The sequence below is a fragment of the Hibiscus syriacus genome, unplaced genomic scaffold (genome assembly GCF_006381635.1).
Source record: "Hibiscus syriacus cultivar Baekdansim isolate YM2019G1 unplaced genomic scaffold, ASM638163v2 tig00013960_pilon, whole genome shotgun sequence".
NCBI classification, from domain to species: Eukaryota; Viridiplantae; Streptophyta; class Magnoliopsida; order Malvales; family Malvaceae; genus Hibiscus; species Hibiscus syriacus.
In genome coordinates this window covers 1,553,410-1,675,762 of record NW_024062312.1, presented here as the reverse complement: position 1 = coordinate 1,675,762, position 122,353 = coordinate 1,553,410, and the positions used below count along the sequence as shown (strand labels likewise).

General features: G+C 35.1%; 7 protein-coding genes, 1 long non-coding RNA gene and 4 pseudogenes across 9 annotated transcripts; 5 read left to right on the top strand and 7 right to left on the bottom strand.

The window, feature by feature from the left end:
* Positions 1–27,586: 27,586 nt before the first annotated feature.
* LOC120206602 lies at positions 27,587–29,473 on the bottom strand (annotated as a pseudogene).
* Positions 29,474–32,753: 3,280 nt separating this feature from the next.
* On the bottom strand, positions 32,754–46,116 carry LOC120206734. The gene is made up of 3 exons (XR_005524138.1): positions 45,809–46,116; positions 36,749–36,754; positions 32,754–32,763 (listed from the first exon to the last, which is right to left on the bottom strand). It is a non-coding gene; the product is annotated as an uncharacterized LOC120206734 (long non-coding RNA).
* LOC120206732 (putative F-box protein PP2-B12) lies at positions 33,720–36,312 on the bottom strand. The gene is made up of 3 exons (XM_039206315.1): positions 35,992–36,312; positions 35,359–35,477; positions 33,720–34,169 (listed from the first exon to the last, which is right to left on the bottom strand). Exons 1-3 carry the CDS (start codon positions 36,241–36,243, stop codon positions 33,764–33,766), a joined length of 777 nt encoding a protein of 258 aa, XP_039062246.1. The 5' UTR covers positions 36,244–36,312; the 3' UTR covers positions 33,720–33,763.
* On the top strand, positions 42,295–47,482 carry LOC120206731 (annotated as a pseudogene).
* Positions 46,231–46,684, bottom strand: LOC120206524 (chaperone protein DnaJ-like). The gene is made up of 2 exons (XM_039206154.1): positions 46,288–46,684; positions 46,231–46,238 (listed from the first exon to the last, which is right to left on the bottom strand). The coding sequence occupies exons 1-2, from the start codon at positions 46,682–46,684 to the stop codon at positions 46,231–46,233; spliced, it is 405 nt and encodes a 134-aa protein (XP_039062085.1).
* A 1,523-nt stretch (positions 47,483–49,005) lies between the features above and the next one.
* LOC120206541 lies at positions 49,006–51,483 on the top strand (annotated as a pseudogene).
* A 4,267-nt stretch (positions 51,484–55,750) lies between these two features.
* LOC120206730 (chaperonin CPN60-2, mitochondrial-like) lies at positions 55,751–60,462 on the top strand. The gene is made up of 18 exons (XM_039206314.1): positions 55,751–55,905; positions 56,001–56,025; positions 56,126–56,257; positions 56,394–56,553; positions 56,747–56,922; positions 57,053–57,148; positions 57,278–57,382; positions 57,485–57,571; positions 57,707–57,796; positions 57,887–57,967; positions 58,083–58,151; positions 58,271–58,348; positions 58,452–58,547; positions 59,343–59,442; positions 59,536–59,639; positions 59,808–59,913; positions 60,007–60,085; positions 60,175–60,462. The coding sequence occupies exons 1-18, from the start codon at positions 55,868–55,870 to the stop codon at positions 60,278–60,280; spliced, it is 1,728 nt and encodes a 575-aa protein (XP_039062245.1). The 5' UTR covers positions 55,751–55,867; the 3' UTR covers positions 60,281–60,462.
* A 1,145-nt stretch (positions 60,463–61,607) lies between these two features.
* Positions 61,608–63,133, top strand: LOC120206601 (annotated as a pseudogene).
* Positions 63,134–65,001: 1,868 nt separating this feature from the next.
* LOC120206729 (probable pectate lyase 1) lies at positions 65,002–69,332 on the bottom strand. The gene is made up of 6 exons (XM_039206313.1): positions 69,125–69,332; positions 68,666–68,719; positions 68,085–68,168; positions 66,161–66,800; positions 65,951–66,054; positions 65,002–65,855 (listed from the first exon to the last, which is right to left on the bottom strand). Exons 1-6 carry the CDS (start codon positions 69,220–69,222, stop codon positions 65,495–65,497), a joined length of 1,341 nt encoding a protein of 446 aa, XP_039062244.1. The 5' UTR covers positions 69,223–69,332; the 3' UTR covers positions 65,002–65,494.
* A 21,734-nt stretch (positions 69,333–91,066) lies between these two features.
* On the bottom strand, positions 91,067–92,812 carry LOC120206600 (9-cis-epoxycarotenoid dioxygenase NCED6, chloroplastic). Its single transcript, XM_039206203.1, has one exon. It carries the CDS (start codon positions 92,810–92,812, stop codon positions 91,067–91,069), a length of 1,746 nt encoding a protein of 581 aa, XP_039062134.1.
* A 1,859-nt stretch (positions 92,813–94,671) lies between these two features.
* Positions 94,672–113,219, bottom strand: LOC120206727. Its single transcript, XM_039206310.1, has 16 exons — positions 113,083–113,219; positions 111,294–112,291; positions 110,394–111,027; positions 110,211–110,300; positions 110,020–110,106; positions 109,829–109,915; positions 109,638–109,724; positions 99,554–99,637; positions 97,638–97,709; positions 97,484–97,555; positions 97,192–97,389; positions 97,033–97,115; positions 95,808–95,837; positions 95,521–95,590; positions 95,106–95,204; positions 94,672–94,977 (listed from the first exon to the last, which is right to left on the bottom strand). The coding sequence occupies exons 1-16, from the start codon at positions 113,083–113,085 to the stop codon at positions 94,915–94,917; spliced, it is 2,757 nt and encodes a 918-aa protein (XP_039062241.1). The 5' UTR covers positions 113,086–113,219; the 3' UTR covers positions 94,672–94,914.
* A 1,614-nt stretch (positions 113,220–114,833) lies between these two features.
* On the top strand, positions 114,834–118,531 carry LOC120206728 (ankyrin repeat domain-containing protein 13C-A-like). 2 transcript variants are annotated; one of them, XM_039206311.1, is made up of 3 exons: positions 114,834–114,928; positions 115,042–116,798; positions 117,959–118,531. In XM_039206311.1, the coding sequence occupies exons 2-3, from the start codon at positions 115,188–115,190 to the stop codon at positions 118,298–118,300; spliced, it is 1,953 nt and encodes a 650-aa protein (XP_039062242.1). In that variant the 5' UTR covers positions 114,834–114,928; positions 115,042–115,187; the 3' UTR covers positions 118,301–118,531. The 2 variants fall into 2 exon arrangements, with proteins under 2 accessions (XP_039062242.1, XP_039062243.1); XM_039206312.1 differs by having other exon boundaries at positions 114,847–114,928; positions 115,145–116,798.
* The last annotated feature ends 3,822 nt before the right edge of the window (positions 118,532–122,353 follow it).

The following is a 122,353-nucleotide window of genomic DNA, read 5'->3' as shown; positions in this document are numbered from 1 at the left end:
TTTTCTTGACACCATATGAGCTTTGGATTTTGATGATGATCCATATTTTGGTAGAGGAAAAGATGATTGTGATGGCACTGGTGATCTACATGTCAACCTTGTATGACCACTTTCCTTGCACTGACTACATGTCGATCTCTTCTTCTCTTCACCCTTAGACGGTATACGATCGTGACTTTTTGGTCGGCCAGGTAGCCTTCTGTCCATGGCTGATGGCAAAACTGTTTGTAAGTCATCTGGTATGTCCCACTCAGAAGGATGTGAAATAAGGTAGACAATCTCGGCATAAGTCTGTCGATATACTTCTGTAGTGTAGCAATCCATAGCGTATGTGCTTGAATCATCTTGGTTTAGATGAAGAGCAACTTTTATACCATGGCCACATGGATAACCAGATGTTTGCCATTTCATACAACTACACGTCATTGCATTTAGATCGACAAGCCCATTTAAGTTATTATCCAGTACTTCAAACAAAGTGTTTGAACATGGTTCAACTCTCCATGACGTTGACTTCACAACACGTTTCGTTATCTTTTTTTCAGTCCATGGTGTAACACGATGTTCCAATGTTCCTGTAAATGTAAATAAATAATACTTAGTAAAATATATGATAAGTTACGAATTCAAAGAAATAATACCTGCATGGTTTCTTTTCTTGTAGTACCACTGTTGAATAGAGGCTCGAAAAAACTCCATTAACATAGTAATGGGTAATTTCCGAGAATGACGACTTAGAGCGTTAATTGATTCTGCACTATTAGACGTCATGAAACCATATCTTGCTCCAAGTTGATGTACTCTTGACCATCTTTCAAACCCGACATCTTCTAGTGTTTGAGCACACTAAGGCAAAACACGTCTTAAACAGTTTATATGCTTATTGAAATCCACTTCCCGATAAGCCTTTACAGCCTTCCAGTATGTCCATTTGTGCTTTTTTATACCAGCAGACCTTGATTTTAGATTTCTATACAAATGAACACCACAAAGTCCATGAAAAGCATCTGGGAAACACCTTCTAACAGCGTTGTCAATTGAGTTTGCCCTATCGGATATGATTGTCAGATTGCTAATAGGACCTATGCAATCCCTAAGATGCCCCATAAACCATGTCCATGAATCAGAGGTTTCAGATTTGCCAACCCCGTAAGCTATTGGCAATATCCCATTGTTAGCATCCATGGCTACTGCTAATAAGTTTACTCCAAGGTATCGACCTTTCAAATGTGCTCCGTCAACTATAATAACTGGGCACATGCAAGTAATAAACGAACGAATCTACAAAATAATATACACAAGAAATATAATCATTTAAATGTGAAATGCATGTAACTAACAGAAATGAGTCAACAGAATTATATTGATTTACTAACCGCAGCACCAATGGCGATAAACAGCAACTCAAAGCGTCCATCTCTATCTGTTTTGATATGAGTTACCGACCCAGGATTTTTCAGCTTTAAATTGTGACAATAAGCCGGCAGTTGGGCAAACGATGCTTCTGGCGACCCCCTCAACAATTCCAAGGCATAACATTTGGCTCTCCAAGCTTGAGAATATGATATACTAATCTTGAACCGAGCATTCATGTCAGTCATAATTTCATGTCCCCGATATACCCTGCCATTCAAAAACATTAACTCAGCCAGAAAACCACCCAACACCTTTTTGTTTGCATGTCTATGGTGAGGAAAAACTTGGGTTCTTGAACATGTATGTTTATCAATAAAAGTCCTAACTTGAAACATTGCGCAATCTTTTATCCTCTTTGCAATCATACGCCACGTACAGTTTTTGTCAATCGTACACCTTGTTTCGAAACGATCTTTGCTTGATTTGTTAACTTTTAGTTGATAGCCATCTTCCACACATTTCGTATACAAAGCTATCTTCAAGTCTTCCTTTGTATCAAAACAATCATCTTTCTTGATACGAATAACTTTTGTGTAACAATCAACTGCTTTCTTTGCCAACTCTTCTTCCGGTAACTGAAGTAATTCTGGCATATTCCAGTTATACTCCCGTGGTATTTTCTTTTCTTCGGGGACTTTTTCTTCTTCTTTTCTTCTTCAGGATTATATGAATTACAGAATGGATGTTCAACATGTTCATTCACAGTCGTAACTTCCTCCTCATTATCATCAACAACATCTTCCTCGGCAACGGGTGTTTCATCATCAAAATTCGGGTATTGACCAATATCAAAATCATTACACGCAGGGTCTGTTCTTCTTCTGAAACATCATCAAAATCCGTGTATTGACCAATATCAAAGTCCGGGTATTGACCAAGATCAAATTTCGAATACTGACTAGTACTCACAATTTTTTCTCTTGGCTCATCATCGTCTAATTGGTCAATACGAAAACCAGAATTTGGTGCTGAAAGTTGATTTGGATTTGGATTAGAGAAAGGCTGTGGGTTTTTTGACCCACTTAGTTGATTACTACCCGCTACTGACCCAACAATACTACTTCTAGGTTCAACAACATACAATGTAACATCATCACTTGAAACATTAATATAAGCAATGAATCGTTCAACATCTTCATTGTCGGTTAACAAATAAACTTTACCATTTCTCTGATAAGATAACCTAAATCCACTTAGGGGCTCTAAATTCAATTTCTTTGAAACACGTAACATTAGGGTTTCATAAGTTAACTTCTTTAATGACAGTTTTAGTTGAAGATTCATGGGTAAAGGCATATATTGTAAAACACCATGAACATTCTCCCATGACCCTCCAAAACACAAATCTATCCAAACATGATCAACATTAGATGATTTCATGGTTGTAACTAAACAAACGAGATGCGAAACTAAGACCTGTTGCCGGATGGGGAAGGATGTCGTTGGATATTTGAACGAATGTCGCCGGAGAGAGTGATAGATGGAGATGGAATGAGTTGCGATTTAGGGATTTAGGTTATGAGTTGTTGCTGCTGCGTATATATATACACTAAAAATTTGGCTTGCGAAACTAAAACCTGTTGCGAACTTTGAAACTCGCATTGCGAGTCAGAATCGCGTTGCGAAAGGCTATCATTTGACCATCGCAATGCGAAATGCAAATCGCAACGATAGAATCGCAATGCGAAATGAAAAAGGCAACGAGGATTAACATGCATAAACTTTTAACAATTATTATTGAATTCTAGGTACTTAACCAAACATTTTCAAACCAAAAGGAGTATATATGTTAACAAAACTTGCATTATGTGTATTTTATGTGTGCACTTCTAACATTTTCAGTTAGGCATGTATTAGTAACTTGAGTTTGAACATTGCTATGATCTGTTCAGTTGTCATCACTTATTAGACATTCATTTGACTATCGCAACGCGAAAATGGCTATCGCAACGCGAAAATGGCTATCGCAACGCGAAAATGGTTATCGCAACGAGAAAATCGCAATGCGAAATGAAAATCGCATTGCGATTTTCTCGTTGCGATTTTCATTTCGCATTGCGATTTTCATTTCGCATTGCGATTTCCATTTCGCGTTGCGATAGTCTGTTTTGCCTTCAACATAAAGCAGATTGAAAATCAACAAATCAACTATTACATTTTAACACAAATTATGTACACATCAATTAAACAAATCAAGATTTACAAATCATCTTTTACAAATCAATTAAACAATCAAAAAATAATAATTATTCTTATTTCTTCATCAATTATTGAATCAATGAATCAACAACTTTGTGACCCCGTACATCTATTTCACGCAGCTCACTTAAGGATTAACCTGCAGAAACCAAACATTTGCTCAAACAAGACTTCCTACACATCTAAAACCTACAAACAGCAAATTATTGAATTCTAGGTACTTAACCAAACATTTTCAAACCAAAAGGAGTATATATGTTAACAAAACTTGCATTTGACTTACCAATTAACAATGTACACTTTCATAACGCGGATGCAGGTAGGCAGCGTCTCGAATATATTGCTCTAGCCATATAATGCCGAAACCACAAGCCTACTGCAGCTTTATCTCTATTGGTGGGAGGTAAAAACTCTGTGCTTCCCGTCGTCAAACGCGCCAAGCAAAGGCATACGAGAGGACCACAATCTCCTCTGGATCCCGGCGATTGTTGTGGCGCGGTCTCGTCTCTGACAACTGTGACATTGAACTTCTTTGGCTTCTTGTGTCCAGAATGACTCCAATACTTAATCCCATCCAAGAATTTAGCCAAATGAGAGCTCCATCCCTTGAAAATATCTCTCAAATCAGACAGTGATATGTAATTGATCATGCTGTCATACACTATTATCTTCAGGGATGGGAGCTGAAGTTGGACGAGAAGCCAATGACGACGTTCCAAAACAGGGATAAACACCTGCGATCATAAGTAATAATTCATTTATTTGCGCACTTATTTATTAACACCTTTAAAAAATTTAAAAAATAAACACTAACCTTATCGACCTCCCACCATGCAGGATAAAGTTTAGCTTGTCCATTGCCCAACAAAAATGATTCATCTCGTTGATTCTTCAAGTGAACTGCGTGAAAAGCCGTCGGCATTATTGTATATAGCGAATTTTTTTTATTTTTCCTAAGCTTCCTTATTATTAGTAGACGTGACACCTACGCATCGATATGCTGTTTTACAAAAAAAATACATATATTAGTGAATTACATTAATTTTTAAACAAATTAATCAAAATCATATATAAGACAAATATAATCTTACCTCCCCATCCAAATAGCCACTGTCTTCAACCCCTAATAGCACACCCCACCAAGACCGATCAAGCAACAAAAACATTTCATCGTTGAGTTTGCTGATGTCAGTGTAACACCCTTGGCTCCGCTCATGTAGATAAAAATCAACTGCGGTCTTAGCCCAAAGGGTATTATCCATAATTGTTTCTGGTAGTTGTCTCCTCTCCACTTCAGATACCGGAAGGGTACTAGCCGGTAACTCATACGAGAGCCAACTCTCATCCATCATGTCCGGAACCGGTGGGGGTTTCTCAATACTTCGATATATTACCCCATGTGAATCGGGCTCTGGAATGGTGGGAGGGACCTCTTCAACGATGACAGTGGCCTCTTGAACGGTGGGGGGGAATCTTGAGTGAGAATAGGGGCCTCTTGAACGATTGGATGGGACTCTTGAGGGATGACCGGTGAGTCGGGCTTCTTCTTGCGGAGTCTTCGCACCATTGGGGTGAACGGAGACGTAATAGCACGTCCACGCCGTCTGATGCGTGAACTCCGTCGTGCAAGGAAAACCCGACGTAAAGCATCCACCTTATCGGGCCGCTAAAAAAATTAATACATAAATCAGTAAATAAATAGACATGATATTAAACAAAGACAAATATGTTTCAAACTAGCATTGTATTCACCCAAATCATTATTCTATCATAGTTCACAAAATGCTCAGATAACATTCCAGAAGTAAGCACTTATATAAACATTTAAAAGGACAACATATATAAACATTCCAGAATAAGAATAGTTTACTTTCGCAACACGAAACTTAAAATCGCAACGCGAAATGACTATCGCAACGCGGAAATGGCTATCGCAATGCGAAATGAAAATCGCAACGACAAAATCGCAACGCGAAATGAAACCGCAACGACAAAATCGCAACACGAAACACAAATCGCATTGCGATTTTCATTTCGTGTTGCGATTTCATTTCGCGTTGCGATTTTGTCGTTGCGATTTTCATTTCGCATTGCGATAGCCATTTCCGCGTTGCGATAGTCATTTCGTGTTGCGAAAGTAAACTATTCTTCTTCTGCAAATTGAAACTTGAATGGATTGCATTACTTCAACCAAAAGACAAAAACAAAACCAAAAACAAATACTAACAAAAACAGATTGGCAGCAACCGAATGAATTACGAGTATGAAAAATCTTAAACTTACCTCGTTGCGTAGAGTATGAACCTCATTCTGCAACGATGCTACCATCTCACGTAGAGCGGCTACCTCACCGCGTAATGTAGACACCTCAACACGCCATGCACCATCGTCTTTGCGTAAAGTACCGACCTCCTCACGCAAGGCATTGACCTCATCACGTAACTCCCCTAACTCATCCCGTTGAGGTGGAGGTGGAGAACAGGGAGATAAACGTCGTGGCATCTTTGCCGGTCGCCTATCTTGCGGTGATGGTGGAGAAGAGGCTCGATGATGTGACAGAATAGGTGATGGCTGTTGTTGTGGAGGTGTATAGCCGGGTCGATCAGATGATGGCTCTGGGTGGGGTGATAGCTCTGGGCGAGGTGATGGCTCCCAAAGTGGAGGCTGCTCATCAACCGTTCCATCAAAAAAACGCTTACTAGCTTGCCACCAATCAGTGGCAAGCTCAGCTTCTGTGGGTGTCAGCCTCTGTAGAGGAGTGTTGGCCTCCTAACAATATAAAAGCTCAAACAAAGTTAAATGTGTACTAGTAATAACTTGTTTATAAACATATGGTAGTATTTATGTTAACTTACATTATTTATTGTCGTATACCGTAGTAAATCTTCCCATTGCAAGGTTCGTTTCCTCTTCCAGGAAATAGCCCTGGGAATATTATTTGAAGTTTTTATTACATATGTCTTCATGGCGGGAAAGGCCTCAAATATCCAAATCTACAAACAATATAATAACAAACATTAGTAATTGTTAAATAATTACTTATAATTTTGGAAACATTATATAAAAATTCTTACCTTAAAGGCCCAAATAAAGCCTGTCAAAGTGTATTTGGAACCATCGCCATGCAAACTTTTTCGATCATCCAAGGCAGACGATAACTTATTCCATGTAGCTTTCCATAAATACGAGCCCCACGGAAACAGGTTCCACGCATTTAGGTCTTCTACCAATTTGATTAGATCATTTGGAATAGGTTGTCTGGCCTCTCTGCCTAAAAAGCCGGCATGCAAAAGAATTAGAAGGCATACTCGGACAACGTCGACGTCATCCATCCGAGTAAAACCATCTTTATTATTCAAAAATCTTGTCAGGTCTTCTACGTGTAGACTCTGTAACACCCCCAACCCGTATCCGAACCGGATACGAGTCCGAAGTGTCACATTGACTTTTCAAACATTTATTCGTATAAAATAGTGAGTAATTTAAAAACTTTGATAACATTTAAATTATTTCAAAACGTTTACAACAGATATCAGAGTTCATACCATTTATATCTTTAGACTACATGCCAACTACACTCTGTAAACAGTACATACATTTTCTGATCTGACATTTGGTAAGGAAAACTGACCTGTCTTGCTCCACATTACTCTTTACTCTTCTCGAAACCTACGTGTGAAACAATCACACGCTAAGTCGAAGACTTAGTGAGGCATAACGACTTATAATGCACTTCATAACATATATCAATACATGCATGTTATGTTCTATCATGTTATACCAATTCCATGCATTCTTCGTATCATATAAAATCATATCCGATTAATTACAGTAAATACATACAGACACATAATTCATCATTAACAGTTTATCATGTAATCACATACTTTTATTGTTAACCTTTTCAATCAAACACTATACACACACAACATCATATGATTCACGTAACACATTTCGAACCACTTATAAACCCATCGTATACATATCACATTCAGTATGCTTGTTTAATCACTTTATTAGCCCATGTACACTAGTGAGAACTTAAGGTATGTGAGTACATTGAGGTTGTGCACACATATGCTGTCACCACAGCTCGATCAATGTCCCGAAGGACCAGTCCATAGATTCCGAAGAACCTAGGTAATCAGTCCATATGTCCCGAAGGACATAGGTAAGCAGTCCGTATGTCCCGAAGAACATAGGTAAACAGTCCATATGTCCCGAAGAACATAGGTAAACAGTCCATATGTCCCGAAGAACATAGGTAAACAGTCCATATGTCCCGAAGAACATAGGTAAACAGTCCATATGTCCCGAAGAACATAGGTAAACCCTCGACCCTTGGCATGCCAACTATACCCCTAGCTCTCATATCACATAACATGGGCATTATCATTTATAACAGTTCACATTACTTATTCATATTCTTTCTCTTATAACCACATATCTTTTCTTTTCAGTCACGTATCACATGTACGTGTAATCATTGATCTCATAACCACATGTTCCTTCTTTTCTGTCACATACCACATGTATGTGTAAACATATATCTAATATCATACGTTGCATGTAATCACATAGATCTTATCTCATAACATATACTTGTTTTCACATATATATTTCATATCATTTCACATATACACTTTCATATCACATGCCATATAAGCTCATAGCTTCTTTCACATATACATGTAGTCACATAGCTTCTTTTCATATTCTCATAGGATCACATAGTTCATATCTTATACATTGTTTTCTCATGTTCACATATATCATGTCATATGGTTCATATCTTTCTCATGCAGTCACATAGTTCAGTTTCACATATGTTCATATATATACATTACATAGCACATACTTCTCATAACATTACATTCAAAAGCATGTTAACACATATAATCATGCATACATACAATTCATGTCATTCATATACGTATAATCATATATTCATGCATTCTAACAGAGGAAATAGACTTGTCGCAAGTCTTGTTTCCATTTAGCACCATAAACTAATTAATATGCACTCACCTGGCCTCACTAGTCAATTCCAATCTCTTATCTTTCCCCTTGATCGATCTTACTTGCCAAACGTTCCAGAATTCTTTATGCGTAGAATCTACATAAATGTACATTTCGAGGTAATCATTAGATACCTACACCTTGTAATCGAATACTAGCAACTTAAACGAACTTATTAAACCAATATGCACATTTTCCTTTAGGGGGGAATTGGTTCCCTACTATGGGGGTATCGAGTCCCTCAAGACATTCTGGAATTGTTGTTCGTTTGAAGGGGTATCGGTTCCCCTTGAATGGGTACCGATTCCCCTTGCCCAGAAATCATATTTTCATCCCGAAAATTACTTCATTTTCTCTCAAACACTTCATATATCATCCCCTTTTTCATTCTTAACTCTAGTACACATACTTAAACCAATCTATATTCATTTATTTCATCTTAAACCTCAAAATCCTATCTTCCATATGAGATTCAAAAATCATACTAAATTTTCAATGTGTTCTAATTCCAATTCTAACACTTCATACTTCTTAATTAGATTGATGACAAGTCAAATTCATCCATAAAACTTCAACAACCATACCATATCAAAATTTCATCTTAAAACTCATATTGCAAATTCCTTCATAATTCCTTTATCTTATTGTTTAAATCTCATATAAGCTTTCCTTAAGCTTATTTAATACCCAAAGAATCAAAACTAAGCTTAAAACTCAAGAATTAACCAACTGAAATTAAACTTACCTTTGCCTTGCTCTCCCACGTATGAAGAAGAAGAAAGGAGAAGAGCACTCTGGATGGTTCTCACATATCCCACGTTTATATTACCTAAAAAAATTATAAAAATCTTTCTGGTTAAATGACCATAATACCCTTAATTTCCTTTAATAATTACCAAATAACCTTCAATATATGTATCCAATAATCATAGAACTATTTCATTCTTCTATTTTAGTCATCAAATTATGAAACTTTACAATTTGATCACTAACCCGGTATTGAGGATGTTACAGACTCGGCCTCTCCAGCTCAGGAAAAACCCGGGATAGCCATGATGGGCGGGTAATGTGTCTAGTGTACCGACCTACATCATCGTGTCTGAAGCGTAGACCGGTGATTAAGCAAAACTCCTCCCGCCCAAAACACGTATACGCCGGTGGAAAATCAAACCATATCTCTTCATCACGACGTTGTATAGTCTCTGGTAGATCTCTAGTCATGGTTTGAAGAAACAGGTCTGTCAACATCGCATCTCCACCGGGATGTTGTACTTTCAGCCATGGCCCGAAGCATGTATCCTCAAACATTTTTCTTTGTGCAGGTGAAAGCTTCGACGCAATTTTTTTGGCCAGGCTGACTTTATTTCTCAAGGTCAATTGAGCCGAATAAAAGTTCTACAAAAACAATAAACATACTAAATTAGATATACCAAAAACTACACTGTGAAGATATACCAAAAATAATAATAAACATAAATAGTAGTAGTTTATTCTTCAAACTTAAATATGCAACACTGTGAAGTAATCGCAACACGAAAATGACTATCGCAACGAGAGAATCGCAACGCGAAACTAAAATCGCGTTGCGATTTGCATTTCGCGTTGCGATTCTTGGTTGATTTAATAAGCAATCTAAGTGAAATGGTTAATCTATTATTGAAATTACTAGTAAACTTATCATCAATTTCAATATGAAAAACCTAATAATAATGCAAAAATTTCAAAAAGAAAATAATTAAAAAAACTAACCCTCGTTGGTTGATTTGGTTGATTTTCCATTTCTGATTGTGAGGGTGGCTCTGAGAGATTTAGATAGACGGATTTCGCCGGAGATGGAGACGGATTTCGTCGGAGATGGGTGAGAGAGTGAGAGATGGAGATGGGACTGAGTTGTGATTTTAGGTTTTAGGTTATGAGTTGCGATTACGAGATATACTGTGGACAGTTCAGTGTTCCAATATATTAATATTCATGTTTGGAATTTAAAAATAAAATACTTGGCCAGGATACTAATAGCGCTTTGAAAATCGCATTGCGATTATGTAAATCGCGTTGCGAAAGTCAGTATCGCGTTGCGAAAGTAAGTATCTCGTTGCGATTTTGTATTATCGCATTGCGATAGTAAGTATCGCATTGCGATTTTCCCAATTCGCGTTGCGATTTACTTATTCGCATTGCGAATTGGGAAAATCGCAACGATACTGTAGACCATCGCAACGCGATTTTCAACTATCGCATTGCGAAAATGCAACGCGAATTTGCGATAATGGAGATCGCGTTGCGAATTAGCGATCGCATTGCGATTTTGTTGGTCATTTTGGCAAATCCGGAAAAAATTGATTAAAATCGTATATTATATGGGATTTTTGGTTACTGAGGTTATTTTCTCTTTTTAAAATTATAAAATAAATTTAATATGATCTTTTGTTAAATATTTTTTATCGATAATTATTGTGATGTAAACGTGACTGTCTAGAATAATTATTGTGATGTAAACATGGTATAGTACATGGCATATTAGTGTTTCGGTGCTTTCAACTGACAGTTTTGTCAGTCATTGCTCGTCGACTTTCGCTCTATGCAGTCTAATGCTCTTGCGTTCATCGCTTCCTGATATAGCCTCATGCTCTGTAGTATTATGGTTCCTGATATAGCAACTATTTAAATTTATTTTTCATATAACTTTTTATAATAAATTCCTTTTATAATGATAAAAATAGCTTTTTGCTCTGAAAATTTATGTTTAGAACCCCAAAAAAATACAAAATTATTTGATATGTATAAAAATATTTTATACAATCTAAATATTTTAATTCTAACATTTTAAATTTTAAATCTAAATTCAGAAATCTAAACTTATAAACAATAAATTATAAACTTCAACTAAAATATTTAACATTAAAACAAATAAATTATATCAGATAATTTTAATTAAATTTACAATTTATGTCGAGATCACACGTCTTATTTTACAAAAATTACAACCAGAATCTCATCATCTCATGATATGAGTCCACGTGGAAAGTGTATTTTGATTTTATTTTATTTTATTAATATATGTACACGACACTATTTGTTTGTATAAAACTCTTAATGATATTAAATGGTCACACCCCTGATATTATTTGTGCTCGAATTCGAGACTTCAAGAAATAACAATAATTCTTTTTACTATCGAGATCGCTTAGTTTGTGCAGATTTAAAAACGCTTTTTGTATTTTAATGAACAAACATTTTTTTTGTAAATTAAAAGAAATATTGGATAAAGTACAATATATGTTGCAATTTTCAAATTATCATTTTGGTCACTAAACTTATAAAAGTAACAAAATAGTCATTAAATTTTATAAAACTACTATAAAATGATCATTAAATTTTATCAAACTGTTGTAAGATAGCCATTAAATTTATCGACCTTTTGCGCTTAACATTACAATAACTATTTTATAATAATTATATAAACATAATGAGCATTTTGTAAAATTTAAAAATTTATTGAGCAAAATGATCATCCTAGCATAGTTTAATCATCTCAGGTGTACTTTACCCAATTTTATTTCATTGTTTTAAAATTATTTCTATAGTATTATTTTTTAGTGATATCACTATTTAATTATTCAATTATAACCTAATTAAAAGTTCAAGAGAATAATACCAAACAAAGCGAAGGTTAAGGATATGTATGAGTCGGGTCAAGTTTTTTTTACTCAAATATTATTTGAGTATTATATACTTTTATTTGTCACTCGTGCGAACCAAATTTAACAATATTTCACTTGACTTGAAACATGACGTGAGTTTTGGAGTAAAAATTTGCACATGACTTGACACAAATATACATATATAATTTTATTTATATTAAATAAAATATAGATCTAATTGAAAAATATAAAGAAAAAATATTATTACAATTATCTCTAAATATTTAAAGAATAATTATACATATAATTTTTATTTATCTCAAATATTATTTTCTATATCTAACTATCAAAATTAGCTAAATATTTAATGTAACTAAATGGTAGTGTTAGCGATTTGATCTTCAATGATTACACGTTGACCCTAAATGTTTAATTGGATGAATGAATATATTAAATTTATTTAAATTAAGATAAAATTGATAAATTTATATAAGTAATTAGGACAAAATACATAATTTTATAGATCTAAATGGATCAATTGTAAAACTCTACTAGTTGATACATCATTAATGGATTTAAAATAAACTCGCTTTTGTTTTCCTTTAGCACAAGCATCACAGATTTTATCATTATCAAATTTAAGCTTAGGCAACCCTCTTACTAGATCTCATTGAATTAACCGTTGCAAAACACTCATACTAGCATGTCCTAGTTTCCTATGCCATAACCAACTATCATGTTCATCCTTAGCAACTAGGCATAAATTAGTCATATCAAAAGAATCTAAATGCACCATGTATATGTTTCTTATTCTATGACCAACAAGCATAATCCGATTAGATGCAATGTTAATGACTTTACAACCATTAATTTCAAATAAGACATTGAATCCTTTATCGTATAATTGACTAATACTCAATAGATTATGCTTTAATCCATTCACATATAAAATATTTTTAATTTGTATGGAAGAGGTCTTACCTATTGTACCAATACCTTCAATGTGACCTTTTGAATTGTCTCTAAAAGTCACTTCTCCTCCATTTTTGGCGTTAAGCTCAATGAACCGTCTTTTGTCTCCGGTCATGTGTCTTGAGCATCCACTATCAAGGTACCATGAATTTGAATTTGTTTCCCGTGCCTTGTAGCAATGCTCCTTTCCCTACAAACATAGATTAATTTTTGATTTTTGGTACCCAAATTCTTTTGGGTCCATATTCATTAGTTTCCAAAATCCTAGTCCCCTTAGGTATCCATTTGTGTAGGATATTTTTATCTTTAGTAGTAATGAGTTCTTTAGGAACCCACATACTTCTAATGATTTTTCCATTAGAGGTTCTTTGGGGACCTCTATGATTGTAGTTTCTAATTTTTTTTAACAAAGTTGAATTTTGAATTTCCACCTTTTTCAAAATGTTTTGTTCCAACTTTATCAAAAGAAGTTTTAAGATCATCAATTTTCTTTTGATGATCATCATTGATCTTTGAAAGTAAATTTTGCAAATCTAAATTTTTCTTTTCAAACTCTTCTAGTTTGATTTGCAAATCTTTGATTTTACTTTCAAGATCGTTGTTGGTTTTGGATATGAGTTTGTTTTCATTTTTCAATTTTGAAACATCATTTTTATATTTTAAAAATAATTTCTCATAATCCGAAGACAACCCATTATATTCCTCTAATAACTCATCATAGGATAAATCATCAAAATCAGATGAGTTAGAGGTTACCTTAGAATCTTCCCCAAATGCCATCAAGCACAAGTTAGCTACTTCTTGTTCCTATTCATCGAAACTTTATTCATCGTTCCATGTAGCCACATGAGCCTTGTGCTTATTCTTTGATTGACCATTTTTCTTCAATTGTGGGCAATCATATTTGACATGCCCTAGCTTTTTGCATTCGTAGCAAATGATTGGGTCATTCTCTTTCGGTTCATTTTTTAGGCCTTCATTTCGTTTGAATTTTCTTCCTCGATAAGGTCTCATCATTTTTCTGAACCGTTTGGCAAACAATGTCATTTCCTCGTCATCGTCATCGTTATTCGAATCACTCTCATCTTTTGTGGATTTGAGAGCAACTCCAATGTTTTTCTTTTTCTCCTTCTCCTTCTCCTTTGGTGTCTCGTCAATCTTGTCGAGGTCCACCTCATCTTCGAGCATCATTTCATGAGTGAGGAGTGACCCAATTAGCTCTTCAAGAGTTAAGGACGTTAAGTCCTTAGACTCGATGATTGACGTCTTCTTTGATTGCCACGATTTTGGGAGGGAGTAGACTAACTTCCTCACAAGCTTTTCATTTGAAACGATCTCTCCATATGATTTGAGACCATTGACAATCGTTGAAAATCTATCCGTCATAGCTTTGATATCTTCATTTGGTTTCATCCTGAAATTTTCATAGCTATGCGTTAGAATACTAATTTTAGATTTCTTTACCTCATCGGTACCTTCATGAGTGACTTGAAGTTTGTCCCATATTTCTTTGGTGGTTGTACACGATGAAACTCTTCCGTATTCATCTGGTCCAAGAGCACAAAAAATGATATGAATGGCTTTGGAGTTGAGCTGGAACATTCTTGTCTCTCCTTCACTCCACAACCTTGGATGAGTGAGAGGTTTGATGTATCATTCTTCTACAGCATTCCATGCTCCCATGTCACTTGCTTGAATGAAGTACATCATTCTATTCTTCCAATAGGCATAGTTAGCTCCATTGAAGAAAAAAGGCTTATTGACGGGCATCGAGTCGAGACCGGAGTCGAAGTTTGAAGCAGAGGCCATTGATGACTTTGATTATCGATATAACTCTTCCCGAATCGACTCAAGAGGCAATTAAACCTTCAAATGAGTTAGGCTCTGATACCAATTGTTGAGTTAATCGATTGACTGAATCGGCCAAGAGGGGGGTGAATTGGCAATAAAAATTTTGGTTGAAGCTTTTTCAGAAAATTGAAAGAAATTGCACAGCGATTTAGAGTGGTTCGACTTTATAAACCAAAGTCTACGTCCACTACCTTAGCTATCCACACTAAGGATTTTCCAACAAATTCACTAATTTGTTCTTTCTTTTGAGGTCAAAGAGATAACCTTACAACTCCCTCAAGAATATACCTCAATTCTTGAGAACACTCTTTTCTCAAAGAGAAATACAAATTTGCAAACTTACAAGAAAAACCTCACAAGGTAAATATGTTTGCACAATTCTAGAACAAAGAAAGAACACTCAAGAATAAATACAATTGAACACAATAAGTGTTCTTGAAAGCAAAATGAATATTGAATGAAAAATAGGCTTAAAATGCTCAAACTTGAGGTTTGATGCTTTCTCTTTGATTATCTCTTGATTCTAATTGCTTGATGTTTCTTGTTGTTGATCAATGGCTTCTAAACTTGTTTAAATACTCCTTGAATCAATTCTGAACGTTGGTGATAATTAGTGGAGTCAATAGAGCCGTTATTGTGTGAAAACAATTAATTTTCTGGGTGGAAGCGTCTCATGCATCGATGCATTACCATTATGCATCGGTGCATTAGTGTAAAATTTCAAATATTTTGACCGTTGGACTCCTAGTGCATCGGTGCACTAAGAGTGCACCGATGCATGAAGTGCATTCGATGTTTGAAAAATAGCCTGGTGCATCGATGCATGGCTTGTGCATCGATGCATCAAATGCATTCGATGTTTGAAAATATTCCGAGTGCATCGATGCATGAAGAGTGCATCGGTGCATGAAATGCATTCGATGTTCAATTAAATCATAGGTGCATCGATGCATGGTTTGACGCATCGGTGCATCACCTTGAATAATTGTTTCAAGGCTTGATTTTGGTTCAAAATACTTTGTGAAAATTGTTTCAAAAATAGTTTAAGTACAAATCACAAATTTACACATTTAGTAAGGATTAAAATTGATCTTGAAAAACTTGGAGTAATAATTTGATATTCGATTAATTGAATCGAATATAAATTATAAAATCATTTGTAAAATCTTAAAATTCATTTAACTTAATTTGTTATATCGAAATATCAAAAATGTTTTCAACATATTCCTATTTGGGTTCATCTTTACAACATTCCCCTTGAGCTTTACTCTCGAATTGGTCTCAACTACAGTACAAGTGCTATTGGAACTCCTTTCACCATGGACACTGTCACTGCAGCTAAAACCCATTTAGAGTATGCTAAGCTTTGTATTGAAATAGGGATAAATGACAAAATTTCTAAAACTATCGATGTTGTTCTATCTGATGGAAAAACAGTTTCGATTGTTGTAGAGGCGCCTTGGATGCCTGCTAGGTGTTTAAATTGCAAATCTTTCGGTCACAATGCCAAGATCTGTTCTTCTAATGCCCCATCTATTTCAGTTAATGAAGATAGTAAGATTGATGTTGACTGTGATAATTAACCTACTGACAAAGTAGAGGAACTTCAGACTAATTCGGTAACCGGTGTTATAGAACCTGGATCTAAAGAACCGGCTCCGGTTAAGAACTTCTCCTTCCCTGCTGAGGTTAATCAGGAACCTTCCAATCCTGAATCCAATGCTTCTTCCTAAAAAACAATGGTGAATCCACTTCTTATATCCCTAAAAGAGGAAGAGGAAGACCTACTAAAGTCAATTATGTCTCAGATTCCTCAGGATTATAATTCGTTTCAGGCTCTTCAAGATGTAGAGGAAATCCCCCTGCTCCTATAGATCTTAAAATAAAACCTCGCTGATCTTCACTAGGTGTGGTTGTATTAGTTAAAGACCTAAAATCTAAAAAGAAAGAAAAAAATTGATAAAACAAAGTCAAATGTAACTGAGAGTGGAGGGAGTACTTCTGTTTTCCCTTTTCAATGATATTAGCATTTTGGAATGTTAGAGGACTCAATTGTCCTCTCAAATAAGATAGGGTTTTAAAAACAGCTTCTCAAATAAAAGTTGATGTTTTTTGTTTACTTGAGACTAGAGTGAAAGCTAACAAGTCTGCTTCCTTAATTGGTTCTAAGTTTATTGACTGGAATGTCCACTCGAATTATGATCAAGCTACTAATGGAAGGATATGAGTCTTATGGAAAAAAATCTTCTCTTCTCTGTTATTCATTCTTCCGACTAGTGTATTTCTATTCAATGTCTCTACCAAAGTGTCCCCTTTATTATCTCAACAATCTATGGAAGTAACAATGACATTACTAGAAGACTCATTTGGCAGCATATTCATGAGCTTGAAGCTAACATAGTTCACCTCCCATGGATTCTTGGAGGTGACTTTAACATCATTCTTCACTCTAAAGAAAGTTCTGATAATGATCTTCTTGGCCCTTTGACTACTCCTGACATGAGAGAGTTCCAGAATGTCCTCAATGACCTTGATCTATTTGACCATCCATTCTTTGGCCCTTCGTTTACCAAACAACAGAGTTCTTTTTTTGCTAGGAAGCTTGATAGAGTCCTTATCAACTCTACTTGGGTGAACTCCTTCAAATATTCTCATGTTGAGTTCCTAGCTCCTGGGATTTCTGATCATTGTCTTGCTCAAGTTTGGCTTAGTAAATAACTGCAAGTTAATAAGCCTAAGCCTTTTAAATTTTTTAACTATTGGACCCAACACCCAAACTTCTTTGATGTGGTTAGACAGTCCTGGTTTAAACCTGCCCTTGGGAATCCAATGCAGATTCTTTTTTCAAAGTTTAAGCATTTGAAAGTCAGTTTGAATGCTCTAAATCAGACTTGTTATAGTGACCTCTCTGCTAGAGTGACCAAACTTAAAATTGATCTTGAACTGCAACAACTTAAAACACTTAGAGGAGATGATTCTTTTGAAAAAGAGTTGTTTATTCAAAATGAAGTGAAAAAATTAGAAGAAGTTGAAGCTTTATTTTCAGACAAAAAGCAAAAGTCCAATGGTTAAACGAGGGAGACAAGTGTACTAGATTCTTCCATTCAACTGTAGCCCTCAAAAATAAAAGAGACACAATTAGAATTCTTATTGATGAGCAAGGTAATCGGCTGGAAACCTATGATCTTATGTCTGCTGAGGTTGTTAATTTTTATTCAAATCTGTTAGGTTTAGTTGACTCTGCTGTTAAGGGTATTGACCCTAATATGCTGAAACACTTATTCAATTACTCATTGCATGCTGAAAAATCTACTGCTCTAGTAAAAGATGTTACAAAGGAAGAAATCAAAGAGGTTTTTTCTCCCAAAGGAATAAAAATCCCCAGGTCCAGATGGATTTTCTCCCTATTTCTTCAAATCTTTCTGGCATATCATCAAAAGTGAGGTTATTGCTGTCATATGTTATTTTTTTTCTGATTCATATCTTCTTACTGCCTTCAATGCAACAGTTATTGCATTGGTCCCAAAGGTCCCAAATCCTAGTAAGGTTAAGGATTTCAGACCGATCTCATGCTGCTCTGTGGTCTATAAAGCTATCTCTAAGATCCTTGTAAGAAGATTGACTTACCTCCTGCCTGACTTGGTTACACTAAACCAAACAGCTTTTGTTAAAGGAAGAAACATCATCGACAACATTTTACTTGCTCAGGAGCTGGTTAGAGGATACAATAAGACAAACTTATCTCCAAGATGCTCATTGAAGATTGATCTTCACAAGGCATTTGATTCTCTCAACTGGAATTTTGTTTTAGCCATCTTGACAGCTATTGGCCTTCCACCTGTTTTTTCTTATTGGCTGGAAATTTGTTTTACCACTGCTAGCTACTCTATTTCCTTTAATGGAAGTTTGTATGGTTACTTTAAGAGTGCAAAAGGCCTTAGACAAGGAGACCCCCTCTCTCCTTTACTATTTGTCCTCTCCATTAATGTTCTTTCTAAACTCCTCAACCTAACAACAACTAAAGGAATTTTTGGTTTCCACCCTAAGTGCAAAAAAATTGGTAAGACCCATTTATCTTTGGCTGACGACCTCCTTATTTTTTGCAAAGGAACTGTGGAATCTGTTATCGGTGTCTCGAGTGTATTAGAATGTTTCTATGAGATGTCTGGACTCAAACTCAATGTTTCAAAAACTGAAGTATTTACTGTAACACCCCAACCCGTATCCGACCAGGATACGAGTCCGAAGTGTCACATTGACTTTTCAAAAACCTTTACTCGTATAAAATAGTGAGTAATTTAAAACTTTTGTACATGTAACTTATTCAAAATATTTCCAGAACTATTCAGAGCTTAAATGTTTTTGACAAAACCGATCAGAGCATATACAATTCAAAAACATTAATTACATGCCAACTATTTTCAATGTACAGAATACATCTAATTCAAGAGATCTTTTCTGATCTGATCTTCGGTAAAAAGTAACTGACCTGTCTTGTTCCTCTTTACTTTTCTTTTCGCTTTCCAAACCTACGTGTGAAACAATCACACGCTAAGTCGATGACTTAGTGAGGCATATAAAACATATAATATTTCATATAACATAAAGCATACATAAACATATACCATCATTATCATTAAGAAACACACATAACATCATATGGTTCATGTAACACATTTCAAACCACTTACCTTTGATAACCATTTATAAACTCATCGTATACATATCACATTCAGTATGCTTGTTTAATCACTTTATTAGCCCATGTACACTAGTGAGAACTTAAGGTATGTGAGTACATTGAGGTTGTGCACACATATGCTGTCACCACAGCTCGATCAATGTCCCGAAGGACCAGTCCATAGATTCCGAAGAACCTAGGTAATCAGTCCATATGTCCCGAAGAACATAGGTAAACAGTCCATATGTCCCGAAGAACATAGGTAAACAGTCCATTTGTCCTGAAGAACATAGGTAAACAGTCCATATGTCCCGAAGAACATAGGTAAACCCTCGACCCTTGGCATGCCAACTATACCCCTAGCTCTCATATCACATAACATGGGCATTATCATTTATAACAGTTCACATTACTTATTCATATTCTTTCTATTATAAACACATATCTTTTCTTTTCAGTCACGTATCACATGTACGTGTAATCATTGATCTCATAATCACATGTTCCTTCTCTTCTGTCACATACCACATGTATGTGTAAACATATATCTAATATCATATGTTGCATGTAATCACATAGATCGTATCATATAGCTTCTTTCACATATACATGTAATCACTTAGTCTATTTTCATGTAATTCTTTTCACTTCTCATATGATTTTATATTCATATCTCACATAGCTCATATCACCTTGCATTGTTTCATATAAACATAGATGTCATATCTTGTTCGCATATATTTTCTATATAACTCATATATCTCATAGTTCTTTCACATAGCTCACTATCATATTTTCATATCATATATCTTATAATAGATTCTTATATCATCATTTGGTTCCTTTCTACCTATTCATAATCACATATTCATATCAACCATATAATACATATATACAATAACATGTCAACACATATAAATCATACACATATATACTTCTATTTATGCATTCATGCATTTTACTATGGAAATAGACTTGTCGCAAGTCTTATTTCCATTTAACATCATATAATACTAATATGCACTCACATTGGTCTCACTAGTCAATTCTAATCTCTTATATTTCCCTTGATCGATCTTACTTGTCAAATGTTCCGGAATTGCTTTACGCGCAGAATCTACATAAATATACATTTTGAGGTAATCATTAGATACCTACACCTTGTAATTGGATACTAACAACTTAAACAAACTTATTAAACCAATATTCACATTTTTCCTTTAGGGGGTATCGATTCCCTACTGGGGGTATCGATACCCTCATGACATTCTGGAATTCTGTCGTTTGAGAGGGTATCGGCACCCTTTGAATGGGTATCGATTCCCCCTAACCCAGAAATCATTTTTCAACACGAAAATTACTTCATTTCCTCTCAAACACTTCATATATCATCCCTTTTTGCATTCTTAACTCTAGTACACATACTTAAACCAATCTATATTCATTTATTTCATCTTAAACCTCAAAATCCTATCTTCCATATGTAATTCAATAATTACATCAATTTTTCAACATGTTTCAAATCCAATTCTATTACTTCATATCTCTTACTTAGATTGATGACAAGTCAAATTCCTTCTCAAAATTCACTTACTAACTCTTTTCTAGAATTTCCTTAAGAAACTCATTTTCTTTAATCTTTCATAACTTCTTTATCTTTTGATTTTAGGACAACTTAAGCTTTCCATAAGCTTAAGTATTACCTAATGATCAAAACCCACTCTTAAAATTAACAAATAATCAGCTAACAAAGAATCTTACCTTTGCAAGCTTGGCTCTTTCTTTCTCTCGTACATGAAGAAGAAGAAGAAGATGAAGAGAATATCTCTTCATCCTTATCCCCTCTAACATATATATCCTTATCATATTTATTTTTAATTCATTTATTAGTTAAATGACCATTTTGTCCTCTACTTCATTTGATAATTACTAACAACTTTTAGGATTTATTTCCAGATAAATCATTGAACTAATCCATTCTTCTACTTTAATCACCAAATTCTGAAACTTTACCATTTAGTCACTAACTCATAGTTTGGGATGTTACATTTACTGTTGGGTTATCCTCAGCTGCAAAAGAAAACATAAAACAGATTTCTGGCTTTAACCTTGGCTCCATTTCTGTTAGATATATCGACATCCCTTTGACTACTAGAAAAATTACTGATAAAGATTGCGTGAATCTTATTGACAACATCAAATCTAGATTGAATCACTGGTCCACTAAACTCCTGAGCTATGATGGCATATTGGAACTAATCAGAACAATACTCACATCTATTTCTAATTTCTGGTGCAGGAAGCTCTTCCTGCATAATTCTGTCCTCGCCAAGATCGAGTAGCTTTGCTCCCGTTTCTTTTGGAAAGGGTAAGACAAAGCAGCCACAGGTGCAAGAGTAAGCTGGTCCAATATTTGTTGTTTAAAATTTGAAGGCGGGCTAGGAATTAAAAATATGAAGACTTGGAATAAATCTTGCATGATCCTTCTAATCAAGAAAATCCTTGTAGGACAAGGATCTCTTTGGGTTGCATGGCTCAATTATTATGTTTTTAAGGACAATAATTTCTGGTATGTGGAGATTAAATCAAGAACCAGCTGGTGCATGAAGAGGCTACTGAAAATGCGACCAGAGGTGCATCAATTACTGACTTCAGGAGCTGCTACTGCTAGTACCATTTGGGATTCAATCCAAGAAAAGAGACTCACGGTTCCTTGGCAGAAATTGTTATGGTTCCCTATGCATATCCCTAAATATAGCCTTTTCACCTGGATGGCTTTTCTGGATAGGCTTTCTACCAAGGTTAGATTACAACGCATGGGAGTGATTAACGATCCTCTTTGTGTATTATGATCTGCTGAACCAGAATCCAGAGACCATCTCTTCATATCTTGTTCTACTGTTGCTTCCCTTTGGGAGTCTATTTTCTCATTATCTGGTTTGAATTTTGCTGTCTGCTCATGGGATGATTTCTTGACTCAGGCAAGCAACAACTGGAAAGGTAAATCCTTGCTTTCTTTGGTTATGAAGCTGGCCTTGAACACTTTAGTGTATTTGTTATGGGAAGAGAGGAACAAACGTTTGTTCCAAGGACGATCTAGAACTGTTGAAGACTTACTTAAGGCTATTAAAGATGTTGTTAGACTTCACTTAAGGGTGGGATTTTTAACAAATTACTTAATGTGAATATTAATCTCTGCAATCACTGGAATATTGCAGACCATTGATTCTTTTTGTATGTATTGATATGTGATGACTCTATTGTATTTTGTAGCTTCTTGTTATTTGGATAATAAAAACTTACTTATCCAAAAAAAACCCGTTACATTCTACCAACGTGGACGCCAATTGTTTCCATTTCAGATAATATTACTGAAGTGTCTACTTGATGACGTGACAATTATGAAGAAAATAAAATAAATATATATTATTTTAATTTAAACGAAAACATGGCATTTATAAAAATAATAATATCTTTTTAATATTAACGAACTGAGTACCTTCCATTGACGACAAAAATCAACCTCCGACCCCGAGTTCGGCGAGAATGCTTTAAACCCAGTAAATCTAATGATCGAAAAAGAATCGTCAAAGAAGTCCTCAAGATCAATAGAACATGCCGTCCTCTAGTAAACTTAGCCACGTTTTGCCTCGATAATGTGCATTGATTCAATGGTGTTGGACCCATATTTCAAAATTAATAACGGAGAGCGTAGTTTACCTAGAATTAGAACAGAAAAAGGGCGTCGACCTTGTCGCAGTGAAGCATTTATTTAGAAATAATGGAGCAGACAATTGAAATTGAAGAAGAAGATTAAGTTTCACCCTCCCAAATATCCTCAACTTACCCCTCTGCTTTGTGCGATGATCCCATCGATCATCTTCAATTCATCCTCATTCAAACACTAATCAGATATCTCGAGGTTTTGCTTCATTTTCTCTCCGTTGAAACTCTTCACAATCACCCCAACCCCTTGTTTATATATCCATCTCAGAGATATATGTTTTTTTTTTGGAATGACACAGATTTGATTTTATATCTATAAGCTTTGTTTTCATAAGACTATAATATAACAACATTTAAGATAAATTTTTCATATTTATTTTCTAAAGAAAATTCGATATCGAAAAGGAATTTGGGGTTTAGAATGAAATTGAGGAATGTGTTACAAGTTTTAAAAGTTGGGGGACCTAAATGCAAGTGCCTGAAAAGTTCAGTGACCATATTGCAAACGTACTAACGACAGTGTAACGTCGGGGAGAATATTGCAAAAGGAATAAATGTTAGAGCGTTGTATTGCAAGTTTTAAAAGTTTAGGGACCTAAATGAAAGATTTAAAAAAGTTCAGTGACCATTACTATACTTTACCCTTTAGAAAATTACAAAATTTCCAAATCTTTAGGGCCAAGTCCCGAAGAAACTAAACGGAAAATTAAGCATACAAAGTAGAAAAGTAAGCTATAAGCCTATAACTAGGAATGAGTTCTAGGTTTGATAAGGTCTGATTTAACTTGATCTTTATAAGGTTAGATTATTTTAAATTAAGGTTTAGTTTTATTTTTTTAAGTTCGTATCGAGCCAGGTTCAAGTTTAAAGTTAAAATTTTCGACTCGATTTTAGATAATAATATAATTATCTTTATACATTAAGAGATAATTATTATAATATTTTTTTTAATTAGGTATATATTTTTATACATTAGCTAAAAGCCCCAAAGTGAAATCCCTATTCCTTCCAATTGCCCATGCGATTTGGAGACCAGCGTACACACCCCAGAGCTCAGCTTCCGTCGTTTTGTATATGTCAAGTTTTTTCGAAAACCCTACTATCCATTGTCCTCGACGGTTCCTGATGATACTACCACAGAAAGCTTCTCCTAAAAGTGGTTAGCCAGCACCATCGGTGTTTACTTTATGCCAAAGGTCTTTCGGGGGCTCCCAGATTTTGATACTCTCTCTGTGATCATCCTGAGTGTCTAAACCCCTCCCATTTATGATTTCATGAACCAAGCTTTTCCCTTCTTCGATGATGTTCACTCCTTCTATCATCTCCGGGTCTGCATGACATCGTAAGGTACAGTCCTAGCCTTTAGGAAGAGAAGTGGTCTGCATGACATAGTAAGGTACTATCCATTTTTTCGTTTGCATTTCGTTTTTACTACCGCAGGTTTACTTCCTTCTAAATATGCCATTGACGAGGGACACGCTTTTGTACTCTAATGTCAAGATAGACTAATCTGAAATACTGCTTTTGAAATTTGTTTAATTGCATTTGGCCCTCAAACTTATACTCTTCCCTCATAATAGCCCTTAGGCTTTGCTTGGTAAGGTGGAAAGAAAATTGAAAGAAAGGAAAATTGAAGGGGTAAAAAGTGAAAAGATGAAAAATCATTACTTCTCTTTCTATTGGTGTGCTTGGCAGGAAGAATGAAAAAAATTAAAGGTAAAATGACAAAAGTTCCCATAACATTTAGGCCCCGTTTGGTTCACGTAATATCCTATTAATGTGGGAATGAAATCCTCATTCCTCCGTTGGCCGGTAATCTTATTCCCAATAATCTTTTATTACCAACAGTGATTTTTTTGGGGTATATTACCGGGAATATGATTACCTCTCTTCCCTTAGGTATTGTTGGATTACCGGTGTTTTGGACTAAAATACCCTTAAAAAATTTTTCTCTCCAAAATTATCCTTCTTCTGTCGTTGAATAATAAAAATTCTACGAAGGTTAAATTACAAATTTATCCTTAAACTATTTTAGATTTACAAAAAAAATCCATAATTATAGTTTTATACGAAGTTTAGGGGTTAAAATAAAATTTTACCCTTTCATTAAACCTATTTATCTTTTCAATTTTGTAAAAAATTGTATAAATTTTATGAATTTAAATTTTTTAAAGAAAATATATAAATTAATTATAATAATATTATAGTAGGATTCAACTTGTTAAAAAACAAATATATAATAAGGACAATTTGATAAAATATACATTCCAATAATCTTTTATTCCTTTAATCAAACACGGTAATCTTATATTCCTACTAAACCAACCAAACACAAAATACAACATTCCCAATAATCCTATTCCCTGGTAATCTTTTATTCTCACTGGTAATTTTATATTCCGTGAACCAAACACACCCTTAGTCACTTTGACCACAACTTAATTTAGAGTATTTTTGCTCTCTATGTTTCATTTTGGGGGGGCAAAGAGTCCCCTCAATGGATGAAAATTGTTAGTTAATAAACGAGCCCAAATAGAGACATTTTTGCTCTAAAATGAAACGTTTTGAGGGTTAGGCAAAATGTTCCAAAATAAAGGGAATAAGGGTTAAAGTAATTATTTAATCAAACGTTAGGGATCTTTTGTCCTAAATGAAACATTCAAGATCAAAATACTAAAAAAATATAAGTCAAAATGATTATTTAGACAAACACTAATGACATTTTTTATCATTATGCCAAAATTTAAAATAGAACACAATTTTATATCCATTCATTGTTTGGTATAATTAAAAAAATTAAACTTTTAAAAATACTTATTCTGAAATAACTCGCATTTTCTCAACTCTTTTCCTCCCAAATTAGAATGATTTATTTTTACATAAGAGATGAAAAATGATTTATTTTCTTTCCACTCAACCAAACAAAACCCTAGAGAATGCCATTGTTGACACCAAATGTATTGACAGGTTCCCCGAAGTCGCCGAGCTAAAAAACGTATGGTTGCTTGACGTGAAGGGAAAGATCGATACCCGGATTTTATCTCCCAATACAAACTATGCAGCATACCTTGTGTTTAGACTGAGATATCGTCACACAAGCAGGTTTAAACGAAGATCCGTAAGTTTAAATGTGAATACCGAAGGAATGATCCCGAGAAAAGCGCAGAGGGTGTCGCTAGACTCACGAGCAGTGTTTTAAATCGCGGTTGCGTTTTCGGTCATTTAGTGTTTACCGCGATTGCGGCCATAGCGGGCGCAGCGGGTATATCGGAAGTCAGCGCTACCGTTATTTCATAGGCGCTATCGCGGTCGCGGACCGCTATTTAAACCCAGTTCACGAGATGAATCCCGACACGTTCCAGAGAGAGGAGATGAGTGGATGGAGGCTTTTTCATCTTTTGAAATTTGTTTAATTGCATTTGGCCCTCAGACTTATACTCTCCTCTGCTCTTAGGCTTTGTTCCGTAAGGTGGAAAGAAAATTCAAAGAAAGGAAAATCGAAGGGGTCAAAAGTGAAAAGATGAAAAATCTTTAATTCTCTTTCTATTGGTGTGCTTGGTAGGAAGGATGAAAAAAATTAAAGGTATAATGAAAAAAGTTCCCATAACATTTGACTAAATAGTCACTTTGACCCCTATTTTTAGAGTATTTTAGCTCTCTATGTTTCATTTTAGGGGCAAAAAGTCCAATCAATAGATGAAAATAAGACTCCAACTGAAAACTCTGTTTGAACACCAACAACTTTAATTTTTTGCAAATATGTCCACACACAAAAAACTTTTTCTTACAAAAAATAACAATAATTTTCGAGACGGACGCATGAATCTATATTATGAGGAGATTTTTTAAAATTTTAGAAATGGATGACCTTATAAAACTCCAGGAGGCGAACATAGATTTTCAATTAATTTTTTTTAAAATATATGATAATTTTAAATTTTATATATATATATAAAAAATTGATCGAATCTAATATGAAATCCAAATTATATAAAAAAGAAATTTGTACCTATCAAATTGAATTAGTTCAGGATTCGTTAGACACATATTTTTTCTCATCCGTTAGAAAAACACTAGGCACTTATGCATATTGTCTAACAACTTTAGGCCTAATCTCGATTCCTTCAATAATGAGGCCTCGCAGACGGTAACCTACCTGGTGAAGAACAAACTTCACACTTCCACCATCACCACTTCCATTAAAAAAACTCACCCATTTCGGCCTCCGTCCACCCATCTCCTCTCTCTCTCGAACACGTTGGGATTCATCTCGTGAGTCTAACGACACCCTCCGCTCTGTACTTGAAGCGACTCCGTCGACATTGACACTTAAATAAACAGGTCTCCCCCCAAACCCAAGTATATGTCGATATTTAACCTTAAACACAAGGTATACCACATAGTTTGTGTCGTGAGATAAAATCCGAGTCTCGATACTTCCCTTCGCATAGATCCACCACACTTGTACGAATTCAACTTCAGGGAACCTATCTTTACATTTGGGACAGGAAAGAAACATAGAGAATTCATGAAGTTGAAGTAAATAAAATAAAAGTTATAATGTCAAAATTAGTCCACAATGTTTATAAAAATTGTCAATTTGGCCTCTATTTTTCTTTTCATTTTAGGACAAAAGGTCCCTCTATGGGTGGAAACCGTTAGTTAATAAGTAAACCTTCTAAAATAGGGACCTCTTAACCCTAAGATAAAATATTGAGGGCCAAAATGCTCCAAAATAGGAATAAAGGCCAAAATGAATATTCATGCAAATTTAGGGGTCTTTTGCCCTAAAATAAAACAATAAGGACCAAAATGATTAGAAAAATAGGAGTGAAAATGACCATTTTGATGATGAGTGCTGATTTTAACATCATGTCTAAATAAAATAACATCAATGGCAACCAATGCATCTTTAGGGCTCTACTTAGGATTGTTACTGGAATGAAATTGCTCGATCAAAAGTTAAAGCAAACCTCGACTCGGGGAGAGATGTCCAAGTCCAGTTGTTAGGCAAATCTCCCCATGGCCGTGTGATTGAAAGTGCTCTTGCCCCCAACCTATAGCATTTTTTCCCGGTCCCTTGTTCCAACTGGAAGCTCTGTTTAAACGCTTGCAACCTTAGTTTTTTTGCATGAAATTGGAGCTAAGCAACACACCACTTTGTTTTATATCATACAAATGGTACATGTTTCCCTTCTGTCAATGCATCTTACTAAACTTGATTTCAGACTTGGACATAAACCGGGGATGGACAGAAATAGTACTAGCTGCAGACGTACTCCTAAAAATTTTAAATTCTTATATAGTTTAACTCGGTCCTTGTGGGTTAAGCCTACGAGATTGGATAGATAATCTGATTCTCTCAATAATAGCCATGATTTACGGGACATGTTAAAAGCAATTTGGTCATCAAGAATCCAGAATACCCTTGCAGCTCATATGTGTATATATATATTCAAGGATGGATTGGGAGATCGGACGGAAGCAGTCGTGCCATGAAAATTTTAAATTATCATATACTTTAGATATTATCTTTATATACATATTTTTATTGATAATCTATTTTCGTCTCTAAAATTTTATTAATTCAATCTCCTCCTATGATATTTTAAAAGTTTACCCTAGTAACATAGAATCCCATGTCCTTTTCTGTATATACCGATATAGATATACACAATAGTAAAGCGATGACGCTTACCATGGTACCGTTTTGAATGAGAGTGGGATGAGAAGATAGATGCAAGTAAAGATCCTTCTTCCCCAGTGAAAGCAAAGACGACGACGACGATGATGATGTTGAAAGGATGGAGAAATGATCACAAGGCAAGAACTTTTCCCAAACTGCATCACTGTCTGCAACTGATCTCAACGAAGGAGAAACCATCGCCGACCGACGAGCATCCGCCGGTGAAGTCAACGATATGATCATACATTGGCATTCTTCCGGCAGGATCCTCGTAAAATCCATTTATTCCCAAAAAGGAAACAATAACAATGGTTAAAAGGGTTGTTCTTGTACATGTCATATTCTGGCTGATAAAATATAGGCTCCAATCCTTCCTCGTTAAATTTCGATTTTTAAATTATCAAAGCCGGCTTTAGTGACCATCAACTATAAGTTTACAATTAGATATAGTAAACGGTAATTTTAAACTATAAATTTATCCCTGAAATATTTTGGGTTTATAAAAAAGACACATGATTAGTAATTTATCCCTGAAATATTTTGGGTTTATAAAAAAGACACATGATTAGTAATTTATCCCAGAAAAAAAAGTGATCATTTGTGTAGTCCAATGGCTGTCCCTTTTTCCCATATATATAGGGTAAGGGGAGGTAAGATAGTAGACTACCCCAACACCAGGTTGAGAGCAACTTCCGTAAGAGACCTCCGAATTATGAAATGACCTCCGTGAGACTCGATCCCACGACCTCAAGGTTAAGAACCTTGTGCTCTACTAACTGAGCTGGATGGGTTAACTATAGCCTTAGTCCCTGAAGTCTCTAAAGTTTATGAAATTGAGAACTTTTAGAGTTTAGTGAGAAGAAAATAGTTGAGTGATGAATGGTGTAATTTACCAAATTTATAACAGCGGAAATTAACATAATCGTTGTTTAATGACGGAAAACGTTGGTCAAATAGCCATATTAGGTTCTTTTTTCAAGTTGGATGGCCAAATTGATCAAAAAAATAGGATGAAGACCACATTGGTTTTTTTTTTAAAAGTTTAGGGACCTCGAGTGTTTTTTTGCCATTTCTAAAATATCGATAATGTAACTATAAATTTACTCATAATACAATACCTTGTCGTTTGGAAAAGAGTCTTCCAAGAATTCAACCCATAATTTGATTTTGATTTAAGGAGTATATAATAGCTCAAACTTTTTAAAAAAAATAATTTAGGCCCTTCATATAAAATACACCCAATTCTTAAATTTTAAAAAGAAAATATTGTTTAAATCCTTTAATTAATTAAAATTATCTTTTATAGTTATTGTGTTGACATGATTATCAGCGATAGAGATGAAAATAGATTAGGTGAGGAGGGGGAATGATCAACCCAAACTCGAGTCAATATTATAAAAAGAAAAACAATTTCGAAAAACATAATTGAAAGTAGGGTAAATTATATATTTAGTACTTAAACTATCAATTTTGATATGTTTTAGTACCTAAACTTTTAAATTTTCAAAATCATACATAATGTTTAGTTTTTGTTTTATTTTAGTACCCGCCGTTAAAAACTTAACACATTTAGTACTTAAACTAGTGTTTTTTTTGGTTAATTCCTTTTTCAAAATCATACCTAAGCTTTTAATTTTCCCCAAATTTAACGTGAAGTTTTTAACAGTGAGGTACTAAAATAAAACAAAAAACTAAACGTTTGGCATGATTTTGAAAATATTGAAAGTTTAGGTACTAAAACAGACCGAAATTGATAGTTTAGATATTAAATGCGTAATTTACCCTTGAATGTATGACTTTTTTTTTGCTTAATACAAAAATAAGTGCCCAAACTATACATCGAAAAAAGTTTTAGTGCCTAAAGAATTTTTTCGTCAAAAATAGGTGTATATTGTTTCCAATGTTACATTTTTAGGTGCCCGGACGTTAATCGTCGTTAAAAATCTCTGTTAAGTGATACGTGTCACGTTCTGGTAACTTTGAGAATTTATTTAAAAAATTTAAAAATAAAAATATTTTTATTAAAAAAAAAACCAAACAGCACTCGTGCCTCCCCTCTCCCTTCCCACTTCCCTCTTCCCCTTCCATAGCCGTTGGTCAGCAAGCCGTGACTGTCACCGTCGTCGTTATCAGCACCGACATCGACCCGCGATCAAACCGTCGTTGGCCTTTCGTCGTAATCTGCCTCTGTTTGTTGTGGAGAAGCGTTCAAAGGTTCGTCGGATTTTAAACCACCACCATTGTTCTTCATCGATTCCGACCGATTTCGACGTCATAAGTCAAACCGCCACCACCATTCGAACAACCGTGTAATTCCAATCAAAATCCAACCGTTCGGCGATGACGATGATGGCCGGAGATGGGCGACGATGGTTGATAATGGGTTGAAATGAGAAATTTTAATTTTTTATGGTTTTTTATAATTTCAGTAAAAAAATTGAGTTTTTTTTTTAAATAATTAAGTTTTTAATTTTTTTTTCTTTTTTTAAAAAATAATATTTTATTATTAAAAAAATAATGGTATGCACCAAAAAATATAACTGATAAAACCTTAGGCATCTACGAAAAAAATTTTAGTCGCTAAAACATTTTTTTGAGACATACTTTGGACACTTATTTTTTTATTAAGCAATTTTTTTTATTTTTTTTTAATAGAAATAAGGCAAAAGTCAGTACAAAGAATCTAGTGCTTTATAAAGGGAGGACTAGGACAGTCCCTTTGAAGGCAGCCAGCAAGGTGCTGCGGCAGAGGCCCGTTGAATATGGGGATTTTTTTTAACGTTCGAAGATTCCTTAAGAGATCCCTTGTCAGAAGTTTCCAATAAGATGTCCCTTGATTGGAGCAGAATCTCGTTGATTTGAATCTTCAAAAATGGGATTGTTTATCGGAGTTATAGGACACTTTCTTTTGAAGCGACGGGATTGGAAGACAGGGATACCGTTTTCGTTTTTCGACAATCATCCACGGACCAAAGGGGTTCTCTGGTGCAGATTCTGCTTTGGGCGGAGCCGACGTCGGGCCTATGTCTTGCTACATGGTATTGGCCTGCATTGGGGAGGTAAGCTTCGGACAAAGGTCTTTAAGATAACCGTAGATACCACAGTGGAAAGAAATGGTCTAAGAACCTTCGGTTCGAGGCGGACCCAGAAGCCTTCGTTAGGGGTTGCAAGAGCCTAGGGGTGGCATTTTTTAGGGGTGGCACTTGTGGAGGGATTGCTTGGGATACCCCGGGCACCATGGAGGTCCACCCCTGGATGAGGGGTTGCCCGGGATATCCCGGGCTCCATGGAGGTCCGCCCCTGCTTCGGTTAGGACCTTTAAGTTGCTTCCTACAGCTTCGATAAAACTTCGCTTATAAAGCGCGACCGGCAATTCAGAGTCGGATCCAAGCCATCGGGCGACCTGGGAAAGCTTCGGAGGGTTCAAAGTCAATTGACCACGGTTATATAATGTTCGAAAATGATCCAAGGAATAAATAGTTAACAAATAGGAACCTATCCGTACATGTTTCCTTTTTGTCAATGCATCGTATTCAAACTTAGACATGGAGCGGGGATGGACCAAAAGAGTACTAGTCGTTCTCTTAAAATTTTTAAATTCTTGTATAGTTTAACTCGGTCCTTATAGATTAAGCCTACCAGATTGGATAGATAATCTGATTCTCGCAAGAATAGCCATGATTTCTGGGATATGTTAAAAGCAATTTGATCATCAAAAATCCGAACGAGGTAAATATACAATAGTAAAAATTACTACACGAGTAGGGGCGGGTGCACTAGGCCCCCTAGGGGGCCAAGAGCATCTCATTACTTAGGGAAAAAATGTGATATTTAGTTTAATATACCAAGGAAAAATGGAAAATATAATAAATTTTGTATATCCATTATTTTTAAAAAATATATATTAAAATTTTTGGACCATCATTTTTAAATTTCTAGATCTGTCATTGTACACCACAAGGTACGACTTTGGGGCTTACCATGGTACCATTTTGGATGAGAATGAGATGAGGAAAGAGATTAGAGTAATGATCCTTCTTCCTCAATGAAAGCAACGACGATGATGATGATGAAATGATGGAGTATAATCACAAGGCAAAATCTTGTCCGACACTGCATCGCTGTCTGCAACTGATCTCATTGAAGGAAAAACCATGGCCGATCGACAAGCATCCATCGATAAAGTCAACGATATGATCGACAAGAATCATAATATGCACTCCAAGTGCAATCATATAATTTGCACCAACGATGCTATGCAGAATGTACCAAATGTACAAAGTACAGACTTATAATCACTCCATCTCATGGCATGTCAATTGTACCTGTGACTCTCGATGCAACATACAATGAGCTTTTCGATCATATCACATTCATTTAATACTCAACATTTCAATACCATAATTATTTTCAGTTCATTATTACAAAAACATAAACTTGAGCAGTTCATACCCTAAATCATTCATAAAACTTTATTTAAACATTATGTAAATAATCCATAATGAAAATAAAACATTTTTTAAATGATACGAGGTTGACTTATCGCATAATGATATTATGCCCTTTGTCTTACTAGCTACCAACATTTTTAGACCTAATCTCAATTCCTTCGATAATAAGTCCTCGCTTAGGGTAACCTGTGTCAATCTGCTTAAGACTAAATTCCACAATTCCATCACCCCCACATTCATTCCAAAACTCACCCATTTCGGCCTCCATCCAGCCGTCTTCTCTATCTCGAACATGTCGGGACTCGTCTCCCGGGTACAACGACACCCTCCGCTCTTCCCTTAAAGTGACTCCGTCGACACTGACATTTAAACCAACAGGTCTACGCCTAAACCCGAGTATATGTTGATATCTAAGCTTAAACACAAGGTATACAGCATAATTTGTGTTCGGAGATAAAATTCGGGTCTCGATCTTTCCCGTCACATCGATCCACCATACTTGTACGAGCTCGGCAACTTCAAGGAACCTGTCTTTACATTCGAGATGAGAAAGAAACACATGGAATCCATGAAATTGAAGTAATTGAAAAAAATGTATAATGTCAAAATTAGCTCACAACGTTTATTAAAATTGTCAATTTGATCCGTATTCTTTCTTTGAAGCATTTTGGTCCCAACATTTCATATTGGGACAAAAAGATACATTTATAGGTGGAAATTGTTAGTTGATAAACGGGTTAACGCTCTAAAGTAAAAACTTTTTTATTCTAAAATAAAACATTGAGGGCCAAAATGCTCCAAAAGAAAGAATAATAGCTAAAATGACTCAAAATTAGGGGTCTTTTTATCCTAAAATGAAACATTGAGGTCAAAATGCTCTAAAAAGAAAGAATAAGAGCCAAAATAACTATTGAATCAAACCTAAGGGCATTTTACCTTAAAATAAAACGTTGAAGACCAAAATGCTCCAAAAAAATATAATAATAAATATCAAAACAATTATTTTCGTAAATGTTAGGTGCTAATTTTACCATTATGCCTAAATAGAATTACATCAATGACAACCAATGCCATCTTTAAGGCTCTACTTAGCATTGTTATAAGGTTTAATTATAAAATAAGTTTCTAAAGTATATTGTTTTTTCCAAATAGGTGTCCTAACATTTTTTTTTGAATCATCCAGGTTTCTAACGTTACAAATATTACCATTTTATGTGCGTGAGACGTACCGATCCTTAAAAAATTTCGTAACGTGACATGTCATGCCTTGATAATTTTTTTAGAGTTACCAGAACGTGACATGTGTCACTTATCAGTAGAACTTAACGGTCCGGTCACCTAAAGTGATAACCTAGATGATTCAAAACTAAAGTTTGGACACCAGTTTGAAAAAACTGTATAGTTTGAACGATTATTTTATAATTAATTACTGTATAGTTTGGCATAAAGACGTATAGTTTAGGTTAGTTGTTAGATCAAAAGTTGTATAGTTTGGACACCTAGATAGCCAACGAGTGTTGGTACAAGTGGTTGGATCTAGAAATTTGAGCTTGTAAGGCCAAGTTCGTATCCTACCACCATCACTCTTGGTGGGTAATCTGTAAAATCTTATGTAAATCACAATTGAGTCTTGGGTATGTCATGGCCTGGGAGTAACCGCGACCTAAACTTTATGTAACAAAAAAAAAAGTTGTTAGATCAAAAGTTGAAGCAAACCTAGATTCCGGAAGAGATGTCCAAGTCCACTTGTCTGGTGAATCTCCCCATATAATTGTAAGTGCTCTTGCCCCCAACCTATAGCATCTTTTCCTGGTCCCTTTCTCCAACTGGAAGCTCTGTTTAAACACTATCAACCTTAGTTTTCTGCAGATGTATCCATGCAATCGGAGCTAAACAACACACCACTCTGTTTTATATCATGCAAAATGTACATGTTTCCCTCACGCAAATGCATCTTATTAAACTCTATTTCAGATATAGAAATAAATCGGGATAAATCGAGGGAGTACGGAATACAAATACACTCTAAAAATTTCACATTCTTATATAGTTTAACTCGGTCCTTATAAGATAAGCAATTGGACAGATAATCTAGTTCTCACAAGAATAGCCATGATTTCCGATACATGTTAAAAGCAATTTGATCATCAAGAATCCAGAATACCCTTGCAGCTTATATGTACACAGTGGCGGATCCACAGCTATTTGAAGGTGGGTACGTGTTGGATCTGAAATCCGAATTTTTTTCTGTTAATTACCTATTTTACTAATATTTTTTTGAATCCGCCACTAAATGTACATATATAATAATAGTAAATTAACTACAGGAAGTACAGTTTTGGGGCTTACCATGGTACCATTTTGGATGAGAACGGGATGAGAAGAGAGATAAAGATCCTTCTTCCCCAGTGAAAGCGACGATGTCGACGAAGAAAGGATGGAGTTATAATCACAAGGAAAGAACTTTTCCCAAACTGCATCGCTGTCTGCAACAGATCTCAAAGAAGGAGAAACCATCGCCGACCGGCAAGCATCCGCCGGCGAAGTCAACGATATGATCAGAGATTGGCACTCTTCCGGCAGTATCTTCGTAAAATCCATTTATGCCTTGGAATCGGAAAATGAAACAATAGCAATGTCTAAAAGTTTTTTTTTTCTTCTTCTTTTTACTTGTCGTAGTCTGGCTGATAAATTATTGGCTCAAATCCTTTCCTGTTAAGTTCTGGTTTTTATTAGGGTAAACTATGCGAATAGTCCCTTATGTTTATGATCTGTCAAAATTTGGTCACTAATTTAAAAATTAAGAAGAAATGATCCTTAACATTATCGATCCATTCGATTTTAGTCCATCGGTCATTAATTTTCGTTAACCCCTTTTGTTTAAGTCTCTTTTTTTGAAGTCCCTGACATGGCTTAGGGACTAAAATCAAACGAGAGTTAACGGCTAAAGGACTAAAATCGAACGAATCGATAATGTTAGGGACTAAAATTGAATGGATTGATAATATTAGGGACTATTTCCCTTAATTTTTAAATTAGTGAGACAAAAAATATAGAGGAGTACCTGCATGGTTTACCCTTTTTATTATTATTTTCTTAATAAAACTGCGGGCTACACTTTATTAAGGATGAGAAAGATAAATATAAAATTATGAAGGAGCAATTAAAAGCAACTGCATCGATCGTTTCCCATCAATTCCCCTTGAGTAGAGGTGTTCATTAATCGGTTAAAACTGATCGAATCGAAATTTTTTTGATTAATCAATCGGTTAATTTTATGTTCGATCGGTTAACTATTAATGATTTTTTCAAAGTTTGGTTATTTGTTAATTCGGTTTGAAATTTATTAATTAACCGAAATTTTTATATTTCAATATATTGTTTGTATTATTAATATTACTTAGTTTTAGGAGTGTTTAAATTTCGATTTTAACCGAATTAACTGGCCGAAATAAATAATATATATTTAATATTTAATATATATTGTTTAAAAAATTTGTTAATTCGGTTAACCGACCCAATTAACCGAACTTTATTCAGTTCTGTTAAAAACTTTTCGAAAACTTCCGGTTCAATTAATAATTAAAGGTAAAAAAAAATTGTTTAATGATTTTTGGCCAGTTCAATTCGATAGGTTAATCAAACCGACCGATTGAACACCTGTACCCTTAAGTCATTTATTATATTTTTTTTCTTTGTTCGAGATGGAATTATGATTAAATATTAAATATATATATATATATATATATATATATCTAAGTTCAAAATAGGATAAATTATATTATTTCTCACTGAATTTTATTCTCTCCTATTTCACTTATCGTATTTTTTAATATTTCCAATTTACTCACTAAACTTTCAAATTGTTCCTATTTTTTCCCGGTCCTCTGTTTAAACACTAACCTTAGTTTTCTGCAGATGTATCCATGCAATCGGAGATAAACAACATGCCACTCTGTTTTATATCATGCAAAATGTACATGTTTCCCTTTCGCCAATGCATCTTATTAAACTCGATTTCAGATATAGAAATAAATCGGGATGAATCGAGAGAGTACGGGATACAAATGCACTATAAAAATTTCAAATTCTTATATAGTTTAACTCGGTCCTTATAAGATAAGCAGTTGGACAGATAATATAGTTCTCACGAGAACAACCATGATTTCCTAGACATGTTAAAAGCAATTTGATCATCAAGAATCCAGAATACCCTTGCCGGTCCTTATAAGATAAGCAATTGGACAGATAATATAGTTCTCACAAGAACAACCATGATTTCCTAGACATGTTAAAAGCAATTTGATCATCAAGAATCCAGAATACCCTTGCCGGTCCTTATAAGATAAGCAATTGGACAGATAATATAGTTCTCACAAGAACAACCATGATTTCCTAGACATGTTAAAAGCAATTTGATCATCAAGAATCCAGAATACCCTTGCCGGTCCTTATAAGATAAGCAATTGGACAGATAATATAGTTCTCACAAGAACAACCATGATTTCCTAGACATGTTAAAAGCAATTTGATCATCAAGAATCCAGAATACCCTTGCCGGTCCTTATAAGATAAGCAATTGGACAGATAATCTAGTTCTCACAAGAACAACCATGATTTCCTAGACATGTTAAAAGCAATTTGATCATCAAGAATCCAGAATACCCTTGCCGGTCCTTATAAGATAAGCAATTGGACAGATAATCTAGTTCTCACAAGAACAACCATGATTTCCTAGACATGTTAAAAGCAATTTGATCATCAAGAATCCAGAATACCCTTGCCGGTCCTTATAAGATAAGCAATTGGACAGATAATATAGTTCTCACAAGAACAACCATGATTTCCTAGACATGTTAAAAGCAATTTGATCATCAAGAATCGAGAATACCCTTGCCGGTCCTTATAAGATAAGCAATTGGACAGATAATCTAGTTCTCACAAGAACAACCATGATTTCCGAGACATATTAAAAGCAATTTGATCATCAAGAATCGAGAATACCCTTGCCGGTCCTTATAAGATAAGCAATTGGACAGATAATCTAGTTCTCACAAGAACAACCATGATTTCCGAGACATATTAAAAGCAATTTGATCATCAAGAATCGAGAATACCCTTGCAGCTCATATGTACACAGTGGCGGATGCACAAATATTTAAAAGTGAGTACGTGCTCGATCTAAAATCTGAATTTTTTTTCTGTTAATTACCTATTTTACTAATATTTTTTTGAATCCGCCACTAAATGTACATATATAATAATAGTAAATTAGCTACAGGAAGTACAGTTTTGGGGCTTACCATGGTATCATTTTGGATGAGAATGGGTAGACGAAAGTAAAGATCCTTCTTCCTCGGTGAAAGCAACAATGTTGACTAAGAAAGGATGGAGTTATAATCACAAGGCAAGAACTTTTCCCAAACTGCATCGCTGTCTGCAACAGATCTCAAAGAAGGAGAAACCATCGCCGACCGGCAAGCATCCGCCGGCGAAGTCAACGATATGATCAGAGATTGGCACTCTTCCGGCAGTATCTTCGTAAAATCCATTTATGCCTTGGAATCGGAAAATGAAACTATAGCAATGTCTAAAAGTTTTCTTCTTCTCTTTACTTGTCGTAGTCTGACTGATAAATTATTGGCTCAAATCCTTTCTGGTTTTTATTAGGGTAAACTATGCGAATAGTACCCTATGTTTAGGGTCTGTCCGAATTTGGTCACCAATTTAAAAATTAAGAGGAAATTATCCCTAACATTATCGATCCATTTGATTTTAGTCCATCGGTCATTAATTTTCGTTAACCCATTTTGTTTAAGTTCCTTTTGTTGAATTCTCTAACATGGCTTAGGGACTAAAATTGAACGAGAGTTAATGGTTGAGAGACTAAAATCGAACGAATTAATAATGTTAGAGACTAAAATCGAATGAATCAATAACGTTAAGGACTATTTTTCTTAATTTTTAAATTAGAAACCAAAGTCGGTCAGACAAAAAATATAAAGGAGTAATTTATTAAAGATGAGAAAGATAAATATAAAATTATGAAGGAGCAATTAAAAGCAACTGGAAATAATAGTTCATTAGAAAAACAACCTTAATTCATTCACCCTTCTTTTCTTGCCACCATGGACGACGGCCTCTACGTCGATCGTTTCCCATCAATTCCCCTTGAGTAGAGGTGTTCATTAATCGGTTAAAACCGATTGAACCGAATTTTTTTCAATTAATCGATCCGTTAATTTTATGTTCGATCGGTTAACTGCTAATGATATTTTTAAAGTTTGGTTATTTGTTAATTCGGTTCAAAATTAATTAGTTAACCAAATTAACCGAAAATTTTAAATTTCAATATATTGTTTATATTATTTATATATTACTTAACTTTAGGAGTGTTTAAATTTTGATTTTAACCGAATTAACTGACTGAATTTAATAATATATATTTAATATTTAATATATATTATTTAATTTTTTTGTTAATTCGGTTAACCGACCCAATTGATCGAACTTTGTTTGATTATGTTAAGAAATTTTTGAAAACTTCCGGTTCAATTAACAATTAAAGGTAAAAAAAATCGTTTAATGATTTTTGGCCAGTTCGATTCGGTAGGTTAATCAAACCGAGCGATTGAACATCTGTACCTTTGAGTTATTCTGTCAGTCACCTTATTTGTTTCGCCATTTAATTAGTCTGTCTCACCTTATTTGCTTAGCATAGAATACAGTGGCGAATCCAAAAATATTTTTGAAAGTGAGTACACATATATTAATAATAATTTCTTTTGTTTTGAGTAGGCACAAATAAAATTTTATGATGAACACTAATAAATCAACAACTAATATAAGAAATTCGAATTTTAGGATAGACACGTACTCACATTGAACAAACTTTGCATCCGCCACCTATGGGAGGTGACAGAAAAAGTAAATTAATGGAATGCAAACCCCTACTTTAGGTAAATATCAATGGGTTTGATTTGAGGATGACCAGGGGTACTTATAGTTCGAGTCGATCTCGATTTGGGCAGTGTTCGACTCGTGCTCGTTAAAATATTTTGTTGCTCGACTCGTTGTTCTTTAAGCTCGTTAAAATTTTGCTCGTCTCGTGCTCGTTAAGAAAACTTGTTGCTCGACTCGTTGCTCGTTAAGCTCATTATCGTTAAACTCGATGCTCATTGCTCGCCTCGTTGTTCGTTAAGCTCACCGAAATGTTTACCTTATTTTCTTAACTATAGGTAAAATCTACTAATACTATGTAGGATTTAATATAATTATAAATTAATAAGTTTAACCAAAAAAAATATCAAAAATAATGTATGAAGTAATTATAAAATCTAAACTCCAAAATAACAATCCACAAATACATTAAAATAATAACTAAGGTTCGATTTTGGAGTGTATGAAATAATTGTTTAAGATAACTATAAAAAATCATATAAAAATTAACGAGTTGCTCACTAACTTATTGAGTCGGGTTAGACTTTGCTCGATTTAACTTGTTAAGGTCTCGAGTTGAACTCGCATTCAAGTCGAGTCAACCCGAGTCGAATTTTTAACAAATTTTGACCGAGTCAAGTTCGAACTTCTCATGAGATGCTCAACTCATTATCACCCATTGGGATGGTAAAAAAATTCAAAACAACCTTATCCGATTCTAGTATTAACTTTAAGAAAGAAATTCAAGGTGCGAAACCCGCCCATATATGTTTATTAAAGGATAATTATACATTTAATACTTAAACTATCAGTTTTAGTCAATTTTAGTACTTAAATTTTTCATTTTGGTTCATTTTAATACTTAAAGTATTAATTTTGGTCCATTTTAATACCTAAACTTTCAATTGTTTTAAAAAATCAACAGTAAAATTTCTAGAGTAGAAGTTAGAGTTAACAAAAATCAATCCCACCCCACCAATTACCATCACTAGTTTGAGTTGGTTTTAAGATACGACTTAGATTTATACTAAAGGATATATAAATATAAATATTATATATAAAATATTAAATAAATATATTCAAATAGAGTCAAATTAATCTTAAATTTTTAAAAAATTATGAAATTTGACTAATTATTTTTAGGGTAAACTACGCATTTAATACCTAAACTATTAATTTTGGTCCATTTTAGTATCTAAACTTTCAATTTTTTTCAAAATCATACCTAACATTTAGTTTTTGTTTCATTTTAGTACCCATCTGTTAAAAACTTAGCGCGTTTAGTACCTAAATTATCAATTTTGGCCCGTTTTGGTACCTAAACTTTCAAAAAAAAAGTTAATGTTAAATTTTGAACATGGGTACTAAAATAAAACAAAAATTAAACTTTAGGTATGGTTTTGAAAAAAAAAATAAAAGTTTAGGTATTAAAATATACAAAAAGGATAGTTTAGGTACTAAATGCGTAATTTATCCTTATTTTTATGTAAACCGAATTTTTTAAATTTACAAAATATATTGTCCATGAAGAAATTTACTCAAATGATCTCAAAACCATATGAAATATAAATGAAATTAAATGGCTAAGCTTGAAGCAAGGGAGTGAACATCTCTCCACCGCTAAGAGAACCACACGCAAAAAACCAAAACAAAATTTTAAACCATTCAAACGACTACATAAATTACACCGTCATGATGCCACCTACGCCTGATAACCAGCCCTCGATGGGCTCTCAGGGTGATGGCAACGATGGGTCAAAAGCGGATAAAAGGGTGTCAGTGATGAAATCGGTGAACAATAAGTCCATGTTGTTAAGGACCCAGACGGGTGATTTTGATCATAATCGTTGGTTGTTTGAGTTGAAAGCCAAGTATGGAATCGGTAGTGCGTTCTGGCAAGACGACGACGATCAATACGGTACCAATGGGGGTGTGACGATGTCGGATTTCATGGATAAACCGTGGAAGCCGTTGACGAGGAAGACCCCGATTAAGTCTAGTATTCTTAGCCCTTACAGGTTTTTGATATTGGTTCGTTTGGTGATTATGTTTTTCTTCCTCGGTTGGCGTTGGCGTAACCTGAATCCTGATGCGATGTGGCTGTGGGGCATTTCGTGTGTGTGCGAGTCGTGGTTCGCATTCTCTTGGCTGTTGGACAATCTTCCGAAGTTGAAACCTATCAATCGGTCAACCCACCTCGTCACGCTACATGAGAAATTCGAGCAAGTCTCACCGTCGAACCCGACCGGTCAATCGGATCTTTCAGGAGTCGATTTGTTTGTCTCGACGGTCGATCCCGACAAGGAACCTCCACTAGTCACTGCCAACACCATCCTATCTATCATGGTTGCTAATTATCCTGTTGAAAAACTCTCCGCCTCTATTTCGGATTATGGTGGTGTCATTCTTACATTTGAGGCCATGGCCGAGGCTATCCGTTTTGCCAAGGTGTGGGTACCGTTTTGCCGAAAACACGACATCGAACCTAGGAACCCCGATAGCTGTTTCAACTAGAAAATCGATCCGACGAAGAACAAGAAATGACCTGATTTCATGAAGGATCGACGGTGGATAAAGAGAGAGTACGATGAGTTCAAGGTAAGGATCAATGGTCTCCCGGAGACTATACTTAAAAGATGTGACATCCACAACAAGAGGGAGATAGTAAAGGAGAAAGCCTTGCCAAAGAGAAGAACGGCGGGTCGTTGCCATTGGATTTTCAAGTCGATAAGGTGACATGGATGGCCGACGACACACATTAGCCGGGGACATGGCTAAGTCCAATCGCGGACCATTCCAAAGGTGACCATGCTGGAATCTTGCAGGTAAATTTAATGATCAAAACGAAGATTAATTTTACCGTGACAGGTAGACGATAATCGAATTATCAAATTTGTCCATAGATGATGAATAAATTCCCAGAACCAGATCCAGTGATGGGTAACCCAGATGAGGCTGCCCAATGGAGAAACGTCCAGGTTTTGACATAAGGCTGCCCATGTTCGCCTATGTTTCAAGGGAGAAACGTCCAGGTTTTGACCACAACAAGAAGGCTGAAGCCATGAATGGCATGGTTAGAGCCTCGATAATACTGTCCAATGGACCCTTTATACTCAACTTGGATTGTGACCATTACTTCTATAATTCCATGGCCATCAAAGAAGGGATTTGCTTCATGATGGACCGTGGCGGCGATCGGATTTGTTACATTCAATTCCAGCAACTGTTCGAAGGGATCGACCCGTCGGATCGATATGCAAATCATAACACCGTCTTCTTCGACGGTATAATACCTTGTTTTCTTCCATTTAAATTTAATTATAAAACTCGAATGACTCCAATCGTATTTTGTGATAACAGGAAGTATGAAAGCACTTGATGGTCTTCAAGGGTCGGTGTAATCGGAACTAGATGCATGTTCCGACGTTACGCACCCTACGGATTCCATCCGTCGAGAGCGAACGAGTATACAGGTGTGTTCGGACAGAATAATTCACCGGCTGATAATATTCAGACAAAGCCTGCGCCGGTAGATGATGAATTCCAACCGTTAAATGTGCACCCGGACTTGGACGTTCCAAAGAGATTTGGTGAGTCGATGTTGTTCACCGAAAGCATACCGGTGGCGGAGTACCAAGGACGTCCCCTTGCTGATCACATATCGGTGAAGAACGGTCGACCACCCGGTGCGTTGCTGACACCGCGACAACCGCTCGATGCACCGACGGTTACCGAGGCGGTCGCTGTCATTTCCTGTTGGTACGAAAACACCGATTGGGGTGGCAAAATAGGTTGGATTTATGGTTCGGTGACGGAGGACGTGGTGACGGGTTATAGGATGCACAACGGTGGATGGAGGTCGGTTTATTGCGTCACGAAACGCGACGCATTCAGAGGAACTGCACCGATCAACCTCACCGATAGGCTTCACCAAGTGTTGAGATGGGCCACCGGTTCAGTCGATTTTTTTTTTTCAAGGAACAATCCATTATTCGCAACTCGACGACTAAAATTCCTACAACGAATCGCTTATCTCAACGTCGGCTTCTACCCTTTCACCTCCATTTTATTGGTCATTTACTGCTTCCTGCCGGCGCTTTCCCTCTTCTCCGACCAGTTCATCGTCCAAGGCCTGAACATCGCCTTCCTCATGTATCTCCTCGTCATCACTTTAAACTTTTGTTGCATTTCAATTCTCGAAGTCAGGTGGTCCGGTATCAGCCTCGAGGAATTCTGGAGGAACAAACAATTCTGGGTCATCGGCGGTTCGAGCGCTCACTTAGTCGCCGTCCTCCAAGGCCTCTTAAAAGTCTTCACCGGCATCGAAATCTCGTTCACTTTAACATCGAAATCCGCCGGAGAAGATGAAGACGATGTCTACGCCGAGCTTTACCTCGTCAAATGGACCAGTCTCTTCATAGTTCCATTAACGATCATAATCGTGACGCTACTAGCCATCGTGATCGGCGTATCGAGAACCATATACTCCGTCATACCGCAATGGACACAACTGTTCGGAGACTTGTTCTTCGCGTTCTGGGTTTTGTGCCACATGTACCGGTTCGTCAAAGGACTAATGGGACGGCGAGTATTAGGAAGTGAGTATAACAGAAAGTATACACACGAAAGAATGACTTGTTATTCATCTCAGCTGGTGCATTACATTTATAAGAGAAGATTAAGCTCTCATTAGCTGCCAATAACCGTCTAACAAACTAACACTCTTAGTTAATCAACCTAACAGACTAATTGTCTCCTCATGCATGTGCTGCATTGATAACAGTCTAACATTCCCTCTACTTTCTCTTCCTCCTTCAACAAGGTAAGACACATCCTTCCGTTCGACTTGAATCGGAAGTGCCGATGCTTCCTTCCGTTCGACTTGAATCGGAAGTGCCGATGCTTCCTTCCGTTCGACTTGAATCGGAAGTGCCGATGCTTCCCTCCGTTCGACTTGAATCAGAAGAGCAGATGCTTCCCTCCGTTCGACTTGAATCGGAACAAACTTTTGATGTGAATGAACATTCAACAAAAAATTCTAAAAGAAAAACCTATTCTATAACAACAATGTGAAACAAACCAAACACCAACAACATCATTGAAACATTTGATCCGCATCACCACAGAGTAAGTTGAACACAGCTCCCTTGCGGCCGAAATGCTCTGCTCTACCAATTCTATGCAAGTAAACCTCACAACCAGGCTCCATATGGTTGTCATGTTTCACAAGAAGATCATAGTTGTGAGGATACACAACTGATGAATAAATGATACGATCAATCTTGATCAAACCAGTTCTCTTGTCAAGTTCATATTTCACCTTTCTCCCTTTTCCAATTTCAACCACGCAGTTAAAAATCGTAGAAGTTCCAAGTCCAATCTCAAGTTCATGCCATGGGTGCGCAGCGACGGATCTCCTGGTCATTGAAGAAAGGGTCCTTTCATTCAAAGGAGGATGTGAAGAATTTTGAGAGTCGAAGGACTTGGCTGGAGGCTCAATTGGGGGAGACATCACTACAGCGGTTTCCAGTACTGAAGAAAGAAAAACTTTTCGAGGATCTTGAAGGAATGTGCAGATCTCAAGAACAGAGGAAACAAAAAATACAAAAGGATAATAGCAAAGAAAGATGTGCCCATCGAACATGCGCCTCAACGATCTTTTTGGTTTTTTGAGGCGTTGGTGCCTCGGCAGAGATGACGGTCCACAGAACCACAACGGTGAGTGAAATTCTTGTGCCATATCGCACAACATTTTCTGCAGCTCCTCCAGGCTGCAAACTTTCTCCTCTTCCCTTGTTTGAGCCATAAGGGAGATCATTTCAGCCATAAAATCAGACAAGCCCTGATCGTCTTCATCATCGGGATCAAATAATCCAGCATCGTAATGAGTTCTCTTCCTCTGATCTGATAAAACGGAATAAGCTTCTTGAATCTGCTGGAATTTACGCTTGGCATCACTCAATAGAGAAGGAGTGCTCGTCCACTTATCCAGATGCCATTGCATTGCAAGCTTTCGATAAGCATGCTTGATGTCTTGAATGGAAGCATCGATCTCGACTCCCAGAACATTATAGTACGATGGTAAGCCACGTTCAGCCTCCATCACCACAATCCAAATAATATTTGAGAATGAGCCCCAAAAGCTCAATGAATGTTGTGTTGTAGTGGTGTTAAAGCCCGAGCATGGTAACTGAGTCAGCAGTTTGCTGACTAGACCCATTGTGCACAATGAATGAAGAACTAGAGAGACAGAAAGTTTAGAAGCGTGAAAGCAAAATTCCCAGGACTTTGGCGAAAGATACCATATTAGGAAGTGAGTATAACAGAAAGTATACACACGAAAGAATGACTTGTTATTCATCTCAGCTGGTGCATTACATTTATAAGAGAAGATTAAGCTCTCATTAGCTGCCAATAACCGTCTAACAAACTAACACTCTTAGCTAATCAACCTAACAGACTAACTGTCTCCTCATGCATGCGCTGCATTGATAACAGTCTAACAGCGAGGAAGGGTGCCGACGATCATATACGTCTGGGCCGGCCTTTTGTCCATTGTCATATCTTTACTTTACGTGACGATCAGTCCACAAGATGGAGGCAATCAAAATGGAATAGATCTCAGTTCCAATTGGTAAAAATAGATGGAAGAACAAAATTATGGCCTTTTGCGAGTTTTTTTAATGTTTGTATTGTTTTATTGTCAACTGGATCGACGTTGAACGTACGAGAACCAGTGTTAGCTTCGAGCTTCAACAATGGCGGACATTGTACATTTTTTTTCTTTCACATTTTTGGTAAATGTTGAGGGCGAGAAATATCAATGTGTTTAGCATTGAAAAAGAACCCCTTTTGATATCAGTGTGTAATTTGTAAAGTGAGTTGTAGATTCTTTTGTAATGGTAAATGATATTTACTCAAATAAATAAATAAATAATTTTGCATGCAATTTTTGGCCTACCAAAGATTGTAAACCTATATATTCATTTTTTTTCTAGTTAAATTCACGAATTAAGCGGCTTCCGTGATAAAAAAATTATTGTTATTCTTTGAGGACCCGAGTTTAATCACCATAGAAGTCAGGGGTGTAAGCCTTCAGTGTCAAAAGATTGAGAGTTTATCTTTGAACAGATACTGCCTTATACTTACTCCAGATTAATCAAAAAAATTATTATTATTCCTTAAAATCACAAATTTTAACACCAGAAATACTATGAATGTAAGCGTTTAGTATCAAAATAAGAATATACACCAATATGTTCTTAAACATGAATACGTTTTTGAACATATCTACAAATAATAAATAACAAAATATAAATGAATATATTTATTATTTTTAGATATAAGTAATTAAATATAAATATTAATGATTATATTATAAATAAAAGAAATATAAATAAATTTCCTTTAATAAAAAATTTAAACATTAAATATGCGAACTAATACATGAATTTATGAAGTATTTGTTTGTGAACATAAACAAATAAAACACATCTATACTCAAGATTGTTGGTTTAATAAATGAACATATTTCTTATTCAGGTTTGTCTGTTTAAACTTAATAAATAAATATAAGGTGTAATGTCAAAATTAATCACTAACATTTATCAAAATGATCATTTTGACTCATCTCTTTTTGAGCACTTTAGCCCGTGTGTTTCATTTTGAGGGTAAACAGTCCCTAAAGTCTAACCAAATAATCACTTTGACCCTCATTCTTTTTTTTGAGCATTTTAACCCTCAAAGTTTTAATTTAGAGTAATAAAAGTCTTTATTTTAGAGAGTTAACATTTTGCTAACTAACAATTTCCATCCATCGGGGGACCTTTTGCCTCAAATTCAAATGTTGATAGACAAAATGCTTCAAAAAAAATAGAGTCAAAGTGACTATTTAATTAAACGTTAGAGATATATATTTTCTAACACTAGTACTAAATATGAATGAAAAATATACAAATCACTATTTTTTTACTTTATAAAAAAAGTAAACGGTTGTTATTAATAATCAACATTCTCAACTTTATAAAAAAAAGTTTAGGTACTAAATGGACCAAAATTAATAGTTTAAGTATTAAACGTATTAAGTTTTTAACGACGGGATACTAAAATGAAACAAAAACTAAACGTTAGATATGATTTTGGAAATATTAAAAGTTTAGGTACTAAAACAGAATAAAATTGATAGTTTAGCAACTGAATACAAAGTTTATCCTAAACTTTTCTTAACAACCCACATATCATTCTCTTACGGATATAAATAGGAGATAATACTGTATAATAAACGGATGATGATAGTTACTAAACATAACTTTTCAAAGATTAGTGATCAAAATGAAAATTCATTTAAAATTGAACGACATTCAGGTAATATACCCTAAAAGATTTTGAAAATAAATAAAAATAATAAAAAACATCACCTTACGAACAACCCAAATTTGTCCCACCATTTTCAAGGTAGCATCTCTTCTCCCCTCTTTTTGAATCATTTGCTTGTGGAGGATTAGGGTTGTTGAAGAGATGGGGCAACAGTCTTTCATCTACAGCTTCGTGGCACGTGGAACCGTGATCCTCGCCGAATACACTGAGTTCACCGGTAATTTCGCCGCTATCGCAGCTCAATGTCTCCAGAAACTATCGGCGTCCGACAACAAGTTCACCTATAACTGCGATGGCCATACCTTCAATTACCTCGTTGAAAATGGATTCAGTAAGAACTTCTTTTTTGTTTGCTTGCGGTTTTGCGATCTTGATCTTTTGTTTTATGTTTTTTAAGTTGGTTGACCTTTTTTTGAAAGCTGATTATTCGCTTAATGATTCGAATGTGTAAATCGGCTTGTGATTCGTTTGGCTGTTTAATTCTTAATTTGGCGTTTATGTATGTGTTGATTATTATTGCCATGTGTTGGATCTGAGCTTAGTTTTGGTTTGCTAGGTGTTTTTGTATGGATTCGTTGTTTTCATATCTTAGTTTTGTACAATGTTTTGTTTGGTCGAAGCGGAGGGGAAGAAATCTAATTTGAACATTTTGATTGTATATAAATAATGCTTTGGATTCCATTTTTACGATTTTTTTTTTTACTTTGATCCTTGATTTTTAACTCATTCTATATGTTCATATCTTTATGTAACTCTTGTTTGTTTATCCGTTTATCATCAATTAAAAGAAGGAAAGACATGGTTTGCTTGGATGTATAAAATATAATTAAGAATCTAAATAGGTGTGTTAATGACAGACTTATGTTCTTCTTCGGATGTCTTCCATTTCCTTTTATAGATAAGCAAATCGATGTGATATCCAGTGAGGGTGCATTAATTAGACGAGTCTAAGACTTTATCTGGTGATTGTAACATCGTTTAAAGGTTCGCATAATTTATGATTCACAAGATTTGGGACTGATTTTATGTGCCTTCCCCTAGCTAGTTGCATTTCCTATTGAACTCTCGCCGTCCTTTGTTAACGTCTTTGTGGATCCGTGTGCTCTGCATTTGGGTTCTATGCTGGTTGTACCAAATGAATGCTTAATATATAGATAGTAAAGAACAAAGCTAGGAAGCAAAATCTTTACTAAACAAGGAAAGAAGAAATATAGAACTAGATACACATTTTTAGTTGGCGTTTACTGTCACGATCAGCCTTTAAATCAAAGAATCTTACCCTCTAATCATTCCCATCGATGGGGCATATCCATGTAACTCTCATTTATACGGTGCAGCAGGCTGCTGTCTTTTAGCTGCTATTTGGGTGCTAGAGTGTTCATATTGATAATTGAAGCTGTAGGTTATATGCATCATGGTGCCTTCATGGAGAGTAAGGGAGAGATTCCTTTCCCAAACTTAATGGTTTTAGTCATAGATCTACTTGCTGACTTCTGGTATTATTTTGGTGCTACAGCCTACTGTGTAGTTGCTGTTGAATCCGTTGGCAGGCAAGTTCCAATCGCATTTCTGGAAAGAGTGAAGGAAGACTTCAACAAGAGATATGGAGGAGGGAAGGCAGCAACTGCTGTGGCCAAAAGTCTGAATAAAGAGTTTGGGTATCTAACTCTCTATGTTTCGTCTCAGATTTACCTTTTGACTTCTTGGAAATATGCTTAGATTTTTATACATAATAGGTCCAAATTGAAGGAGCATATGCAGTACTGTGTGGACCATCCTGAAGAGATCAGCAAACTTGCTAAAGTGAAAGCTCAAGTTTCTGAAGTCAAGGGTGTCATGATGGAAAACATCGAGAAGGTAATAAATTGCTGCTAATTCCATCACTGTTCTAGGTGTAGTTTGAGGGTTAAGACATGGCAAGATGTGTAGCCAGCTTTTCCAACTTTCAAGGCATGCCATACAGAACAGAATGAAAGTTCGGATATATTGCTTGTAGCATGTTGTTTTCTTTCATTAGTAACACTTTTCTTTGACCCAGGTCCTTGATCGTGGTGAGAAGATTGAGTTGCTGGTGGATAAAACTGAGAACCTTCGTTCACAGGTTAGTCCCATCCCAACTGCATCTCATTTTGATACACCGTATAATGCATTTAACGCGAATAAACTTGAAACTGAATCACAGGCCCAAGATTTTAGGCAGCAGGGAACAAAAATGAGAAGAAAGATGTGGCTTCAGAATATGAAGATAAAATTGATCGTTTTGGGTATCCTCATTGCCTTGATTCTTATCATTGTGCTGTCAGTCTGCCATGGCTTCAATTGTTAAATCTGTCTTGGATTTCCTTTGTTCCGCACCTTGCCGACTAGATTGTCCGGATAGATTGGTTTGCTTTGCTATGTTGTTTTAGGTCTCGTATTTTACATTTGCTTGCGATTCTTATTTTGGTTGATTGTGTATAGGTTACAGTTCAAACTTCTTACGATAGATAAACATATCCATTAAGCATTTCTTCTCTGACGTTGTAATGGAGAAATACTTGGATGTCTGCATGTCCTATTTTTCCTTTCTTTTCTATTTTCTTTGAGATGTTATCGACTCCGTTGCTCCAGTTCTTCATTTCTTGCTTAAGTACACACTATGTTCGATGCACATGATCAACTCCGTGTTCGATACATATTTGTATCCGAAGCTTACATCTTAGGCCGAATAACCTAGTTACCTAAGGGTCATATTTCGAGGATCTTTCATGGTATGGAAACGGTTTGTGTGTTTTTCGATAAAATCTGGTGGTGAAGGAGACAGTTTTGGACTGTTGATAACTTGTATATTAAGCATGGTTTGGTGAATTGCTTGCTTGCCGATCAAACTAATCAAATTCTATCAGTAGTTGTAGTTGGCTTGTTTCCAACTAATTAGACGCCATTTTCATTATTCCAACTTAGTTTTCAAATCAGATTGGTCACATTAAAACAATATTTCTTTGTTACATCAATCTTAAACCCTAAACTAGTACCCCTAAATCTCAAACCCTTGAGTTCTAAATCATAAACCCAAGCCTTAAACTCTAAAGCTTAAATCTTATGCCTTAAATTCTAAACCCTAATCCTAAAAGAATATTATTTTCGTGTGAGCTAAAGAAATATTTATGTATGAGTTATGAATTTTAATTAATTCTAAATCATTTATTTATTTAAATCTGACTGCCGGAGGTTTCTCACGGAAGCTGCTCTCAACCTGGCGTTGGGGGCAGTTTACTATCCTACCTTCCTCTTACTCCCATTACATATGGGGAATAGGGTCAGCTAATTTTTTAATGGTTATAAATTAGTGTAAAACTTATTAGTTTCACATAGTGTAAGTAGATCACAACCCTTTTAATTTTTATTAAATGTGAGTATTTAGTCGATTTGGTTTTTCAACGGATAATTAAAATAATCAGATCTTGATTCAATTATTAATATTATGATCTAACGTGAATATAAAAGATTTATAGAGTATGTGGTTAAAAGCTCTTCGTTCACATCTTTCTTTTTTTTCTATATATGTTGTGTTTAATACTCTTTGGAAACAAAATTTTCTTTCCTTTGACTAAAAATTATTATAAAAAAAAGTCAAAACAAATTTGTAAATTCAAATGATAGCTGTTTGGGTTGGTTTAGACTTTGATTTAGGCATGGGGATATAATATTACCGTCTTGCCACAATATTGTAGTATTAAAATGTATAGAAGTAAGGATCTTTTTAAAACCAAAAGGGAAAAATGTAAAGATGGCAATAGGTGAGGTTAGGGTTGAGTTTTTGGTCAATCCGATCCGATTCGAAAATATGCACCCTCCATCTGAATTAGATCCGACTTAAAAATTTTATACTCAGTCTTACTTGACCCGAAAAATATATACCCTCCATTTGACTTTGACCTAATCCAAATTTTTAATGTATAAATCCTACCAAACTCGACCTAATATAAAATAAGGACTTAATTAAAAAGATAATAAAAAATTATGAAAATTACATTATTATCCTCGAGTCGAAGTTTTTTCACCCTTCACCCGAATTTTTTTTCAAAAAATACGACCCTATCGAGTCTGATCGAAACCCATCAGATTCAGATTAAATTGCATCTTTAGGAAAATGTGATAAATCTTATTTTTTTCCCTTTTGGTGTTATAAATTCTTTTAGTGTGAAAAAATATAAAAATATGGACTTTTTATAATGAAAAACAAAGGGAAAATGTGATGAATCCTGTCATTCCCTAAATTCCTCATGATATAGTTTGATATAGTGCATAATAAGGTGAGGTAGGTATTTGTATTCTGTAGCGGATATAATTAAATGTTCATATTGTTTTTTCGATTCGTATTTTCATTAACACTTATTTTTCAATATTCTATGATTATGTCAATTCCTTTTCATTTTATAAGATTTTACACGTCGATGAAATATTTTTCGTTTAAACGGAAAAATTCGGTCTGCTTCAACTCATCAAACGATCTTAATAATCAAGAGGAGAGTTTTTATCTTTAGATGTTTTGAGTTCGAGCAGTTACATCTGTAAAGTATATGTATTGTCAATAGCTAATAAAGATTATAAACATATATTATGTTATAATCGCCCTGAATTATTTAAATAATAATAATTCTTAATTTAAACATGTTCTATGCAGGGATAGGCATGGGACCCAAACCCGACGGGTACCAACCCGATCGGGTCGGGTTTTTTTTAAAAAAAAATCGGGTTCGGGTCAAGTCGGGTTTTTTTAAAACATGATGTTCATGTCGGATCAGGTTCGGGTTTAGGGTGAAAAATACTCAACCTGAATCGACCCGAAAAAATATATAATTTTTTCAATTAAGTCACTGTTTTTATTAAATAAAAATAATATTTATTATTATTATTTCAGGTCGGGTCGGGTCAGATGAAATCTTATTTTGGTCGGGTCAGGCCTCGGGTGGAGGATCCCTTCTTCTAGGGTCGGGTGGACCAAAAACCCAACCCAACCCATTCCCATCCCTAGTTCTATGGAATTAAGCCTAAAATTCAAAATCAGATGCAATTGAGAAGAGGGCAATGGAATCAATTAACCAAAGTACAAACTTACCAATGCAATCCCTCCATGAGTCAAATTTATGAGGGTAATGTCCTTATTGAATTGGCTTTTGGTTGGTCTTGAAATTCCAAAATAGTGGGGACCAAACCCAAAAATATATGTTTTTATGTGGTCGAAATGAAAAGCTATAATGACGAAAAAATACTCCTAACATTCGATTAAATAATCAATTTGATTCTTTTTTTTAGAGTATTTTGGCCTCTAGCGTTTTATTTTTGAGGTAAAAAGACCCTTCCTTGGATGAAAATCGTTAACCGATAAACGATCCAAAATATGAACATTTTTGCCTTGAGAAGACCATAATGTTAAAAACAGTGGTTAAAGTGGCAATTTGATCGAACGTTAGAGATCTTTTAAGAACATGCGATATAATTTACTCAAAATGATCGACGACGATTTCGTATATTAAAAATACATTCTCTAAAAACGATTTTGACATCCTATTATATAACATGCAAACAAGTTTACTCAAAAAATAAATAAAACTATTTTGTAACATGTAATATAGTTTACTCAAAATAAACAGGTGAGCTTAAGGTGATGAAAATTTTTGAGTTCATCTCAGGGATTAAATAGCGGTGTGCGACTGCGATAGCGAACTCTACATAGTGATAGTAGTGCCCTCTGTGACCCTTATTGTATGACCGTGATCCTTGCAATCATCGTAACATCACCCGTTATGTCCGTAATCACAATAAACGTGACGTGACCGGAAACACGACCACAACCGCAATTCGAATCCCTGGTTCAACCTAAAGCTTCAAACATTTTTTTAAGGGAGGAGTTGAATATGCTTCTAGGGTTACTTTTACGCATGAAAATCATAGGGTTTGTGTTACTGCAATGAAAACGATGCAAAAATGCAAGCAAGATGAAATGCTCGAAGAAATAAAATAACTCAGTGAAGAAAAAGAAAAAAGAAAATTGAAGAAGTAAAAATATATGGAAATTTAAAAAATTGAAAACTTAAACAAATGATAAATATTAATTAAAAATGACGTGTCTTCACTCTGTCAGTAAATTAATTGAGGAGAACAAAAAAATTTAATGTATAAAGTTTAGTTATTAAATTAAAAACTTTTAAATGTGAGTGACCAAAATAGAAATAAAAGAAAGTTGAGTGGTAATTTGTGTAGTTTACTCTAATTTAAAATTAAAATATTCAAATATAGTTAAAAAAATTAACTCCAATATATATATATATATATAATTAGATAAGGGTAAACTATGAATTTAATAACTAAACTATCAGTTTTGATCTGTTTTAATACATAAACTTTCAGTTTTTTCAAAAACATACTTAACGTTTATTTTTTTATTTTAATACTTGTCGTTAGAAACTTAACTCGTTTAGTACGTAAACTATCAGTTTTCGTCTGTTTTAGTACATAAACTTTTTTTTTTTCTTTCAAAAATCAACGTTAAATTTTTAATGAGATACTAAAATGAAACAAAAGCTAAACGTTAGACATAATTTAAAAAGAAAAAGAAAGTTAAGACACTAAAATTGACTAAAACTAAAAGTTTAGATTCTAAAAACACATAATTTACCCTTAAAAACGACTCCATAACAACACCAAAATGAAATGATAAAACCCTAAACCCTGAAATGGATCCAGAAACTGCTTCTGGACCCTTCTTCTCTCCCTTATCTGTTATGGGCTTCCTCTTCTCTATTAAAAATTTAAAACACATACCCTGAAACCCTCCCATTGCCTATTGTCAAACCCCCCCCCCCCCACACACAAAGCTTCCGCTTTTAACATTCTTTTCCTCAACCTTTGTCCTTCCAAACCAACCATGTATCGTTTTGCTTCAAGCCTGGCTTCCAAAGCTAGGTACTACTTCCATCCCAATTTCTTCATTTGTCACTATTTTTGTTCCTTTGAAATGATCTATCTTACACTCTCTGTTTTTCAATCTTTGGTTTCAGGATTGCTAGGAACACTACACATCAGGTAGATAATTTACTACTAGTTACAATCTTTTTATTGTTATTGTTAGTTTTAAGGTTGATATGATCTTTTTATGTTGATTTCTACTTTGGGTGTGTTTTAGATTGGTAGTAGGTTGAGTTGGAATAGGAACTATGCAGCAAAAGATATTAGATTTGGGGTTGAAGCTCGAGCTTTGATGCTTAAAGGTGTCGAAGAGCTTGCTGATGCTGTTAGAGTAACCATGGGTCCTAAGGTAAATCCAATATTCACCATTTTCATTTTGTATTACTTCATGGTTCGGATGGTGGTCAATGATTGAAATCAGTTTCTTCCTCTCTCTTTTTTTCATCATTGAATGAAAAAAATGATGCTATGTATTTTATTGATAGGGGCGTAATGTGGTTATCGAACAAAGCTATGGTGCCCCCAAAGTGACTAAAGATGGTGTAACTGTTGCAAAGAGCATTGAATTCAAAGACAAAGTCAAGAACGTTGGTGCCAGTCTTGTGAAACAAGTTGCAAATGCCACCAACGATGTAGCGGGTGATGGTAAGGCACTTTCGAATCAAATGGTTTAATTTTGAATCTTCAAAATTAGTTTTTTTTTTAGGTTATTTGTCTTGAAATCTATTGTAGATGCATCCTTTTTGCATGTACTATATCCTTTGGCCTACACATCTGCTTTCAAGTGCATTGTTTATATATGGAGAGCATAGTCATTAAATTCTTGACATTTTTGCAGGGACTACCTGTGCGACAGTGCTTACACGAGCAATATTTGCAGAAGGATGCAAGTCGGTTGCTGCAGGAATGAATGCGATGGACCTGAGGCGTGGCATAACAATGGCAGTTGACACTGTTGTGACAAACTTGAAAAGCCGGGCACGGATGATTAGCACATCTGAAGAGATAGCTCAGGTTGGTTTACAATTGAAAGTTTTCCTATCAAAAGCTTATTACAGTCAGGATATTGCATTACTTTAGAATCAAAAGCAAAATGATAGTAAACTTTGATTACTAGGGCTTAAAGTTAAGTATTTTGTAATAGGTTGGAACAATATCGGCTAATGGAGAGAGGGAAATTGGCGAGTTAATTGCAAAGGCCATGGAGAAGGTTGGCAAAGAAGGGGTGATAACAATTCAGGTATCAGTTTCTTCATATCATATTGGCTTTTAATTTTAAAGTGTTGATTGCTCATGCTTGCAATATTTTAACATTTTTGAACTGTTTTATACCCGATATGATGTCTTACTTTGGGATAAACCTTTACAGGATGGAAAAACGTTATTTAACGAGTTGGAAGTTGTTGAGGGCATGGAACTGGACAGGGGCTACATATCTCCATATTTCATCACCAATACGAAAAACCAAAAATGTGTAAGTAACTTTTTTCCCCTTTGACAGAACTGGAGAATCTCTCGAGTCTCGAGTTTTGATCAAGTTATGATGCTGCTTATTCAATTCATTGTGTTATGGCAGGAATTAGATGATCCTCTTATCCTAATTCGCGAGAAGAAAATATCGAGCTTGAATGCTGTTGTAAAAGTACTAGAGTTAGCTTTAAAGGTAAACAAATTTTTAACAAATCATGCATACTTACTTTTGATTAATCGTCATTCATCTAGATGTTTCTCTCATTAAACTGTATTGAAATTAAGTTTCCTTCATAGCATTAATATCTTCTATGCTATATGTGTTCAGAGGCAAAGGCCATTGCTGATCGTAGCTGAAGATGTAGAGAGTGAAGCACTTGCTACACTCATTCTTAACAAGCTTCGTGCTGGAATCAAGGTTTGATTTTCAGCCAGATATGATTTCCTGTGTGAATTCTCCTCTTTTTCAGGAATGCTTGTGAATATATATGTATTAATTATGGTGCAGGTCTGTGCCATCAAAGCCCCCGGTTTTGGAGAAAACAGGAAGGCTAGCCTGCATGATCTTGCTGTCCTCACAGGAGGAGAGGTAGGGCAATTTCGTCTTTCTTCTATATGACAGTATCTTGTTCATGGTGTATAGTTCCTCTGACATGAATTTTCTTAACCTCATGGTGATGTTATCTGTTACTTCTCGGGTGTAGGTTATAACCGAAGAACTTGGCATGAACCTTGAAAATGTGGATCTGGAAATGCTTGGAACTTGCAAAAAGGTATGGTATCTATAGTCTGGACGCGAAAGTCTTTGCCCAATGTGATATTCCATCATTTTTTTGTGCATGGGGACAAACATTTTTTTCAATGCATGATGGTTTTCATTTGGCTGCTAAAGGTGACAGTCTCAAAGGATGACACCGTTATTCTTGACGGGAATGGTGAGAAGAAATCCATTGAAGAAAGATGTGAACAGGTTTTTTTTCTTTTACAAACTGTTGTTTATATCTTTTGATTCTTGAGCTTTACGTGATTTCATTAACAGTTCATATTATATAACATGTCTTTCGTGATAACAGATTAGGTCAGCAATTGAATTGAGCACCTCTGAATATGATAAAGAGAAGTTGCAAGAGAGACTGGCAAAGCTTTCTGGTGGTGTGGCCGTCTTGAAGGTATGGTACCTTATTTTTTTTTGATAGAATATAGGCCTCATTAAAACCCTCCTTCATATCCTACATGTTATATAAGTAACATGAAGGACATAGGAAGGAGGAAAAGAGCGCCTCTGAATTATATTAATCTTGAACATAACATACAACCAATCCATAACCATGGTCTGCTTATAACATAAGACTTAACAACCTAAACACAAACTGCAGCACTAAAAACCAAACCCCTTAAAAAACACAATGAACACCCCAGCTTAATAACTATAACTCATAACCACAGATCATCCTATACCAGCTTTTGCCAACTCATCCGCTTCCCAGTTAGCAGTTCTCACAATATGTCTTGAGATGATACCCTTTCCTTCCACATAAGTAGCTACGCCTCGTACCAAGGACTGAAACAACGGGGTACATAAATCTGGATTTTTAATCCACTTGAGGGCCGTGGTCGAGTCTGATTCCAAGATAATCCTCTGAGTTGGAAAAGATCCCAACTCTTCAATGAGACTTAAACCTCTTTTGATCACCAACAACTCTGCAAGAATAGGAGGACCTCCAATTTTTTCAGAGAAAGTTCGTAGTTTCAAACCTCTGTCATCCCTAATCAGACCGCCAATTCCTCCTTTGTCCCATCCCTTAACCATTGCCCCATCAAAATTAAGTTTAATGAAACCTTCTGGTGGAGGTACCCACCGAGAAGTAGGAACGCTCCTATGAAATGTAATGGATGTTCGGTTCCTATTTGCTGCTCTGCTTAAATGGAGTTGAAGAAGCTCATAACTTGTTGGACGCTGCCAGGTCGGAGGAGCTAGCGAAACTGAAGTTGGAGAGAAGAAGGATAGAGTTACGGATGCATTAAATGCTACAAAGGCAGCTGTAGAAGAGGGTATTGTGCCAGGTAATTAACTTTTAAAGTCGATGGGTTTTTCATGAAGTTTCAGTTTAACTTGGAATATCATGGAAACATTACTAAAGGAATTGTACCATCTAGGTGGTGGTGTCTCTCTTTTGTATGCATCGAAAGAGTTGGACAAGCTACCTACAGCCAACTTTGACCAGAAGATTGGTGTTCAAATTATCCAGAATGCTCTAAAGGTTTGTTGTGAACCTTTTCTCCATGTCGGATGGATCAAACTCTGAAAATTATGTTCTCGTTATAGTGTTGAAAAATTTAGACCGCTCTTCTACTATAAAGTTTCAAAATGTTGTTGATTTTGATTTGTGAGGTTTCAGTCTCCCTTATAAATGAATTTTGTGTTGCAGACACCTGTGCACGCAATTGCTTCAAATGCTGGAGTGGAGGGAGCCATTATTGTTGGTAAGCTGTTGGAGCAGGATAACCCTGATCTCGGGTATGATGCGGCCAAAGGTATGTGAATCTCTTAAGAGTTACCTTCATCGTATTTTTTTACTGTTCTACGAAACTAACACAACTATATTCCCATCTCTGCCCCATAACCAGGTGAATATGTTGATATGGTGAAGGCAGGTATTATTGATCCATTGAAAGTAATACGAACTGCTTTGGTCGATGCTGCAAGGTAAGCCGTCGTGAATGTATTTTCTAGGATTGCCTTATCGGTTGGGATTCCTGAAAGTAAGTAGGTGAGTTGTTTCCTTTGTGGTGCAGTGTGTCCTCATTGATGACAACAACCGAAGCCGTTGTAGTTGAACTTCCCAAAGATGAGAAGGATGTTCCGGCAATGCCCGGCGGTATGGGAGGCATGGATTATTGAGGTCATTCCTCCTAACAATACACTGAGGGCATTTCCCTGGTTTTAAGTTTTCGTTTCTAGAGTTAGAGTTGAGCGAGATGATCATTCTCTGGAAATTATTGGTACTGCAATATTGAATGTAACGATGTCGAAGTGTCTTGGTGTACCTTTCGTCATATTTATAAATAATAATTTTTATATATTAATTTTTAGTTTTTCAATAAAATATATACATGCGAATTACTTAGGTGTAAATTATTTATAACGCAACAAAATATAACATCGTCGACCCCCGAAAGGCTGCCGTGGTGCCGTCCACGACACGAAAGAAGACGTCGTGAAGCTGTAAATCGAACAAGTAACAGAAACACGTTTATTGCTATTTCTATTTTTTTGGGTGGGGTGGGTGTTGGCGCAACTTCCTTAATAATATGCAGAATATTTGTTTGGTTGCTTAGAAAATGAAAGAAATTCCAAGCTTCAAGCTGAAGACGATTTGGATGGTGATCAGAAAATTAATGTAAAAACGTGAAAAAAGGGCTGAAAAAGAAGCAACGGCTCCACGCTGTTGGATCAACAGTAGGTAATGTTTAACTGATTCTTCTTAACATTTACTTGAACGAATGGCCAAGGAAGATTCATCCATATGTTCTTCAAGACTGCCAGACACAGAATTTACACACTACGGATCAACCCTCAAAAGCAAAAGGTTTCTAAATTTCAATCCTTTTTTTCTTCTTGCATTTATTTATTTATCATCTGAATTATTTATATTTTCCATGTCCATCAATGAAAGCTTCTTCCATTGTGCTTGAAAATGGCAGAGATGAGTGCTATTTCATCAGTTGAATTTGAATCTACTGTGATACATATAAGTTCAAGCAACTCTCAGTAACTAAAGGTATCGTCAGTGGATCCGAGGAATATAGACTGTTTCGAAGCGAGGAACGAGTCGCTCCGAGCCAGATACGTTTACGGCATCACCTTCTTCTTTACCAACTTAATTGTGTGGTTCATTCGGGATTATGGCCACGGTTTTTTCCCTCCACTCTACTGTGAGTCTAGTCTGTGATTCCTTGAGCATATATCCTGTGGTACATTTCTGTTGCTGAAGTAATGCTCGTCCGAACCTGCTTGGGAGATATTGAGTTACATGTTCTGTTCTCTTTTCTTCCGTTTTTACTTACGAAAAATATTATTTTCACAGATAAAGAAGCTTGCGGAATCACCGGAAAGTTTCGGATGCTTCGTATCTTCCTATTAACAATATATGTCTGTGTTGACATGTACTTAGAATCATGTGTACTTTCCCAACTTCGAAAATCGTGTTCCTTGACATAAACTCCAGATGTTTTTCCTTCTCATGTTTCAAACCACATTCACTGCAAGAAAATTATATGAAGTTTGCAGTAAATGGCACTCGGGGTGGTGGGGGATGAAGCTTGTCCTGTTGCTTGTATCCATGGTTGTACCATTCTTCCTCCCTCCAGATTTCATCCACGTATACGGTATGCTTCGAATCCCTAATCCAAGAACTCGAAACTTTTAGCATGTTAGTATGACTGTATGCACGAGTGCTCTCCTTTTCAACATACCCTGAATTAAGGACCTTATTTCCTCTTTCTTGCAGAAGAAGTCGCTCGCGTCGGTGCAGGGTATTCTTTGTACGATCATTCCTTAATTTCACAGCTTTTCATTACATGATCTTCATCTCCCACAGATTATGTTTTGCTGCTCATCTGATATAGGATTTTTCTCCTTCTGCAACTTATAAGCTTCAGAGTTTATGAGATGGTGGAATAAGTACTGGTCACCTAATGAGCAAAGGTATGTTATGCCTTATTCAAAGATTAAACTTATCGAGTAATCGAACAAGTATATTTACTAACGAATTACGATCGTGTTTTCCTTCAGCTGTTGTTCCATTGCATTATTTACCTCGACGGTCTTTTAAGGTGTTTCGATATGCGGAATTGTGTCCATGTACTATTTTTATGCCCCAAGTCCAGCTTGTTCTCTCAACATATTCTTCATTACATGGACTGCCTTTCTGCTCATAGTGATGATGGCTATGTCCTTGCAATCAAAGGTATAATGATGATGTTCTTCTATCATATAACCCCTTTCGTACTCGCACTCGTATACATGTCATACAATGTCTTGTGTCTGATACGAGTATAGTCGACGAATAATAACGAACTTTCCAAACCCGAAGTTTCTATTCATCTTAAATGAATTATGGCTTCTTAATGCAGGTTAATAAAGGCCTCTTATCTTCAGGAATTGTGGCTTCTTATGTTGTTTTCCTCTGTTGGTCTGCCATTAGAAGGTATGCAATGAATTGGGTTGAAGCAACCTATATAAGCATGCGATCTTATACTGATCGACATACTGATACGCATACGACATTATACGGATCGACATACTTACACGTTAATATGGCCCGTCTTAGTGTTTTCGAAGTTCGATAGATATGTGTTTACGTACGAAAATGTGTAGGATACAAGTCCAGGATCATTTTCCTAGAGGATCAATCAATTCCTTCATGCGTCAATATGACAGGCCTGAGGAAATCAGCAAAAGAACTGACACTTGGCTTCACCACATGGCTTTTCAGTGAACCGGCCGACGAGAAATGCAACGTACAAAAGCCGGATAACGGACGTTTCGATTCGACCACCGTACTCGTAAGAGTTCGCCATCCTTCTCTCCCAACTTTATGACTATATTTCTCAGAGTTTTGTAGTCTTTTTCCCTCTCCATTGCCAGGGGTTTCTGATTGCAGTAGGTGCCATTGTCATGGCAACCTTTTCGACGGGCATCGATTCAAAATCATTTCAGGTGAATTACTCTTTTTCCGGGATAATTTCATGATAGAGAGAGCCATTAAAATGGTGGTGTCTCACCTCGAATGGTTACATGTGGACTGCTTACAATCTTACATTCGAGATGAGATCCTCCACCTATTGTCGATCGATTTTCGATTCGAACAATTTAACATATTGTTTTAATCTCTCCATTTTTTAAGTTTAAGTTGATAGTTTAATAATTAGACTATGACCATCATTTTATTCTTATTTAATATATGTTGGGTTTTTACATTCGACATGTTGTGTTTAAGTTGATAGTTTAATAATTAGACTATGACCATCATTTTATTCTTATTTATATTTATCGCCTTAAAATCGCGTCTTCGGTCATGTCTCATTTACCGCGATTAAGGTCATAACGGGTATATTGAAAGGCAGTACTACCGTTATTTCGCAGGCGCTATCACGGTCGCGGACCGCTATTTAAAACCATGCTCCCACTCTATATATAAATATGTCCCTGAATAGGAAGCTAAAGTATCCACATTGAAATCCAGAGGGAACTTATTGCGTACCAAACTAAAATGAAATTTGATTTGTTTCATAAGCTTCTATAGTAAATTTCAGTGATCCAAATCAAAGTTGAGGAAAAGGGCTAGACAGAACGACGCCGGGATACTGGATGATCTCCTATATGTTGACGGTGGAAGTATCGTCGCTCGCGTGATTACCGTCTTGTGGATCGCTTTATTATGAACTTGCATGCATGTCTCCTTTCGATCTGCCATCTATACAGATGAAGTCGTGAAAATGCTGATGGAATCTAAAAGGCTAGAAGACGACTCCGTCATGTCTCCCACTCATAGTCTTCTCCTGAAACACGATGCCTCGTGAAAGTATGCGACTTGTTACGCCTTGTTTTTGGTTTTCTTCTTTCTTCCCTTAACTCTTTTCCTTTGTTATTTGAAGTTAGATTTTGATTTTTGAGAATGAAATGGTCCTAATATGACAGTAATGAAGCATAGAGAATTTGGTCAAGTGAATATGAGCTACAATGTATATTAATCACAAACTGCTGCTCCAGGCACTAGTTGGTAGATTTGCCAACAAGTTTTTCATTACATGGAATGTGTTGTTCTTGGGGATATGGCATAGTTTAGGTATCAAAGTGGGATAAAACAAAGGGTTCAGTACTAAAGTCAGAAGTTTCGTATTATTCGAGGGTTAAATCGTGATTTTGGGGGGGTTTCAAAGGGCTATTTAATGGAGAAGACAAACTAATGGGGTCTGATTTGGACAGGCATCAAAGAATAAAATAGGAAAGCAACGCGTTGCGATTGGTATTTAAAAATCTTCTGAGTTAATGAATGAGTGGGAGAGGTCAAGGAGAAGCATGTAAAGATGAGGATGGAAAGAAAAGGGGTCTGGGTCGGTCCAATCCATTTCCTTAAATGCAAATCAGTCCGCATCCTCCACGTGACTCTGCCCTTTTGGGTCAAGCCTCCTTAGGTTAAAATACGTTTCAGGTCACTATGTTCTGAATTTGTTAAGAAACGGCTCACCTTTTTGAAAAGTTATAAATATTTAATTTATTAAAAAATGACTATAAACATATATCATTGGTAGTTAAATATTTTATTTGTCCTCTTGGACTGAAGCGATGGGGTAGGCCTTGGCTTCTATCGTTTGGTAGAAAATAAGAGCAGAAAAAGAAAAAGAAAAGCCAAGAAATAAGGTCATTATATTAACTTTTCAGGTCATGTGGGGGATCCCCTGCCTGTCTCTAAAGAGTGAATCACTCACCACTAATGCATTGTCAGACCAAACTTAACATAAAAACAAAAGGGCACGGGAGCATGTTCATTACTCACCCAATTAAAAAAAAAAGTGAAAAAGGAAAAGAAATATCAAATGCCTATTTTGACTCTGTAATGTAATCATCCATCATTCTCATTCATCTGTAACAAAAGTCTTTCAGTATAACTCCTCGCTTTTTGCTTTTGTAAGCTACACACAATTGAAGGCTAAAAAACCCCACAAAATCATTCAATCCTCCTCCTCCTACAATGCTACTCAATGGATGGCTTTTCTCTAAAGGCTGAAACGGACCATGACCTTAACAACACTTGGCAGTGGGAAAACGAAGAAAGAAAGAAAAAAGGACAACGCTTCCGCACCTGGCTCCTAAAGACACCGTTGGTTACTTGGGGGGTTGAGTTGAAGCAGGCCGAGGTTGAGGCAATAAAACAATTCCACAAACAGACACCATATACTGACAATGTGTAAAAAATGTACACTTTGACAAATATATGACGAAACGGGTGGTAGGTAGATGGTAGTCAAGAGTAAAAAACAAACAAACAAGCAATGGAATGGATATTTTGTGAGAATCATGGGTTTAATTGAGTTGGGAGAGGTGGATATACTAGCATTGCCTGCCTCGGCGGCAGGGAAGAGCACCGGCATTGGAAGTCATGACCCCAACCATGGAAGAGGACTTGGCTCCCAAGCTCGAGGCTCTGGCATAGCTGGCTGAGGCTCCAGCCCCAGACGGAGTGAAGTAAGCACCATTCAGCAACAAGTCCCCTTCTGACCTCCAGTTCCAGCTCTTCCATTGGCCTGCAGGTGTCTCCACTCTCTTGGTAACCTCCTTTGCAAATCGGTTGGCTGGAGCTGCGTATCTGTTACCCTGGCTGTTTATGGTTGGGCTTGCACTTCCTCCAATGGCATACATTTCCCAGTGCGTGTAGTCGTTGTTCACCACATGGAAATATCCATGCCTACACCTGTGCATTTAGCACCCCCCAAAAAAATATATCTAGTTCGATTTACTTCCATTGATACCAAAAAGGGCTTTAATGTGAAAGGTTTAATTGATTACCTTGGCATTCTCTGGATAAGTCCCTCTCCGAAATGGTTGTAGGCGATGGTGACTTGCATCTGTTTGTCCCTTGTGTACGAGTCACTGTGACCTAGCAACATCACCTACATTTAATCACGGATTTAACACAGTTAGCTTTACCATTAATGAGGATGTCATGGATAGAAGTTGAGCTACAAAAGAGAGATCATCAGGCAGCTGATATTTTACCTCATTGTGGTGGGTCATGTGGTTGTTGGAGATGGTAATGGCAGTTGAGCCCATGACAGCATCAACAAGACCATCAGCACAATTAGAGAGAGAATTGTGATCAACCCAAATGTGGCTCGAACCGAAAATGGAGATGGCATCGCCGTCAGCCATCGTCCTCCACCCAAAGTGAGACGGTGAGCTTCTCACCATGGCATTCCCACTTGGCTTACAGTCATGAATGTGAAGACCGTGAATAATGACATTGGTAACATACTGGATGGTGATACATGCCCCATTAGCAATATGCACATTGGCCCCACGGCCATCGATGGTCTTAAAACTGTTCATTATGAGCTCCTGTTTCAACCGAATAACCATGTCCCTCTTGAACACAATCCAAAGGGGCTCGTCCTGGATCACAGCATGACGCAGGGTACCGGGTCTGGGATTAACAGGGTCGTCATCATTAGGGTCGGTGACAACATAGAAACGTCCATCACGCCCACCAATTGCATTCCTTCCAAAACCAATCCCACAATCAGCAAGTCTCTTCCGGTTCTTCTGCCAGTTTACATCACAACGCCAGCAATCGTCAGTGGGGTTACCAGTTCCACACGTGAAGAAACCCAACTCCCTCCGAGTCACATTGCGAATATACCTGCCATCAAATCAAATGTGCATGTATACATTTAGGCATTATTAACAGGAACATGCAATAAACTCACTAGCTGTCATAGTAAAATATTAATTATGATTTCTGGTTTTTGGTGAGGGAAATTATTGTCGGTGGGGGTAAACTAACCCCACTTTCCATGACTTAGATCCCAATAGGAAAGGTATCGCATAAACAGGCAAAGGGTGCAGAGTATAATTCTTGTCATTCATCGAGGACAATAAGGTCATTCCAGATCAATTTCTATGGCCTATGGATATATTTTTACCTTGGACTTTTGCAACAAAAGGGTAAAAGCTGTTATTTTCCTCCAAAATTATATCCCCAAGAACTTGGACATTTACATTTATAAAAAAATTATGAAAACAAACAAAAGATAGTAACTGTAAAGCGTTCAGACAAAAGAGGGTTTGTTTAACCATGAATAGACAAATGAACGTGCATCTACAAAGAAAATGCTTAATTTGGACAATTAGAATAAGCTCATAAGCCTATAGAAAATTTTGTACCATCAGAAAGCGTGTAAAAATGATGGCATCAGATTGGCCAGAGAGATAAAATGAAAGGGGTTAAAATATAACAATAGTAGTATGAAAATATATATCATGATCGTGTAAAGAACGCAACGAATTTTGATTAATGATATCAATTTTTTAAATTAAATTCAATTGTACTTAACATATTTTAATTCATATATTTAGAAAATATTAATCAAATTAAATTGGCTTAATACAAAAATAAGTATATAAATTATGCTTCGAAAAACATTTTAGTACCTAAAGAATTTTTTACTAAAAATCAGTGACTAAAATTTTCTCCGTTACATTTTTATGTAACTATCGATAAGTGGCACGTGTCACATTCATATTTTTTTGATTTTTTAAAAAAATACCTAAAAATTTAACAGATAAAACTTTAGGCACCTATTTTTAACGAAATAATCTTTAGGCACCAAAACTTTAAGACAATTAAAATATAAAATGTTCTCTAAAGAGATTTCTAAAAAAAAAAAGGTTCTACAACTACAAATCACTACCCCTACCATAAAAACTTTTACATTTAATGGAAGTTAGATGGAAACAAATATTAACTGGATAATGTTTTGTTAATTGATGATTAAATTCTTTTAATTCTATTTCTACAGATGAGATGACAGATTATCGCATGTTTTATTTAAAAGAATGAATAAGATACAATATCACTTGTTTAATCGAAAATATACATTTTCAATATTTTTAAATAATAATTTTTATAAATTGATATACTCACATGTCAATGATGGATTCGACCTCCGCTGCTACTGCCTCCGGGTCAGGAACGGCATGCTGGTTCAGTGGCTCAACCTCTTCTGACCTGAAAATCACCCAACCAAAACTCGTCGTTAAACTGAAACCAATAAATAAATAAACAAAGTCCTAGACACGTGTAGTTTTCTAAACGCGAGTACGTAAATAGATATAAAGCAGCAGCAAGTATACCAAAACTCCCAACCCCGTTAAGAGAATGGTGGGAAAAGAAAGCGCGAGCGAACCGGTTACCGAAATGGCGAAAATGCACTTTCAATTTCGTTTTTCTTTTTTCTTGTAAGGGGAGGGTAATTCTGGTAAGCTGATAAAAGAAAAGAGGAATGTGGTGACGGAATAAACGGTTGGGATCCATGGATCTGGATCTCAACAGATAGGGAATCGTTAACACATTGTTAGAGATGGATAAAATAGTAACCGCTCCCATCATCCAACGGTCCAAACAGGAGCGTAAACAAAAGGATAAAACTAACGGCTAAGATGAGATAATCAGTTACTTCTTTAACAGAAAGCGAAAGCTTGTGTTTGAGCTCTGCAGTGCGTTACCTAGCTGCCATTGTTGAGTTGTTCGAGCTCTGCACCTTCTCCGTCTCCACATTGCTGTAAAAATGGACAAATATAAGAAGTTAAATGGATAAAATGCACGAAAAAAAGCGAGTCATTTTCAGTTTATGCATTAAAAAAGTCCAGTGCGATCTCACTTTGCATGAGTTGATGAAGATTTGAAGATAAATATAATGAATTCTTTAATTTCTAGTTTCCTTTTGGCGAATGAGATTCATTTTCCAAAAATATACTCCAAGATCTAGCCAATGAAAGCTTTACATAAATTGTATTATTACTCTATTTCAGTATAAAAAAAAAGGAGAAAACAAGAGAAAAGCCCGGTATAAAAAACAGAGATCTCTGTTTCTTACTTCTTTTACTAAAATGAAAACAAAAGGGAAAATAAGAGAGAAAGTAAGCTTCAGAATTGAACTGCGAAGAGGGACAGAGAGAGAAAACCTTGAAGAGTTGCCGGTCCGTACAATGGCAATTGCTCCGACAAGAAGCAAAAAAAGAAGAGCTAAAGAAGCGAAAGTCCACTTGTTTGCGACCGCCATTTGCAACTTTCTCTGCCTCTTCGGTAGTCAAAATTATTTTCACAACCCAAACGGAAAATCCGGACAAGAAAAGAAAACAAACAGGAAAAGGCTGAGAAAAGGGGGGGAGAAGTAGTCGCAGTAGAAGAAGAAGAAGGAGCAGGGCGACTGAGCGAGTCAGAGTACAAGCTCCGAGGAAACGGTTTTTTATAGAGCAACGAGCAAAAGGCAAAAAATAAAAAATGAAGAAACGACGTCGTTAGCGTTTTCAAGTTAGGTCTTGCATGCATAGGATTTCACCTAACCGCCGCTAACTGTTTCTACCGCGGTTAAAACCAAGTTTATAATTTCACTATTTTTAACCGTGGGTGAAAATTGCCACGTCAGATACTACGGGCCGTACGGCGGCAGAAGGAGGAGCACAACATCACGGTTTCCTGCTGAATTTCCGGTTCTGAAATAATAGTGAATTTTTTAATATAAAATGAATTTAATAATTTTTTAATATTGAAAAATGAAAATTGATTTGGAATTGAATTACGTGTGCGCCAATCACGGCCTTTGAAATTAATTTCTTTATTTTTTTTAAAAAAAAATCTCTCATCACATGGGCGTTGTTAGATACAATAAATGAGTTCGTTGTTTGGACTTTTATGAATTGTCCGTCCAGCTTAGTTGGTAAGAACACAAGAGTCTTAACTTTGTGGTTGTGGGATCGAGTTCTACGGTAGGTAATTCATAAAATTGATTGTCGGAGGTCTCCCACGGAAGCTGCTCTCAACCTGACGTTGAGAGCAGCCTATATCATACCTCCCCTTTATCCCATTACATTAATTTTTTTGTTGTTGTTTGATCTTTTATATTTTAAGGAATATTTATGACCTTGTTTTGCTCGAGTTGAAATACATCCAAAAAATTCTGAAAATTGATGTATTTACAATCATACCTAATGTAATATTATTTTTTAAAAAGAAATATGAATCTTATTAAAAAATTCATTTTAATTATATCGAGTCGAAACCTAATTAAATTAGAGGAATGGGGAAAGAGTGTCCAATTATTTTATTAACCATCATTAGCACACAAGGAAACATCCTTTATTCAATGCAATCTATTCTATTTTGGTATCTCGTCATTAAGTTTTACTATTGACTTAACAGAAATGATGATGTGGTTAGGGTTATAAACAAGCAGAGTCGAGCTCGAGTATTACTGAGCTCGACTCGAAAATTCGTAAGCTTAAAATTTTTAAGCTCGACTCGAACTCGAAATCATGAACTGAAACTCGTAAAAGCTCGAAAAGTCTATAAATGAAAAAAAAATATTAAACTTAACTTGATTGAAGCCTCAAACTCGAACCTGGACCTTAAATACATAAAAATCTTAAACTACATTTTTAAAAAAAATCAACACATAAATGTTAGTGTTGTTAATAATTTATTTTTTAAAAATAAAATCTTAATATATTTTATTTTTTGAGTTGCTCACGATCTTATCGTGTCGAGTATCAAGTAGCTTGTTAAGAACTTGAGTTAAGTTCATTCGAGTTGAGTATTTATCGAGCTTTGACAGAGTCGATCTCAAGTAACTCACGATCTGTCTCGTCTCATTTACAATCCTAGATGTGGTATAGCATAATAATAGTTTTAGGCTCAAAGTTTACACATTTCATCAAATTTGTCCTAATTTAAAATAATTTAATAAAATTTTAACATGTGAAAAATTTATTAAATTAATAATAAATTATTATCAAATTATTGAAAAAATTAAATTATCGTTAAATATTATATTATTTCAAATTAAAACAAGGACCAAATCGATAGATTTTTTAAATATTAAATTATTTAGAAGCATGACCAATTTGATAGGGTGTGAAAGTCTTTGGATTAAAACTATTATTATATCATACCACATCACCATTTTCGTTTAACCAATAATCAAACTTAACATTAAGGTATTAAAATAGAAATAAAACCTAATGTTAGACGTATTTTACAAAGAAATATTTAGATGACTCAAACGGAAACACACAAAAAATAAAATACCAAATAAATAGTTTTCCCTTATACTTCATTTATAACATTTTTATTAGAGAAAAGGATAAAAGATTGAACTCCAAAATTGAACACAAGGACTAATATCAACTAAAATAAAAATAATAGTTTTCCTTTTATCTATATAATAGATCTAATATTTTTTTATTAAGCTAATGTGTTTATGAATAGTATATGTTATAAATACTCTCAATCATTTGACAATGAACGCTCAATCAATCTGTTGCATCGCTGGTGCTCGAATTCGTGACCTCTAGGATCAACAACGATTCTTTTTATCGCTGAGATAAGTTGGTTGGTGCAATATTTTTACTGTACTTTGGATGGCAGTAGGGGTGAGCAAAACTCGACTTAAATCGAAAAATCGATTTTTCGACTCAATTCGACTCGAAAAAAATCGACTCGAATTGACTTCGAGTTGCAATTTCATAAACTCGACTTGACTCGAAAAAAAACTTCAAGTTCAAACCAAGTTATAAAATACAACTCGAATAACTCGAAATTTTAGTAACTAGTGGATTTATTTTCAAGTTTGAGTTGAGTCCTTCAACTTTGTATGATATATGTATATCGCATGTAAAAAAAATATGAAGAAATATATTTGTATTATATACATGGTTATAGAGAGTAACTTAAATTAGAATCAAATAATATTATAAATATTTACAATTAAATTTAAACAGAAACTCGAAAAGCCGACTCGACTCAAAAAAATTTCAAGTCAACTCCGCGTTATAAAATATGACTCGTTAACTTGAAAAACCCAAAAATTTTTAACTCGACTTGACTCGATCGAATACTCACCTTTAGATAGTGGTCATAAGAAATTAATATCATGAGAAAACTATGTAGTACAAAGCGTGGAGGGGAAATTTCCGTTGAGGTAACAATGACAAGAGTCCAATTTGTTGGTCAGGCCACTCATGTGATTCCCAGTAATTTTTGTCATAGAATTTATTAAGACCTGTCATATCAAAAATTGCACTATAAATGTTTAGTTATAATTAAATAAACAAACTATTACATTTGAAGAGGAAATCAGCTTTATCCATGATGCCAAAAATTTGCATCAGTCAAATAAAGGAAACTATTATGCTTTTTTTTATATAACCATATATATCCGATATATTAATTAATTAATCTGAATCGAGTATTGTAAAAATAAGAAAGACATTCTCAACTCAGTTTATTCCATTCGTAATAGTCAGGAAACTACTATGCTTTACCATCGCATGCCATTCTTCTATTTCTATAATTCTATGTCCAATTGGTATTGAGTTTTAATTACGTTAATATCATTATAATCGTAATAATCGAAAATTTACCGATACAAATGTGTTTAAACATATTTTTTTTAATAATTAGGAATGATTATAAGCAAAAATGGATCGAAGAAGGGGGATTACTCCCTAAAAAATTTAAATTAATATATATTTTAGATATTTGAGTTAAGGGCTACTTTTGCCCTGTAGTAGGCTCAATTTATCATTTTCACCCTTATGTTTTTTTCGCATCAATTTATCGATCGAAATTGTTTAATTGTATAATCTTAAACCTAACTTAAAACTTTAAATCTTAGATCCTAAACTCTATGCCTTAACCCCTAACTAATAGAACCTTAAACCCTACATAAAACTTAAAACTCTAAACAATAGTAAATATTTGGCTTAATACCAAAATAAGTGCTCAAACTATACCTAAATTCTCGAATAGGTGCCTAAACTATTTTTTGATCTGTCTAGGTGTCTAACATTACAAATGTTATCCATTTAGGTGCTCGAGCCGTTAACGACGTTAATTTCCCATGTCTTAAGTGACACGTGTCACAATTTGGTGCTTTTAAAATTTATTTTTTAAATATTATTATATTTATAAAAAACCTAATTTTCTTAAATTATAAAAAGCCCCAAAATACATAAAATCCCCAAATGATATCATTAATCCCCACTCGCCCCCTTTTCTGGCCACGACCACTGTCGTTGATGTAGTCCTTGTCATTCTCCTAGTCATAAGCTATTGTAGTTGTCTCGTTGATTAGCAGTCGAGATCGCGTGGGATCGCGATTTTCATCCTAGGGTTCGAGGGGTATAAAACTTTTTCGTCAATCGATCACGATTTCATAGGGTTTTGGTCGCTGGGTTGAGATGAGGTCGAATGGAGCTTCGTCGACGACAAAGGACGATGGTCGATGTGGGTTTATGGGTTGAAATGAATGTTTTCAAAGTTTTTAGGGTTATTTCAAAATGTTTATGTTTTTCTTTGAAAATATATATAATTTTATTTTTTTAATTTTAAATAATTTTTAAAACCACCAAATTATGACACATTCACTTAAGGGGAAATTAACGTCGTTGACGGTTCGGGCACAATGGGTAACGTTTGTAACGTTAGACACCTGGATAAGTCAACAAATAGTTTAGGCACATATTCAAGAATTTATGTATAGTTTGGACACTTATTTTGGTATTTAGCCTAAATATTTTAAACCTAGATGCAATTAAACAATTTTGAGGGCTAAATTGATTCGAAAATACCACATGGATGAAAATGATAAATTGGGTATACTACGGGGTGAAAGTAACCCTTAAGCCTAGTTATTTTATTTGTATTTTCTATTGATAATATATTTTCATCTCCTATAATTTTATAAGTTCTTCCCCTAGCATAAGATCTTGCATTCTCCCTTGATTACAATATAATATTTGTTAAAAAAAATCTTCGTCATGTACAATGCACACACCTTATAGATATAAGTGTTCAAACTTGGGATCTCGGTGAGAAAAACACTATTTTTAATTACTAAAATCATTTGATGGGTTCAAGCATATAAATTTTTCAATCAAATACTAAAATAAATTAATAATTAATTATGAGATAATATCACATTTAGTATTTGGACCTTAACAAGATATAAAATGTAATGTGTACCTTGTGGTACATGTATTTTTAAAATGTCCAATATGATAATATCTTACATAACATATCAACTGTTATTTCGTGTATCAATATGACACTAAATTAGTCGGTGAATATTCACAAATATCACCAACGAGTTGGTTCAAATGGTAAGTAACTTGATATTGCTTAAACAATGTCTTAAGTTCGAGTCATTGTGTATGTAGAAAATCCTCGCTATGAGACTCACCTACCAAAATCAAGTGTACGACCTGGATCAGTCTAGATTAGTCAGGGCAGAGCCTTGAAACTAGAGGACAACAAAAAAAATTCACAAATATCGTATTAATACATAAAATGATAATTCAAATAACATATTAAATATTTTATTAAAATAGATTTATCATAGTAAATATTCTGTCATAATACATGTATCATATCAAACATTTTAAAAAGTGTAGATATTAACCCATTAATTATTTGTTAAAATATATGTATCGAATGTGATATTAACCCATTAATTATTGATTATTTTATAATTAATAAGTATTGAGTCGTAGCAGAAATCCAGATGAATAACTCACGCTACCCTTATAATATTGCTAAAATAAGGGTTGTTTGTTTACTTCAGAATGATTAAGCGCTGAATGATTAAGCGTTGAATGATTCAAATGTTGAATGATTCAGAGGCTCTGAATGTGACATGTTGTTTGATAATGACTCTGAATCATTCAGAATGTACTTCTTTGCTTAATCATTCAGCACTGTTTTGCTGAATCAGTCAACACTGGATCTTTCAGATGTGCGAAACAAACGCGCTGAATGTTGAACAGTTCAACATTCAACGCTGAATGATTCCATTAAGAGGCAAACAAACAACCCCTAAGTCAAATAATTAGTACTTAAGTAATCATAATTTAATATGATTTGATTTTCCTTTAACATTGGTCAAATTTATTTCAAACAACGACTCAGGTCGGCTGGAATAACTCATTTTACATAAGAATTTACAGATTGTTCATTAAGAGTGACGGTGGTAGAATTCGAACTAGACCTTACAAATTCAAATTCCTAAATTCTAACCTCTTATACCAACACTCGTTCGTATCCGAATTTAATTCAACTTAATGCAAATAAGTAGACGATATGAATGATCCAAAATCAAAATTAATTAGGAAAATCAGAGCTTACCAAATCTCACTTTCCGTGGCCCGTGAACTTTATTATTTTTTTCAAATAGGAAAAATCATGTGATATTTTTAAAAATCAAAATATTTTTTATTCAATAAATCGATAATTGTGTAAACCTTAATAATAATTAATAATTTAAAATTAAATAAATAGCGGATTCAACATTCCTACAAATGAGCCAAATGGATAGTCAAATAAGGGATATTGGAATTTACACACTAATATATTAAAATTATTGTGTTAAATTTTGGAGCCAAATTGTTTTGTAAGAGGGGGCAGGATTATGTTGGAATGCATCAACCAAATGGCACCCATCATGGCAGCTTCCATGCTTTGCGACCCTTCTATTTGCTTTTTTTTTTTACATTTTTTTGAATTAATCATTAGTATCTGATCTATTGACCGACTAATTCAGATTGGGTATTACAAAAGCGAGGGCGACCTTCCCAACTCAGTTTGTTTAATTCGCAAATATTAGGGTTCAAACCTCTGACATTACTTAAGAAATTTAGTGTTTCATCCTACTAGATCAACTAACTGTTGGTATTATTTTACCTTTTTATTTACCGTAAAAAGGTGAAAACACTTGATCAATCACCATGATTAGATTACAATAATTTGGACCATTAATAGCATGAACGGAGCCAAAATTAAATATTGGCAGGGGCTGAAATATTATACTATTTAATAAAAATATAAAGATTTATTAGGTATTTAATCTCGAAATTCAACATGAACCAAGCGACCTTAGTGATTAAGAGAATGTTGCTATTCTTGAGGTTTCGAGTTCAAGCACGTATGTATGGGTACGATCGTTTATTGTCAAATAGTTGAAAGTTTTTATACAGATATTGCCTTGTATTTACCCTAAATTAAAAAAAAAACTCAAAACTCAAAAGACAACTTCTAATTTGTCTAATATTTAAACTTACAATGACTTAAATTATAATTAGACCAAAAATTTGAAAACACAAACTTATCATTCTTTAGTTAGACCCCTACTTGATTAAATTTTAATAAATTTTAATATTTTTAAATTTAAATATTTATTTTTACAATAACTAAAATACTATTAAATAAAAATTATATAGAATATATAAATTTTAATATGATCGTAGCCCTTGTCCCTTAAGGGAGCTCCGTCCCTGATTGATAGTGTAGACCAACACAACCAACCTCTTAGGGTACATTTGATTCACGAAATGGAAGATTACCAGTGGCAATGTAAGATTACCAGGGAAAAATATTACTAGGAATGTTGTATTTTATGTTTGGTTGGCTTAGCAGGAATGTAAGATTACCGTGTTTGGTTAAAATAATAAAATATTATTGGAATATATATTTGACCAAATTGTCATTATTATATATTTGTTTTTTTCACAAGTTGGAAAATATTTATATATTTTCTTTAAAAAATTTAAATTCATAAAATTTATATAATTTTTTTTTACAAAATTGAAAATATAAAAAGGTTTAATGAAAGGGTAAAATTTTATTTTAACCCCTGAACTTCATATAAAATTTTAATTATAGACTTTTTTTTTTGTAAATCTAAAATAGTTTAAGGATAAATTTGTAATTTAACATTCGTATAATTTTTATTATTCAATTACAGAAAAATGATATTTAAAAAAAATTAAGGGCATTTGAGTGAAAAACACCGGGAATCCAACAATACCTAAGGAAATGGAGGTAATGACATTCCCGGTAATATATCCCAAAAAAATTTACTATTGGTAATATTACGTTACCGTGAATGAGATTCGTGGGCTAACTAAACGGGTGAATGTGGATTACATTCTCATGGGAATCTTACGTTCTCCTATCCAAACATCCCTTATTGGTTAGTTATTGTTGCCTTTGACTTTTTTTACTTTTGAAATTAACATTATTATTCGTTGTTAAAGTTTACCAACAAAATCATGATAAAGTGAACCCTCGATGGATCCTATTGTCTAACCAAATTTCATGGTTATATACAATAATACAGAGATAGACCATGCTTTATGAGTAGGGATGTATAGAGGGAAAATGATCTTTTAATTTTTTTTGAATTAATCATTGGTATCTGATCTATTGACCGACTAATCCATATGTGTTTATCCCTTAGTATAAAAATCTTACCTTAATCCTTGAATTTAATAATTTACGATTGAGTTTTGTATCGATGACAACTTCGATTACAAGTTGTCCCCATTCTTATATGATTTTTTATTCGACGTGGTAGAAAACTAATTGAAATATGCATATATGAATTAATATAGTAATTGTTCTTAAATATATGTATATACATGTTATTATAGTAAATTTTTGTATTCTAGATGCATCGATATTTTTTACCCTAAATCTAATTTTGATTTTTATTTATAGAATCTACTCCAAATTCAAATTTTAAATAAGAAGTTAAAAAAATTAAATTGAATCAAAACTCGTTGAATTTTCAAATTTAAAATGTTGATATACAACAACAACAACAACAACGAAACCCTATTCACATATGCAATGGGATAAGGGGGAGGTAGGGTAGTAGGCTGCCCCCAACGCCTGGTTGAGAGCAGCTTCAGTGGAAGATATTCGGCAGTCATAAAAATTACAAATAAAGATAAAATGCAATGCATGTATAAATAAATAAATAAATAAATACATAGTTGATCGTTCTTTTTATTTTTATAAGCAGTATTCTTATGCGCGTCTGTAATGGGAAGTAATCCCTGCAAATAAATCCCTGCATAAAAATCTCTGCAATATAGACAGAAACGTAAGATCCGCCTAAATTTAAAAAGAGGAAACATGAAGAGAATGATACACAGAAGTCAACGATAGCAAGCTACGAGAAAGATTAAAGTCAAATGTGTTAAAACCTAAACTAAGGCAACACTACTCCGCTACCCTAAATCTAAGCCTTCATAAATTCCAATGACAGAAACGTGAAGTAAGTAGAAGTCAAAGAAATTACTACAAATACATTAAAAAGATGACATAGATGTTATAACATATGACTGTGACCCGCACTACTCGGCTACCCTGGGCTCAAGTCTCCAAACTTTCCTATCATAGGTCATGTCTTCGGTAAGGACTAAATCCTTCAAATCAAATTTCAAGCAGTCTTCTCATTTCAGTATTATAAATTTTATTTATTTTTGAAACTGAAAAAATAGTTTATAAAATCAAACAATCTAGATTTTATAGTTTAGGGTTTGTTAACCAAATATCTACCCTACCCTGCCTTTTGGGTCAAGCTTTCATTATCTTTAATTTTCTTTATTTATTTCTGTTTTATTTATATAATAAATTTTTAAATAATATAAGGTAAATACACAATAATATTTATTTAAATATTTATATAATAATTTAACTTTTAACTTTTTGTTGTTGAATGATTTAACCTTTAACTTTAACCAAAGTGAATAAGGGCAGAGATTTGACTGACATCCCAACCAATAACTGCTGCACAATGGAAGGATCGAATTTTCTCTAAAGAATTTTGAACAAAACTCCCTCCCCGCCGATTTGTATTTAATATTTAATTACGAGATAATATCATGTTATACAATATAAAATTATTTTAATTTTACATCGATTTATGACCGTTTGATATAGTGGCAGTCACATAAATATTTTTTAAGATAAAAATATATGTGTTAGCAGTATAAAATTTTTAAATGAGACGAGTATAAACAAAATTTCATGATATAAACCATTAATAAAATGGGTCACTAATAGAAGAAAATCTAGATTTCAGGGTAGTCATCATCAACAAAATAGAAGATTAATCGAAAGAAAATTTAGATTTCAGTGCCCGTCCTCAATCACAAGTGCATCCGCCATTGGTTGGATAAGTGAAAATAGATAACTGAGATTGACTTGTTGTTTTTTGTTTTACACTATGTAAGTGGATCATTTTTATTTATTTATAAACATCTAGAGTGAAAACAAATATAATATATGCTCGAAATATTTTCAACTATTTGACAATGAATACTCGTACACCCCTACAAATGTCGTACTTGAACTCAAAACCCCAAAGAATAATAATAATTCCTTAACCACTGAAATCGTTTGGTTCGTACAATTATTTTTTTTATAGAAAATACAAAACAAAAGGCTTAAGGGTGCTACAAACATCCTTAAGTCAAGATAAAAATATTTTATTAAAGTAAAATCTAAAAACAAAATCTCTAAATTATATAAAAAACCAGCAATCAAATAATTAGTTGTTAAAGAAATTAATATGGAATGGTGTGGTTGCTGAAATTAATGATATATGCACTTTATTTTACATGAAATAAATATAATAAGGGTAAACTGTGCATTTAGTACCTAAACTATAATTTTTGGCCCATTTTAGCACTTAAACTTTTATTTTTTTTCAAAACCATGCCAAAAGTTTAGTTTTTGTTTCATTTTAGTACCCATATTCAAAATTTAACATTAAGTTTTGAAAAACATTTGGAAAGTTTAGGGACTAAAATGGATCAAAATTGATAGTTTAGGTACTAAATGAGTTAAGTTTTTAATGGTGAGGTACTAAAATGAAATAAAAACTAAACATTAGGTATGATTTTGAAAAAATGGAAAGTTTAGGTACTAAAACGGACATGAACTGATAGCTAAGGTATTAAATATGTAGTTTACCCATATAATAAGTATATATGATGAAAAGAGCAGGTAGTGTGATGGAAAGCTAATAATATTTGGATGGAGTATAGTTTTAAGTATACAAACAAATGCAATAAATTGCACTTGATTATCTTATGTATTATTTTAATTGTATACAATGTGACATAATTTTATTTTTAAAATATTTCAATTTATCTTTATTATTTCGGAAAAAATAATTAGTAATTATTCTAAATACTTAATATTGCTTCATTTGATTTTATGGTCCATTTATGCCAAGATTAGAATTTAAATCAATGATAATGTCAATAATGTAAAAAATAATAATGTAAAGGGTTAAATGGTATTTTTGATCTTGAAGTTATATCTTATTTAGTTTATTTTAGCCCTTGAACTTTTCAATTATAATGCATATTATAATATGTAATTCTCGACGCCATTGGCATCTAATTGAAATCTATGATTTGCTCTCAAAAAAGAAATGTGGCCAAACTAAACTAAAAAAATCTTTAGGTAGCTAAGTGATAATGAGATGTAATTTCAGAGGATCAAAATACAATTTAACCCAAATCTTAAAGGGAGGAGAAATTTTGTTCCATATAACCCAACTTTTTATTAGTCAATTTAACCATTCAAAATTTATTAGTCGAATTAAGAAATAGCACTCGAATAACTCGAATAATAGCTCAAAATTTTTAGTAATTATATTGATTTTTAAATTTGAGTCGAGTCTCTCGACTCATGTATAATATATGTATATATGAAATGTGAAGAAATATAATTGTATTGTATATGATTATAGAAAACACTTTAAATTAGAATGAAATAATACCATAATATTATAAATACTATAATTTTAGATTAAATAAAAGTCCGAACAACTCGATTTGACTTGACTTAATCGAATGGTCAAATCATCAATCATGAATTAAGATTAAAAAAACTCTTACCATCTTGTCTAGGCCATGTGATTTAAGCTATGTATGAACTCCATGGGTTGGCCCCTAATTTTCCCACCCATATGCATTTGCCCACATGACCCATCAATTTAGTCTACATAAACACATAGATGGATCTAGGATGCCGAGTACGGTCATACTCTTTAAAAATTTTAAATTTTCATATAATTTATGCATTTTTTTTATAATGATATAATTCTATATCTTAATTTTTTTGATATAATTGTCTAAATTTATACATAACATGAAATTTTGTGTCCGTCGGTGCATATACACGGCTTTCCCAAACAACAAATTGCCCCCAAGATGACACTATTGGATTCTCCTTTATTGGTTGGTTCAATTTGGGTTGCAATAGGGATAGTGACTTAGACCAATCATGTGTGGATCCATGTGCATGGTGGATCCATGGGGTACCCACTACTCATCACATCATCACTCACTTGGACAAGCTTTATATTAATATGTAGGTTTATTATCTCTTTTTGGGCAATGTACATTGTTGAGTCATTAGTTTGGTACGTTTTCAATTTTTCTGAGTTTGGTCACTGTACTAGTATGACACCATTATGTTAAAAAAAAATTATACAAAATGAAAAAAGGGTAGAACTCAAGTCCATATATGAATTTTTTTTTTGTTGCCCTCTCGGTTCTAAGGTTTTGCCTTGACTAATCTGGATTGATCCTCGTCGCACACTTAGTTTTAGTGGGTGAGCCTCATAGCAGAGATTTTATGTATACACAATGACTTGAACCCTTCGAGACCTTGCTTAAGTGATATCAAATTATTTACCACTTGAACCAACCCTGTTAAATGTGTTATGTTATATATGGATTTTGGTCGAGTAATTGTAGATATAATAGCTTAATTTTATTCAATTTTTAAAAATTACTATCACAATTATCAACATAACATAATTTTATTTTTATTTTTAGTTATTTAAATCAATTTGAATTATCGAATTTGAATCGAGTTAAAATTCGAAAATTTAAAGTCAAATGAAAATTTAGTTGAGTATTTTGATAGTTTTACAATTTGATCTCTGATTTCCTTGTTTATTCAATTTGTCTTTCATTTTAAGTCAATTTTCGAATAAATTTAAACTACATGCTCGTAAACCATTTTAGAATATATATATATAAATATATTTAATTTCTCTTTTTGATAATAAATTTTTTATTTTTTTAATTTAGTCCATCAACTTTGCATGGTTTTCTCATTTCTTCAATCCATCATTCATTTTAGGTCTATTTTTAACTAAATTTGAACAACATATTCCTCTTCCACTATAGAATACCGGTGTAACTTCAATTATCATTTTTAGCTACAAATGTATTCTTTTTCAATTTAGTCCCTTAGCTTTGTATTTTATTCAATTTAGTCTTTTGATTGTAATTTTTTTTTTGCAATTCTATTTTTTAAAAGGAAAGGCGAGTCTCGTTAAAAATCTCCTCATAACCTAATTAAACAAACACTCAATCGAGGCAACGGAAGGAGAAAATAGTGCCTTAGAAATATATTCATCAGACCTCAGAGCGTAAGAGTTCAGAAAATCTGGTACAAAACATAAACCAAAGCCTCTGACTAAGCAAATGCAAATCAAGAATCCCCAACCAAAACAAACAGCAGAACCGCAACAACTTACAACAATGACCACTGCCAACTTTCATGATTTCGAGCCTTTTTGAGCTTTTACGAGTTTCAGTTCATGGTTTTAAGTTTGGGTCGAGTTTAAAAGATTTAGTTTTGTGAATTTTTCGAGTGGATTCAAGCTCCATTTCAGAGTTTTCAAGTATATATTATTTAGTTAGAGGAAGTTGATAAATTATAATCAATCTATATCATAATATTATAAATAATTACAATTATATTTGTATAGGAACTCGAATAACTCAACTCGAAGAAAAAATTCAAATTATGTCTAAACCATAAAATACAACACTTTAACTCGATTAACTCAATTTTTTATTCAAATCAATTGAACTCGATCATATGCCCATCTCTACTTCGAATATAAAGTTTTTTTTTTAATTTAAAATCAAACTTCATGGGTTGTATGGCCCAAATCTATCAGCCCAAAAGTCAAGTCTGCAAATAAAAAAAGGTAAACTATATGTTTAGTATTTAAATTATCAGTTCTAATCTATTTTAGTATTTAAACGTTTAATTTTTTCAAAATCATACATAATATTTAGTTTTTATTTCATTTTAGTAACACACTGTTAAAAACATAACGCTTTTAGTACCTAAACTATCAATTTTGGCTCGCTTTAGTACCTAAACTTTCACTTTTTCAAAACTTAACGCTATGTTTTTAATGAGATATTAAAATAAAACAAAAACAAAACGTTAAATATGATTTTGAAAAAAAATAAAAATTTAGGTATTAAAATAGACTAAAATTAATAATTTAGATACTAAACACACGTAACTTACCTAATAAAATGTGTACACATATAAATACATTTTGTATATCTATTTCTAAATTGATAAAAATAGTAAGACAGAGGGTATAGGACCACAAAGGATCTCCTCACATGGCTGCATGTGCACTCAAAAAGGGCTGATTCCACGAGATAATGTTCTCGAATTTTTTTTTCACGAGATAATACTTTGGACATATTATTTGCTGAGATAGGGTTAATTGCACAGTGACCAAAGAGGTCGCCATGCACGCCCAACGGCCAAAGAGGTCGCCATGCACTCGGGGTGACCAAGGATCGGTTTGGGGAGATTGGGGAGATCGTGCCATGCACTCGGGGCGACCAAGGATCGGTTCATGCATGGGGCACTCGGGGCGACCAAGGATGACCAAGGATCGGTTCATGCATGGGGAGATTGGGGCAAAGAACCAAAGCAGAGCAGCAGCGGGCAAAGAACGTTGGACGCCGGGCGTGCATGGCGACCTATGCTGGTCGTCTTCCACGTCGTAGGTCGCCCGGAGTGCATGGCGACCTACGGCCTTCACTGTAGAATTTATCCCATTCGAGCAATTAATTTGAACACTGCATTATCTCGTGAAATAAAAACTTCGACTGCATTATTTCGTTGATTTCGCCCTCAAAAAGAGACTATTGCAAGGACTGGATTTGTTTTCGGAGACAGAAAATTTCCGGTTTAGAAATAGACGAGTTCGCATATGCTGCGGTTCTCCATGTTTGTGTGACCTCTTGCAATGTCGATGTAGGAGTGTCTTACTTCAATCGCATCAAGAAACCTACAGTTACGCATCGTCTTCTGATGATAGCCCTTCTAGCGCGAACTGGACACTTCGATGAGGTGTGCACCTTTATTGAGGAACACCGGATCGAAAATACCGCAGACGTATTAAGAGCTGTGCTAGATGGATGCAGGATCTATCAGCAAGTAACGATGGGGAAACGAATCGTCGAGCAGCTTTGTGAATTGGAGCCCCTCAATGCCGAAAACTACATACTACTGTCGAATTGGCATGCAGAGAACGGGAAATGGGACATGGTCGAAAAACTAAAGACGACAATCAAAGACATGGGTGCATACGGTTGGATAGAGTTTCGGAACAAAGTTCACGTGCTCGGAACAGGAGACGTTTCCCACCCCAGATCCGAGATGATATACCGGGAGTTGCAGCATTTGATGAATAAACGGAAGACGGAAGAGGACATGAGCCTAAGTCGGAATTTAGCCTCCATGATGTCGACGAAGAACGCGAATGTATTCGGATCGGGCATTGTGGGATGTTCGCCACTTCTCTTGGGCTTATCAGTACACAAGAAAGAGCAACTGTTCGTGTGACCAAGAATCTCAGAAGCTGCCATGAGTTTGCAAAGGGTATATCCAAGATAGTAGATAGAGAAATCATTATAAAGGATCCTAATTGTTTCCACCATTTCAAAAATGGCCACTGTTCATGTGAGGGATCTTTGGTGATTTCTGTAGAGGTAGCATGAAAATGAAAAAAAAAAGAAATTGAGGGTGAAATTGAAAAATAGTAAAACGTAGAGGACCAATTCTATTATTGGGCATCCCATTGGGTCCGGGCCAGCTCCAAAGCTCAAACCTAAAATTTTAGTTAGTCAGGTCAATATGACGCTTTTTGGTTCATGTTTAGGGCTGATACAAAGGGAGAAGGAGAAAAGAGGAGTGGTCTGTCGACGAAGATCGTTAGAGGTCATTGTGTACAAAATATATTAAGCTTCAGTTTTATGTTTACAATTAAATTAATATTATTTATCAGAAAAATTAAATTAAATTAAATTATATTTTTTTATAGAATCAACTAATTTTATTCAAAACAAGAAATATCCCAAATTATAATAAAGATTTATAATTAAAATCGTAAATTAAGTACGTAATTAGCAAAATTTCCTATAATCATTGAAACAAACTAATAACCTAAGATCACATAAGGATCATACAAGGAAAAATTAAATCTAACCAAGAAACTCGAACAAAGATAGATTCAAACAGATCCGATTGCATCAACAAACGAATTGCAAAAGGGGATCAATCTATTGAAATATCACTGACAAACCGTAAATCAGACTCCAGCGAGGTGAAAAGGTATCCACAAACGTAAATCGAGTATCCAAATTCAATCTGAACGTCCAAAGTAGGGAAGATCACAAGATATTAGATCAACGCCATCATGACCAGTCATGACGATGTCAAATCAGCCCTTAGAGAAAAATATAAATTAAAAGTGGCCAAAGAATAAAAAAAAATTACCAAAAAAAACATAGGAAAACATGTCATAAAGGCGGATGAAAACATGCAACACATACAGACTTATTAAAAATTAAAAAATAAAAGAAAATAAAGATACAATGTAGAAAAGTAAAAGAAAATAAAAAATACCGACGGTCGACAACTAGTACTAAAATTAGTGTCATCGACGATCAACAAAAATGAAAAAGAAAAAAAATGAACGACACACCAATAAAAGAAAACTAAATTAGAATTTTTATTTAAACTATTACATTACATTACATTTATATATTATATTATATTATAAATTTAAACATTTGTGAATTTAATATTTTATTTCTATAAATTCCTGTCAATGTATAATGGGGTAAAGTATACAAATGGTCCCCAACTATATAATATTACTTTGTTAATTCATTTGATTATCAAAGGTTATAAAATGGTTCTCTGATTATATAATGTGACTTTGTTGAGTCACTGACTATTAAAAGTTATAAAATGATCACTGACTATTTATCATATTTCAAATTCGTCATTTTTCGTTAAAAATGACGATAACCTGAGTTGGATGTTAATATGTTGTCTGAGATATGATAAAATTTGATCCCAAAATCTTAAAACAACTATCATATCTCACACAATAGATTAATATTCAACTCATATTATTGTCGTTTTTTAACGAAAAAGCCGAGTTTGGAACATAATGAATAATCAGGTGACCATGTTGTTACTTTTAATAGTCAAGAGACTTAACAAAGTAACATCTTATCGTCGGGGGACTCTTTTATAAATTCTAGTAATCAAGGAACTTAACAAAAGAATATCGTATAATCGAGGAATCATTTGTGTATTTTACCCTATATAACGATAGGTAAAAGTAATAATAACCTATAGAAACACTGAACTCGATATTCAGCCGCCCGTCAGCATCTATCCATCCATGTGTTCTCCATGGTGCCTCTTTTATCTCTATATATATTATTAATTAATCTTAATCTTATCCATTAATCATATTATTAATTAATATTCCATTAGTAATTAGTCGTATCCATAAATCATAATATTAATTGATTAGGTCATACATATATAATCCATCGAAATATTTTAAGCCATGAAGCTGATATTTAATTATTAAAATTCTTTGTTGGAGCAATTATATTTTAATAATAAACACTTTTTAATTTCTGTTAAAAGCAATAAATATTTACAAAAGTACTAATTAAAAATTAAAATACTAATTAAACAATCGTTTTGTCTAGTCAAAATAAAGAGGGGCTCATACCAATCATATCAAAATTGTGTTTTTCTTATGATCTAAAACCCTAGCCGTTTTATGTATTTATTTATAATTTATGTCAATTTTATTGATTAATTTAACTTTTTATTCTTTAATTTTGTTTAATTGACGGTGGCTAGGGGTGTTAAAATAATTCGAAACCGTTTAAAACCCAATAACATATGGGTTAAGCCCAAACCGTTTAAAACTCAATTAATAATTTAAGATCCAATAACTTTTAAACTTAAATTAATATTAATTAATTAAAAAATTTATATATTTTTTATTTTATAATTATATATTATTTAAATTAATTATAAATTGTTTTTTTGAATTAAAAAATATTTAATTTTTATATAAATTCGAAATTCTAAAAAAATCGATTAATTCGAAAATTAACCGAATTAACCGAACTTTATTCGGTTCGGTTAATATTTTCGAAAAAAAGTTCGGTTCGGTTCGGTTAACGGTTAAAGAAAAAAAATTCGGTTAATAGTAGTTCGATCGGTTCGGCCACCGAATTAACCGAATGAACAGTCCTAATGGTGGCACTAGTTTTAATGCTGGTTGTCGTCCGCCGGTTATATATATATATATATATATTTTAGTTTTTTAATAAGAATAATTACGTCTTTGTGACATGTTTTCAGCCTTTATGACACATTTATCTCTGTCATTGTGACATGTTTTTCTCTACCTTTTGGTAGCTTACGATTTTTTGTCGTTGTTTTTCTTTATCTTTTTTTCTTCTCAGGGTTAGATTTGACATCGTCACGACTGATCAAGATGACACTTATTTGTTATCATGGTGATCTTCCCTGCTTTGGACCATCGGGCTGATTTGGATACGAGTTTTGCGTTTGTGGATAGTTTTTTTTTCACGTCACTTGACTCTAATTTGCGATTTGTCTGTGGTTTTTCAATAGTTTCATCTCTTTTTGTGGTTCGTTTATCGATGCAGTCATATTTATTCGTATCTTTATTTTATTCGAGCTTTTTGGTTAGGTTTTTTTAACTTTTTCTTTCTTTGGTCCTTAAATAATATAGGTGGCTAGTTTTTGTCTCAACGGTAATAATAAAATGTCATTATTATATTTTAGGTTTACGGTTATATTTGTAAATCTTCATTGTAATTTTAGATATTTTATATTTTTAATAAAACCAACAACTTGCTATAAAAAAAAATTGTGCTTTTTAATGTAAATCCAAAAATTAAAAATTTCAGCTTTTGTGAAAAATAATTATGCAATAAAAAATATATTTTTAACCTCCATATTTATCTTATGGTGTTTTTATTTTACAATTTATAAATTTGTATCGAGATATAATTATATAGCTAGTAATTTGTTTGTGACTTTAGAGATAATTTTAGATAAAATTATTTTAAGTTCTGTATATTTTCATAAAATACGTATAATTATTAACAAATTATTTATTTATTAATAAAAAATATTTTTTGTTTTATATTTGCAGATATAATTTATGTTTCATAAATTATATCTACAAATTCATTGTAAATAAAGTAATGGTGCACGAGAAAGACTGTTTCGATGTGAATACACTTCAAAAGAACCAAAAACTTCTCATAATGAAAGGAAATAGGTCTCTTGGGACCTATTTGTTAGGAATTAGTGGAAAGTAGTTGACTTTGGAAAGGGTAAAATGTCAGTCGGTCGTTCCTAGTGGACTTAGGATGACGATATATATATATTGAACATATGTTTTTTAATTTTTTAATTTAAGAAAATATTGGGTAAAGTATATAAATAGTCCCCAACTTTTAGGCCGCTTAGATTTTGGTCAATCAACTTTTAAAACTTGTAATACAATTATCGAACTTTTATATTTTCAGTAAGATTCCCGCAACATCGGGGTCGGGACACGAGCCGACCAATCAACTGCCCGAAGACATGGGTACCCAGAACTTCGGGTACCCGGATTTGAACACCCCTACCAGAGGTGAAGGCGGGCCTAAAGACGATTTTTGATGGGTGGGGCCATTGTTGAGAATCAGAACCGGATGTAATTGACGGTCCGATTTGGTTTTGGGCTTCTTTGATGAAAGGGCGTGGGGTAACCAGAAGGACTTTTTTGGAGATGAAAGGGCATGGGGTAACCAGAAGGAGGAGGAGGAGGAGGAGGAGATAGGAGTTAACGACAGTTAAGTTCCACGTCAGTAAAAACTAATGGGAGGTAACGACAAGAACCTTATTGAAAACGAACTAAAAGTTCGATGACTGTATTGTAAGTTTCAAAAGTTTACTGACCAAAATGTAAACACCCTAAAAGTTCAGGGACTATTTATATACTTTATCCTAAAATTTTCATATATTAAATTGGTAATCAAAGTGTATGAGTGTGATCAACATCCAGTTGATCTAATGACACGAGATATCAGATTTTTTAAGTAAGATCATGAGTTTGTATCCAAATATTGTGAATGAAAAGAAAATTTGATTAGGAGGATCCCACTTAAATAAAATTTTATAGTGTCTAATCTAAATTAGTCAATCAATAAATTAAAAATCAACGGTTATACAAAAAAAGAGCACGAGTGTGTACCACATGCACTTTAAAGTTTATTAATTAATATAATGCTTTTCAAGTGTTATTAACATAAACTTTACAATGAAAATAATATATGATTCTAATATTTAATATTATTAATGATTAAAAAAATATTTTAAATATATATTATCTTATAATTATATTAAATTATTTAAAAGATAATTTATTATATGTTAATCATTAGTTACATGTAGGGGTGTAAACGAGCCGAGTCGAGCTCGACTCGACTCGAAATGGCTCGAAATGAAAAAAAAATCTTAAACTTAACTCGATTGAAGCTTCAAACTCAAACATAAACATTAAATACATGAAAATCTTACTGTATTTAAAAAAAAATTAATACATAAATGTTAATATTATTAATAATTTTTTTAAAAAAAATAAAATCTGAATATATTATGTTTTCGAGCTGCTCACGAGCTTTTCGAGTCGAATATCAAGTAGCTCGTTTCGGCTCGTTAAGAGCTCGAATCGAGTCCATTCAATCCGAATATTTATCGAACCTTGATCAAATCGATCTCGAATAACTCACGATCTGTTTCGTCTCATTTACGACCCTAATTACATGAATTAATAGAATTAAATTTCGACAAGAGTGAATGATTATTAGTATTGTTTTAGAACATCCGCCGCCATTGCCTATCCATCCATCCACTTGTCTACTTGGCGTCCAACTATTTTGTGTCTGCCCATTACACAGACAAAAGCCTTATCAAGTTCCTTATATCCTGTCTTGTCCCCCTCAAAAATCAATTAATGATACAATAACATTACCATACGAGATGGTAGTTATGCACAGATAGTGAGTGCAGCTGTGAGTTGAAGAAGCATTTTCTCCCCCAATGAGTAAGGACAAAATGGGTACAAAGTTTGGAACATGTCAATTTGGTTGTCAAAATGAGAAAGGCATGAATTGAATTGGGATTAGTCAACTCTAGAATTCTGCCTTCCTATTTGTCAACCATATTGTATATTAATTAAAGCCCCATCACCAATATTGGTTCCACTATACCCAAATTTGTCCTATTACATTTCACACGCGTTGTACACTTTAATTCGAATCGATTTACATCGTACATTTAATTTTAATGAATAAATATTTTAGTATAGATTTTTTGTATACACAAATACTCAAACTTGAGATTATGTTGAAACAAAATCGAACTCCTGTTGACATATTTAATTGTTAATTTAATCGGAATATATCTTACAATATTCATTGTTACGTGTCATTGGCAGAGTTATGATGTGGAAGTCATCGATATATGAAAAAATTGCCACAAAAGTCGACATCTGTTAACCTTTTCATAAACCGCCAACCGCTAACCTTCTCCCGACAATAAACACCGTGACCGAGTCCTAGGAATAATAACAATAAACACCGTGACCATAACCTTAAAAAAACCATATCAGATCATTATTATGATATTATTTTTTATATAATCCGACATGAACGTAAAATAATGTTATAAACATTATACATGCATAACGATTTTTACATATAAACCCTGTATTTTTCGTTTCTAATTAGTATATCTTCCTATATATATATATATATATATATATATATTTATATTTAGATCATGTATAAATACACGAAAGACGAGCTAAATTTTCACACAACTTGTCGGTGTAGATCTTGTTGACTAACAAACGTACCATGAAACCCGTAGGGAACCCTTGTCGGCAACCGTACGGTGCCCACTTGCTTCATGTTCCCTGCTTTCACGATCGCCATCTCCGACGTTTCCTTCTCCTCGTCTCTCACCAATCCCATTATATACCCTTCGTCTTCATCGTTGTCTCTGTTCATACGCTTGTTTTCGGGGACGAAGAACGGTTCGCCCCCGAAACGACAAGCTCCGTACATGAATTCGGTAACTTCTCCGGTCCGTAAATCGACTTTTGCTATGCCGGAACACTTCGGCCATGGATCGGCTATCGCCAAGTAGACGAATCGGGTCTTTCGACCTAGGTATTGCCCGTTCACTTGACCCGCTTCCAAGTTCATCCCTGATACGATAACCCTTCGTGTTGATTCTCCTGTTCTTAAGTTCATTCGGATTTCGGATAGTTCGCTTCGTAGCGTGTCGCCCGACTCGTTGAAAATAGAGTCGGGCGGGTTCATGCACGACCCGATCACGACTACGGTTTTGTCGCCGGTTTCGGTGTTATCTTCTTCCCATGCGTTCCATAAATGGAAACAAAAGCAATCCGGCACGTCGATCCATCGGATTCCCGACCCGACGGCGTCGTTTTGCGACAAAACACCGAATCGGGACGTCTTTTTCTTGTTGTATACGACAGGTGACCCGCCCCGGATCATTTCGGATAACTTGAATACCATTTGATGGTCCGGGATTATCACGAAATTCTCCGTTATGGCAAAGTCGTGAACGATGGTGGCCTGCTCGATATCCACGTGCAAGTCACGTGACTTTCTTCCGAATTTATCTAACTTGAAATATTTCAGGTAAGGTTTCTTTAGGACGTTGTAGTTCAGGGTGTGCAGATCACCTGTGACGGGGTCCAGTTTGGGGTGAGCGATCAAAGGACAATCGATTTGGTCGTCGAAATCGAACCGTCCGACCGTCTCGAGATCGGCATCGCCGTTGATTTTGACATGGTAAGGAAGGTCATCCTCGGACATGGCTAACAATCGACCATTGAAGTAGACAAGCCCTGCATTTGCCACACCGGTCCCATGTGAACCGTCGACTAATCCTAAACCGGATCGAGCCATGAATAAACCGAGCCTGGCCAAACCCAAGTGTCCATGCAGCTCACCGATCGGTTTTGGAAACATACACCGACCCAACCGGGCCTCTTGAATCAACCGGCTCGTTCGAGTATACCTGCAACTATAACTAGCTTCATTACCTGGCCCCAAGCCAATAGCATGGATCATCCCATCACCGTCGAATAAATGGTGCCCGCCCGACGGCACAAACATCGGGTTCGCACCGTTTCGAACATAGACACCGTGTAAGCAAGCCGGAATATGTCCCACCACTTTCAACCCGTGACGAACCGGACACTCTCCAACTGGCGCAAAGTTCCCGGATATCTGAACCGTCGGGTCGACCGTTTTAGGCAGCACATGATTTTTCTCTAGTGGCATGATCATCGAGGTCTCGATTTTGTCAAGAGCCGCCGCGGCTAGCTTTTGAAACGGATTCAAGTGAGCTGGATAATTCAGCTCTCGTGGCGGCACCAAGACGCTGCCGCCACGTTCGACCTTGGGATACCGAGACGGATGCGGATTCGGACGAATAGTCTTTTTCGATGGATTGACGAGGAATTTGCATGTGAGCAATGGAGAACGAGGTTGAAGGAGAGGAAATGAGGGTTGCAATTGCATGGCGAGGGAAGTAAAATTATTCTTTCCGGTGAGGTTTGGGTTTATAGTTGAAAGAATTAGGGTTTATATAAAGCGAAAAAGTGTGTATGTGACATTAAATATTTTTGCACCTAAATATAGGCCGTAGAGGAGGAGAAGACACGTTAGGGATGAGTCTGAACTTTTCAAATGCATGGATATAATATTTTGTAAGAAAAAAAACACATAATATTTTATTTTATTGTGTAATATTCATACGAATCAAATGACCTCCATGGTAAAGGAATTTGTGTTATTCTTTGATGACCCGTATTCGAGTACCATAAATACCAAGGGGTGAGCATTTAATATCGAAAGGTTGAAACTTGAGAGTTATATTTGATTTCTAATTATGATTTATTAATATTTTATTATGGTTTCGTGGCTTACTAATAAGAATTAATCTAAGGGGTTGTTTGTTTATTTCAGGATGATTAAGCGTTGAATGATTCAAATGCTGAATGATTCAGAGGCTCTGTATGAATTAGCTCTGAATGTGACATGCTGTTTGATAATGACTCTGAATCATTCAGAATATACTTATGTGCTGAATCATTCAGAATGTACTTATGTGCTGAATCATTCATAATGTACTTCTGTGATGAATCATTCAGGATGTACTTCTGTGATGAATCATTCAACACTGTTTTGCTGAATTAGTCAACACTGTTTTGCTGAATCAGTCAGCACTGAATCATTCAGAGGTGCTAAACAAACGCGCTGAATGCTGAACGGTTCAACATTCAGCGCTGAATGATTTCATTAAAAGGCAAACAAACAACCCCTAAGTCTAATATGATTTGTGAATGATTTTTTTTAAATGTGAATATTTTTTAATTTACCATGTGGAAAGTGGATGAATCCTTCCAAATATAAACAAGTTTGTAGTGCAAATAAAGGGAAGTGAAGAGTGGCTTACATAGACACTTGGTGGGCCAGCCCCAATAACTTTCCAATATCACCTGCCTCCAACATGGCTACCCACGTGTCTCAATTTTGTTACTTCCCTATTTTTATTTCGAGTAAAATACATTTCTCACATAATTTTACTCTCTCTCCTATTTTACTCACCGAACTTTTTTTATTTTTATTTTGGTTTGCCTCGACTTCCTGAGTCCGAATCTATGGTTATTTCACGAAAAATATATCAAAACCTGTGAATATCGACTAAAACATTTCGACTTCTTTACTTTCGATATTTAATTTGTGAACTTCACAACAAGTTTCGATAAAATAGAGATCAGATTCGAACTCAATATATTAAAGTGGAACAACCTATAAAATTTAAGATCAAAAACCCATCATCTACAATGGTTGACGAAGGCCGACGGTAGCATCCGGCCACCGTCTACGCGTGATATTGGGGGGCTAGTGCAATTCCTCGTATTAATAGCAACACGTGTCTGATTTGGGGGGTTTTACCCCACGTGGATGAATCCGACCATTGTTTTCACTTGCGTTCCCTATTGTTTGCGTGCTCTTTGTCTTTGCCCCCGTTTTTCCTGTTTTAGGGAACATCAGATCTCTCCCCTTTTGTTTTCCCTAAATTTTAGGGACATTGGATTTAGACGGCGCTATGTCTCTTTCAAATTTTCAAAGGACTTATTTCGATAAAAGAAAAATATTATGACCGGAAAGTAACTTTTCGATAAAAGAAATTAAATCATTTTTATCATTTACAGTATGCTACTTCTAGTATTAATATATTAATTTATTCAATTTCTAAACATAAACAGCTTAACATATCTTTTAAAATTAATATTTTACATTAATATATTTAATATTAATATAATATAAATTTCATGATATATAAAATAAAAATACATATTATAATCTTGAAATCTAGACTGGTAGTTGATTAGGTAAATCTACTCTAGAAAATTTTGAGGTTTAAGCTCGGAAAATAAGTATGAACCCTACACAGAGTCCGATGATCATTTTGTAATTGTTCGATAATACGAGGGCTTTTTTGGTAGTAGAAAAAGAAAACTGAAAAAGTTGCATGCGATGCCCCATAACTTTACACAATATATTCATGATCTCCTCTCCTTTCAACATTTCAAAGCATATACGCTCCTCCCCATTCAATTTATGGATGAGTTGCAAACCGGGCATGACGTTTTCCGGCTGAGCCACGGATCGATACACTGCAACACATGAAGGGAACATAGAGGATTAAAAACATTAAACTCGTCAATGTCCTCCGTATAGGTCAACTCGAAATCAGTTACAGACGGGGAAAACGAAGTGGCGTTGCCAAGATAGAACAGCTTACGTCCTTGTGAAATTTATGTAGACAAGGAAGATGGCGAACAGTTTCTCCAGTGGAGGGGCTTTCGAGGCATATGGTACAAACTTCATCGGAATTATCAGTCTGCATAGAGAAAGGAATCGGAAACAATAATTCACAGCTGATTTCTGGAGAAACTGTTTTCGTATCGACGATGAAAAAAACCAGAATCACAGTCAAATCGGTATGATCTCTGAGCCGCCGGTTTTATACCGTTTGATCTGGTTAATTGAATCCTCATTTCTTGAGGACATACCAAACCAGACATGTCATTGGTTCCAGATTGAACCAGTCTGACCGACCAGTCCGACCTTTTCGTCCAACACATACAGACGAGGAAAAAAAACTTGTACAGGGTGTGTGTGATTCCCCCCCCCCTCTCAATGACCAAGAAATATACCTGCACTTTCGAGAGCGGTAAACTGTTAATCTGCCGAGTAGAAGCTCCAGTACGCTGATGATTATTGTCACTACTGCAGGAACACGAAAGGAGACGATATAACGACTTCAACATTCGCAATCCAAAGGAAATCATAAATAGAACATTAAGGCTATATAGAAATATGATGAAGCAGAAGTAAAAAAAAAAATTAAAGAAGAATAGAAGATTAATTATTGAAGTTAAAATCTATCGACGGATTATTAGTCTTTCTCTGCCATTCACCAGTAGGCTGATCGTTATTTTCGTCGAGTGCCAAATACCTTTCATTATTGCTACTGCAGGAAGACAAAAGGTGATGATATGGCAACTTCGACATTTATAATCCAAAGATAGGAAATTTTAAATAGAATATTAAGCAAGCAGGCATCACCGAAATAGGCTAAAGCAGAAGTAAAAACAGGGTAAATTACAGAAGATAGAGATTAATTACTGAAGTCAAAAGCTATAGACGGATTATTAGTCGTCAAAGATAGGAAATTGTAAATTGACTATTAAGCAAGCAACATCGAAATAGGCTAGGGTAAATTACAGAAGATAAAGATTAATTACTGAAGTCAAAAGATATCGACGGATTAGTAGTCGTCCTCTACCTATATCAGATACTCTTAACCACACACATAACTTGCCATTCTACAAATTTTCAACATCTAGATTTTTCCTTCAACCTAACTGCAATAAGTGATAGTCGTGGAACTGGGTGGTGGTCTATCTATGACAATAAAGAACTTGGATGGAACATATAAACTGACATCGATGTCGCGAACAACTGATCGAAAAGAAGAAAAAATTGGGCTTGTTAAAATCACCGTATAGAGAGAGTTGTGAACCACTTTGGGATGCTATCAGTTCACCAGTTGTAAAACATTATAGGTCCGCTAATCACCCAAGATGCTCAAAATAAAGTTGTTCGCTTCCAAAAAAAAATGTAAATTGGCCAAAGGTGGCACCAAATCTGTTGTAGGACTTTATTTAGTTTGATACGACTTTCCTAGTTTCCTTAATTAAAGTAATAAGCAATCTTTATTTAAAGAGATGATGAATAAAACAATGGCAATGAAACCTTTCACCAAACTCTAAAAGAGATCCTGGTCTGTTCTCTAATGAGTCCTAATGTTTTAAACTCCCTTTGATGAGTCTGAATTGTAAATAAAAATATTTTGTCCCAGAAATTGAAATGAAGAGAAGGCAATTAATCTCGATTCTAGGCTTCCCTATCAATCGCCCTGTGACGGAGCCTATTTGCATATTCTTAACATTTGTGTATAAATACCAAATATTAATGCATAAAGTAGAAACCCTCAAGACTGAACTTACATTTCACAGCCCTAGACACTTAACATTGCCACAAAAAAATGGCCCTATTGTAACCTCTAAATAAATTGTCTACCAAATTGCAAGATATTAATCAAATATGGTCAACACAAATCCATTTCTAATAGTAGTAATAAAAAAATTATAGAAAAATCGTACTCGGTAAAATCATGAATTCGGAAGGTGTCACCAGTGATATCAACTTCTATAATATTCTCCATGGCTTCTATCATATTAGGTCTCTGTATCAGGAAGCCAAAAATTAGTTTTTGTTGAAAGTAAAAGATCAAGGATAGGACAAAAGGGGGGAAACATTACCATATCCAAATTCATGTCCGATGGAAAGTGAAAATTCCTTGTCGTAGATGGTACTGCTTGACGCTGATTCAAAACTTGATTCCTTGACCGCGACACTCTAGAATAAGTAGAAAAACGAACCCGTGTACCTCTTCTATTTGAAGTATTCTGAGAAGTTCGCAATGGGGACCGAGCACGAGACTGCCTTGCTGAGCCTCTCTGCATAAGAAGCAAAGAATAATATAAACAGTAGTAACTTGCACAAATTCAAAAGGAAAATCACTCTAGAAGAAGTACAAAAATGAGTCCGTACACCTCTCCTATTTGAAGTATTCTGAAAAGTCCGCAATGGAGACCGAGTACGAGACTGCCTTGCTGAGCCTCTCTGCATAAGAAGCAAAGAATGATACAACAGGAGTAACTTGCACAAATTCAAAAAGGAAAAGCAAGGAAAATGAAGCCCATACTCCTCTCCTATTTGAAGAATTCTGAGACGTCCGTAATGAAGACTGAGTACGAGACTGCCTTGTTGAGCCTATCTGATTTGAAGCAAAGAATAATATTACATGAGGAACTTATACAAATTCAAAAGCAAAGCATCAAGTTCATATAGTTGAAGAGAGGATGAATACAATCTAAAGTACAAGAAAGAAAAACGATCAAAATCGAATTAACCAATACATTTCTTTAATGCTTGAAAAATAAAAACCTTGATCGGATATAGAATACAAATATAGAATCCTACAATAGGTCTTTCCACTTATTCAAATAGAATAAATGAAATATAGTTTCCCTTCTCTTCAGGGAGCAAGATTAGCCCCAATCAAACAGTAAAACTAAGGTCATTCAACCTAGCAGCAACAAAAAAGAGAGTACTCATAAAGTTGCACCTCTACCATCTTTGATAACAACCAAAACTGTAAAAGCATCTAAAAGCGATTCAGAGAGGATGGTTCCTAAAATTTTGTGCAAGCTCTTTTATACTCTTTCTTGTGTCAAAAATAAGTTCTTAACTTCTTGAAATTACATCAACAACATACACAGCATCAATGCTCATTTCTGAGATCAGAAAAATACAACTCTCCTTATTAAACCAGAAAAGAGAGAACTTCTCCATTAAAGAAAAAAGAGGAAAAAGATAGTGAGAATAAGAACATCCTTTTAGCAATTCTCAAGGAAAAAATAACTTTGAACATTAAACAAGAAGCCAAGGGATACAATCACGTAACCAACCAGAATAATTGGCATACACAACTAATTATAGCAAGATTAATTATCAATGTGTTTGTACTCAAATAGAAAATATAATAAAATTAATTATGAATGTTAAAAAGCATTTTAACGATAACAACAAGCTCTTGGGTCTCAACTCTCAACATGCAAACAATGATTTGTGGCACATCAAAATGAAATTATTTATCTTAAGACAAGCCCATGGATTATGCATAAAGATTAGGCAATAACAGAAAGCAAGTGCAAACCAAATAACAGTGTGCATGCACCAGGGAAAATGTCCACAACTGACAAGTATCAGTAACTACAGACGGGTTTACAATATAATGACCAAGATATATAGAGACATACAGTGTTTGCATCACTGATTCCTTCAATTAGTAGTATCTCATTAAAATAGTCTTGACAAAGCTAATCACTTAGCCGCAAATTTTTTGGGATATGGTAGCATGGCACAGCTGTATAAAAGCTAGCTTGTCCAGATTTGCAGGATGTGGGATCTCATACCTCTTTTACTAAAACATCAAGGTGTATTTCTCAGAGATGCCAATGCTAGAAGCGAGCATAACACTAGGTTTCAAGACATTTTTAGGTCCAATGACCAGGCTAGAGCCTCCAAGTTTCCCTTCTATTCCTTCTGTCCTTCACGAAAGCAGGATTTGGTTTCAAGTCTTTGGGTACAACAGAATTTACCACCCTAGCTCGCTGGCACTATATTTTTTAGATGGTTATAATACATGTGTTCACAAGATTAAAAAGGGGGGGGGGGGAGAAGTTTAAATCAATCTCAGTTCATTTACCAACCAAACTCTAATTTGCTCTCCAGCCTTTTATTAATTATCACAATCAAATATGCAAAAAAATTAAATAACATGGAACTACAAAAACCTTAATGACCTCAAGGTTTGTGTTAACCTTGATAATTTACCATGTGGAGGGACAAAATTACTAAATCCAAGTCTCTTCTACTTTTAAGATTAGAAATCCATGCCCCTTGTAATGTCACGTTTCCACTAGTTTAAACACAAATTTAGCAGGCATCTTAATGTTCATAAGATGTTTCATGAATCATGATGCAAAGTCATTTCATGACACTCTCAGGTAATCATCATCTTAAACAATACAAAATAATAATTTCAAGCTTACTCACCTGATTACCCGCACGAAGACTGTGAGTAGTACTGGGGAGTGTATCTTCCTCCTGCTGAAGTGCCCTTGCAACGTTTTCTTCAATCTGTTGAAAGATCCATAAACATTTAACGCTAGCAAATATAATTGTTCTTGGAGTTCACAGGCTGAAATTTGTTAAATGAAAACAGATCAACCACACCATCGAGACCTCGTGATATAATTGTTCTTGGAGTTCACAGGCTGAAATTTCACGACACTTGTCAGATATTAGATTCCTAAATTAAGGAGGTTGAGTAGGATTGGTAAATATTTTATTAGTTAGGATCCCCAACTCTAAGGGATTGTTTTTATTACTAGAATTAGACTTTCCCAGTTTAGAAGTTACCTAAGATAAGGCATAAGTTTGTATATTTAATTTTAAGTTTCCCACACGTTTAATATGTGAGAATTACATTAAAATTCATGTCTTTTGACATGGTATTAGAGCCACTCGTATTTGGGTGTTAATCTTCTTGTTGAGCAGTTTTTTCTTAGTTCCTATCATTCCTTGAGAAAGTATGACACCTGATCGGCAAAATGTGGGCGATGTGGGTGATTACAGCAGTACTGAAACTGCTCAAGGAGGCACAATGAGTGAGGGAAGTCACTCTAATCCGACGAGTGACTTACAAAATATACAAGCCGCCTATAGATTGAATGGTGAGAACTACCTTAAGTGGTCACAATTGGTTCGAACTTTTCTAAAAGGAAGAGGTAAATTCAGTCATCTCCTCGAAAAGGGTCCTGAGGAAGGAGATCCCAGATTCGAGGCTTGGGATGAACAAGACTCATTAGTGATGTCTTGGTTGTGGAATTCAACGGTGTCTGAAATTAGTGATATCTGTATGTTTCTTAGAACCCAGGAGATATGGGAGGCTGTAAAACAAACCTATTCGAAGGTTCGAGATGCTGCCCAGATTTATGAAATCAAGAAGATTTCAGACACCAAACAGGGAAGCAAATCAATTACAAAGTATTCTAATCTGCAGCAAAATCTTTGGCAGGAAATGGACCACTATCAATGCATTCAGATGAAATGCAGTGAGGATGCAACAATTCTAAAGAGGTTTGTCGAAAAAGATAGGATTTATGACTTTCTTGCTGGACTAAATATAGAATTTGATGCAGTAAGAGTCCAGATTCTAGGAAAAGAAGATTTGCCCTCACTGAATGAAACTATTGCTATCATTCATGCTGAAGAAGGAAGAAGAGGAGTGATGGTGGTTGAAAACAATCAAGTAGAAAGTTCAGCCTTGGTTACTAGAGTTGTTCCTGAGGGACCAACACGTCTGGAACAACAAAGTATTGAAGGCAAACCGGAAGGAACAAGGACAGTGAACAGGGACTCCTTATGGTGTACATACTGCAAAAAGCCTCGCCACGCCAAAGAGAAATGTTGGAGATTACATGAGAAGTCTCAGTCAGCAAGTAGGAACTTCACAGAGAAAGGAAGCTCAGCAAAGGGACAGAGCAAAGCTTATGCAACCAAACAAGTGGCTAAGGAATCAGATGAACAATTTGTTGAGTTCAACCGAGAAGAAGTAGAAAAATTGAAGAATCTACTGGAATCCTTAGAAAAACCATCATTTACAGGTACATGCAATCTGGTTTTCTCAGATATATCCTCTTCCTCTTCTCAGAATTGTAATGCCTTGGAATCATCCACCCACATATCTACCCAAAACTCCTGGATAATTGACTCAAGAGCCATTGATCATATGACTAATTCCTCACCTACACACCCTGCCCTAGCAACAAGAAAATCACAATTGCAAATGGTACTATGGTAATAGTTGCTGGCCAAGGAGATATTGCCATTAGTAAAACTGTAAAACCCTATTGCTTAAAAATATCCTACATTTGCCAAAACTATTTACTAGCCTTATTTCTATTGCAAAGCTTATCAAAGATACTAACTGCAATGTTCTGTTTCATCCTACACAATGCATTTTTGAGGAGCAAGAAACGAAGAGTATGATTGGGTGTGCTAGGGAAAGAAACGACCTATACTACCTTGAAGACCTTAGTAGACCAGCTAGAGTTTTGAATACCCAGCCGTTGTCTTTTTTATCCGAATCTACAACCAATAAAGACCAAATCTAGCTACATCATTTTCGCCTTGGTCACCCACCTTTTAGACTCTTAAAAACTATGTTTCCCTCCTTGTGTAAATCCTTAAATATTGAAGAATTTCATTGTGAAGTTTGTGAACTCGCAAAGCATAAACATTCCTCTTTCCCAGCAAGTAATAAACGAACCAACAATCCCTTTACTCTTATTCAAAGTGATGTTTAGGGACCTACTATTCCTAACTGTAGAAAATCAGACTATAGAAAGAAAACATACTGTATAGTAGAAAACAGATCGTAGGAAACAGTCAAGTCTGTTATTTTATTCTTGCATACTTTCAATAGAAACATATTACATATTTATATACAAATCATGCCTCTAAACTAGGAAACTCTAAGTTAGGAAAGATACTAATCTTAGGAGATGTAATCCCTTGAAATAAGAGATTTGAAAACAGAAAATAATTACAGAATCTCTTGACAGCTCATTTCTATAATTCCTACACTCCCCCTCAAACTGGTGTATATATGTTGTATATTCCCAGTTTGAATGACAACTCATCAAAAGTCACTCGTGGAAGGGCTTTGGTGAAGATATCTGCAAGTTGTTTCTTCGTCGCAATGTACTGCAGTTGTGCAACTCCATTGTTGACCTTCTCGTAAATAAAATGTATGTCTATCTCAATGTGTTTCGTTCTATCATGTTGTACTGGGTTTTTTGCTATACTCATAGCTGATTGACTGTCACTAAAAATCTCAAAATTCTTCTTGTCATCTAAGTCCAGTTCCGAGAGCAGTCTTTTAATCCACATTCCTTCACATATTCCGAGAGCCATTGCTCTAAACTCTGACTCAGCACTACTTCGAGAGACAACAACTTGTTCCTTACTTCTCCAAGTCACCAAATTACTCCAAACGTAGGCACAGTAGCCACTAACTGACCTTCTATCAGTTAATTAACCTCCCAGCTTGCATCCGTATAAACCTTCACTGTTCTGTCTTGATTTTTTCTAAATATAAGTCCAGCTCCTGGGGTGAACTTCAAGAACCTTAGAATTCTGTTAACAGCTTCCAAATGTTCTTCTCGAGGATCACTCATATGTTGGCTGACAATGCTCACTGAGTATGCAATATCAGGCCTGGTCAGTGAAAGGTAGATCAACTTCCCAACTAACCTTTGGTAGGTTTCCTTGTTTATTGGATTTCTAGTCCGGTCCTTGCAAAATTTCAAGCCTTGCTCCATTGGAGTTTCAACTGGTTTGCAGTCGAGCATCCCTGTTTCTGCAAGAAGATCCAAAACATACTTACGCTGGTTTATGACCAGCCCTTCTTCGGACCTTGCAACTTCCATACCCAGGAAATACCTCATACTCCCTAAATCCTTGGTTTCAAACTCCTTTGCAAGATTCATCTTTAGTTTTTCTATTTCTTCTATATCACTGCCAGTTATGATCATATCATCTACATAGACAATTAGGAGGGTTATCTTACCACTCGGTGTAATTTTTCTGAATATTGTGTGATCCGCTTGACTTTGTTTGAAACCATTCTGTGTCATAACCTTAGCAAATCGATCAAACCAAGCCCTGGGAGACTGTTTTAAGCCATATAAGGATTTATTGAGCTTGCACAGTTTTCTTAGTGACCTTTCCTTCTAATCCGGGGGGACCTCCATGTATACTTCTTCTTCAAGGTTCCCATTCAGAAAAGCATTCTTTATGTCCAGCTGATGCAATTTCCAGTCCATGTTAACAGCTACTGATAACAATATTCTGATGGTATTCAATTTTGCAACCGGTGCAAAAGTCTCTTGGTAGTCGATGCCATAGGACTGAGAAAAACCTTTAGCAACCAGCCTTGCCTTGTATCTTTCCACACTCCCATCCGAATGATATTTGACTGTGAATATCCACCTACATACAACAGCTCTCTTCCCTTCTGGCAAGTCTGTCAAACTCCATGTCTTATTCTTTTGCAACGCTTTTATCTCCTCTTCCACAGCTTTTTTCCACTCAAGAGATTGAAATGATTCTATCACATTTCTTGGGATTTTCACACTGTTAATGCTGACAGTGAAGGCCCTGAAATTAGGTTGTAATTTCCCATATGCAACATACTTATTTATGGGATGAGCAGTGCATTTTCTTACCCCTTTCCTAATAGCAATAGGAAAGTCATCAAGATCAACAGTAGTAGCCTCTTGGTAATCATCATTACCTTCTGTTTTAGATGCAACAAGATCCGAATCTGGTTCTTGGCTTTCAGAGGCAACAGGATCTGAATCTGGTTCTTGGCGAATGCTAGGCTGATTGATTTCTTCAGCAACATCTTTCCTTCTTCTTGAGTAAACACTGAGTTGTTTCGGATGGGGAGTTATGGTTTCAGGGTCATTGTTAGGTGCATTTTTGATAGTGGTGGAAGGGGTTTTGCACGGACTAGAGTTCTGAGGTAAGAAGAAAGGTAATTCTTCAGAGTTATTTAGGTTATTCCCATCACCCTAACTAGGAATTGGAACTGTGCTAGCCGGCTTTGGAGAGACAGTAATAGGTAAAGAAAGGATAGGCTGTAAAGAAATATTGGTTTGAACAGACTGAAATTCCTTGTAACTCTCCCCCTGAATTTCTGTTCCCGAAAAATAAGGTTGGTTTTCAAAAAATATAACATCAAAGGAGACATATGTCTTTTTTGTGGAAGGTGAGTAACACCTGTAACTCTTTTGACTCGAAGAATATCCCAAGAACACACACTTTATGGACCTAGGATCTAATTTCCCTCTGTTGTGGATATGAACAAAGGCTGTACACCCAAACACCCGAGGAGAAAGACTTGAGTTTAAATGTTTAAAATGGGAAAAAAGTTGAAACAGAACCTTAGTAGGAATTTTGAAATCTAAAGTCTTACTTGGCATTCTATTGATGAGGTACGTGGTTGTAAGAAGAGCTTCCCCCCAAAGATACTTAGGAGCATTAGCAACAAACAGAAGAGACCTAATAACCTCTAGAAGATGTCTATTTTTCCTTTCAGCTATCCCGTTTTGTTGAGGTGTGTTGACACAAGACGTAAGGTGAACAATGCCTTTTTCCTTAAAGAAATACCCAAGAGTTTTATTCAAATACTCACTCCCATTGTCACTCCTCAAAATTTTTATTTTTGTGTCAAATTGGGTTTCAACTTTTTGATAAAAATTTTAAAAAGAGACTCAACCTCAGACTTTTCTCTCATTAAGAATACCCATGTTGTCCTAGAGTAATCATCTATAAAAGATACATACCACTTATACCCAGAAATACTTTTGACAGGAGAAGGGGCCTAAATATCACTATAGATGATGGAAAAAGGTGTTGTTGGTTCGAATTTGGCTGCAATATATGGTTTTCTGGTGTGTTTGGGTATTTGACAAATTTCACAGGAAAACAATGATGAATCTTTATTTATAAATAAGTTCGGTAACATTTTGGAAAGAGAGTAAAAATTAGGATGACCTAATCTAGAGTGCCATAACATAATTTTATCAGTATTGAGACCAGAAGATAAAATTGGTTTCCTAAGAGCACTGGATAAGGCATGATTATGAGATGTTTTACCTCCAAGGGTGTACAATCATTTGCCCAGCCTAGCACTGCCAATCACGCTCTTCGAGTCTTGTGCCTGAAAAATGCAACCACCAATACCAAACACAACATTACAACCAGAATCTTTAATTAATTTGCTGACTGACAGCAGATTGCATGCAAGTCTAGGAACATAGAGGACATTATGAAGTATTAGATTTTTGTTTAATGTAACAGAACCACTCCCTTTGACTGTAGTGAGAGAGCCATCTACTATTTTGATAGAAGCTGGTAAGCTGCTTTCATTATATTCCTCCAAGAGATCAATATTTCCTGTCATATGATCTGATGCACCCGAGTCTATTATCCATTGTACCGAGAAAGCATATGGGTTATTCCCATCAATAGCAGTCTAAGTCACATTGGTAAGCCTGACTGTCATACTGCTCAAAATCTGCTGCAGCTCCTCTATCTGTTTCTTGCTAAAACTGCTTGAGGAATCATCTTGAGAGGGAATATGGGCCTCCTTTTGAAACCTGGACCATGTGGGCTGCAAGTTGGCTGATTTTCCGTGCAGCTTCCAACATTGATCTATCATATGGCCTGGTTTCTTACAATGTTCACACCAGAGGCGATTTTGCCTCTGCTGCACTGAAAATCTAAAATCTGAAAAAATAGATTGAGATGGGCTGGTCTGGGAAGTGATTTCGGATGCTGAGGGATCCCAATTAGCCATGAAAAAAATAGAGTTGAACAAGAATTGATTTAAAAAGAAGTGGAAATCGGATTGATCGCTCTGCTCTGATACCATGTAGAAAATCAGACTATAGAAAGAAAACATACTGTATAGTAGGAAACAATCAAGTCTGTTATTTTATTCTTGCACACTTTCAATAGAAACATATTACATATTTATATACAAATTATGCCTCTAAACTAGGAAACTCTAAGTTAGGAAAGATATTAATCTTAGGAGATGTAATCCCTTGAAATAAGGGATTTGAAAACAGAAAATAATTACAGAATCTCTTGACAACTCATTTCTATAATTCCTACACTAACATAACTGGGGCTAGATGGTTTGTGTCTTTTATAGACGATTGTACTCGGGTTACTTGGATTTACCTACTGAAATAAAAGTAAGATGTTACCTCTACTTTTAAAACTTTCTACATCATGATTAAGACTCAGTTTGGGGCTGAAATAAAGCGAATTAGATCAGATAATGCCAATGACTACTTTAATAAAGTCCTAGCCCCCTTTTTTTTTATAGGAATAGGAGGTCTCATTAAAAACCTCCTTCTTAGTTGGCTCTTGTGGAAGAGACAACATCGGAAGGAGGAAAAGAGTACCTCATCTTTTTAATAAACCAAAATTACATAATCTTACATCTTACATCATAACTTCCCAAAATAAAATACAAACCAAACCTACCATAAAGCTATAATCATCAACCAATTCCCTCCTTAGCTAACTTATCTGCCTCTGAATTGCAACTCCTAGGAATCCATCTAACAATAATACCCCTGGCAGAAACTAAGGTCCCAATTTCTCCAACCAAAGTACTGAGAAACGTAGGGGCAGAAACTGGTGACAGAATCCAATCAACTGCTGATTTACAATCAGACTCTAGGATTAATCTTCCTTTCGAAGCCCATTCAGACGAAAGGAATAGATCAATTCCTTTTTTAATAGCCTTCAGCTCAGTCTTAAAAAAATGTATTATACATGAGTCCTCTTGTGTAAATACTCCCCAACAGAATAGGGTAGTAGAAAGAAAGAATTGACATCTCCTTTCCATAACTAGAGCCCTTTTATTTCAAAACAAGGTCCCTAAAAGGTACTGGGGAGAGGTTGTGTTAATTGTCACTTACACGATAAAAATACTTCCCACTAAAGTCCTCGATTCCCAAAGTCCCCTTCAAACCCTTACAAAAATCTTTCCAAATTTCAACACATCTCTTAACCTAAAATCGTGGGTATTTAGGTGTTGCTTTTGTTCACATCCATTCTCAAAGTCGAGGTAAACTTGATCCAAGGGCATTGCTATTCCTCCACTCAAAAGAGCTACAAGTGCTACCACCCACCTACAAGGAAATACTACACCTTCGCTGATGTCACTTCTGTGGAAAAAGAGAGTTATTTTACAGTTCCTTATCTTCAGGGGGAAATATCATTTAGGGAAGACAAGGATGCAAATTTGTTTTTACTTCAGTCCCTTATTGATCTTCCTACATCTACTATACCTATACAACCTACACAACCTGCTCCTACTCCATCTTCTTCTCCTCAGTCAGAACCTAATGCTCCTCAACCAAACATTAATACATCGCAACCCAATATTCAGGACACTACTTATCCCCTAAGGGTCTATTCGAGGAGGAAGACACCTATGCAGATTCAATCATCCCCTTCTCATGCTCTTGCTCCTATACAATTTGAGGTACATTTTGAAACTTCTTCTGAACAAAATGATTCTGAAAATGCTATATCAACTTCTGATTTTGAATTTCCCATTGCTATTAGAGAAGGAAAAAGAACCTGCACCACCAAACATCCTTCCTATTTGTTTATGACCTACAAAAACCTATCCCCAAATCACAGAGCCTTCCTTACTAGCATAAATGACATTACTATTCCTAAAACAGTATCCGAGGCATTAGAAAATGAGAATTGGAAAAAGGCTATGAAAGAAGAAATGGAAGCACTGGAAAAGAATAAAACATGGGATTTAGTGAAGCTGTCAGAAGGGAAGAAAACAGTGGGACACAAATGGGTGTTTACTATCAAGTACAAGTCAGATGGTTCTTTAGAAAGGTACAAAGCAAGATTGGTGGCAAAAGGGTACTCTCAAACCTATGAGATTGATTATCTTGAAACATTTGCCCCTATTGCAAAGATGAACACAATGAGGGTCCTACTGCCCTTGGCAGTTATTCAGGGATGAAATTTGCAACAGTTTGACATTAAGAATGCTTCTTGCATGGGGACCTTGAAGAGGAAGTGTACATGGATATTCCACCTAGATTTAGTTCGAATACTGGACAGGCAGTTTACAGATTGAGGAAAGCTCTACATGGAGTAAAACGGTCCCCAAGAGCTTGGTTTAGGAGGTTTACTAAAGTAGTGCTAAGACAAGGTTTCAAACATAGTCAAAGTGGCCATACTCTGTTTGTGAAACACTCTCCTTCAGGGGAGTAACTGCATTGTTGGTATATGTAGATGATATAATTGTTACAGGTAATGATTTTGAAGGAATTGATAGTTTAAAGAAGTGTCTTATAAAAGTGTTTGAAGTGAAGGAGGTTGGAAGATTAAATTACTTCCTTGGTATTAAGGTGGCACACTCATAGCAAGAAATCTTTATATCTCAGCAGAAGTATACTTTGGACTTGTTGAAGGAAACTGGAAAACTAGGATGCAAACCAACGGAAACTCCTATAGAAGTCGATCACAAGCTTGGAGACTCCAAGGAGGATGATATGGCAGTTGACAGAAGTTCATTTCAGAGACTAGTGGGAAGGCTTATCTATTTGTCACACACCAGGCCAGACATAACATATGATGTTGGGGTTATGAGACAATTCATGCACAATCCTAAGGAATCACACCTAAGGGTTGTAGTCCAAATTTTACAGTACTTGAAGGGCACACCAGGCAAAAGGAATTCTGTTTAGAAGAGAGGGGAACTGGACTCTGGAAGCATACACGGGAGCAGACTATGCAGGATCCATAACTGATAGAAGGTCAACCTCAGGCTACTACACTTTCTTCGGAGGAAACTTAGTTACTTGGAGAAGCAAAAAATAGAATGTGATGGCCAGATCCAGTGCAGAAGTTGAATTTCGACCTATGGCATTGGGAAGAAGATTATTTTAGAGGACTTGAAGGTAAAATGGAATGGAGCGATGAAACTATACTGTGATAACAAGTCAACAATCAACATTGCTCATAATCCAGTTCAACATGATAGAACAAAACATGTTGAAGTGAATAGACATTTCATAAAAGAGAAACTTGACAGTGGCTTGATCTGTACTCCCTATGTGACCACTGGAGATCAAGTTGCAGATATACTTACCAAGGGACTACCTGGTAAGTATTTTCAGAAGTTAACAGGCCAGCTAAGGATGGAAGACATCCATCCCCCCATCTTGAGGAAGAGTGTGAGATATTATATTCCTAAATTAAGGAGATTGAGTAGGATTTGTAAATATTTTATTAGTTAGGATGCCTAACTCTAAGGGATTGTTTTTATTACTAGAATTAGTCTCTTTCTTAGTTTAGAAGTTACCTAAGATAAGACATAGACTTGTATATTTAATTGTAAGTTTCCCACACGTTCAATATAGGAGAATTACAGTAACATTCATGGCTTTTGACAACACCCTCAAGTAATCAACAACTAAAACAATAAAAAATTAAAAATTTCAAGTTTACTCACCTGAAGATACTCACGAAGGTGATGAGTAGAAGTACTGGGGAGTGTATCTTCCTCCTGTTGAAGTGCCATTGCAATGATTTCTTCAATCTGTTGAAAGATTCGTAAACATTTAAAGCTAGCAAATATAAATAAACAAGTAACCATCAATGAGGGAGAAAAGTGGTAGAATTAAAAATTTCAAGTTTTCTCACCTGAAGACACTCACGAAGATGACGAGTAGAAATACTGGGAAGTGTATCTTCCTCCTGTTGAAGTGTCTTTGCAATGATTTCATCATTCTGTAGAAAGATTCGTAAACATTTAAAGCTAGCAAATATAAATAAACAAGTCACCATCAATGAGGGAGAAAAGTGATAAAATTAAAAATTTCAAGTTTACTCACCTGAAGACACTCACGAAGATGAAGAGTAGAAGTACTGGGGATTGTATCTTCCTCCTGTTGAAGTATCCTTGCAATGTTTTCATCAATCTGTTTAAAGATTCGTAAACATTTAAAGCTAGCAAATATAAATAAACAAGTCACCATCAATGAGGGAGAAAAGTGGTAAAATTAAAAATTTCAAGTTTACTCACCTGAAGACGCTCACGAAGATGACGAGTAGAAGTAATGGGGAGTGTATCTTCCTCCTGTTGAAGTGCCCTTGCAATGTTTTCATCAATCTGTTGAAAGATTCGTAAACATTTAAAGCTAGCAAATATAAATAAACAAGTCACCATCATTGAGGGAGAAATGTGGTAAATAGAAACAGGGTCAACCTCAAAATTTTCATATATTGGGACCTTGTGATATAATGTTTCTTGGAGTTCACGGGCCAAGATTTCATCTGATTCAACTTGTCTTGCCCTAGCCTCTAATTCCTCATCACTGACACAGTCTCTAAAATTGGCATTTGTCCCTCTCATTTCAAATGACTCATCAAGATCCAAAACATTCAGATGTTGCCCAATATTAATTCTAGATGACCTTGACCTCGATGATTCCTGAGATGAGCCAAGAAACACAACATTTGCATCATAAGGAATGAGCCTAGTGCTTTCACCACTATTTCCTGAGGTTAATTTGTTTTTCGTTTGCCTTTTAGGCATCATATTTTCTGGAGAAGGTTCACTTATATGGTTGGATTTTGAGAAGATCACAGGAGCTTTTTCAGTTGCATCATGATTTCCAAGCCAACCAGATAGAACTATGTTGTTTCCTCGATAAGTGTCATTTCTTTTTACAACTTTATTTTCATTCTGTTGACTCATTTGGCATCCAACATTTTTAAATATGCTGAAATGATGTGCATCTGCACGGTCTACATTTTTTGAACAGTTGTGTATACTTCTCTGACCAACTTTTTTCCCAAAGCATTCATCTCTAATCGAATCGCTATTGTTCTTAACAGCACTGCAGCAAGAAAACCACATGTTTTAGTCATACAGACCCTTGTTGTTAGAATTAAGGAATAAACATAAGTTAATCCAACAAGATTATCTTGACATCAACATTAATTTGAAAATAAAAAAAGCTATATCGTCATTTTACACATGCTATTCAAAGTACCAGAAGGAATTTCGTTTAATACAGAAATGAAACCAATAAACAATATAAAGAAAGCACCAGGTAGACAATAGGCACAAAAATCTAATTAAAGGACATTAATTAAATTTTACCTTCCAGATAAACTAGTAACATTGATATCAGGATTCATGGATGCATGGGGATGGACAACTCCTCCTTTACCATAGTAATTATCTTCTGAGATTATCCCACTTATGTCTCCACAAGGACTGTTGCTAACTACATTCCCAATATTGTGTTCAGATTTAAAGCTGATCTGGGTTTGTTCATTGAGTTGTTTAGCCCTGGTAGCCATATTCAGAGGGGCGATGCAACCATTCCGAACCACCCTTTTTTTCCCGATTGCTCTTGGTGAGACATCAGGATGGTGAGTTGCAAACAATTGCTTTTCCAATCTAAGAGGGGAAATACAAAAGAGATCCACCCCTTTTGCATGATCCATACCAGAGCCAACACCTTTGAATCCAGTGTCATCTATTTTTTCTTTACCCTTGCAGTTATCTCTGGCCGTTGCAGAATTGCTTGAAGAATTACATGTAAAAGAACCACCATTTCTTGGTACATTACCTTTTCTTCCTCCTTCAGCAAAGCAATTTTCTGATCCACCTTGTGGAAATTTCATTTCAGGTTTGTGCATATTCCGTCCGGTTAAATTTACAATAGCATGGTCTTCTCCAAATCCAGAGGATTTATATGGCAGTTTAAAACAAGGAGCTTTTCCTTTATCCTTGTATTGCTCTCCGATGGAATTCCTGCTTCTCTCCAATGTTGCTTTTCTGGATAGGGGAGCATTTTCTCGAGTTTCCCCTAGTGGGGGCAAAACAATAGTGTTTTTTCGATGTTCAATTTCATCAACACCAGCTGAAAGTTTTTGAGGGTGTTTATAATGATTTCTGTGCAACCCATTTTCAGCAACCACTCTACCTCTGCCGCTTAGCCTATCCAAAGATGCAGAATTAGAATCTCCCACATGACCAGCTACATATAAATTGCCAACACGATGACTTCCATTCATTCGTTGTGAAGATAACCTATCAGGAGTGTCGTGTATGTCCACTAATGAATCAATGTCCATGTCCTCCATTTTCTGCTACAAATTAAGCGTACAAATCAGGCGTTTAGCAAACATTATATTCCAAGTTAAACTTTCAGCTCTGGAAAAGCCACTCTTTTTCATGAAAATAATTTAAGGCAATGTAAACCACACCCACCCCCCAAAAAAAAAAAAAGAAGAAGAAAAGCTAACATCTTACATGAAACGGAGTAAAGAAACTACGTTACTCGAGTGGCACTATTTTTATATTTTTTCTAAGTTCCTTTATGCATTTGGAGAGCCCTAGCAGGGTAATATCCCTATATTCATGTCATGACACGCATCGGACAAGAATCGGAGCAACATACAGATAAATGACTTCAGAATTGTTACTGCAGTTTGCAGACAACTAATGCAACAACCTAAACAAAAAGCAAAAAAAGCAAACTTACGGGAAAATATTGCAAAGCGTTAAACAAATATGAATTTCTACCTAGCAAACCTAAAAAATCTTACTTATTTTATCTAGGCAATATTTTTTTCAAATAGTAAACAAAAAATAAAATAAAAACATTAGTTAAATCTACATCAAATTCTAATTCCAATAATATAAAATATTAATCCCTTTGAATTGCCAGATACTAATAAAATAAAGGAATCTATACACAATCAGATAAAATAATCATAACAAAAACATATATTTTCTAGAATTGTAAGCAGATTATCTTTTTATTTTATAAATTCAAAAGATCTAATCATGGATTATCAAGACGGCCAAAAAAAAGAAAAGATCAAAGCAATCTTTGACATTTTAAAAAATATATATAAAAAGTAAAGAAATTCGTTACCATATTTTATTTTCAGCTTCCCGTGATGATTGAGATCGGAAAAAAGAGAACGATAGCTCCAGAAAATAAAAATAAACATATGAATACTTCAAATCCCTAAGAAGAAAATGCCATCAACTCATCTCAGACTCCCACTTGTTCGGGTCTGGTTCCGGTTAAGTAATTTCATGGTACTAAACAAAGGGTAAACTACGCTGGGCCACTTAACTATTCCCAGATTTTATTTTGATCACTGATGTTTGATTTAATTAATCAGACCACCAAACTATTTAAATACTTCAGTCAAGCCACCTCTGATTGGAGAAAAATAAATATGTTAAACTAAAAATAAATTAAAATAAATTTAATTCACTAATCGAATGATGACATGTGTCACCAATGACACATGACATCACTTGATTCGAGAGTTAAATTTATATTTATTTATTAAAATTAGGACCAAATATAAAGAATATATATAAGTAATAGGGACTAATTATGTATTTATACCAAAAAAAATTTAACTGCAGTGTCTCCTACTCTTTTAAATGTTAATGACATGTGGCTTGATTGAATCATTTAAATAATTTAATGATTTGATTGATTAAATTGAAACATTGATAGTCAAAATAAAATCTAACAATAGTTAAGTGATCATCAATGTAGTTTACCCTTAAAAATATAAGGATTTTACTTAACATATAAGGAAACCAAGCATGGTGTATGGTAAATGAAATTAATTTAAGGATAAACTACATTTAGCGGTCATTGAACTTTTAAGACACTTTCACTTGGGTACTAAACTTTTAAAATTTACATTACAATCATGAAACTTTTAATTCGCTTTTATTATGGTCATTGACATTAACAATCACTAAAAAAGGTTTTTATTATGGTCATTGAAATTAATCTTTTTTTAATATATATAATACTATTTTAAAAAAAATAAATTTTAAAATCACCAAATTGTGGCACATGTCACTTAACATGGGAAATTAACGTCGTTGATGACCCGAACACCTAAAATGATAACATTTGACACCTATATAGATAAAAAATAGTTTAAACATTTATTCTAGAATTGAAGTATGATTAGTACACTTCCTTTGGTATTAAGCCTAAAAAAAAAAGTAAAGCTCATGGCATTCGATATATAAAATATTAATTCTTAATCAGACGTTTATTTTACCTCGACTTAATATTGTATAATTAGTTTCTTCTGAATTTATTATTTAGCATTATTTTTATTATTATTGTTTTTAATCGCATTAAAAGTATATTATTATTTAAAAACAAGAAATAAAATACAAAAAATGGTGACAAGAAAGCAATTCCTTGTTCCTATCCTTCTAAAAAAAGGTAAAAAAATATTAAAAAATTAATGATTAAAAAATAATTTCAATACATTATTATATTAAAAAAAATCACATCCACATGAAGAATCCGAATTTCAAAAATCTGTAACTTTGGGTACTTGACTTGTCCTTTATTTTTATTTTTCGTTTCAGTTTTTGATTTTATAAACGCTTCATTTTGTGTTGGGTTTTCTTGATAGTTGGGGTTTTGTTTACTTTCCTGTATAGTTATTCTTTTCTTTAGTTCTTTGCGCATCATTTTGTATTCTCTACCGTACCGGATTCACCACCTGTTTTTCTTTTTAATTAATATTATTATTTTGTTTGGAACACCCGCGTGCATGTTCTTCAGTATTGTTCTGATCTGGATTGTGGATCGCAAGGTAGCAGTAAGAGAGGAAGAGAAGTGGAGGTGTCTTTGATGGGGTCAAGTGCTTGAAATTATTCTTCTTTATTTTTCTGGGAACATTATTTGGTTGCCTAGGAAAAAAAAGGAAGGAGGAAAGAACCAGGTAAGAATTTTTTGGATCTCTATTTCGTGTCCCCCAAATGTTCTTTTTACGGTAGTTATAATAACTGTCTATTACTGCGAATTGGGTGTGAATTGTTCTTCGATTTGTTTTAGGGAGGAATAGTTTGCTAATGTGCTTGCGCATTGTTGGGGAATTTTGAGTTGAGATCGAGTGTTCTTATGTTGAATGATTGAAATCGTGTTTTCAATTTGGAAGCTAATCTTAGGGTTTGAATAACGTATTTTGACTCCTGAGTGGCATGGCGGGTGTTGATGTTTCTAAGTATGCACATAGTCCGGTGCACAAAGCTGTTGCCATGAAGGATTATGCCTGTCTCAAGAGGATACTTGCCTCTCTCCCACGACTTGGGAACCCGGCCGAGATTCAGACTGAGGCAGCCTCGTTGTCCGAGGAAGAGAAGGCTGATGGGATCTCTTCCGTGATCGATCGGCGCGATGTTCCTAACAGGGATACTCCTCTTCACTTGGCTGTTAAACTCGGTGATGAAACTGCAACCGAAATGCTTATGGTTGCCGGCTCTGATTGGAGCTTGCAGAATGAACAAGGATGGAGTGCGCTTCAAGAAGCGATTTGTAATAGGGAAGAAGCTATTGCTATGACTATTGTTCGGCATTACCCGCCATTGGCGTGGGCAAAATGGTGTAGAAGGTTGCCTCGCTTGGTGGGAACTATGCAAAGGATGAGAGACTTTTACATGGAGATCACATTCCATTTCGAGAGTTCCGTGATACCGTTCATTTCCAGAATTGCTCCTTCAGATACGTATAAAATTTGGAAGAGGGGTGCCAATTTGCGAGCTGATATGACTTTGGCTGGATTTGACGGATTCAGAATTCAGCGGTCGGATCAGAGTATTCTTTTCCTTGGTGATGGCTCCGAGGATGGGAAGGTTCCTCCTGGGTCACTTTGTATGATCTCACACAAGGATAAAGAGGTCATAAATGCTTTTGATGGTGCTGGTTCTCAAGCAACTGATGAAGAGGTTCGACAAGAAGTGGTTGCAATGTCTCAAACTAATATATTCCGGCCAGGGATAGATGTGACACAGGCAGTTCTTTTGCCACAAGTGACATGGAGGCGACAAGAGAAAACCGAAATGGTGGGTGTCTGGAAGGCTAAGGTGTATGATATGCACAATGTCATTGTTAGCATCAAATCTAGGAGGGTGCCTGGGGCCATGACGGATGATGAGTTCTTCGTAGCTTCCAATGAGAATGAAACAGAAAGTGAAGAGCTCGATGAGATATTGACAGAAGATGAAAGGAGACAACTTGAAGTTGCTCTTAAGTTGGATTCTTCAGAAATATCCAATGAGAATGGTGATGCCATTATTGGGCATCGCCATAGCTGTTATGAATCTAGGCAAATCCCTCTCGAGGAGACCAATGGTTATAGAAATGTAGAGACTAAGCAGGAAAAGAAAGGATGGTTTGGTGGATGGAGGAAACGGGAGACAAAGCATGAACCACCGAGAAAGATTGTGCCGCCTAGAAGTTCTCTTTCTGTGGATGTAAAAGTTAGCGACTTACTTGGAGACTCTCCTTCCAAGAGTCAGATAAAACCTGGTAGGCATTCTGTGGAAATTGTGGCAAGGGATGATCGGAGGAGGATAAAAGATTTGAGAGCAACTTCTATGAGCTCAGAGAGTGGTAATCGGCGTAAGGATAGTGGCAAGGAGAATGAGTATAAGAAAGGGTTGAGGCCTGTTCTTTGGCTTTCTCCAAGCTTCCCGCTGCAAACCGAAGAACTCCTGCCATTGCTAGACATTCTTGCGAACAAAGTCAAGGCAATTCGTCGGTTAAGGGAACTACTCACTACAAAGCTTCCTGCTGGAACCTTCCCCGTCAAGGTATGTTCTTTTGATGAAACTTTATTTGTCTTTATCGTTCAGATTTATTGAGTTTCTCATCATGTACGTTTCTTAATAACCTTATATTTTTCTACATATTGTCTTCTCTTATGATTGTCTGGAAATGTCTCTAGAGATATGTAGTTTGCAAAAGATAGGTTGTCTTTATATGATAGAGTGATCACCTGGGCAGTTGTAAATGATTTTCTGCTTTGTATTTGGAGGCTTTGCTGATTACCCAAAATTTGTGATGACTAAGCAAAATGAATTCCAGTCATTGTCGTAATTATTCAGTAATGATTGAAGTCCTAGAAAGTAACCCGTATCGAACAAAAAAGACAGAGTTGGTTCCATTTTCCTCGAAACATTTCTCTCAAAGATTTTGAAGGTCTTATTTTTTATTTCCATTGCCAGCATTGTTCCAACCATTTTTGCATGATTCATCGAAACCTTTTACATCTTTTGCAATCCGTTCCAAGTATTGCATTTAGTGATGGAAAGTGTTAAGAGGGACTCATCTTTACAGGTTTCTTGAAATGGATATTATTTGTTCATTTGTTTGCGTTGAAAATTTTTATTTTTGGTTGGTTTAATTCACCTTTGCTGTAGGTTCAACAGTCAAACACTTGTAGTCCTTTTTTGAGTTGACTCTGCTGTTACATGTTCCTCATTGCAATAGGAGATTTTGATTCGAGTATTTGTTTTCTCGTTTATCTTCTTTTCTATTCATATACTTTAGCCTGGCATTTAACAGCGGCAGTCACCTGTTCGGTGTATTTCTGGAAAACTTTGCTTTGTCGCCACATATGCATCTTGGACTAAAATGTGTTCAAAGTTCTTAAATGTTTTGATTTTGAATTGTATACTCTGTCAGATTAATGAAAATTTGAACTGTAAGAGTGGAGTATGTCCTTAACACATGCAAATCTCCTAACTTACTCGGACTCGGGTGAGTTTCCGATATGGGTATGCTTCTTACATGGTATGCACAAATTTGTTCCAAGTTTTCCATTATATTTAGAGGGTTATATTCTTGTTTATCATGTTCAAATATGTGCGCGTCATAAGTGTCGATACGGTTATTTTAGCTCAGTCACTAAATGAAATGTATGAACATTGTATCATCAATTATACTAAGAAATGCTCATGGTTGCACTTAGGTTGCTATCCCAGTGGTTCCAACGATCAGAGTATTGGTTTCTTTCACCAAGTTCGAAGAACTACAGCCTGTGGATGAGTTTGCAACGCCCCCTTCAAGCCCCTGTGTCGGGCGAGAAAGCCCTGCAGTGACACATCTGACAGGTTCATCCTGGTTTCAGTGGATAAAGGCACCATACCAACGCCCGGGCTCATCCAATCACAGCAACAACAAGATCGAAAACCTTCAAGATCCATTCGCGATACCCCAAGATTATGCTTGGATCACAGCTGAAGCAAAGAAGAAGAAGATGCAGGAAAAGAGCAGAGCAAAGAAAGCTAAGAGCCAGAACCAGTCGAAGTGAGGCTTAAACGATGCCCGGATGTAAAACCGAAGGCAGCACTCCAGCAGATGGTAGAGTTCCACTAATCCATGAAAGTTGTGTTTCTATTAATGAATCAAAAAGAAACAAAAAAGGGGGTGGAAAGAAAATTGATGTGATTCTTACATTTACAGACAACATTTGGTTGGCATTTTTACTGGTTTTTGGATTACTGATTTACGTACGGTTTCTCACGGGATTGGCACCAGACATACACTATATGTTATAATATATATTCGAGTATGCTTGTTAGATACGCTTCATAAAACCGGATCAAAGTTAAACCCTAAATTAGTAATCTTGTCATGTCACTGAAAATCTTAAACTCAGACCCTAACCATGACACTGAAAATCTTAAACTCAGACCCTAACCTGAGGAAGCTCATATGTGTTGACTGATCATATATCTGACCATGAAAACTCGGGCATTTTGTGTTTTTAATATACTAATACCTAAGAAAGATGGAGAGGAAACAGCTTCAGCTATATATATACCAGTGTAGCCTGAGGAAACTTTCTTGTTTATATATATATATAGGGTTGGATCTAATTACATAGTGTAAAATCTTTTAGTTTTACATCTTTTAAGATCGTTTGAGGAGATATATCCGAATATTCTAACATACAAGGTGATCTTCGTGTTGCTAATTTGACTCGGGTGTCCTTGTTGTTTTTTAAGTGTCACACAAAGGCTAGTTTTATGACATAGTATCTCATGAGATTTTTTATGTTTTTTCTGTATTTATTAGTTGTTCTCACTTGTAAGTTTATTAGAGAAGTTCTGATGTTGTTAGACCTATTCTAAAAACCCTTGAATTAAGTCGAGCTTCTTGCACAATTCATGTCGATGGTACCGATACTAAGCCTATTAGTATCGATACTAACATTTCAATATTGATACTCACCTTTGGTACCGATACCAAAACTTCTTGTTGGAAACTGAAGAGACCTTGTGGTATCGATACTAAGCTTATCAGTATCGATACTGACCCTTCAATATCGGTACTAAAATTGACTACTAGAATCTGAGAAAACTTACAGTATCGATACCCCTGTGTTGGGAACTTGATTTGATGTTTGGAAAAATAATCAGTATCAGTGCCCACCCATGGTATCGATACCAAAACTAGCTACTAGTTGAAATTGGAAAATGGTATCAATACCCCACTGATACCCAACAAACAATATTGACACCCTATTCATAGGGTATCGATACCGTCAGTCAAAACTCGTTTTTTCTGGCGATCAGAAAAACATTATCGATAATGTTCATCCAATACCAATACCTAATCTAGAAATGCTCTCTTTGAGCAGTTCTATTATTCAATTTTTTCTAGAACTTTTTAATGATGTGGTATTTTAAAATTTTGATGTTGTTATTTTATTTATTAAATTAAATGCATTAGTTTGTGGGATTTTTGTGTGAATTACACAAATGGTCACTTAAGTAAATATTTTGTTTTAGCACTAAAGTTTTAAAAATAATAAAATAGTCATTAACATTATCGTTTTATAACAAATTTGTCACTCTGTTATTAACAATTATTACCTTGGTAATGGAAGACCGACGTTGCATGTTAAATTAACTTGACATCGTTTGACCATGTAAAATAAAAACTAATCGACCTTTGATTATTATCATTGGCCGTACTAAGCATAAAGTTTAATGTGTGATTTTGTTGTTGCTCACATGTAGATATTTAATAAAGATGATGAAAACAAGATCGAGGATATTACATCATTAAAAGAGTCACAATGACCTTAAGTGGATGGAAAAGCACATTATTAGTGCAATATATTAGTGGTACGTACAAAATTGTCTTATTTTGTCTAAATTGTCATTTAGGGTTGTGTGAGTTTAAACTTTTCATGCTTGTTCACGATGATGATTGTGTTCCTTTTAATAGGGATGATTTGATGTGTGATGACATGGAGTATGGTAATATTCACATACATGTATTGAATTTGTCATCAGGGACGGATGCAGAATCTTATGTTAGGGGGACGAACTTGAACTTATAAAATTTTAGGGGGCGAAAACATATTTTCAATAGAAAATATATAGAAAAAAATTTAAAATATATGATAATTTTAAATTTTTAGGTGGCGATCGTCTCCACCACCCCGCCTAGGTCTATCCTTTATGTCATGACAAGTGCATGATTGAATGCATGATTGAATGTATGTATGAAGTGTAAATGTATCTTGATATATATATATATATATATATATATTAATTTGAGGTATTGAGACATTGCATTGTATGCTATGTACTTTAATCATTAAGATGTGTTGCCATAACTAGCATGGAAAAATGATTTGGGTAAAATACACAAATGGTCCCCCGATTATAGTGTATTGCTTTATTAAGTCCTTTGACTATTAAAAGCTACAAAATGATCCTTTGGCAATAGAGTGTTGCTTTGTTGAATCCATCGACTATTAAAAGTTAACCTGCAGTAACACCCTAAATCAATATGACACACAGTCAACCGAGTAGAATGCTACACGTAACCATCGGAGTGACTAACCCAAATTTTTTCTTAAATTTTGAATTAAAAATGAACATTTGAAAACTATTTTAATAAGGAAATTCATCCATAAAATATAAATGAGGTTTTACATTGGAGAGCTTTCTTTCTCTCTCCCTCTCTCTCTCTCTCTCTATATATATATATCAAAATATACATACCAACTTTTTAAATAAAGTTACAGCTTGAATATACAACATGGTCTATAAATATACATACCCTCTATAGAATTAACTCGAGACGTTATATTCTTTGCACTTGTCTGGAACTCGGTTGCTCAAAAGACTCCTCGAATGACCCACCTACTAATCTACGTAAGGAAACAAATTCCAAACGCTGAGCTAACTAGCCAGTGCCATACTAACATCCAAACCATACTAAAAGTAAATCAGTAAATGATCAAGCTATCAAGTCTAATGCATCAATGAGTATACTCGTATACTCACTATCCACTCTATGGTAGACATAATGGTGCGACTGAGGGTTCTTTATCTCAGAGCTCACGCACCCCTCTAGTCTACTGAGGATGAGACCCGAAACTCTACATCGGACACAACACCCTCGACTAATCGACCCATTGCGAGTGTCAGACCTCGACCCTAGTTAGTCAGTTTAAAGTGCCTCACACACTACCTAAGGATATCCGAATTGATTATATTCATCGATACTAGTATCATTTACTAAAGTAACCCGGGTGTCCTGATTGTTTTCCTGAGTATTAAAACAAGGCAAGTTTTATGTCACCCTAAGTGATCTCGTTTCTAATGTACTTAAGAAATATTATTGTTATCACTTGAAATCTTATTTTATGAGTACTTAGAGCCTTTGGGAAACCTCAATCCCTCTTGAAACCTCTTGAAAAATTCACTCAAACCTAAGCTCTGGTATCAATACTGGCCTTATAGTATTGATATTGTCCCTTAAGTATCGATACTCCTATCAAAGTATCGATACTCCTCTCAAAGTATCGATACCCCAGTGCAAAATTCTCTTGAAAGAAAAGGGGAAGTATCGATACTCCTATGGGGTATTGATACTCGGTCCTTGGTATCGATACTCCCTAGATTACCGATACCAATTTTACATTCTATTAAAAAATGATTTTGATACCATAACCCTTAATATCAAAATTGGGACCTCAGTATCGATACCCCTTGAAGGAGTATCGATACTGCCCTCATAAACTCTTAGAATGCATGAAAATACCCTAATTAGGCATGAAACTCCCCTAAATTGATATCTTGATGTTCCCAATTACTATTTAAGTCTTATGTGAAAAAAGGGGGTCATAAATAAGGCTTTGAAGCATGCTAAAACATCATTGCATAAAATCTACCATGAAAATTTACTTAACATGCTTAAATCTCAACTCTTAAGCTAGAATGCATTTCTAGTGACCCATAATTCGTATGAAGGAGTTGTAAATGTATTATCTTGATTTTGCTGCTAAAGCCTCCCCCAACTCAACTATGAGTCACATTTTCTTTCCCTCTCACTTTGAAAC

What these genes read in the sequence shown, in the direction of transcription:
- LOC120206732 (XM_039206315.1), bottom strand. Translation starts at nt 36,243, where the DNA reads ATGGATTTTACGAAGATACTGCCGGAAGAGTGCCAATCTCTGATCATA. An exon ending in TCATCCAAAATGGTACCATG is followed by an intron (nt 35,478 to 35,991) that starts GTAAGCCCCAAA and finishes GTGTTTAAACAG; the next exon opens with AGCTTCCAGTTGGAGAAAGG. An exon ending in ACATCTCTTCCGGAATCTAG is followed by an intron (nt 34,170 to 35,358) that starts GTTTGCTTCAAC and finishes ATGTAAAGACAG; the next exon opens with GTTCCTTGAAGTTGCCGAGC.
- LOC120206524 (XM_039206154.1), bottom strand. Translation starts at nt 46,684, where the DNA reads ATGGAGGCTGAACGTGGCTTACCATCGTACTATAATGTTCTGGGAGTC.
- LOC120206730 (XM_039206314.1), top strand. Translation starts at nt 55,868, where the DNA reads ATGTATCGTTTTGCTTCAAGCCTGGCTTCCAAAGCTAG. An exon ending in CTAGGAACACTACACATCAG is followed by an intron (nt 56,026 to 56,125) that starts GTAGATAATTTA and finishes GGTGTGTTTTAG; the next exon opens with ATTGGTAGTAGGTTGAGTTG. An exon ending in GCTTTGGTCGATGCTGCAAG is followed by an intron (nt 60,086 to 60,174) that starts GTAAGCCGTCGT and finishes TTTGTGGTGCAG; the next exon opens with TGTGTCCTCATTGATGACAA.
- LOC120206729 (XM_039206313.1), bottom strand. Translation starts at nt 69,222, where the DNA reads ATGGCGGTCGCAAACAAGTGGACTTTCGCTTCTTTAGCTCTTCTTTTT. An exon ending in ACATGACCCACCACAATGAG is followed by an intron (nt 66,055 to 66,160) that starts GTAAAATATCAG and finishes GATTAAATGTAG; the next exon opens with GTGATGTTGCTAGGTCACAG. An exon ending in CTTATCCAGAGAATGCCAAG is followed by an intron (nt 65,856 to 65,950) that starts GTAATCAATTAA and finishes CTAAATGCACAG; the next exon opens with GTGTAGGCATGGATATTTCC.
- LOC120206600 (XM_039206203.1), bottom strand. Translation starts at nt 92,812, where the DNA reads ATGCAATTGCAACCCTCATTTCCTCTCCTTCAACCTCGTTCTCCATTG.
- LOC120206727 (XM_039206310.1), bottom strand. An exon ending in CGAATTCATGATTTTACCGA is followed by an intron (nt 95,838 to 97,032) that starts GTACGATTTTTC and finishes GTCTTCCTGCAG; the next exon opens with TAGCAATAATGAAAGGTATT. An exon ending in TACATAAATTTCACAAGGAC is followed by an intron (nt 94,978 to 95,105) that starts GTAAGCTGTTCT and finishes CATGTGTTGCAG; the next exon opens with TGTATCGATCCGTGGCTCAG.
- LOC120206728 (XM_039206311.1), top strand. Translation starts at nt 115,188, where the DNA reads ATGGCGGGTGTTGATGTTTCTAAGTATGCACATAGTCCGGTGCACAAA. An exon ending in CTGGAACCTTCCCCGTCAAG is followed by an intron (nt 116,799 to 117,958) that starts GTATGTTCTTTT and finishes GGTTGCACTTAG; the next exon opens with GTTGCTATCCCAGTGGTTCC.